Source organism: Solanum verrucosum, unplaced genomic scaffold (genome assembly GCF_900185275.1).
Source record: "Solanum verrucosum unplaced genomic scaffold, falcon-dt-bn FXZP01000180.1, whole genome shotgun sequence".
NCBI lineage: Eukaryota > Viridiplantae > Streptophyta > Magnoliopsida > Solanales > Solanaceae > Solanum > Solanum verrucosum.
Genome location: NW_026020402.1, coordinates 141,241 through 285,419, shown reverse-complemented (window position 1 = coordinate 285,419; position 144,179 = coordinate 141,241). Strand labels below are relative to the sequence as shown.

The following is a 144,179-nucleotide window of genomic DNA, read 5'->3' as shown; positions in this document are numbered from 1 at the left end:
TCTTCTTTTCCTTAACTTTTCAGTAGTTCAATATCAAACTCAAAATTGTTGTTAGAGGCTAGAGATAGCCAGACATCCACAGTAGGAGATTCATGTGTTTTAGTTTCATATGTCCATCATCTCAAGCTCATGAGTTGTAGTTTCTCAAGCTCAGAATCTATTTCATGTTCAAAACTTGTCTTTGAGTTCTTTAATTAATCATCATTGTTTAATTAAAATATCGTCAAGATATCTTGGTATATCACAACGAAATCTTCAATGTTTTGCACAAAAAAAAGTTCATTGTAAGAAATCTTATTATATTCCATGGAAATGGCTAAATTCTTGGACAATACATACATTTTTTTTTTGGAGGAAGCTACTTATATAATTTGATTAAATATATATATTTTCTTTTATTGGAGAGTAATTGATTTGGTAGTGTCATGTTGGAATATAGAGCCTGTTTGGATTGGCTTATTTAGGTGCTTTTAAGCACTTTTGTAGTGTTTGGGTAAAATTAAAAAAAAAGTACTTTTAAGTCAATAAAACAATAAGCCATAAGTTTGAATTTCTTACTTATGGCTTATGCTTACAAGTCATAAGTTATAAAGCCCAACCAAACAGGCTCATAGTCACCTAACATGTGTTTGGAAGCAAATTAATATATATATATATTTTGTACAAAATAAACCCCAATAAGCTGAAAAACCTGACAATAACCGAAGCAATGGAAAACCAACTTAATTGGTTTGATGCTCTTTTAGAGAAAAGCTGACCAATCCGAGCCGCAAACACCCCTAGTTTCAAGTGCTATTTTTTTAATTTTTTTTTAGTTAGTTTTTTTCTTTCCTTCCGTCTTTCCCTTTTTGATTGAAGTAGTACACACTTTTGCGGCCCTACCAAAGCTGTAAGAATAGAAAAGTAAAGACGAATAATCCCAGAGTTTCTACCTATCTCTAAAATAATCCTAGAATTTGTAGAAACTTGCTAGGAGTACAGAATAGTCCTCTTCTATTTTGCTCATTGTAAATGTGGTTTCAGTACGTCTTCTACTTATATGTACAAATACATATGTAACAATCTCAAAAAAAAATGTTGAGACAAAAATATACTCTTATTGGAGGAGATATTTATAAGCAATGATGTTAAATTGCAGGCATTTGATGAAGCCATCTCAGAGTTGGATACACTGGGTGAGGAATCTTACAAGGACAGTACATTGATCATGCAACTTCTCCGAGACAATCTCACTCTTTGGACTTCAGACAATGCGGTCTCTCTCTCTCTCTCTCTCACACACACACACACACACACACACACACATTTAGTCCCATGCACTAACAATTTTTTCCGATTATCCTGTGTATATCCAGAAAAATGGACTAGCTAGTTCCTGATTACTAAATTCTGGAATATTACACTTGTTTTAACTCTTGACATGCTGATGTTGAATGTGTTTTTGTTGTAAACTATTCTAATTCCAGGATGATGCTGGGGATGATATCAAGGAAGCTTCAAAACCTGAGTCAGGCGAGGGGCAGCAGTGATGAGATAGTAGCACAGTCCTGTAGTTTTTATCTTATAGGGATGTTGGTAGAGGATATAGCAAGATAGTGAATTTAGATCTCCGATGGTTGTGTCACTGTTGAAACGGTTCAATATAAAACATGTCTTAGTGTGGTAAGAATATGTGGTTAAGTCGATCATGTAGTGCTATGATCATTAGAGTTGAATTGGTAGCATTAATTGCTTGTGTTGATAACTTTGCTCGTATTTTTGGTCTCATTTGCATGTTTGTGTGATTGAATTTGCATTTGATAATCCTGGAAATATTTTGTTATCTCTACCCCCTGGGAATCACATGGAAGAGAAATAGTATTGGCATGTGGACCAAAAGCTTTCTGGTTCTGTGTGATCGAACACGATTGTTGCATTGATAGAAGGTACTAACACTTCTTTATAGCTGTGACAGCGTCAGTAAACAATTTTATCGTAACCTCTTAGCATATGTTCTTTTTAATGCTTTGGGTGGAGACTAGATTCGAGTAGATAAAAGATGCAAGAACTTTAATATTGATGATGTTATATAAAATAAAAACTAGTACAAGAATAAATTACAGGAGAAGAGAGGAAAAGGATAAACTATACAACAAAAGAGGGATGGGACAATTATTTTCTTTCACTTTCGTTTATGAACTTTTCGTTACATTATGGTAAGGTAAAAGAACACTTCTACTGCAAAAAGGAAAAGTAATTACAAGCGATTGGCCTCACTTTTAGATCCCTGTTTTTAACTATTATCAAAGAGGAAGAATATATACTTTGATGGTACGAAGGTATCTTCATGGAACACTTTTTTAACAAAATCGGATCTACAACATATTTTCATAATAAGATGATTTGGGTATTGTAGTGTGCGATTCATTCTCTTTTTTAAGAAACTTGTCGAATGGTGAAGAAAGAGTCTTCATTCTCTTGTTAAAGAAAATTTGTTAGACGGTGAAGAAAAAGAAAATTGGATTTGTATCAACTCCGATAAGAATTAAAAAGGGTTAATTTAAATGTCTAAGTAATTTAATTTAACTGTCAAATCTTAAGGGTATTTTATGTATTTTCTCTTGTTGAAACTAGACTCTATTTATTTAGTTAAGTAGCTATTACAACAGACATGCAAATATTAAAATTGCCAAATTTGACCAAGTTATTACAAACAAAAGGCTAATCTTTCTACTACTACTATGCCCTCATATATCGTCTATATAACTTGGCATGACCCAAAAGAAGAATTTATACAAAAATATTAATCGATCGGGAGATGATCTAGTAAAAATCTTCAATTGCGAAAACATATACCATCTTATTGCCTTCTCTAAAGTTATGATGTATTGGAGAATTCCTCAATTTATTCAAAACGTACATGCATTCCGAAATATGTTAATGTACAAAAAATTAATTGCTTTTCAGAAGGCTTATTACCTCTAGTGAGTCTATTTCGATTTTGATAATAGGAATGTGGTAGAGGTGAGCAATTATAATTACTTCATAGAAGACTCAAAGTCTCATATGTGTGTTGTTTAAACGAGTTATTGAATTTGCTGTGATTTCTATTGAGCCAAATGTGCCACAATACGAAGGAAAAATACAATTTTCCATTTTAGGAGGGGATTTGGGAGGGTAGCAAACATATTGTTGAATTGGAGTAACTAGTGATCTGATGATTTTTTGAATATTTTAGCAAAGACAAACTATGTAGCAAATGTCATTCAAAAACCTGATCCAATGGCTGTGAATGTACATAAGAATCAAGGAAAGGAATATTACAAAGGAAGAAAGTGTGAGTTTTGTCACTTTACTGGTCATACCAAGGAGAATTGTTACAAGCTGATAGGTTATCCTGATGACTAGAAGAATAGAAGGAAGTCTACTAATCTGAGGAATGCATCAGGGGCCTCTTACAGTGGTGATGGTGGTAAGCAGTTTCCAGCTAACAATGTAAAAAATTCTGCCTCACACTATGCAGGACAACATTCAGCAAACCATGCTACTGGTATTTTCCATTCACAGGAGGCTTCAACCAGCTTTGATGAGGATAAGACTTTACACAAGGGACATGCATTCACCAACCAGGAGTATAAACAAATCATGGAGATGCTAAACAAATATGTGAAGGAACCTAAGCAAGTCAACATGGCAGGTATTGCTACTACTTGTCTAATGTCAACTGGCTTTACACAAAATTGGATAGTGGATTCAGGTGCATCTCATCATATTACAGCAAACAGACACTTATTAACTAAGAGTCATAGCATAGATAAGACACAACAAAATCAGGTTCATCTACCAATAGGGGACAAAGTAGATATTAGTCATGTTGGTGAGGCATTGTTTTTTGACAACAACAGTGTTAAAAATGTCCTCTGTGTACCAAACTTCAAGTTCAACCTCCTGTCAGTTTCACAGATCACAAGGGAGCTATCTTGTTTTGTATTTTTTTACCCTGACTTTTGTGTCTTTCAGGACCTCTACAGTGGCAGGGTCAAGGGGATTGGTAAAGAAGAAGGAGGGTTGTATGTTTTCAAGGGAGACACTACAATAGTACACAGACAGAAATCCATCTCTGGTCCTCCACTAGTGACTGCAGGAGCAATAATACAGGATGTTCACCTATGGCATAAAAGGCTTGGACATCCTTCATCTCAAGTTTTAAGTTTTTTGAATTTAGTTCCAAAAAATCATAGTGACACTCGGTGTTCAGTTTGTCCATTAGCTAAGCAAACTAGACTTACTTTTCCTATCAATACTTCTAGAGCCTGTATGAGATTTGATGTTGTACACATGGACCTCTGGGGTCCTTATAAGACTCCTACTATAGATAAGAAACATTACTTCTTAACCATTGTAGATGACTATAGCAGATTTGTGTGGGTTTATATGTTACAATTGAAATCTGAGACTGTTGTTGCTATCAAAATTTTCTGCAAAATGGTTAGCACTCAATTTGATTCTCATGTGAAGGTGGTCAAGTCAGACAATGGTACTGAGTTTTTTTAACTCTCAATGTACAACTTTATTTCATGATTTAGGCATCTTGCATCAAAGTAGTTGTGTTAGAATTCTGAGCTTGAAGCTCTTCTAGATAGAGATGAACAAAGAATTAGAAAGAGAGAAGAAGAGATAATTTTCTATTGATCTGTATAATCGTCTTACTACAATGTGAAGCATTCTCAATGCTTTTATACACACAGATTACAAAATTGTAGAAGCATCTAGAAGGTTCTTAACTAACACACCTAATGTACATGTCAGCCTACAACTTGTAACAAACTTCTCTGTTAACTATCTGTTTCTGTTAACTAACTTTGTGACACCATATTCTGTATCCACATTATGTATCATCTGATCATTTTAACACACCCCCTCAAGCTGAAGGGTGCAAAACATTAAGCACACCAAGCTTGCCCAAGAGATAAGAATGTTGAGCTGACTGAGCCCCTTTGTCAATAAGTCTGCAAGTTGTTGTCGAGTAGGAACATGTATAGTATCAACCACCCCTGCTTTGATTTTATCCCTGATGAAGTGACAGTCTATCTCGATGTGTCTGGTCCTCTCATGGAAGACCAGATTTGTTGCTAATTGTATGGCTGATTTGCTGTCACTGAGAATGTTGATAGGACTTTGAACTGGAACTCCCAATTCAGTGAACAATCCAAGCAACCAAGTGACTTCAGATACAGCTGAAGCCATGCTTCTGTATTCAGCCTCAGCTGAGCTTCTGGAAACAGTTTGTTGTTTCTTAGACTTCCAAGACACTAATGACTCACCAAACTTGACCACATAGCCTGTAATGGACCTTTTAGTGTTAGGGCATGCAGCCCAATCAGAATCACACCAATAGGTAAGAGTAGTGGTAGGTTTGGCTTGCAACCATACACATTGACCTATTGTGCCTTTTAAGTATCTAACCACCCTAAGTGCTGACTCCCAATATGACTTCTTTGGGGACTGCATAAACTGACTGAGGGTTTGAACAACATAGCAAATGTCTGGTCTAGTAATGGTTGCATAGAGAAGCTTACCAACCAGTCTTTGGTAAGAAGTAATATCTAGTAGAGGAGCATCCCCAGTAAGACCATTTACAACATCATGATCAACTGAGGTAAGTTTCAAATTCTCAAGAGGAGTGGAAGTAGGCTTGGCACTAGTGAGTCCTACATCAGCAATGAGTTCCAAAACATACTTTTTCTGATTGAGAATAACACCTTTAGGAGATCTGAGGACTTCAATGCCCAAGAAAAACCCGAGCTCACCTAAATCCTTGAGTGTGAACTTATGATGTAGACTGTCTTTAGCTTTAATGATCATTTTCTCACTAGTGCCTGTGATGAGTAAATCAAAAACATAGACAAGAATAACCACTATGTCTGCTCCTCTGGTCAAAGTGAATAAAGAGTAGTCATGAACACTTTGAGTGAAATCAGTGTCCAACAAAGCAGTAGTAAGTTTCAAATTCCACTGTCTAGATGCTTGTTTAAGGCCATACAAAGACTTGAGTAACCTGCATACTTTGTTCTCCCCTGGCTTCTTAAAACCTTCTGGCATGTCCATGTAGACTTCTTCATCTAAGTCACCTTGAAGAAATGCATTATAAACATCCATTTGGTATAAACTCCAGCCTCTAGAGACAGCTAAAACAATCACACATTTGACTGTCACCATCTTGGCCACAGGTGAGAATGTATCATGATAGTCTAATCCTTCTTGTTGGCTGTACCCTTTAGCAATTAATCTGGCCTTAAATCTCTCCACTTCACCAGTTGCCTTGTCTTTAACCTTGTACACCCATTTAGAACCAACAGTATGCATGCTTTCAGGTAAGTCAACTACCTGCCAAGACTTATTGTCTTCAAGGGCCTGAATCTGCTGTTGCATGGCAAGAATCCACCTGTCATCCTTGGTTGCCTGTTTGAAGTTCTTAGGCTCCATATAGACACTTTACACAAATAACTTCTATAACATGAGGTTAACTTCTCATAGCTAAGAAGGTTGGCCAAGGGATGTCTAATACTGCTTTGCTTCCTGCCAGTAGTGATGTAGTCTTGCAACCAGGTTGGTGCTTTAGTGGGCCTGGAGGTATTTCTGATAGAAGGCTCCATAGGTGTATGCATGACATGAGGGGAAGAATATATATCAGGTCTGATGTCTGCAGAACTATTAGTTGAAAACTGGGAATCATCATTACATATAATCTCAGTAGCCTCAACATTGTCAGCAACATCACCATTATGGTCAGGGTAAGTAACATTTTGAAATAAAGGGGAACCAACAGAGCTAGTAAACAACTCAGTCTATGGTAATGTTGTAGTAAAAGGAAACACATCCTCTTCAAAATGAACATCTCTACTCACAGATAACTTGTTTGATCTTATATCCAACATTATATACCCTTTCTGCAGTTCAGAATAACCTATGAGAATAGCAGGAACAACTCTTTCTCCAAACTTGTCACTTTTAGGCAATACTGTGACATAACCAAGGTATCCTATTACCCTTATGTGAGATAGAGATGGGGATTTTGAATAAAATATCTCATAAGGACTCACATTATCCAAGGCAGAAGAAGGTAATCTATTCATCAAATACATTGCAGCTTTGATACCATGTTAGAATTCTGAGCTTGAAGCTCTTCTAGACAGAGATGAACAAAGAATTAGAAAGAGAGAAGAAGAGAGAATTTTCTATTGATCTGTATAATCGTCTTACTACAATGTGAAGCATTCTCAATGCTTTTATACACACATATTACAAAATTGTAAAAGCATCTAGAAGGTTCTTAACTAACACACCTAATGCACATGTCAGCTTAACAATTTGTAACAAACTTCTCTGTTAACTATCTGTTTATGTTAACTAACTTTGTGACACCACATTTTGTATCCATATTCTGTATCATCTGATCATTTTAACAGTCACATTCTTAGAAGATGTGTCTACCGGTCCCTACACTGTTGCTGCAGATTGTACAAAAATTGTTAACCATGTCGAGCCTATAGAGGAAGGACTTGTTGGTAGACGGTCATGCACCCAAGATAAAGTCAATTGAAAATCGTGATCGAAGTCATGATTTGAAGATTCATTTGAAGAGAAGGGTATCTTGATTGTCGATATCGAGGTTGAATGAATTATTCTACTTGACAACAACAAAAGTGGAATTTGACACAGATCAAAGGAGAAAGCAAGGAGGAATTTCACTTTGGAAAGGAAAAAGATAGTACCAAATGAAGAACCTTGGGACAAGCTTTTCGATGTCCATGTGTTAGTCATGAGGGGTTGTATCCGTCAAAATTTATTTTCTTTAGCCTTCTCTTATGTTAGATTGATAAAGATTTTGATAATTGACAAATAGAGGAACATATGAAAGGAACCGGTTGCGTTGATATGTTCCTTTCAGATCGAATCCAACTGGAATAAGGAGAACGTCGTCCACGCGAATTAGAAGTTATAAAGCGGTGGAAGGGTTGCTTTTTTGACAAGAAACCAGTGTAAAGAGGTTTTCTTTCATAAAAGAATTCCTTTAAGGAAGAAAAAGCGTGCATAAAATCAATTTACAAGAATTTCCAAATTTCATACGAATAAAGAAGCAAAGTTGAAGTAGGAAAAAGATTCTTGGTCTACTTAATCAAGAAGGATGATCAACCTAAGAAAACACTTTTAAAAGGAACAATTTGGAACTTGGAGATGATTAAGATCACATGAGTATCCCTCAATGGCTAATGAACATTGTGCATACTGCCCTCTAATCTTGAATTTTATGCTCAGTCTTATACATTAAGTTGTATGTCTCTATACCACTTTTAAAGTCAAGCTACTCATGCACTATAACATTATATTTACATTTGTCACAGGAGAGAGGCTCAGTAAAATTGAAGCAAAATTCAGCATTATCCAGAGATCTAAGGTATGTGCACTACAATTATTCATAATTAAATATAAATCAATGCACATGTACATGTTCCTTCCACTTGTCCCAAAATATATATTTATGTCCTATGCTCAATTTTCAGTGTTCTCTAAAATGAATCTAATCACGTTTTCTTGTGATAAAATATAACCAGATCTCTACCCAAGATAAAACTATTCATCTCAAAGGACTCTCAATACTACTAAACAAATATCTTATTAAAAGACTATTTAAAGCCTTATCCTAGTGTGTCTCTACAACTCACACCCTTCTCTTTCATAAACTTCTTAACCAAGAAATCTTTTTTTCCTAAAATTGTGGAATAAAGTGTTCTTTAAGAAACATGTTTGTGCTTGATTAATTATAATTTATGATTCTTAATGACATTCTTGGATATTCTAAGTGTGATGATCTATCTGTTGTTATGGTTGAGATAACTTCGGTGGATGACACCTCTACTTTGGTGCCTTATAAAATAGAGGTTCTGGTGTAGAAAGTGGGTAGTGCTGGTTCTTAGGGGGAATCTGTATTGAGTGTGTCTAATATTACTGAGGAAGTTTTGGAGGACGTACCTTGTGAGGGGAAATATTTTGGGGACCCTATAGTTGAACAAAGTTCAGTTGTTAGGCTTAACTTGGGTACATCTAGTAAGGGGGAGTCAATGGGGGACTCCTCTGTCGAACCTAGTTCTTCTATTGGGATCCATATAAACTGGGTTTTAGGGTTGATGTCAAAAAATATTATAGTTGGTGTTGCACCTGATAGTACCATGTCTAGGGAACAAATTGGGAGACATGTTCCTCTACAAATGATGCTGAAGAAATTTGTTCCTCTTACTGACTCTATTGAAATTAAAGATGACTTTATTGAAATTAGAGTTGTGAACTTTGGGAAGTGGACAATGCTCTTAGGCAAGGTGATTACCGATTTTGGGGGTTAGAGATGAGTGAACTATTTTTTTCGAAGGGCACAAGATTGATTGAACCAAATCTTTAAAGGTGATACAAAACGGGAAAAAATAAGCTGAAATTGAAGTCATATGTGTCACTCACCAGAATGTCATGGACCAGTTGCATATGAACTATGATCTTGAACATGTAGGCCTGCTAAAGAAAAATAAAACACAAAGCTCAAGGTTGGGCTTGCATAGACCAAGGCTACCTTTGAAATTGAGAAGACTACTAATTTTGTTAATTCAAAAGATGTTTCTTTGTGCTGCTGAAAGAGGACTTTTGTTTACCCTCTCATGCCCGATCTTTTGTTATTGCCTAGCTACTCTAGCCTTTGACTTTCCAATTTTTTTCCCCATCACAAGTGCTTGATTCTATCTTTAATTTTGATTACATTTGTGGTGTATATGCTTTTTGATTAATGCTAATGTTGGGTTTGAGTTTCAGGTTCATGTCTATCTCCTATGTTTGTGCAAATACTTTGCTATAGCTAACTGAGTTCTTGATTTTGAAGTGTTTGTGCAGATGATACCCCCAGTAGCCTTGAGTATCAAATTTGCTTCTCTTAGTGTGGTTTTTGCCTTCACAGTGTTTTATGATGTCAAAAGGGGGAAGTGCATGCTTGTGTAATATTTATAAGTGAAAATTTTATAAATGACATTTATAAGACTAATATTTTCAAGTTATAGTTGTAGAATAAAACTTTCAAGTTGTAACAATAAAAAATTTCAGGTAGTAACAGTTTATAAAAAAAAAGTTTTTTAATTAATTGTAGAAAATCAGTTTTGAAAAAAAATAAAATAAAAAAGGAAAACAAATCAATTTTGAAAAAAGAAGAAGATAAAAAAGGATAAAGGTGTATTAATTATTTTTGAATTCATTGATGATAATTGTTAATTAGCATAAATTTAGGAGATTCAAACTAATTAGGAATATTTATTTTCCTTATTTCACTCTAATCTGTTAACATTAATTAAAAAGTCAGATTTATTCATTTTGTTCAAAGTTTCTCTCTCTTCGTTTTTTTTCCAAAATTTTAGTTTTAACATTTTACTAAAATAAAAAAATGATTTAAAATAACAGTAAAAATCAATTAGTATGAAAAATAAATAAGGTAAAAATAAATATTTTAGTAGTAAATAATTTGAAAATATTAATGATAATTAATAAGAGACATAAAAATAGAAGAGTCATAACAAAGAAATATTTATTTTCCTTTAGCTCAAAGTAGTTATTGGCATTTTGGAACAAATTTCTTTTCTTTTCTTCAAACGTTTCTCTCTCTTCTCAATATTTTCGCTGGTTAGTCGTCACTCTCATCTAATTTCTATTTGTCTTTATTCAATAATCTTCATTTTCTTGTAATGGACGGTTTCTTATCAGCATTAATAAATCATGGTGGTAGATAGAATCCTTCAGGTTAGTGTTCTTTCAGATATTTTATTTGTATTGGTAACAAAATGTAACAAAAATTATGAACATTCAAACTGTAATTTTTTTTAAGATTTCGTTTGTGTACAATAGTTTCAATTAAGGTGTTTTTTTTTGTTTTATATACTGTTAGATTTTGATATGAACATTCATTTTTTTTTGTGTGTTTCTAATTTAAAATTACATAAAATTTGTTTGGAATTGATATACTGGTTATACCATGTTGGTACGATTCTGGTATTATTTATTCTGGTGGCGTGATTATGATATGAATAAGTAATGACTTATGGCATGAAATAGGTATGATTTTGGCATCCAATAGATATGAAAAGTGTGCATAAAAATTGTATGAAATTTGTATACTGATTTCTGATTTTTTGTTGTGTTTAATAATTTTAATTATGACATTTTTTACAAGTATAATGTTGCATTTTGAACATTTAATTTGTTCATTATTTGTCTAAATCAGATATCATTTTTTTGATATGTTTCTGGTTAAAAAAATTACATAATATTTTTTTTTGGAATTTGTATACTACTTATAACAAACATGTATGGCAATTTATAATGTTTTTTGGTGCGATTCTGGTATGATTGATTATTTTTTTTTGGCATTATATTGGAATGAATTTGGGAATAATAATGTAATGAATTTGGTATATTGTGTATATAATAAAGGGAAAAATACGAATTTACCCCCGAACTTTGATAAATGGTACGTCTATGCCCTCTGTTATACTTTCGGTCCATCTCAGCCCCTGCCGTCCAATTATCGGTACACACATGCCCCTCTCACTAACGGCCCCCTCATCTTGTACATGTGTCGTAATCCTAATCAACTACCCATTTGACCATTATTTTTAACCCATAAACTAACAACCCGCCCTATAAACCCATACCCACCCGATTCCCTCTAAAATATCCTAAGTCAATTAAAAGACCCAAATCTTCCGAGTCTTGTTCCTATCTCACAATTCCTCGTACTGTAATCTGTTTAGTCTGTGGAAGAATTCTCTTCACTTCATCATCATCATCTCTCATTTCTTTCAATCTCTATTAATTCTACACCAACTCTACTCATTTCTCTATGTCAATTTTCAATTCAATCACTACAAAATCAAAAACACAAAAAATTTGAGAGTTGAAAAATGAGAATTGAGTGGAATAATTCAAATTTTGGAGGTAGAGATAGCCGAGATTTCTTCGCCGGATGTGGACTCTCTACCTCATCCTCGCCGGAACCAAATCCAGGACAAAATTCCGGCAACACCGAAATGTTCAAGTCAAAATCAGGGTGGCTGATTATAGACCCTACCCTACGTCCTCCTCCTCCGTAACTTCGACACTAGTGCTAACACTACTGTTAGCGTTATCGCCGTCGTAGTGACATCGTTTATGTCCTCCCAAAGCTTGTCCAATAAGAAAACACTTGTGGCAAATCAAACACTCGTGAGTCCTTCCACTGCCGTTACCGCTACTAGAGCTAGTAGTTCCGGTAGCGTTAGTAGTAGTTGAGGTAGTCGACTGATCATCTCCTCCACCGCCACCACCGGTGATGAGTTTCTGATGACTAGCTTTATGTCCTCCTAAAGCTTGATAAGATCCAAATCCCTTACCACAAATCAAACACTTATACAACATATTCTCCTCAATCTTCTCCGACGGTGTGTGGATTTTCATCACTGGCACCGGCGGTGGTAGAGATCGTACTTGACTAACAGAGTCATCGCTCCGCGCAAGCATAATCAAACAAAGCGCCAAATATTCCTCTCCAGTCGGCTGGCGATCCCTACTCCGTGACCTCTTAGATCTCTCCCCTTTAGTCCAATTCTCAAGGTACCGAAGCTGCTGATGACCTTTGCTCTCAAATTAAAATGTCTGCGGATTTGAAGTACCAGTTGGAGAATTCAAAGCTTCAAGGGCCATCTCAATTTTAGAGTGAATCGAGTGGGTATGGGTTTATAGGGCGGGTGGTTAGTTTATGGGTTAAAAATAATGGTCAAACGGGTAGTTAATTAGGATTACGACACGTGTAAAGGATGAGGGGGCCGTTAGTGAGAGGGGCATGTGTGTACCGATAATTGGACGGCAGGGGATGAGATGGACCCAAAGTATAACGGAGGGCATAGACGTACCATTTATCAAAGTTCGGGGGTAAATTCGTCCTTTTTCCCTTTAATAAATGGCAATTAATAGGTAGAAATGAAATTATTTTGGTATTATAGTGGCATGATCCTAGTATGAATAATTGATGAATTTTGGCATGAAATAGGTATGAAATGTGTGAATAAACTTGAACGTTGAAAGGAATTTGTTGATGTGAAATTCAAGAGGTCTAAATTAAATGTAATGCCGTCGAGAGGGCCACAACAGGAAGACATATTCAAATTACCCTGCACAAAAAAAGTCATAATTTATAATTGTGACAAACTCATGTTTTGATTTATACTATCTTTTACTAACGAATTATAATTTCAAAACATTTATTATGAGTACTGTAAAATCTGTTTTTATGTATTCATTGTATTTCAAATATATAGTGAATAATTTATTAAGTAATGCTGGTATGCAATTGGTATCCATTTGGTATGCAGTTGAAGTCACACAAATACTAGTTTATTGTAATTTCCAATTAGTATTCTTTTGATATCCACTTGGTGTCCGACTTGAAAAAAATATAAAACAAGATGTAATTGAGGTGGATACAATATAAAATGGTCACAGTTTTACATTGTCAGCTTCATTCTTCCCAGATTTATACAAGGTGGATACCAACTTCATACATTTTTTATTTTATAATGTTTGTCTTAAATTCTCAAGTTAAAATACCAAATGTATACGATACCAATTTAATGTCAGTCTTATTTTTCAATTTGGAGATCAAGTTGATAGAATGTAAGCCAATATACCAACATTACTTAATCAATTGTTCATTGTTTTTCAAATATATAGTGAACAATTGATTAAGTAATGATGGTATGCAATTGATTTCCATTTGGTATGCAATTGAAGTCACATAGATACTAGTTAGTGTAATTTTCAATTGGTATTCTTTTGGTATCCACCTGATGTCCGACTTGAAAAAAATATAAAACAAGATGTAATTGAGGTGGATACAATATAAAATGGTCACTGTTTTACATTGTCAGCTTCATTCTTCCCAGATTTATACAAATTAGATACCAATTTAATGTCATTCTTATTTTTCAATTTGGAGATCAATTAGATACAATGTAAGCCAACATAAAATATTTCATGTAATTTTAATTAGTGCCCATTTGATTTCGAATTGATATTGCATTGCAAAAATAGAAACCTTAAGATGTATTTAAGATTTCAAACCAAGTTATCCAAACTAAAACTAGTTAATGATGTATCCAATTGGTATGCATTTTGTATATCACCGGTATCCCACTGAAAAATTATAAGAAACAAAACGTAAAACTAGGTAATATGTTATTCATTTGATATCTATTTGGAAAGCTTAAGTGTAACATACAATTGTGGTGTACTATGTTTATGAGGTGTTTTTCAAAACTAAAGTCTAATAAAAATTTGGCTAATGTTGATATCCAAATTGTATAAACTTGATATTCAACTTGAAAACTTTTGACAAATTAAAAATAAAATTGTATAAAGTTGGTATCCAACTGGAACAAATTACTAAAAGAAATAAATTTGAAATGTAAAACAGTGCATATTGTATGTTGCAAAAAGCTGTAGCAAAAAGCAAATATATATCATTCAAAAATTTAAAAAACATGTAAAAAAACATGACAATGAATATACATATAGATGCATAGATCATGCCAATTTTAATGCCAACATTAAACAAATTTCATACCAGAATCATATGCATAAAGAAACAGTTTTTTTTAAAATCCTACTAAATTGAATAATTGCTAAAATAATTTAAATAAAATATTCTCTAACAATTTTTTTGCCTTTTTTGAAATTGAAATTTTTGAGTCATCTTTCATTGTTGCTCTTCTTTTAGAGGGTTTTGATGACAAACACCATTCGACATTTGTTGATTTTTTTTATCTTATCTTTTTTAAATCTCGCTTACAAAATGTGAGTTTGAATTCGAAGGGGGTTCCACCATTTTCCCTTTTCTCTTTTGTTCCTTTTGATTTGGAGGACTTGCAATTTTCTTTGCTTCTCTTTTCTTCTTATTTTCTGGAATTTGTTTCTTCTTTTGTGGGGTAACAACCTTTCTCGCCGAACTTGCATTCTTGTTGATCGACGGCGATTGAGTCAATATGTTAAAAGTTGGAGCCTCGTTTTCAATAGTAGAACTCATTTCAACTGATCTAGGGCTCTTTCTAGGAGTATGCTCAAATTTCTTCTACATTATTTTCACAGATTTGGCCTTTCTTTTGATTGTAGAATGAAGATGTCAAATTATGGTGATACAGAGATAATTTACGATTTCTAAGGAAGATGAATGAAGAGGTGAGAGAGAAATGTTTAATTTTTGAACGTGGGGTGGTGGGGTGTTGTTATAGTGTGTTAGAAGAAAAGAAGAAACGTGGTGGTTGGGAGGTCGGGTTTGAAGTGTGACAGTAAAACAAATACAAGAATCAAGTAAATCCCTAAAAATGGGTAACAAATAATTATGATTGATTCTTTAATTATATCACCTAATAATTAAAATAATTATAAAATATTAATTATTTAATAAAGTGGAATTAAAATAAAAATTGATATGTTATAACCCGCAACTAAAATGTTATAAGCAATAATATTTTAAAGTTAGATTTAAAACTCGTAATATTACCCCTTAAATATATATGTGGGGTGATTTTTCCTTCAATTTATAACCCAATTGGTCTAACTTGATCCTCTAATGTGTTTACTTTGTGTATTGAGTTTTAAGAAATTGACATAACACTGATTAATCTATTCACACAAGAAGCAATGGTTTGTCATCATCAACAAGGGGGAATTTGTTAGATCGAGAAAGATTGTGATAATTGACAAATAGAGGAACAAATGAAAGGAACCGGTTGTGTCGACATGTTCCTTTCAGACCGAATCCGACTGTAATAAGGAGAACGTCATCCACGCGAATTAGAAGTTATAAAGCGGTGGAAGGGTTGCTTTTTCGACAAGAAACCAGTGCAAAAAGGTTTCCTTTCATAAAAGAATTCCTTCAAGGAAGAGAAAGCGTGCATAAAATCAGTTTACAATAATTTTCAAATTCCATACAGATAAGGAAGCAGAGTTGAAGTAGGAAAATGATTCTTGGTCTACTTAGTCTATAAATAGAGCAAGGATCTTCCAACGAAACTTGCGCACCAAAATAGAGAGTTACAAGCAGAGTACAATCATATAGAGGGAGTTCATATTTGAGTGATTTCTAATTACGAAGTGTAGCAAACGCTAGGAAACAAGAATTGAAGAACTGATTCATAGGCTTATGTTTTATAGTTCTTAGGGAAAAGGGTCTGATATACCCCTCAACTTTGCCATTTGGAGCTGATATGCCCCTCGTTATGAAAGTGGCTCATATATACCCTTACCGTTATTCAAACGGCTCACATATATCCCTACCGTTACAAAATGAGCTCACATATACCCTTCATTTAACGGAAGTGAAAAAATAAGTTTTAAATTTATATTTTTGACTTTTGATTTCTTAAAAAAATTATTTAGGGGTATATATGATTTTTCTAGAAAATTTGAAGGTATATTTTAATTTTTTTCGGACATAAATTATTTTTTGATTTTTCTTTTTCATTCCTTAGTGTAAAGAAAAAAATTTAAAACTATTTTTTTGTGGCTATATTATAATTTAAAACTATTTTTTCAGATATATTGTAATTTAATTTTTGTATTTGAAGAAAAAAATTGGGTCATCTATAATAAATTCAACAAGAATATTAGCAAAACTTAAATAAATTTGACCATCAAAATAATAAATCTAAATTAGTCATTGAAAAAAAAAGAGTTAAAAAATAATAATATATGTTTGAGGAGAATTAAATATACTCATATGGGATTATATATTTTTTTAAATAATTAAACTAAAATTAATTTTTTTCACTTCCGTTAGAGGAAAAGGGTATATGTGAGCCATTTGTGTAATAATAGGGGTATATATGAGCCACTTTTATAACGAGGGTATATCAACTCTAAATGACAAAGTTGAAGGGTATATCAGACCCTTTTTCCCTAGTTCTTAAGTCAAGTTTGCTTGTATAGTTTTTATCAAGTTGTATATTTAATTCTTTATAGATCCAGTGAAGTATAAATTGGAGTAGGAATAGAGTCTTCAAGTTGGGGGGACTTAAAAACTTGGGAACATAAACCTTGGGGGGTTTGTGTTGAAGTTTAGGAATTAGAGTTAGTTCCTAAGATTGCAAGAGTTGTAATCCGAATTCATAACTTGAAGTGGGTCGACGATCTAGTTGGTTGTTGGCGTCTAGGAATTAGAGTTTATAATTCCTTAAGTTACATAGGTTTGTAATCTTTTGTTGAGACTCAGAGTTTAATGAAGTGGAGTTAAATTCTACATAAGTGTAGGTCGTGGTTTTTATCCTTTAAGAGCCGGAGTTTTCCGCGATAAAATATTGTGTCATTACATTATTTGTTTTACATAACGTAACTGCTGTAATCTGTAAAAGAACAGATAGAATATACATGTTCCTTAGTAAAATCTGGGGGTCATCAGTATTCCAACATCTTAAATAATGAAAAATTTATAAATATTAATTGTAACTTTGTAATACATTATGTAGTATTTTCCTAGTAATAATTATAAGAAGACTATTACAAAAGAATTAAAATTAATTATAACTTGAGATATTGAAATAAAAATTTAATAACGTGGAACTAAGAGTCCATTCACATGTCACTATACAAGAAAATTTGAAAAAAGTTATATTAAAAAAATTTGAAAATGACATTTAACTCTATACAATATATAATTTTTCTAATCATCATATCATCATAATAAAAGGATTTTTTTTAGATTTTAGTTTGGGTTACCTCTCATTAATTAGTACATATACTACATCGTTGATTATGTTTTTCCTTATTTTCATATAACTTATTTTTCTGTTTATGACAATTTTATATATTATTTTAAAGTCAATATTTTATATTAATTTTTTTTTATATAAAAAGGTTAAAAAGGTGAATTAAAAAAAAAATACATAAATTTTTATTCAAAAATATATAATGTATATGTAATGGATTGTTAATTATTATTTTTTTGCACTCACTTGGTGAACTAATATGAGGACCTGGTGGCTTCTTTTTTCCTTCAACATATGCTTGTGACTTGTGAGTCATCTACAAATATTCGGACCGAGTTAACTTTACCGTTTCTTTTTTCATTCACCACATTAATGTATGTTGATTATTGGTTATCAACATCATTTTGTTTATCTATGTTGTTAATTTGTTCATTTGCAACATGTTCTTTGATCATGTTATCATTTTTTTCATTTTCATGAGTTCATCCTCTTTACTTTGATCGTCACTATCTCTGCCTCACCATCTATAAAGGAGCGAATGATGCCAACCAACTCGACAAAGACATTCAGATATGAAAAAGATCATAAAGAAAGACGCGTTAATAACATATCCAAATTAAAAAGAGAGACAATACGTATCAAATTCTTTACAAATTAAAATTTAGAAGATTGAAAAAAATAATAAATAAATATATATATATATATATAACTAAGATATAGTCGTGATTCCTTTATCGATTTCGTGGAAGTCGTAAACTTAAATATGTTTGATTCTTTCTTTCTTGTCTCATGTACTCGGATTCAAAATTTGTTCAAAATGATATATAAAATCTATTTTTTTCTCTCTATCAGTAGAACTAGTATGTATTCAACTAAAGAGAATTTGTGAAGGAGACTCAACTTCACGCCCTATTATTTAACTATTTACAATCTTTAAAAAAATAATTATTGCATAATTAAATGTATGAATGAAGAATAACCATTCATATTCAATCTCTTGGTTTATATTGAAATACCCTTTTCACTTCTTTAGTTTTTTCCCATTCTAAACATAGTAAATTATTGGCTAATCAATGTTGTGATTTATGAATGCTGCAGTTTTAAACCATCTATATTTTTCATGTTGGTTTTTATTGGTTAATTAATTTTGTGGTTTAAACGTATAACAACATTATAAGAATATTTTGATAAAATAACTTTTGAGGTAGGATGTTCTTATTTTTAGTATAGTAATTCAATACGATAAACAAATATTTAGTTGTTTTATTTTCTTTGTAATTGAATTTACTTATAACATATAATAATAGCTAAAGGAATATATAATAATGTCATAACTAAAGAATAAAATGGACTTCAAATTCTAACACTATGTAATAAATATATTAGTGTTTGATTGAATATTTAATTAAATTTTATTATAGTGAAGGGGCAACATGATAATCCAATTTTGAAAGTTGGAGTGTCCTACTTATAATATACTATAATGATAAGTGAAAACAATAAGCATTGGAAAAAAAATTCAAAAAGGAGGAGAAACAATAAATAGCATTGTTGTTCAATATTATTTAGAGAAAGATTGGTGTTTGACTGTGTATTTTGTGTGTTTGGTGGGTCTAGTGAAGTGAAATGTATAGGTATATGTCACACCATTAATCTTAAACAAACACACCTGCAACACTTCATAGCTCACTCGCGTTCTCTACAACATGCTCACGCTCAGAGGCAGATTTAGGATTTGGAGGTTGTGGGTGTCACAGCGTCCAAGTAAGATAAACGGGTCGATTCCTCCATTTTTAGATTATAATTCGGGTTATTTATCTTTTTCGATTTTTATAAACAAATTGATCAAACATGCATGTTAGTAATATTTTCTTTTAGATATTTCTGAGGTTAGAGATAACTAAACAATTCAATTTTTTTATTTTAAGAAATTAGAGACCTTATTCTCTAAAACTTTGCGGTAAAAAGGATTTCCCACATTAAAAATTCAAACTTTTATAAGTTGTTGAAATATAGTAGAGAAACAATAAAAATTATAATTTCAACCCCATCATCTTACTTAGCAAGAAAGTCGATGAAGATCGGAAGAACTTTCAAATTAAAAGAACTCTAACATGATAATATTCATCATTTTCAAAACTTAAAAAAAGATACTATTTAAATATATTCTTAGTAATATTTATGTGACATTCATAATTCAGTTGTCATTAACTGATATACACACGTAATAATCACATCAAGAGATTAATAATTAGTGAAAGAGAAAGTACAAAAAATTAAGAATTAGTTAAAGCAAAAAGGAGTCGATTTATTATTAAAGAATAGCATATAAATAAGAACCAATGGAAGAAAACAAAATACTAAAACCCTTCCCACATTAATAGGAAAAACAAGATCTGAGAAGCTATCACGACCCAGATCGTCGTAATTGGCACCCACATAAACCCTCCGATGGGAGAACCATTGCTACAACTCAAACTAACAAATTTTATGAAAACCAATGCATTTAAAGATACGGAAGCAGGTTTAAATGCATAAATTATATAGAGTTTCCATAAACTCCAAGGTTTAAACAAATAACTAACCAAACTAATGCAGAAATTCAACCCCTAGAACCTGAAAGTCAATGTACCAAAACTCTAACAAGATCCATAAGTCTAAACGAGAAAATCATCTAAAGAACTAGTCTAAGTCCAAATATGATGGACTAGACAAAAAGAGAACTCAAGGCAGCTCGGAAGAACTGGCTCACCCTTGAATTCGAATCAACAATCATTGATCTTCTAACGAGGTGTGTCAATAGCTGCCGGAAGATGTCCTGTACTCAACAAAAATAAGAGCAAATGCAGTATCAGTACACAACCACTGTGTACTGGTAGGATCACGCGGCTATCCCAATAAGTGTAACATACATTAGTCAATATAACAATATAATCACATGCACATATCGAACATATGCAATATCATCAACATATACGAACAATGAACAACTTCACGATTCTCACATATCACAGTTATATCAATTTAGAGCAACATACCGTCTTCCAATATCAATCATTATTAGATATGAACGAACTCATCACAAGTAGATACACAACACAATTCAATGGTCCTCTCATGGAACCCAAACCCAAATAGTTAGCATGCCGAAACATGGCAATCAATCTGATCCCATATTTATGCCAGAACGTGGCAACCGATCCCATAATTATATAGGAACGTGGCAATCCGATCCAAGTTAGTTATGCCTAAACATGGCAACCGATCCCATAATTATGCCGGAACGTGGCAATTCGATCCAAGTTAGTTATGCCGGAACATGGCAATCGATCCCAGTTAATGTGTCGGATCGTGACACCCGCCCATTCAACAAACCACAATCACAATCACAATATATATTCTCACAATCATACAGTAAGAGGTGATTCATGGCATACAATTATTCAATTATCCTCAATTACAACAAGTGTGATCAATAATACAACATTTGCATGCATACATGTATCATAATGAAACAACAACAAACATACATCACACAATCATAGAATCACAACCATCACCTACCTCGAATCCAAGCTTGAACCCACTAAGGCACTTGAATCTTCCCTTTCTGAATTCTTCCTGCTTGTTCGTGTCTAAAAATAATCATGATAACACGAGAATCAATAAATAATCACTAATTACCCAAATTACTAACAATTCTATGAACCCTAAATCAAACTCATGATCCAAATTATCCAAATTAGGATTGTTTCCACCATAAAATCTATAACAAAACCCTCCCCCATCAATATTCACCCATTCTATTACGTTCTACGGATCGAAAAACGGATTTGGGGAGTGAAAAACTTACATTTAGCCTCAAGAATGGTGAAAAATGAGTAGGAGTCGCGTGAGGGTCGTTCCTTAGCTCTAAAAGTCGAAAAGTGCATAATGAGGTCGTTTAGGGGTTTATTAATGACTTTAATTCACGTCGAACCCGCCACAACGCCCACTACCTCGCCACAGCGGCCCCGCCAAAGCGACAAAACCTAGTGCCAAAGCGGCATTCTCGAGACATAGTTATTTCAAGAATTCCAAAATTATCATTTCACAACACACCTCTAACCCACGACGCTCAGTAAATACCCTTTACACTAAGCTCAATTTTGGGAGCTCTACTCGCCCGAATTCAATTCCGTAAAGTCGTACAGATTTCTTAACGAGTTATCTAACTACTCATGTAATTAAAAATCATAAATAATTCACCCGTTTTTTACTAGATTTCCCTACATCTTAATGACTCCAATTTCGTCCAAATCTGGACTAGGTTGGGAAAATCCAAATTAGTACGAAAAAGTTTATGTCCCCAATTCTTTCTCCATTGACTTTTCCATAACGACAGAAATCAGGTCATTACAATAAATACCAATTTACCCATCACTCGTCCCGAGTGATCAACTAGGAAAGATTGGCTAAAGTAAGGGTAGAGTAGTATTTGAATCGTCGAATTACTGGGGATACTTGTATCGCATGCCCTTCTTACCGAATCTCATTACCCCCTAAGGGTTTCACATCTCCAACCTCAAACCAACCAATCGAATACCTACACATCCTCCCTTACAATGCCTCAATGAAGTCATCTCAACACTCGAGTGGTAAATATTTTTGTATGTAAACTTCACTAATCAACAAAACGATTCCCAACAACCACCAAAGTTGATTGTACACACCTCTGCCACATGTTATCAAGGATTTTGACACAAACATCAGGACGAATCCTTTATCACATAACCATGATAAAATTCTAAATCAATACTCACTACAATTAGAGGTGGACCTGAACCAACTAACACATACTCATAATACCCAAACAATCATAGTTCTTAACAATATCTCCATCCCACAACATAAATTCCCATGAGCTTAAGTTATAACAAATTTGATCTTTAGAAATGATATACTCATCGAGGAATATGTCCAAGCATACAACCCCTCCAACAACACTATCGAAATGTTAGATTTAGTAATTGTAGATTACCTCTTAAGAACAGTAGAATTGGACCCAATGATCCCCACATTCAACCACACATAAACGGTACATGACCTTGACTACTAGAGAAATATTAAGAATGCCGGACAACCACAAATACGCATGGTAGCTCTTCTATAAATTCTCATAAGCAAGGTGGTACATGTAGAACCATTAAAATACTTTAACAACTCCAAGACAACATCAATTATGTCATTCGAAATAACCAAAACTTCCCAATCTTCCCACTCAACCAAGAGAACATCGCAGGATTTGGTACCCCTGATCCACCACTAGGGATCCACCCACAAAAGTGAAAACATACTAGAGCATAGCTAGTGAATCATACTCACAACACTAACAACCATCATAAATACTCCGACCATTAATCTCACTCTAAACCAACACTTTTACATGAAAACATTTCTTAGGTACTTAACAATTAATAGTAATAAACTTTACGACTCAACCTAGGTGTAAGTCCTTTCAAAGGTTCAATACCTGATACAATTGATCATTTTTCACCTTACTAATTCATACCTTGACAAAATACATCACCACAAATGTAGGCTCCCAATGAAAAATCTGAATTGTAATTTCCACCATATAACACAATTCCTTTCTCTAGTCTTTTTCGATAGTTTTTAACCAATCCGACACACTTGTGACACTATTACCATAGCCACAACAAAATAAATGAAATCACGCATCTTTGAACCCAATTATCTACCCCTCTGAAGATATTTCTTTAACCTTTGCAATCAAATAAAAATATTCTTCCTCTTACCTCTCTCTAAAGATTGTACTACATCCCACTATCTTTCTTCATCATGACCCTAGCTCTTTTAAATTCTATTCGAGTGGTGTCCCGCCATCTCTTAAAACTTTCCATACAACCACGTTACTCACCAAATATTAGGAAACCACAACCTTAGGTACTCGCAAGTCGTAATTACTATACAAAATTCGCTTAATCAACAATCTCATTATATAGTTGCATCCTATCACAATCCATCGCGAACTCTTATTACCATTACGCTCAGTTAGCCCTGACTATCACTATGAAGTCAACCTTGTCATCAACATGACACCTAAACCTCAGGTATACTCATCAAATTTAAAGGACTAACCCAATATTGGTACGCACTTTCTTACTAAAATCTTCAATTTCCTTCACCCAAGTATACTCAATGGAACTTTCTTTATAAGTAAGCTTGTCATTCTGGTATTAATCTACTCCCTTATGGGTTAAGATAAAACCATTAATCATCATACTACCCTTCTTCTTCTTCTTAACAAACAAGACATGAGCACCCCACGGGGAAGCACTAAGACGGATGGAACCTTTATCAAGAAGCCCTTGGATTTGAGCTTTAAGCTCTCTCAATTCTGAAACCATCATAATAGACTCAATAGAGGGGGATTCAACCTCAACATCCCGAACATGAGCCAATAAGCCAACAATCATGCCCCACCAATTTCCTAACCCGAATGGAGGATATCATCTTAGCTAGCTTAGGCTTGTACACCCTTTCTCACTCTAATTTTTCTCTACCGGGGATCTCTAGAGTTACTGACTTAGTATTACAATTAATCCCGGTATAATAAGGGGACAACCAAGTCATGCCTAAGATTATATCAAGTTAGTCATATCTAGCATAACTAAATCAACCCAAATCAACCTAAATCTGAAAATCCATAACCACAATAGGACAACATGATACACATGGGTGACTATGACTGACTCTTCTAGGGTAAAAACATGGATGGGGGCATCAAGTATATCAACAAACCACATCAAATCCCAAGGCAATTGAACTAACACGTACGAATAAGTAGAACCCAGGTTACGCAAAACAATAGCCATCCGGGCACAGACAAGAGCATCACCAGTGACCATTGCATCACACACCTCAAACTCGATTTTACCCGAAAAAGCAAATAACTGAGCCTTGTTGTCTTGACGGGCAACTTCCTCGCCTGGCTGCACAACTCCTCTACCTGCGTTACCATTTCCCCGGCCTCCACGGCCTCACTGATTTCCTCTTCATATGCTCAGGTTCTACACAATTTAACACACTTTACAACTTATATTCGATTGTTGAACAATGAATTAGATCGTGTGGGTTAGTTCGGGTACTATTCGAGGTCCATAATTGTGACTAGGGGAAAATAGGGGAGACAAGTTGAGGTTCTGCCTCGCCTCATCCCGCGCGTGGCCTCATCTTAGCGGGAAGAATGTCTCCCCAGCAGCCATAACGGAAACAGAATCCCTGCCAATAATTTTTCTAGGGTTCTTTTCTTTTCTAAATTCCACAGAGGTTCCCAGTTTTACTTAGCAATTGTAGAATAATCCTCATAACTAGGATAATCATTGTCTACCCCCAGTCAATCCCACAATACACGAACTAATTCATTCTTGTCAATTCAGCACCACATCCCACACATCCTAAGGATACACCCAGACACTCACACGATCCTAAGTCAAGATCTTTCTTTCACAACGAATTTCACGATACTCAAGTATTTACAACTTGCATAACTTCAACGACCAGGACAACATATTGTACATATCAAAGTTCAGACACACATTTATTGTGCACATAATCACCTCATCATATTCAAGAAATTACAACTTCACATTCGTAGTTAATTTAGACAACCAAAAGCACACATTCAAAGTTTGCAAGATACAATTCAAAGTTTGCAAGATACAATTTACAGATAAGTCCAAATTCTTAATTAATTATTTTACTACATGGATGACTGATGCTTATCGTGACGAACGACACTAACCTACGGTATGAGTGTCTACGATCATCAATAATATAGTAACCCAACCAAGGGTTGGGGTCGTGTCCCAAGGGAGTGGTTTTGAGAATTAATAGAAAATTAAAATTAAGTTCTAACTAGTCGTAGCTAAAGACATTAATGATTAAAAATATTGTAAATTAAAAGGAGTGACACAAAGGTGTCAAATATCAAATGGGGGTTTTGTCACAAATATAGCAAAAATAGTAAAAACAACAAAGAAATATATAAGTGAGAGGGGAGTCTTAGGGTGTGACCGCAATAAGTATTGATTTAAATCATTGGGTACATGCTTTCGATAGAAAATTTGCAAGATAATAGTGACTAGGCTAAGCTTTAGATGGAAATAAGTTCGCTCTCGGGCAACTTACCCCGTTTCAAATGGGTTCCTCTCGGACGCCCATTTGATGCATGAATACCAGCCTACGCCTTACCCCACCCACTATCTCGAGCTGAGTGTTAGGATATGGGACTAGGGCTCACCCTCTCGGGTTGAACCTCATGTCGAACCCCTCCTTAAGTCATCAGTCTAACAATCTTGGTTTCGCGACCTCTCTCTCGAGCAAGCCGAAAACACATGGGTGATTTTGTATTTGCAGCTACAAACCCATTAAATTAAACCACAATCGCTAGGTGAAATCACCATTAAAATACATCTAACCTATCAGCAAACAAGACCCAACAATAATATCAATACATATTTGCTAAATCACACCCCAAGAATGGGGTTTTAGCTAGACATGAACAAGCGATATAAATTTATACCTAAATGAGTTTGCATTCAAATGGGTATGAAGATTTAAGTCTTGTTACAGGCCAAGAATGAAGAATCCAAGAGACCCAACTCTAAATCTTGAAGATGAAAACCCTCTTCTCCCTCAAGTCTCCAAAACCCTCTCAAGCTCAGAACAAAAATATCAAAAAAATATTATTCTATTGTGAAAATTATAATAATGGTCTAAATCCCCAAAAATTAACAAAAAGTTTAGTCTTTATAGACTTCAGAAATTAGTGTTTGCGGATCGTTCGACGAAGTTAGTTGGAATCGCCGATTAACTCGACGATTCGCCCTTTGGTGTAGTTCGTCGCCGTCTTGCACTAGCCTTCAACATCATCGTGCTCTGTGTCTTTGGGCAACATAGTACTGCTTTGCGGAACTATTCGGTGAAACGTCGACTACTCATTTCATCGCCTTTTTGATCATGCTCCTTCAAGGCTTTGCGTACTGGAACAAAAGGCGGAATGTGTCCCTTCGGCGAATTGCCAAATGTGCTTGGTGATGCTCAAGCTTCAACTTCTTCATTCTTTTCAGCCTTTTTATTCCTTTTTGCGCCTAAGTGTCCATGCTTCCACTAAAACTTCAAATACTTGAAACTTAAGTGTTTTCATCAGATATTTAGAATACATAAGCATTTGAGGACACTATTTCTATTAAAATAAATCCCTACATGAGTCCATAAATTGGACTCATCTATGACCATTCCTGATCATCCATGCATTCACACCACCCCTAGGGCTAGATACCAATTAGAACTTGCTCAGTTTCCAATTTTCTTTGCTTGTGGCCCCTCAGTCGTGACCACAACGTCTAGTTCACTTTGTTGAGATACCAATTGGAATCAGGAGATACCAATTGGACTCAACTCATACCACAAGTGATAATAGTAGCTAGCAAGCCCTACAAAACTGCTAATTTTAATCATAGAACTTGGTCGAATTCAATTCTTAACCACCTCAATCTTTAACTGATGGTAACCAGACCTTAAATCAATCTTAGAGGAAAAAAATGATGCTCCTTGCAATTGATCAAAAAGGTTATTTATTCGACGCAATGGATACTTGTTCTGAAAGGTGACCCTATTCAACTGTCGGTAGTTTATACATATCTTCTCTTACCAGCGATGGTGTTACCACTTTTGTTGCTCCAATTTAGACCATAGAGTGAAGGAGGAAAGATACCAATTGGATTCAAGTCATAGCACGAAGGAGTAGAAATAAGTGAGTTTCTCCTAAAGTCCTATAGCCTTTCGAAGAAAAGTATGGACGTCTTCGTACCGTTTCGCAAGACTCTACTAGACTTGTTTGGGTACAATAAGATCAACGAACCTAGGGCTTTAATAACAACTTTGTCACGATTCAGACCGTCGTGATTGTCACCCACACAAACCCTCCGGTGGGAGAACCATTACTGCAACCCAAACTAACAAATTTTATGAAAACTAAGGCATTTAAAGATACAGAAGTAGGTTTAAATGCATAAATTATAAGAGTTTCCATAAACTCTAAGGTTTAAACAAATAACTAACCAAACTAATGCGGAAATTCAACCCCTAGAAACTGAAAGTCAATGAACCAAACTCTAACAAGATCCATAAGTCTAAACGAGAAAATCATCTAAAGAACTAGTCTAAGTCCGAATATGATAGACTAGACAAAAAGAGAACTCAAGGCAACTCGAAAGAACTGGCTCACCCTTGAATTCAAATCGGTGATCACTAATCTTCTAGACATGGTCTGTCAATAGCCGCTGGAAGATGTCATGTACTCAACAAAAATAAGAGCAAGTGCAGTATCAGTGCACAACCACCGTGTACTGGTAGGATCACACAGCTATCCCAATAAGTGTAACATACATTAGTCAATCCAACAATATAATCACATGCACATATCGAACATGTACAATATCATCAACCTATATGAACAATAAAAAAATTTCATGATTCTCACATATCACAGTTATATCAATTTAGAGCAACATACCGTCTTCCAATATCAATCATCATTAGCTATGAACGAACTCATCACAAGTAGATACACAACATAGTTCAATGGTCTTTTCACGGAACCCAATTCAATGGTCCCCTCATGGAAACCAAACCCAAACAGTTAGCATACCGAAACATGGCAATCTGATCTTATATTTATGCCGAAACGTGGCAACCGATCCCATAATTATACCAGAACGTGACAATTCGATCCAAGTTAATTATGCCTGAACATGGCAACCGATCACATATGTATGCCGGAACGTGACAATCGATCCCATAATTATGCCAAAACGTGGCCATCTGATCCAAGTTAGTTATGCCGAAACGTGGCAATCGATCCCTTAGTGTGTCAGATCATGACACCCGCCCATTCAACAAACCATAATCACAATCACAATGTATATTCTCACAATCATACAACAAAAGGTGATTCATGACATACAATTATTTAATTATCCTCAATTACAATAAGTGTGATCAATAATGCAACATTCGCATATATGCACGTATCATAATGAAGCAAGAACAAACATACATCACACAATCATAGAATCACAATCATCACCTTCCTCGAATCCAAGCTTGAATCACTTAAGGCACTTGAATCTTCCCTTTCTGAATTCTTCCCGCTTATTCGTGGTCTAAGATCAATCATGATAACATGAGAATCAATAAACATTCATTAATTACCTGAATTACTAACAATATTCTATGAACCTAGATCAAACCCATAATCCCAATTATCCAAATTAGGGTTGTTTCCACCATATAATCCATAACAAAACCCTCCCCCATCAATATTCACCCATTCCATTACGTTTTACGGATCGAAAAATGGATTTGGGGAGTGAAAAGTTTACATTTAACCTCAAGAATGGTGAAAAATGAGTAGGAGTCACCTGGGGGGTCGTTCCTTAGCTCTGAAAATCCAAAAGTGCATAATGAGGTCGTTTAGGGGCTTACTAACGACTTTAATTCGCGTTGGGCTCGCCACATCGGCCACCACCCCGCCACAGGGGCCCGCCAAAGCGGCAAAACCCAACTCCAAAGTGGCATTTCTCGAGAGAGAGAGTTATTTCAAGAATTCCAAAATTCTCATTTCATATCTCACCTCTAACCCACAACGCTCAGTAAATACCCTTTACGCTAAGATCAATTTCGGGAGCTCTACTCGCCCGAATTCAATTCCGTAAAGTCGTACGGATTTTTTAACGAGTTATGTAACTACTCATGTAATCAAAAATCATAAATAATTCACCCGATTGTTACCAGATTTCCCTACACCTTAATGACTCCGATTTCATCCAAATCTGGACTAGGTTGGGAAAATTCAAGTTACTACAAAAAAGTTTCTGGCCCCAGTTCTTTCTCCATTGGCTTTTCCATAAAGACGAAAATCAGGTAGTTACAGAAGCTCTTCGAGAAAGGCAAAAAAATTAATGTCCAAAGCAAGGTTCAAACCCACATTGCGAGTGTGGCAGACCACATCTTCTGCCAGCAACACATTTCACAACTTTGTCTATTGGGTGGCAAAGTTAATATATATTGATATCTTATACGTATATACATATATACACAAAGTTTTAACCGAAATCACTGGGTGTCGTGGCACCCCCACCGTTACACATAGATCAGTCCCTGCTCATGTTTCTTACTATTATTAGTCGGTCTTGTTAAGATCAAAATAATTAGAAAGTCATGCTTGATCTATAATTACAAATCATGTCGACGATAAATCAGAGGACAAAGAGAACTATACTAAAAGAAATATAATATTATTGTATGATTTGACCAATTTACCTACATATTAAAAAATTAATAAAAAATATATAAATATTATGAGGAAATAAGACTGCTTTAATGGATATTATTGAATTTAGGATTGAAATGATTGGAGAAGAAGAAACAATTCTTATTCATCTCAATTGAATGAATGATACAGGACACTACATCTATATATATACATTGAAGCATATAATGAGTAACTAATTAATGATGTGACTCATTAACTAACTCGGACAATTGTAACTAATCAGCTAACATGCAAGTTAATTAACTAACTAACTAAGTTGGCACTTTCGACTAACTAATTCGATCATTGCTAATCATTAGTCAATTCAAATACTCCCCCCCTCTCAAGCTAGATGTATTGAACAAGTTCAAGAATCCAAACTTGTCAGTCAAAATATCATGTTGAACTCGACCCAATGCCTTTGTCAACAAATTTGCTTGTTGATCAGTTGTGTAAATATATATGGTCTTAATCAGCCCTTGTTGTATCATTTCTCGAATAAAGTGACAATCTATCTCGATGTGTTTAGTACGCTCATGGAACATATGATTGATTGCAATTTGTATAGCAGCCTTGCTATCACAATAAATGTTGGCTGGTCCTATTATTTTCACTCTCAATTCTTGAAACAAATTATTTATCCACACAATTTCAGCAGTCAAAGTAGCCAAACTCTTGTATTCTGCTTCAACATAACTTCTGGACACTATACTTTGCTTCTTAGACTTCCATGAGATTAATGAATAACCAAACTTCAAAAGAAAATCAGTCACAAATCTTCTTGTAGTTGGGCAAGCTGCTCAGTTAGCGTAACAAAAACCTGTAAGCTGAAACTTCCTATTTGAACTCATCAACCACCTTTTACGTGGTTCTATACCTTATCACCCTCAACACTGCCTCCCAATGTAACACCTTTGGTTTCTGCATAAGCCGACTCAAGGACCGCACTACAAAGACTATGTTTTGCCTGGAATTTGTAAGGTATAACAACTTACCTATCAGCCTTTGATACTTGCCAACATCTTCAAATAATTCATCATAGGTGGCAACCCCTTCATCATATTCCACACTAGTCAATTTCATATTGCTTTCTAGTGGTGTGAGTGTTGTCTTTCCAGTAGCTAGTCCCACTTCTGAGATCAACTCTAGAGCATACTTCCTTTGATTCATCACTATCCCTTGACTGGACTTGAGGAACTCAATTCCCAAGAAATATTTCAGTTCTCCTAAGTTGAAATGTGTATGCAGTACATGTTTGGTGTCTTCTATCGGTTCAACGTCATTTCGAGTAATCAATAAATCATCCACATAGAACAATATAATGACTATCATATTCCCTCTTCTCTTAGTGAATAAAGAATAGTCCAAGTGGCTTTGATTATAACCTGATGAGCATAGTGTTGTGGTAAGTTTGGCATTTCATTGTCTGGAAGCCTACTTTAGTCCATAAAAGGATTCAACAAGCCACCATATTCTCTCCTTAAAGCTTGAATCCCTTGGTCAGTTCCATGTATACTTCTAAATCACCTTATTGAAAAGCATTAAAGTCATCCATTTGGTGAATAAGCCAATTTTCAGCAACAGTTAATGATATTATAGATCTATCAGTGACTATTTTCACCACTGGTGAAAAGGTCTATTGATAATTTATTCCCTCAGTTTGGTTGTACCCCGTTGCTACTAGTCTTGCCTTGAATTTATCAATCTCCCCATCACCTTTATACTTGACTTTTAAAAACCCACTTGCATCTTTGCACCTTATAACAGACTGAAAGATTGACAATCTGTCAATACTATTATCTTCTAAATCCTGAATCTCCAACTTCATTGCATCACCATATCTCTTATCTTTAACAACTTTTTCATAACTCTTATACTCCACTTTAGTTGAAAATTTTGACAGGTATATTGCATAACTAGGAGAAAGATGTTGATAGGAAATATACTTTCCTAGTGAATGAGGCTTCCCAATATCTAATACTTGTGTGACATAGTCCTTCATCCAAATAGATGGACTTGAAGGTCTATGTGATTGCCTTGGCCTTTCTGTGGGAGAAGTTGCAGGTACTGTTATACCATTCTGATCAATAGTTTCACTATTCTAAGCAATGGAATTATGTGCATCATGGCAATATGCATTTCAATTTCAGGAAATGTCTGGTCTTGAGGAAATATTTCAGTCATATCATGTAGCTCATCATCCTGATGAGGAGAAACTGGAAACAAAGGCAACTGCTGAGTAGTCATCTTCTAAAAAGGAAAGATGTTCTCCTTGAAAACAATATCTCAGCTCACGATCAGTTTCTTGGAACATTAGTTATACATGAGATACCCTTTCTGAGTGAGTGAATAACCCATAAACACACAAGCTTCAACTCTAGGTTCAAATTTGTCACCTCTAGGCACCTTTGTAACATAACCTAAGCATCCTAGAGTTCTCAAGTGATCAAGCTTAACCTTGACCTTATGAAACATTTCATATGGTGTATGTCCTCCTAACACTGGTGTGGGCAATCTATTGATCAAGTATGTAGCTACAAGAACACACTCTCCCAAAACCGTATAGGAATGTGACCATGAAACTTGAGTTCCCTTGATACCTCAAGTATATGTCTATGTTTCCTTTCCGCTACTCCATTTTGTTGTGGAGTGTATTGACAACTGCTTTCATGGATAATACCAAGAGAGATAAAAAATTCGTCACATTCTTTGTTAAAGAATTCAGTTCCATTGTACCTTACCTTCTTTATATGCTTATTAAACTGGTTTTTGACAAGTGCGTAAAATGATTGTAAAATTGGAAACACTTTACTTTTCATTTTCATCAAATATACCCATGTCATTCTAGTATTGTCATTAACAATAGTGAGGAAAAAACCTATATCCATTATGAGTTGTCATTCTATATGGCCCCCAAACACCTGAATGCAACAAGTCAAAAGGTTTATTTGTTCTAGACAAACTCAAAGAAAAAGGTAATTTGATATGCTTTGCAAGAGGACAAATTGGACGTTGTTTACATATATCATCTATATCACCTGATGACATTAATAACTGACTCAACACCTTTGTTGAAGGATGCCCTAATCTGTAGTGCCATAGTATGTTGTTCAAGTCTCTATTGTGTGTCGTTATCATCTCACCTCCCTTGCCTTTACCATGTAATGTCTGACTAGGAAGGTAGTATTGCCCATTTAGTTCACTACCAATCCCCCTCAGCTTCTCACTGGAGAGGTCCTGAAAAACAACAAACTCAGGAAAAAAATTAACGGAGCATTTTAGTTGTCTTGTTAGTTGTGATATTGATAGTAGGTCAAACTTGAATGCGGGAACTACCAAAACATTTTCTAACAAATCACCACCAGGTGTTTCTACAGCTTTCAAACTGATGCAGTCTCTCCATTTGGCAAATGAACTTTCCTATTGGAATTAGAACTTAATATACATATATCTTAGATGTCATGTGACAGGTGGCCCCTGAATCTACTATCCAACCCTCATGCACATCATTATTTATATATAATATTGTAGTGATAGAGCCAGTTATACCTGTCATATTTGCCACACTGAATCCTGGTATTCCTGCTTCTTTTTTATTTAGCATGTTGAGGATTTGTTGGTATTGTCCTGGAGTAAAAGTAGGTTGAGTTACTACAACTGATGTCTCTTGTGTCTTTTGCCCTTGGGATCCTTCCTTCCTGTTATGTCCAAATGCATCTGGCATCACTACTCCTTGATCAGCTCTCACTTGATTTTCTATGCCTTGATATTTATCAGTAATATGCATGCCCTACATTTGTGCTGGCATTCCACAACTTCTTCTTAAATTTCCAGTCAGAAGGATAACCATTCTACCTGAAACAATCAAGCTTAACATGACCTTGAAACTTACAGTATTCACAAACCTGATCCTAATTTTACTTCTTCATTTAAGGATATCTCACATTCCTACTTTGATGTTGTCCTTTCCCTGCATAGAGAGCAGTTGACTCCAAAAACTCCTTCCCAAGGTGAGTACCTGTTGTTGATCTTTGGCCTTCATCATCCATTATCATAGCATATGCCTTACTCACATTTGGTAAAAGACTCATACTCAGAATTTGGATAGAAGCATGACTATAGGTCTCATTCAATCCCATTAGGATTGCAAAATAGTCTCAAATAGGCTAAATGATCCACATAAGATCTCGATCTGTCACAATCACATGATAATTGAGGTACAAAGGCATCAAATTCATCCTATAACAATCGAAGCTTTGTAAAATAGCTAGAATTAGTCGAGTTACCTTAGTATATTGTGCAAATATCTCTATGAAGCTGATAGATCCTGGATCCATCGATTTTGTAAAATCTCTCCTTCAGATTTCTCCCTATTGCAGCTGCATCACTGATATATACAATACCACTAATCAGCTTCTTAGAGACGATATTCATAATCCAAGTGAGTACAAAAAAATTACATTTCTCCCACTGTTCATCAATTACATCATATAATTACTCATTTTGCAAGTTTCAAGCACAAATCCCACATTACTTTTTGCTCGAAGATTGATCAACATAGATATACTCCACAATGAGTAGTTCTCCATGCAGTAAGTTGTATTGTGGTTAGAATACATCCAAGAGTATTTTATGGATGAAGATAGAAAGAATGATTTCGTTTCTTCTTAATATCTTCAAGAGTATCAACTCAATTCTCAATTGAATTAACTCGAATCTCAGAAGGCATTGTGTTTCTCTCTGTTCCACAAAGGATCTACAATGGCGGAATACATATCTACGCAGTTGAACCGAATCTCAACTCCAGGCTTTGATACCATATTAAATTTAGGGGTTGAAATGATTGGAAAAAAGAAACATTTTTTATTAATCTCAACTGAATGAATGATACAAGCCAATATATATATATATATATATATATATATATATATATATATATATATATACATTGAAGTAAAGAATGAGTAACTAATTAATGATGTGACTCACTAACTAACTCTGACATTTGTAACTAATTTGCTAACATGCAAGTTAATTAACTAACTAACTAAGTTGGCACTTTCGACTAACTAACTCGATCATTGGAATCATTAGCCAATTCTAATAGATATACTGTGAATGCAATTTGGTTATGATATAAGAATAAGGATATTTAATTTATAGCGGTTCAATATTTTTCTTCAATAATGTAAGGTAAGGCACAAGTATCTCTCTAAACTATGATCGAAATCTCATAGACACACCTAAACTTAATTAGGGTCCTTCAATTTACAGAGGTTCAAATATATTTCCAATAAAATAATAGTCAAATATTTTTTAAAAAAAATCTCTTTAGAATAAGTAAAAGTAATTATGGTACTACTTTGACTTTGCTTCAAGAGAAAAATAAAATTCAAACATAGTAAGAAAATCAGGACAAAATCCTAATAGGTCTTATCGCTAAAGGAATGTTATATAAGGAAGACAATGAAAAATCTGCTAATTTTTTTTTTGTATCATAGAGAACTTACTCTTAGTTATACTAGGCGGAATGACCTGGGAGACCCCTGTACTTGGCTCCGTTTGTTAGTTGGATCCTCCTACTCATCACTTTGCCAATCAAACCCTTAAACTCATCAAAACACAATATTTTAAACCCCTCTAATCATTGACCGAGCTTATGTGACATTAATATTGGTGAGTTGGAAATATGCGTGATTACATGCGCTTGAAAGCGAGTTAAAACAATATTTTACTTTTAAAAAATTCAATTTAGCAAAATTAAAAAATAAAATTCATCTTCTTCAACCCTCCTTCACCCACACCCACCCTTTCTTCTTCTCCTCCAGCCCTCTCTCTTCTACCCCTCACCACAACCCTCAACTTTCTTCTTTCTCAAGCCCCACATTCACTCTTCTCCGCCTCTTCTTCTTCTTTTTTTATACAAATCAGTAGCCTCAACTTCTTCTAAAATTTTCGTTTTTTAGGTTTGAAAAATATTAGTATCATTCTTTTATTAGATGGTTTCAACGAGGAGATGCGGATAATGTGAAGGATGATTGTGACTATTGAAAATTTTAAAACTCCATTGATAAGTTTGAAAAAGCTTAAAAAATAATAAACGGGTCTTGTGAATTTGTAAAATTACTTAAATTTTTTGATTGGGGTTCATTGAGTTTGTGTTGGTGAACTTGTAGTTGAATTTACAAGTTAAATCAAGAAAAATTTGATCTAATGGATATGAATCTAGTGCTCAATTTGTGACCATATATGAAGAAGATGACTATTTGAAAAGTTTAAGAAATTAAAAAATTGATCTATTTGATTTTTTTTTAGCACTTAATTTCGCATGTGGCACTAAAAAATGATATGGAATTTCACGTGTAATCGCGTCCATTACACGCACTCTGACCGGAGGAGAAAAGGGCTTGAAATGTTGTATTCTAATGGGTTTAAGGGTCTAGTTGGAAAAGTGATGAGTATGAGGGTTCAACTGACAAACGGAGCCAAGTACAAGGGTCTTTCAGGTCATTTCGCATTTATACTATTCACCTAGGGTTTAAGGTATAAATATTAATTATTACTGAAGTTCTTCAATATTTACAAGTAAGTCCCATCTCTAAAATTCTCTACACGGCTAGAGGGTTCCAATGACTTTACCAATAAATTATATATAAAGTCTATATTTCTCTAGGATCTTTCTACAAGTGTCAACCTTTTTCTTACGTAACATCCAATATGATACAAATGCGTAAAATGACACATATATGATGTGGCGGGTCACACCTAACCTAATAAAGCCCATAACGAAAAGGCCCATTAGGTTTTTTCCCATTTATAAGTAGGTGCTTGTCTAACCTTATATAAGCGGCCATTAGATTAGACACAATCATTTTGAGAGAGGATAGTTGATCGGGAGATCCAGTTCAGTTTGTTGTTCATTATGGCTCCAAGGTCTCCAAAAGGTACATCATTCAATTTTATCAATTTTTATTTATTTTGTGTCCTAATATCATGTTATATTGTGAATTTTTATGTTGAATCTATGAATTTTTGTGTTTGTTTATAAAGATGAATCTTTGTGTATGGATCTCTATATATTTGATCATAGATCAATTTTGGCTCTGATATCTAAATATTTGTAGATTATTTTACATGAGTGTTTGTTTATCAAGATAATTTCTTATGTTAGAGAATCATAGACATATTTTGATTCTGATATCGAGTGTTTGTAGATTATTTTTACATGAGTACTTATTAATCAAGATGAATTTTATGTTAGGGATCTATAAGTTTGATCATAGATCAATTTTGGCTTAGATATATGATTATTTGTAAATTATTTTACACGAATGTTTATTTATCAAGATATGTTTTTATGTTAGGATTTATGATCATAAATCAATTTTGGCAATGATATGTGAATGTTTGTAGATTATTTTTTACATGAGTGTTTGCTTATCAAGTAAAATCAACAAGTATTACATATTGATAAACAAACATTCATGTAAAATCCATAAATGAAGAGCCTTATGTGGGTAATTGTTTCACCATATATAAGATTTTTTTGTTTGATAATATCAAGAGAGACTGGTAACGGCTATTCGATTAGAGACATCCATCACGAGGAAGGATAGTAGATCGGAAGATCCTTGAGAGAGGATAGTAAATTCAAAGATCCACTCCGTTTTGCTGTTCGTTATGACTCCAAAATATAATATCATTCTATTTTTTTTATTTTGATACTAAAAACATATTTGCTCTATGGATTTTTATCTTACAAATCTATTTGGTTGATCATAGATTGATTTGACTCTGATACTTGAATGTTTGTAGATTATTTTGCATGAGTGTCTGTTTATCAAGATGATCGGTTATTTCAATTTCAAACTTGATGATATAAAGTTTAAAGATTGAGAAATAAATTTATGATTTTTTTTAAAAAGTAATTTTTTACTCATAAAATTACAACTATGTATTTTTGTTCAAATATAATTACAACTTTGATTATTTTTTTGAAATCTCAACTAATCCATGCCCAAACTCTTAGTATATCTTTCTATTTTTTATAAAATCTTTTTTCTTACACGTTTGGACAAGCGATATGAAATTTGAAATCATGATTTCAAATCAACGTTTGGACATGTGATTTGAGATCGTGATTTCAAATCTCAAATTATTCAAAAAGCATGATTTGAAATTTATTGTTCAAAATTAAGTTATTTTCTTCAAATATTAGAACAAATAATTAAAAATTAAATTAACTAATTAGTAAAAACATAATTAATTCAATACATATTTTTTTGTTCAATTCCAAATACTACTTTTTCGGATTTCAACTAACTCGGGTCCAACTTCTTACTCTATCTTTTTATTTTTTTGTAAAGCTTTTTTTTCGTATGCATTTGGACTCATGATTTCAAATCTAATATTCTCCTAAAAACATGATTTGAAATTTACTGTTCAAAATTAAATTATTTTCTTTAAATATTAGAACAAATAATTATATCTTGAATTTAATAATTAGTAAAATAAATTTAATTCAATTTTTTTTCTAAAATATTAGAACAAATAATTAAATCTTGAATTTAATAATTAGTAAAATAAATTTAATTCATTTTTTTTCCAAATTCATCAAATAAGATTAAATTATTTGCTAAGTTGATAGAACCCTTTTAAAACATTTATTTTCATAAAATGATATTTGTGGTCAACAGAGTAACACACAACTCTAAGGAATATTTGCAACATTTAACCACTAGGCTAAACCTTTCACTTATATCAAAAGATGTTAATATTTTTACGTATATTTATTAAATTAAACTTTAATCTCTATGTATACTGTAATGTAATTTTTCATTGAAGTTTGTGGCTTGACACCCCTTGGTCAAGGGTGGGTCTGCCCCTGCTTGCAGTGGAAAAAATAAATAAATTAGAACAATTTTTTTTAAGAATAGTATTAGAAAGTCAAATGATTAAAGACACAAAATTTATAGTAGCGTCGACAATGGCGGGTGAATTTGGTAAACCAATTTCGTTTCGATCCAAGAATTTCAATGTTCACATTCGATTTTCCCGCCATCTAAATGAACGATAGAAAATCTATTATTACAAGATAGAGAAAATCCGTAAACAAAATCTATTACCAATAAACTCTGTGCTGTTACCTACTCGCATTTCTTTGAATCTCTGAAAAATTAGAAGTAGCTAAAAAACCTTTGAATTCGTTAATCTGCGGGATACAATGGCCGTGATTTCAGGTTCTGAGCAAAAGAGTAGTAAAATGAAGAGCTCCCCTATGAAGAAAAGAAAGCAAAAATCTGACCCGGATGCTGCTGATGGCAAGTCATGTCACCAGGTAACTCCACTGATTTTGTGCTTGTGCTTTTGTATACCCTTTTCATTTTGTGCTTGCCTTATGTTGTAGTAATTACAAGGAAACATAATAAAGAAGATATGGGGTTTTGGTAATGTGTTGTAAAATTAGGAAAGAGATGCATGGATTGCTGTTAATGCTGTTATACTATGAGTTGGATTGTTTGATTCCAAATGTAGAATAAGTGATTTTAGACTATTAATTAGTTCGACTAGTGAATGTACTGTCCTTGATTAGGTTTATTTATAGATTATAAAGGGTTTCTAGGGTTTCGATTCAATATCGAGTGTAGTGTAGCATCGGACATGTCATTTGTTAAGATTTTGGGTGTAGTGAATCATGTTTTTGTATTAGCAACCAAGCATAATTGAAAAACTATGCTCTTTTTCTTGTGTTGGTTTCACTGGAGAGGTAAAGTTCTTTCTTATGGAAGAGTCTAAAACTGAACAATGATATGGGGAAATTTCCTTTTATTTTCAAGTAAAAGTTATTGTTTGAACACTTTAATTTGGAAAGTGTGTTTGAAGTAAGACAAACTTAGTGGAGCTTTATGCTTCATTACTTTGGCTAATTTGAGCTGTCATTTGTATTGACATGCTGCTCCTGCATCACTTGTTCTGTGTTACTTGCTGCATATCATTGCAGATTAATGAACCTACCACCATTTACCTTTTGTTCTTTCAGCATCTATTGTACTAACTTCTACCAAACTTCATGCAGTGCCGCCAAAAGACTACTGCCTTTGTGGTTGGGTGTAAGAACAAGCAAAAAGATAAGCTCTGTGCAATTAATGTATGTCATAAATGCCTATCAAACAGGTTTGGAACTTTCCGTTTTCATTTGTTCTTAGAACCTGTATTCTTCTTATCTTAAATGTGCACTTATATTTTGTGAGCTTTTAAATTAGGTATGGTGAGAAGGCAATGGAAGTATCGCTTTTGGAGGATTGGAAATGCCCAAAATGCAGAGGCATTTGTAACTGCAGTCTTTGCATGTGCGTCGCCTTCTTTAGTTTGTTCTTGCTATTTTTTTTCTTTTAAACAAGAATTGGAGATGGTCTCTGGCACTTAATCTTGATTATTTACTGACTCAATTCTCAGGAAGAAACGGGGTTGCCCACCCACTGGTCAACTTGTGCACTCAGCGAAGGCAACTGGATATTCTTCTGTTTCAGATATGCTGCAGTTTACTGGGATTGACAATATTGATCAAGTCAAAGTTCTGAAAGACAAGAGTGGCTCACGGAAAAAGATCAATATTTCAAACAATGTAATGTTGCTTTTATATAATTATGGCACTGGTAACAGGAAGTATTTGTCTGTTTGTTAGCTCTAATACCTTGTTACTCAATATTGACAGGAGGAAATCATAGTTTCTTCAGAAAATAGCGAGAAGGAAAATTGTATTGAAGAGGTGAGTGACATAAATGTGAATTCTTTTGCCTTGTCGAAAAATCCCAGTGATAAGCAATCTGCGGGATGTAAAAGGAAAAAGGCTAGTGTAAAGCCTGATGGCACATTGTCAAAGGATAATGTAGTGAATGACCTTGATGGTCCAAATGATGGTGAAAAGAAACCAAAAAAATTGATGCAAGGACAGCCAAAATCAGAATTTGACAGCAAGAGAGGCGATTCTGCATCAGTGAAAGAAACTCTATCAGAAGAGTCTCAAGATTTCAGAAAGAACAAGGAGGAAAGATCTCTCAAGGAAGGTTCTGTGAAAGATAACATTATTGAAACTAATGATCCTTTTGCCTTGACTCCATTGCCCCAGGGAACTGCTGTGACAGCTGTTGGTGACATTGATTTACAGCCAGGAGATGTTGGGAATGCTTTACAATTTTTAGAGTTTTGTATGGTTTTCGGAAAGGCAAGTAACTTAATACCCATATAAAATTCTATTATGGCATCTTGTTAAAAATATTTTACATGCATTGATGCTGTAATGTGGACGAACACTAGTCAACGCATCATTACTGAGTTTCATGCTTTCTTACACATTGGTGACCTTATTTGTCCATAGTTCATTATTTTATTTGTCTGTCAAAATCTTGGAAACTGGTACATGGGTTATGCCTGATGGCCAGCTGCTAAGCTGAACATTAGTTTTTCCCCATATTTGTTTTTGAAAATCTGTTTTTTAAGTATTCAGTTCTTTCTTATCAAGTGTGATTGCCTTGATTTGTTGCCTGTGGCTCTTTTCTGTTTCTAGATCCGTGGCATTTAGGAGGTCTACTCAATTAGCTGATCAAATTTTGCATTTCTCCATTATTCTTCTACTTTTCACTTATATAGATACTAGGCATCAAGAAGGGGCAACCAGAAGCTGTTCTCAGAGATATATTGCAGGGGAGAAGTACGCGACGTGGAAAATGTTCTGTGACGATACAGTTTCTTAGTAGCTTACTATCTTTCCTGAAAGAGGAGGAAGAGGAAATGTATATCTTTTTCTTCAGATTTGCTTGAGGAGCACCATCTCTTGCATCTATTAACATTTGTATATAAAAAAAATTCCAGATCTTCAGCAGAAACCTTGACAGAAGGGAAAAACTCATGGCATGCTGATATCAAAATGTTGATCTCGAAATCCCCCAGTGTTGCAAGAACCATGGGATTAGTTTCTTTAGGTAATGATGTTGAAGAATTTGAGAACTTGAATCCCTCAGAAAAGCTGAAGATGTTAACTTTTATCTGCGATGAAGTTCTTGGAACTGGGTAAGAATTGTCCTAGCCTTTTCCCTTTCCTCATTACATTTTTCTGTTTTTTTTTTTTGTCTTTTTGTCGAAGTGAATTTATATATTTTTCTTTTCCAGAAAGATAAGGGACTGGATTGATGATCAAAACTCAAACTTTGCTGTAAAGGCAAAGGAAGCAAAAGAAAAAGTTGTTGCTGCAAAAAATGAGGTGTCGAAGATAATAATAATAAAAAAAAACTTAAACCTCATTATGCTTCAAGATATGAAAGCTAATATATGAAATGTTATTACTTGTACAGGAGAAGCGCCTGAAGCAGAAAATGCAGAATGAGGTAGCTCAAGTCATTATTGCAAAGAGTGGTGCTCTACTCTCATTATCAGAACATGAAGCAATTTTTTCTGAAATTAAACGTGAATTAGCAGAAGCTCATGCTTCTGTGGTGGAGTCAATGAACACTTACTCCAAGTGTACGTGCTTAGTCTACATGCATGTTTTAAGTTAATTTATTTTTCCATATGGTTTGCATAAATGCGCATATCTAATCAGTCATGCTAAAGTAAGCCCAACATGGAATGAGATTTACTAGATTTTTAGTTGTTCATGTGGGCGTTATGCCATTACCTTGATGATACAGTGAGTAGGTCGTCAGCCATTAACCCTCTTTCCGTAATATAATGACTAGTGAAAAGATGGAAAATCCTACTTTTCTCACAATCATAAAAACACCTGCTCCATGCAATCAGAGATGATAAAGAGAAGATGAGTACACCAAGCTCTGTCATGTAAAGAGAAACATAGCAAAATTACAGTAACATAGATTGTTATTTCCCCACCCAGGCTTTCACTTCATTCTTAAATCAGCTTTCTCTATGAGATATACGTGTTTGTTCATGATGGCTGGACTATTGTAACTTCATTGATCATATTGATCCTTTTCATATATTTGGGTTTTGACTATGTTTTTGTCTATAGGTAATCAAAGATCCGAAGCTGTTAGGACGGAGCCTTTCTTTTCAGGCACTGATGGTAAAGTGTATTGGACACTAAAATGCTATGGTGACAAATCCATTCTTTTATGTCAAGGTTGGTTCAAGCATATGACAGTTTACTCTATTTTTGGTAATTGGCATTTGAATGACCTTTATGCCTATTCCATATGCAGATGTAGGAACCGGTGATACTGCTGCATCAGATGAAAAATGGTCTGCTTTTGACGCTGAACAGAAAGAAATCATTGAGAAGCACATTAATTCTTTAAGGTTGGTAATTCAAATACTATGCTTCATTAAACTGATAGAGATTTCCAACACTGAGTTCCCATTTATTTTAGCTGGCTATTTAACGATGCTGAATTTCAGGATTGCCCTGCTTTGTTGCCTAGAATAAGAAAACAAATGCATTGACTGGAATCGATACCTTTATAGACTTATAAGAGAATATTTGCTTTAATTGGTAGAGCGCAGGACATACAATATGAGAAATATCCCCTGAGAATAGATCTCTTAATCAGTTCATACTTCATACCATCCACTTTAAATCTTCCCTCATTCCTTTGCAGAAAGTTATGTCTTTGAAGAATCCACACAACAGATTTTCCTGGTTCTATTTTGACTTATCATAGAAAACAAAAAGTTTCTCCTAGTTCTAGCGTTTGGTCAACGTAAGAGCACCTCATATATTCTTCTTCATTGTTCTGGAATATGCAAACTGTAGTACTCCCTTTCTGATTACTGCTTAAACCTCCTCTCATTGGGGGTGGACACTTTTCCACTGTTCTATCCTTCAGATAATCAGAAATGACCTTGGTATCTATCGTGATGTTTAATTGTCACTTGGAATTAGCAAACTAAGATGTGGACCTAGTTATAAAATCACTTTCTAAGGTGATCAAGTTCATGATATGTAGATTTTACTAATCTTCACAATAAATCATATTTCTTCAGGCGCAGGGTAAAGAGGAGGGTTAGAACTCCCAAGGTGCAGCAGAAACTTCTATCTCAGGAGAATGAAGCTACCCCTCAAGATCTTACTGATATTACTGGCACTTCCATGGAGGAATGTAATGAAGAGCAGCTTGTCTGATGAATGGTCTTTTTACCTGATCTTCCAATGAGGGTGGGGGATGGAAAAAAATATTACATTTACATTTCAATATGCTAGCTTTTGGTTGCAACTTTCTAGACCATTGAATTGCAGTTGTATCTTAGCTTTGTATGTACTGTGCCTTATCCATATACTTGCTGTTCCTATTAAACTTCTTTTAATAGTAACATGATAATTTAATAGTAACAAACTTGTTGCTACTGGATGTGCATTGTGGTGATCTGATATGTCTATATTGAGTAAAAAATTGAATGAAAAGGAAAAGAAAAAAGACAAGATGAAGTTTCTAGCTTCGTAGGCCAACATAAATTGTTGCAAATAAGCTAGTCGCATTTGGCTATTTTATCAGCCACTTATTGGCAAGAATACGTATGTTCTTGGGTAAGTAGAAGCAGGTGTCTTGCAATGTTGTGTGATGCAGGTATTGAACTTCATCCGTCTATTTTCACAGTGGTTGTTAGACTAATTATATTGCATGAGGTTGAGTGTTGGTTAGTCAAGAACTCTCAAGATAAAGTTATAGAAATGAGGATGTTGAGATGAATGTGAGTTTAATAGGAGAGATAAGATTAGAATTGAATATATTTGTGTTAAAGTGGAGTTGCCTTAATGGAGGACAAGATGCAAAAACAAGATTGAGATGGTTTGGATATGTGAAGGGGAGATGCACAGATAATTTTAGTGCGGAAATATGAGAGGTTGACTATATAGGGATGCTAGGTAAGCCGACAAAATATTGTTGGAGAGGAGATTAGAAAATAGTGACAACTTTAGCTTATCTAGGACAAGACCTTAGTTAAGAGGCTATAGAGGACACAAATTATGGTAGAAGATTAGTAAGTAGTTGAGTGTTGTCTCACTTATCTTTACATGCTAGTAGTTGTAGCATTACTCTTGTAGTTTCTTGTTCTTCTATTCTACTACTATATGTTATTTCTTCTACTTTGATTATATTATTATTTTGTTGTAGATAATGTTCTTTTTTCTCTTTCTAAAATGCTTTGTCATGCTATATGTAGTATTTTGTCATGACTTCTACACTTATGCTTTTTCTTTTCCTAGACTACTTTGTTCTCGAGTCAAGGATGTAGCAGAAACATCTCTGCCTCCTAAAATAAGTAAAATGTCTACGTATACACTATCCTCCCCAAATTCACTTCCCCAGATCTACTTAGAGAATTACATTGTATATATTATTACTGAAACCTTGTCTGGCATATTTGTCCACCTCCTTTAGTTGTTATATCTCATTTGTCCTCATGAACTCCCTATGTGTGCTTCATGTTTTTCTATTCTAGGTTGTTTTCCTGCATGTATTTTTGGTTGTTACAATTGTTTATCACCCTTTGGTACCTGTATTCACGTATCCTCCTTCCCTTGTTCCCTCTTTTATTAGTAGTGTCCTATTTACAAGGTTTTAATTCAGAAAGTAAAACAAAGCATTTCATCTCGTTGTCATTTGTAATTTGCAAGATTTACAGTATTTGGGCATGTAATCCTATTTGATATTAATCCATGGCGGAGCTAGTAAGGGCTCGATTACGGAAAAATTACACTGTTCATGTATAATTTTTTATTTTTTTTTGCATATATGATTAAAATTGTTTTTATGTATATATAATAGGTATTGAACTCTCTTAGACTTCTTAATGTGTTTACTTCTTTATATCTTGAAACCCTTTAATGAAAGCCCTAAGATAATACACTGATTTTGACTTTACGTGACTGTAATCCTCTTTTGTTAATAATCTAATGAGCAAGTGTATGTCCCTCATATAACTAGGGATGACAATGGGATAGGGCGGGGCACTAGGGATGACAATGGGACGGGGTGGCACCGGTTGAGCTTAATCCATAAAATTTTTAACTAGCTTTGCTCCACCCCACACAAAAAAAAATCATTAAATTTAACCCGCTCCATCTCGTCCCACATAGACTAGTCTTGCAAAAATCTGTCAAAATCGATCTATGTTTTTAAAAAATAGACTCCTAAAATAATCTACAAACATTCAGATATCATAGCCATAACTAATCTATGATCAAACAAATAAATTCATTACATAAATATTCATCTTGATAAACAAACATTCATGTAAAATAATCTGCAAACATGTAGATATCATAGCCAAAATTAATCTATGGTCAAATAGATAGATTCTTACAAAAAAAATCATCTTAATAAACAAATACTCATGTAAAATAATTTACAAAATTCAGATATCAAAGCCAAAATCGATCTATGATTAAAATGATAGATCCTTAATATAAAAATTCACAGATCTAACATAATACCAGGACACAAAATAATAATAAAAATTATAAAATTGAATAATGTACCTTTTGAAGCCATAACGAACAACAAAACGAATTAAGATCTTCCGATCTACCATCCTCCCTCAAGATGATTGTGTCTAATCTGATAGCCGCTACCGATCCCTCCCTTGATATTATCAAAAGAAAAAACAAAAGTATCTTCTATAGGGTTAGAGAGACGCCTATATTGAATTTTCCAAATTATCTAATAGTTTTAACAACTTATTGTTTACCTTGTTAAAAAATGTCTTACAAATTAATTATATTTTTTTTGTTCATGCATGTCTCTTATTCTTTTTAGGCAAATGTTTCTTTCTATTGTTTTGGCAAATGTTTAGCACTGTTATAATATCTTCGTATTTTCAACACCATTAATATTAAAAAGATATGCTTGTAAGGTGGATAAGTAAATGTTATATTTTAGATAAAATCATAAAATGCTTACTAAATTTTCTCCTCCCTTTAGAATTTGACATTATATTACTTTTCGTACAATAAGAAAGTTAACTCATACGTCAAAAGTATTCCATAGTGCATATGCAACTTTTAAGCCACATAAGGTACTTTCTTTTTTTATCTCAAACAAGGAAATACATGTTCATAGTGCTGGTAAGCATACTAGAATAATCGTATTGTTTATATGAATAATAGATAATATTATACGTTTATGTTAAAACACATACAATCATCTAAAACATATAATTTTTTTGAAAAGTTTAATTCAATAAATTACTTCTTGAAGTGTGAGTAAATACCTTTAAACAAAAACTTAGATCACAGTTCTCTCAATACTTGGGTGAGCAAGTATTGTATAAAAAACTTATTCTTTTTCTAGATTAAAAGAACCCTACTTATAGAGATTTCTTACCGATCAAAAAGGAGAAAAAAAACACAGCATGTTTTCTCAAACAAGAAACACACTCTTTTTTCCCTTTCCCCTAAGAAAGTAGGATTTTGAATTCTAGTTAAATATGCGCAGACCAATTTTGAAAAGAAAAAAAAAATTGAGTTCTAGTTAAATATAGGCACGGTAGGATCAATTGCATTTTTAATCTGATCAATCCTTTTACGATTTTTCCCCTAATTTTTTTGTAATCTCCAAATTACTCTTCTTAATTATGTCCGTTCAACTTCTATCATTTATCCATTTTATGTGAAAATACATATATAAATTTTTTAAAAATACTTTAAAGAACATTTTAGTCATTTTAATAGAAAGAAAACATGTTTATTTATCACGGACCAAATCGGCGGGCATGTTGGACAGCTGAAGAGCCAATGGTTTAGGCTTGTTGAGGCATTGATATTCACTTCTCACTATTTTCTCTTATACAATGTAGTTAAACCCTTCAATACTAGATGATGGAGGAACTTTTCTTAGGAAATTGTTGTTAAATCTTGTCATATAGCATGTTTTCTATATGTTGTAACTTGTAGGTTCTATTATGTTATTATTTTTATTGTTTCTTGTACTTCCGTTACTTCTGATTTTGAACTGCTTTGGATGATGGTCTATAAGAAACAATGGATCTCCGTACGTTCTGCCCTTCTCAAATCCTATTTTGTGAAACTACAATAAATAATATTGTATTAGCATGTTATTTTAGAGGTTGATGATATTAAGCATGACTACTCAACAGAGCATGATATTTGAAATATTTCAATTTAGCAGTTTTGATACTAGCCTCTTATTTGCACTGTATATGTATTACGTGATCATAATCTCATGAGAGTTTGGCAAGACCTGTGGAAGAAAAAACTTTTTTTTTTTAATCATTACAAGGTTGTTTGACAAGACGTATCAGAGAATTAATTTATGTATTAGGTATGGTATTATTCAATTCTTTGCTTGCAATCATGGGAATTCCATTGGTCACACTATCTATTATTGAATTCCATTTTTCATCTCTAACTCTAAGGTTTAGTTCAAGTCACTAAGAAAGCAAAATTAATAAGTACTCCTAATGAGGGGTAAACAAAAAAACCATTACGAAACTAATTTATTTTAAGACACTGAATTCAAAGTAACTAGGTAAAAATACAACTTCCCTTCTTGGTCTCTATTATTTCTTGTTTTCCTTCATCTTTACTCACACCACGTAGGGCCCAGGCGAAAGCTTCCCCTACTATGAATTTTTCCATACCTAGAACTCAAACTCGAGACCTCTAATATGGTCACTTTTTTCTGTTTTAATAGTGTTGAAATACTTGGACAAGTGGAAGCGATATTCTTGTTGTTAAATGCATACTCGGCAAACTGTTTGCCAAAGTCACTATTAACTTATGAGAATGGAGATAATATTGAACTTAGTTAGTTTCTAGTTGCATACATAACTAGGGCAATCAACAATTTATACAATACCTACTTGTTGTAAACATATTTTAATGTTTTCATTATCCTTCCCTCCATTTTCATATTTTACGGGAGGATTAATGAAATTTCTCTGTTGATGAACCATTTTAGTAATTGAATAGACAAAGGCTATACTGCATTTTGAAATCAAAGAAAATTTACGAAAATAAAGAGAAATTGAGGCCAATGATAACCTGAACGAACTAACAATATATAACAGAACTGGTAACCAAAAAACAAAAGAAATATAGATCTAAAAGCTCAACTACTCACAAAAGAATACAAGGGTACTAATAAATATGTTTTGGAAGGTTGACTAGTCTTTTCACTTGTTGAAAAACAAACCCCTCCTCCTTCCCTTTTTCTTCTCACCAGCCTGCAACAAAGAGGAATTGGAGTGTCAAAACAGCTATCAGACCTCATTTACATCAAAATCTTAACACCAAATGGATAGCTGCAAGGCAATGAAGAAGCAGCAACAGGTTCCAATGTCGGGGAAAATAGATGTGTCGCTCCACAAAAAATAACACTAGATCATAAAAAGAATCTAACACAGGAATGATATAACATCACATACTGGATAAATTGATCAAGAAAGCTTCTGTATTCGAGAGATGGCCTTTTGTGCAGAAAAATACAGAGTTTCATTTTGACAAATAAAGGTATTATTACTAATATAAATTCAGCACTAAGGTGGTACCAATAGAAAAATGCACAGTTAACCAACAAAACATACTAATTCATGTGTAGAAATGCATATATCAGATGTTAGCCAATTTTCATGCCAAGGCAAATAGATAAAATTACATGATCTGAACCATCACGAAAATGGAAATAAAAGAAGAAGAGTACAGCACAGATCTAGCTGAATGAGCTCTTAGTGCAGAAAAATCCAGACAAGACATACAAATTTACATGTGGGATTGCATGCTTCAGACGCTAGCCGAGTTTCTTGCAATGAAATAAAAATGACATGATCTGAACCATGACAAAGTACAGATCTCAACCACAAATGCACTATGTTGTAACATTTACGGAGCCTGTAAACTTCATTTGAACCTCATAAAATAGAAAATTCTATGTATTATTCATAATCACAACAATAACTTTCAGATTGTAGAAGTCATACCCTTATAATAAATAGTCTCATGGTGAGGACAATTGTATCCCTTGAACTGCAAAATAGAGTCACATGTCACTTAAATAGAGAAACTGAATTGTATGATCACTTGAACCACATTGTCCGATGGTCACATGCAGAAGAAGAGAGTGCAACATAGAAAAGGTAAAATGTCAAAGATAAAATATGACGTGATATGGAAAGGTAAAATGCTTAAGTTTGCTCATAACTATGAAAAACAAAAAAATATGTTTTTTACTTAATTTATTCCATTCTCTCTTTGGGGTGGGGGTGGGTTTTCTTTACCAGTTAATGTCTCCTTCATCATTCTCAGCCTTCAAAAGATGCTCAACTCCCCGACTATCAAAGATCGAAAATTCTGTAGGACTTCCATATGGAATAGTAACCTAGAAGAAGCATAAAGTGGTGAGAAATGAGTGGAGATCAAGGAAACAATATAAGTTATAGCAGCATGAGCTTAAAATTATTGTTTTTAAACTAGAAGTCATAGGAGAAACAGTACACAACAAAGTAACCCCTTAATTAAAAAAAAAGTTTCAGTCTCTATTTCTAGTGTCTTTACATTTTTTTAAAAAAAACTATCTTTACATTGGAAACAAGAGCTATCATCCTTTACCAATGCTTCTAAAGTTTTTTATAGAGTTGGAATTGCCAAGCAGTTTATCATCCTCTACTTTATGAAGACCCAAAAAAAAAACTTTAGCTTTTTGTCCTCTACAAATATCATCACTAAGACTAGTCAAAATAAAAAAAGGAAAAGGGTCAAATTTACCGGTGTTATATTTTTTTTGGAATTGGTAACTAACCGGTGTTATTTTTTTTTACCGGTGTTATCAAAAGCAAAAAGCGTAAAAAAGTTCTAAAGTTTGTTGGGGCTTTAAGCGCAAATAAAATGTGGGCATTAATGAAAAAAGGCACAAAAAGGGAACAAATACAAATATATATGTTTAGTCCAAGACTAATAATTATAAGCATGAATGATAAATATATGAGCAAAGAAATTGAAAAAAACATTATGATGAGGTGAAATATCAATTGTTTATTGTGCCCATTGGCAAGAGAAAGTATATCTTAGAACCTTGATGATGACACTAAAGCGCACATTAAGCGAGGCAAAGCACTCAACACGTTTTGAGCCTCGCTTCAAGGCTTAAGCGAGCCTTTGACAAAACTGAAATTTGCCCCTCTAATTTAAGAAGTAGTTCACATTTAACCTTCGTTAGACTATTCGAAAAATTTTGCCCTAACCATTAGCTTGTGGTTCAAATATATACCTTTCTCTAACAAAGCCAAGGGTACGAACAAAATATAGGGTAAACTTTGGCCATTTTCTCAAAGTACATGGATAAATTTGCTCTCTTATATTTATATTTGGCAAGAACATAGGCACTTCGACTAGGAAGTCAATGGAATTAGTGGATACTCTAAAAGGAGGAGAGTTTATATGGCACGCCTTCAAGAAACTAAATGAAAAGGCAAATATAACACCCTGCCCATTCGTAATGTTTAATTAACTTGGAGTAAGACTAAGAGAGCTTAACATTCTAAGGAGGATGATGTGTTATGAGGTATTTAAAGTTGAATAATAAGTTTTGAAGTCGAATAAGTTGTGAAACAAAAGTAATCGCAAATTACTTCAAAAAAATCTCAAAATTTTGAATAAAATATCACAGAGCTTTTCTCCCAATCTATAGAGTTGGAGGGCCCACTACCTATCAAATTGAAGATCTATGCGTCTATTTTCCAACACATTAAATCGTTCGCCAAAACAACTTCAAATAGAGGGATATTCGCGTTTTCGCGAGATTGTGCAAGTAGGCACATGAGGTGGGCCCTAGATTGGTGGAGGCTTATAAAATATCGCCGCCTTCGTTTTTTATCTCATTTTTTCGTTGAAAGACAGAGACCTCAAAATCGTCCTTACATGTTGGTGTTCTTGGCATAAGTTCTTGACGGAATTGCTCTACGTCGCGAGCTATGGTATAATTTTTCCCGTTGATTTCATGATCAACTTCGTGAGTGTTGTAGCAACAGGGGTTTTGACTGTGTGGTGGGATTTTAGGCAGTATTCCGAGCTTGAAAGCAAGGTAAGACTCCTTTCGTTGGTTCTAGCTTTGGTAAGCTGCGGAAAGTATTTTACAGTAAAAATCAATATCTTTTGTTGGATTGTCGTAGCACTTCTCATCCTTGTTATTTACTGAGTTTTCACCTTAATTTTAGTGGTGTGGAGGTACAGGCAGAAGCGCGTAAGCCACAAGGTTCATCGGCAAAAGGTACATTAAGGCTATTCAAAGAACTCATTTGCATCTTCAGTGCCTCTCACCAGAGGGCTCATACACACGGGGTTAAAGGGGTGTACAATAGCATATGCTAAAACACTGATCATTTTTTAGTCTTGTCTACATAATTTAAGGTATATAAATACATTACAGTTGGGTATGACATGCATTTGCATCTATATATATGTATTCACGACATACGATTATGTGAGCATACCATGCATATTTAATTTATATAAGGTTGGATGTCAGCCATGGAGGCTATCAGAGTTTCTGTTCCAAGTGGTATCTTTATTACCCTTTTTACAACTATTTATGATTCTACTTTCTGCCTTACATACCAGTACATTTTTATTCGTACTGACATCGCGTTGCCTGGGGATGCTGCATTTTTGTTTCGTAATCATGAATACAAAAAAGCAAAAGAAAGAAGACGTACAATTGTAGATTGAGAAAACTTCTCACTGACGAGAACACCACCAGGCCCATTAGCCTTGATGCTATAACCATCCCTCTTGATAGCCAAGGTAGCAGACTCCCATATATCAAGATATCGTGTCTGTACAACCAAAAAAATAAGAGCAAAATAAAGCATAGACAAACCAGAATATTTTATTACATGATCATAAGAAATTGAATAAGGTCATTATGATATTCTCCACACCTAGAAGCTCATAAATGTCCTTACCGACAATGAAACTTTATATGAAGCATGACCACTATAAAGGATTTTCTCAATGCAACTATGCATTACAGGATCTGCAAACATAGAAAGAGAGTTCACATAAGATGAGTTGGAAGTACATGGAGCAACAAAACAAAAGCAAGAACAAGGATCTCTGAGATTTTAGCTTGCAAAGAGATCTTCATGCAAATACAAGACAGGAAACATGTTTGGCTTCAGATCTCATGACAATCCACGGGCATCGATGAAAGAAAAAATACAGAAAACTCCCCGAAGAAGTGTGTAATATATTGCTATCTGACTATTAGAATAGAGATAAGCGAGTAGTGACAGAAGGTTAGTGGATTTTCCCACTGAACGGAAAATCCCAGATGAAAATATAAAGGGAGAAAAAAAATGCAGATCAGATAATAACAGAACTAGAAAATTCTCCCAGTCCAACCCTCTGGGTTGTAGCATCACATGGGAAGAAGAAGAACATGATCAAGCAAACCCTAAATAGGCTTCTTTTCACCTCTCCAATCAGTACATAAAACCAGATCAAGCAAATAGAACATTGACCAATTCAGAACCTGATAAAGTAGCTAAAAACCGACTGAACCTACGCTAACCATATACTTTCGCCGTCCCAATTTATCTGATGCGCATAAAGTTTAAGAAAGACTGCAGGTTGACTATGAGGTTATGGTGGGATATACTTGGGTGGTTTGGCACTTCTTGGGCAATGTCAAACACTGTGAGAGAGTTGATGTTCAGTTGGAAGAGCGTGAGAACAAGGAGAAGACGAAGGGCATGGAATATGGTTCTACTAGTGCTAATGTGGATTGTTTGGAGTGAGAAAAGTGAAGAGCTTTTGTAAGTATAGAGTCGAATTTCTTTCAGTTGAGTAGTCTCCATTCCCTTGTTTTCTTTTGGTGCACTCAGAAAGTTCCTTCTTGTATAGATGATTGGGTGGAGTTTGCTTGTAGAGAATCATATCATTTTGTAACTTCTCTACTTTTTGGTACATGTCTTGTATATGGCCATTGTGGCCATGTTTGTGAATGAACATACTTTTATTGATAAAAAAAAAAAAAAAACTGACTTTTGAAACTTGTGGTCTAAAAGAAGTCACAAATATTTGTGTAACTAAATAAGAAGTTTACAGTTAAATTGATTCTAAAGATAGAAAGATATCATTCGGGACAAACTAAAAAGGAAATTGCATCACATAAATTTGGGGATTAGGAGGGAGTAACAAATTTCAAATTTTCACAATCCTCCCACCATCTTGTCAAAACAGAAAAGCCAGTCTTTCTAGATCAGCTTATTTGTTCTCAAAAATATTACCAAAGTAAAAAAAAAAAAAAACGGATTAAGCACTAATTTAAGGTTGCCATTCATAAACATTTATTTACTAAGTGAGATTTCTCATACTCTCCTAATACTGATCGAGAGAATATTGACTTCTATAAATTGGAATCATAACAGTCAAAAGTCTCAAAATTTATATGAGAATAGACTTAAAGTACCACAAGTTATCTTCCTATGCTCATTTGCAAAGACCTTCACGAGTTCACCCTGAAAATCAAAAACAGAAAAGTCATTGCAGTGTTTCTCATCGAGATAAACCTAATAAAAAGAACGGCCTTTATATTATAAATAAAATAAACCACATTCTTTTGTAGTCTTCCCTTTTTATACTAGAATAAACACTAAAGGGTGTTATAAACAGTCAGATTGGAGTTGTATGGTTGAAATTTCACCTTACACCACTTAGTTCTATGGCCTTCTTCATCTCCCTATTCACGGGACCTCCCCTCCCCAAAAAGAAATACAAAACAGTCATATATGAACTATTTCTGTTGACAAAAGCCTTGAAATTTTAAGGGAAATGCATTAAAACACCCCTGAATAAGGCCATGTCCTCGGGAAGCTTAAGATGTGCCATATCCTTGTCTAACCACCTCTCCCAATACTTCTTCGGCCTACCTCTACCTCTCCTCGTACCCACTATATCCAATCTCTCACCCCTCCTCACTGGGGCAGCTGCACATCTCCTCTTCACATGCCCAAACCATCTCAACCTCCTTTCTCCCATCTTGTCCACCACGGAGGCCATTCCCACTTTGTCCCAGGGAATGGGGGTGCTTTAATCCAACCTTAACATCATCCCTTTCCAACACTTGCATCTTCGGGATATGGACTAGCCAACACTCCGCCCCATATCCACTCTATGGTACTTACCTTTAAGTTTTGGTGGTACCTTTTTATTACACAAGAGTCCAAATGCAAACCTTCCTTTTAACCACGCCACACCAATACGATGTGTGACATCATTGTCGATCTCCTCATGTCATTGGATCAAAGACCCAAGATACTTAAAGGTTTCTCTCTTGTCTGATTAAGAAGGATGGAGTGGAGTGCTTTAATTTTTGGGGGGAAGCATGGAGGCTAATATAAAGAGGCAGAAGAGGATAGAAGCACTACCTTCCGTTTTCGGTTGTCTAATGGCTGAACTTCAATAGCAAGGTAAGTATCAACATCGTCAGCAGTCACAAGGTAAGTTGGTTGCTTTGCCCCTGTCACAACAGTGTCATGTGACCTCAAAGGAGAAATAAAGCAGAAAAGATATGTGACTTGTTTAGCAGGATACCCTCTATATAGTTAAAAGATCCATCTTCCAAATGGCGAACCCACTGCAAGTTCAAGAAGAACCAAAAAGAAAAAAAATGTAAGTTCCAACCGAAGACCGACTACACAAAGCATTGAAAGATCAAGTGATCATGATACAAATGGAACCAGAGAATCAGAAGCAGCAGTAAAGGAAACGACTAAGGAAGAAAGCTAGAAAGGTCGAAGCAAGGAACACCTCAAAATTGCAACTGGTTGTTCCATTAATAGAGTAGCCACAAGCTTGGAGTCCCTGTCCAGGATAAGCATCACCAGAAATTTGAAGACCCGCTATTGCAGGTAGTGCCTCTTCATCTGCGGCTGAACAATGCTCAAGTTTAAGGAACCACTAACCAGCATAAGGTTTGACTTATTTAAAACAAAAAAACTATTGAGGAACAACACAGTTATCCAACTATTTGCCTAATCCTTGGTAAGATGTGGACACTACCCCGCAGTGAAACTTCTTCGATTTCAAGTTCAGTTCAATGGGCTTCAGTTTAAATTACACCACAACAGTAATCAAGCAAAGACACTAAATTCACCTTCTGAATAGGACGATGAAGGTTCCTCGAGAACTGGTGGAAGGTATGGAGAGTATGATGAGCCTGGATCATCTAGCTGTGATGTGTATGCTGAGCTTTTATTAGCCCAATTAACTGAAGGCTCTCTATCATTTTGATGTCTTTCCATGTCAGAATCATCCATCTCATTGCTGCTGATGAGATCACTAAAAGTAACTTGCTTACTAGATGTTTCTTCACTTTCAGGCTTGGAATGCGTATAACCCTGGCTTACTGCAAGTTGTGCTGGTATAACTTGCACTGTAGTGTTCCTGTAGAATCACGTGACGTAAAGACCCAAAACACAAAGTTACTCAAAATTGGAATTTAATCAATAAGCAAAGTGAAAACAAGCAAATCTTACAAACCATGAAAATAAATAAAAGTTAGAAAAGCAACCAAAATGAACCATGATATAAGAGCACAAACTATAGAAGGTGTGACATAAATCCTCTTGCAAAAAGAACCAAGTTTGTACTGATGAAAACAAACGTGTATCCTGAGAGATCAGCAGATTAACACAAACCAGACTACCATGTATGAGGGAGAAAGAAGCAAGATGGGGTCCTAATCTTGACTATGAATTCATGTTTACAACCGCTTCTGTCCACAAACTAGTCTATGCATAGGTGATCAAGTGTGCTATGATGCTCTTAACAGTTGTGATTTGACTGCAAATTTCTAGTTCATAACTATGTTGAAAATCTTTATAGTGGTCTTGCAACTGCAGTAAAAGGGATGAGGACCATCCCGTATAGCTTGACTGGCAAAGACACTCGTACAGTTAATGATGTCAGCAAATTATTCCAGACACAGTCACACATTATTGCAAATGAAAGAGTTAAAAAAGTTAACGCCGTACCCCAGGAGAGAAGAGAAACAATGGTACTTAAATATAACTTTACAAGGAAATGCCTTGAAAATCAACAGCTAAATCAAATATCCATATTGACATTCAACAATTCGACCATAAAAGCTATAAGATATAACTGAGTCCAAGAACCATTGCTTGCAAGAGTATAATCAAGACGACAAGGCACATTCACACATTATAATTCCATAAGTTCAAATGGGCAACTTTGATTAAATCTACAAATAAGAATAAAAAGGATATAAAATATAATGTACAAAGAGACCGCAAACACAATGAGGACAGCAGACAAGGAAAATTTAACAAGTCATCACAATAAAGCCTTGAAAGTCTGACGGGTTAAGCATGCAAGTTATCTGACCAACTATTCATAGGTAGTCCACACCAGGACCTACTTTATTATTGCGAAGCATCAATTGTTTCAAAGTAAAAAAAATAAAATAAAAAGAATTATAACGAAATGATCTGCAATAAGTTGAAGCTCAAGTGGTAAACTAGTTGTTTAGATGACAACCTATTTAGAGCCCGTTTGGATTGACTTACAAAATTAGCTTTTAAGTCAAAAAATAAAAAGTCAAACTTAAATGACTTTTAAGTCAAAAAATAAAAAGTCAAACGTAAATGACTTTTAAGTCAAAAAATAAAAAGCAGGGAGAGACCTACTTTTGATTTTTAAAACTTTTTTTAAGTCATTTTTAACTTATTTTAAGTTATTTTTAACTTTGTCAAACACTTCCCAACTTATTTTAAGTAATTTTTATGTGTCAAACACTTCCAGAAGTTAAAAACTGACTTAAAAGTAGGTTTGACCAACTTCTATGCCAATCCAAACACCCTCTTTATGATGAAGGTCAAGCTATTTGCTAAAGTGAGAGAGGAGCATAAAAATCTCCAGAACGCATTTGCCTAAATGTTTTTATTACCACTGATGTAAATTAAGATAATCATTTCCATCACATGACATAACAGAAATGGTTAGATATTGACCATTGTTGGAGGGGTCGTAGGGTTTTCTGGGCTATTCTAAACAGCACATTATATGGTAATATTAAATAATTACTTTTCAAAATCCATATCTCCCAACTCCAATACAACAATGCAATCAAAACATTCTTTTTATAATGCTCAAGAAGGTCAAACAATTTCGTCTAAATTGGGATAAAGGGAATCAACTAAAACCAGTAAACACAATTAACCAACAAAAACACACACAGGCGGAATCAACCTTATACTAGCATCACAACTTCACAAATATAATTATTATTGTCCTTGATAAGGGAACATACAACAGTTGTTCATCCTTAACAAAATTCTGAGCATTTGAGCTTCTTAATCTTTTCTAGGGGATCAAATTTTTTTCACATAATCTATTTTTATTTGAAATTGAAAGGAGATATAAATTTTCATGTAATCTACTCAATGTGCCACATGCTATGAATCATTCTTTTTCATCATTTTCTGAAGAGACAGAAATGGTAGTTGGAAAATACAATTTTGTGGATAGATTGAAACATGATTTGGCCATCAATTTCATCCAAAAATGACCAAACATTTGGGAAAGTCAATGATAACAGAACCCACCACCGAAAGCAGATGGTTGGAATTGTACATTCAGTTCACAGTAGCAGTCTCCATTTGATCAGGCTCACCTGCTTGTAAGAGGTGAATACCTCCCCAAGTCATCAGTCTCCGGATTTCTTTCTGCATCACGGTTTAGACCACTCTGAGGATTGCTCAAGGGATCCCAGTCTGTTGTAGTCCGAGGATCTGACGAAAGAGGAGCCTTTTCACTAGAATAGGCTTGTTGAGGTACTAGTTCAAGACCTTCTTTAATCTGCAAGAGAACATGAGAAATAAGAAATCCATCATGAATTTGAAAGGAAATTCCTTCCAACATATAATGTCATTTAACATTAGACTTGCCCCAGCAGACTGAGGAGGTGAATGAGCAAAATTTGACAGGTTCATATCTGATCGCCAAGGTGCCATTTGGTACTGAGACTCCTTCAACTTGGCCTACAAAACGAGTACCTATATATCTTTAAGATGTTCAATTAAAGAAGGGAAGTTCATCTCCACATGACTAGTGGGTAAGAGTTAACAGAATTGGTACTTCAAGCAAACATACCTCAGTAACAAAAAGCTTCTCTTGTAAATGTCTAAACAAAACCTGCAATACATAGCTTATTGAGCTAGAAATATCATATTGGCATTTCAGAATGTTTGAGTTAAAATAAACTTACATTCCATCTACACTTTACAAGTTCGGGAATCAAGTTTTTATTTATTTACAAAAACAATCCTCAAAATCAATTTCTAACATTATCCTCCACTTATTCTCTCTTAAGTTGTTCATATGATACATCTTGAACTTCTTTCACTTTTCTTTACTTCAGCCCAATTAATGGAAATGGAGATAATATGATGACAAAACAATATGGAAGACTTACTGAGAAAAAAGACAAACAAATACAAAACACAATACCGCAAAAATGATGATATGTTTGACCCATCAAATGAGACTACTTTAGGGGTTCCCCGTCCTTATGTAAGGAGAAAGACAGCTAACAGCTTATACCGGGTATGCTTCACTGGAAGGATGAGTCCTACAGGATTAAAACTATAATGTGACACTATCTCTAGTTTTAGAGAACCCTTAAAATTTGTCCAAACAGACAAATTGTTGGGTATAACAATGAACAAACCCAACAAGAGCGGAATGAATATAGAAGATTCATATACCCCATTCCCACTAACTTGATATTGAGGCATATTTGTTGCTGTAACGTGGCACAACAGCAATTCCAGCTAATCATATAATTTCTGCTGATCTCTAGAAGAATTAATCAGTTTTTACAGTGGTAAGGTAGCATTTGCTTTTACATATAGCATCTGTACGATGCAACCCTTTGTGCCTTGCACAAATTATTTTCCCTATTTTTTCTGTAGCATCTGTACAGGAAGTGGCATAGCATTTGAGCCTTTAGTAAGTAGGTAGGTAGGTAGATAGATAGAACCATGCTAACCTTGACATTGCTGACTATTGACTGTGCATCAGCTACAGATGGCTGAAGTGAGTACTCTGCAAGAAGTGGCAGCAAAGATGATACAAATGTTGATCTTTCTTGCTGTGCAGCCTGAAAGAATACATTAACCTCAAAAACACTATCGCAGAAGGGGGGAATTTTGAAATAAAAATAATCAGATAGCAGCTCAACATTTTTTATGTAACTAACCAGTGACAAGTAACTCAGTACAGCAGGCTAACTCTAATTACCAAAGATGAAGTTACAGAACTTCTCATCATGATTCAACAAAGCTGCTGAATACTTAAAAAACTGTGCATGCACCATCCCAAGAAAACATTGGGCTAATCCTTAAACATTAAATCTTTTCAGTATGAAGAATTGAAGCCACACAACATAAGTACATTGCAGATATGCGCCATCCCAAGAAAACATCGGACTAATCCTTAAAAATTAAATCCTTTCAGAACAAAGAATCAAAGCCACACAACATAAGTTGATTGCAAATAGACACATCGTATAACTAAAACAAAAACCAGGTGGAGAGAGATAAATAGCCGCATGGTGAGAATCTGGGAAATCCAAATAGAATGAACAAGGAAGGAATATTCACCAAAACACAATAATCCAAAAATTGGAGAACAAAGCATGTTCTTCTCCATATGGATCTAATCATTAACATTAACACACTAACAGATGGAGGGAGGAAAATATGAGCCACGTGAAGGTGCAGGCATACCTGCAGTGCATATGTAAGGCGTATATTTTCCTCAATTATGTCTTGTCTGTATGATATCGCTTTAGAGGCAGCATCAACAAGATCTTGTTGCTGCTGATCAAATGCCTACACAGATGTTAAGAACAAAGGCACCAATAAGTTCAAGGCCGAGAAGAAATGAGTGAAATTGACATGACAGTCACTCTGGCCTACCATGCGCATATAAGCAATTCGCTTTTCCAGAACATATTTCTCGTTGCGAATTTGTGCTTCCTACCAAAAACAAAAACCATTCACTTCGACAATAAATTAACAAACAAAACTGACGTATTAAAAGCACAGACTCTTTCATTACCTTGATGGAATATTCAGAGAGATATTTCCTCATTTGTACAACCTCCTGTTCATGCTCCTGGATCTTCAAAACAAGATCCTAAAATGATACATTACTAAAATTAGGGGAATGATCAGTATGATGTGTTATATCATGACATTTACTAATAGAAACAAAGAGAGACCTTCTTCATACTGCTGTTAACTTCGGCCACTGGCATCAAACCTTGTCCAGATAAATTGAGCTGTCTGTCATATTCTCCTTCTATTTGATACCTACCTAAGCCAATCTAATGTCACTGTTTCTGTTTGTATCTATGAAGAAAACTGCTGGCTAAAAACTTTATTTCATCAAAAAAAAAAACAAAGAAACTGCTGGCTAAAAACTCTTTCACAAACATTATTAATACTACACTTGTAACACCTAAGTTGTAATGTCTCCACCTGGTAAACTGATGTTTAGATGATGAATTGTATTTATGTGAATACCTGTTGGGTGAAAATGATGCCGAAGGTGATGAGAAATGAGAAACACCAGTATTATCAGTTGTTGTCAGACCACCAGGAATTGCTCTCAATGAACCATTCACTTTGCTATATTCGGTTTGGCTCTCTCCCTGATTTGGCAGAGTCAAGTCTAAATCATTTTGCCTGGGATCTTTTGCAAGAAACAGATTACTAGACAAATTGCGTCCTATACTATCCATGTTTCTAAGTTCAGGAAGTTGACTTTCAAAACCCAAAGTTGATGGATGTGCTCCATCAGCCTCATTTAGATGATCCAATTGACCAACTGAATGAGGAGTTTGACCTTTCAGCTCTCCTGATCTCTGCAAAACGTAGTAATCCTAAATATTGTAAGAACCTTGGATATGTGAGTGGAATTGAATTTCTTATCACAAAATTCACAATACAGTATTTCGAAGAGGTGCGGGCAGCACAAATGGTATAATTCTGCTAGAAAGGATGAGGAGTCTCCAAAGCAAAGTCTTTGTTGAATTGTGTGACCATCTCATCAAATAGAATAAAAAAGTAAAGCTTTTAAAGAGAGCACATTTTTAATTATTTAATAAAGTCTTCAACAGTCCCCTCAAGTGCGAGGCTTGATTCTTTATGATGAGTCAAGTACATGGAAGAAATTCTTTTGGATAATGGGTGGTGGTGAAACTCGAACTCAGGATCATTGTCTGTGTGTGACCATCTCATTTAAAAGCTTATGTTGTCAGAGTACACTTTTGTTTATTTAATAATGTCTTCAATAGTCATAAAAGTAGAACATCGTGGCAATGGCTTGGTTAACTCAAAAAGAACCATGACAGACAGTAGAAAACTTCAATGACAAACTAGAACTGGCACATAAAACTAACTCATTGACTCCTTGATGATCATGTCAGTCCAAGGGATAATAATAGTACAAATAATTACCAAAATGTTGGGCAGTACATAATATGTAGCGAGTTAATAATTGCTCTAAATAGTAATGACAGAGAGTTTCAAAGCTAGTTAAATGAAAGCAACATGATATTTCACTATAGTTCTTTTTTCTAGGATCAGTATACACCTAAACCTACATAAATTGGAGGAAGAGTTTGTTGTTCCCTATCAATGAGGTTACAAACGTGGAGGAGCTGTCTAGGATTCTGGGTGGGGAAGTAGGAGCTTTACCTACCACATATCTTGGAAGGCCTTTGGGAGCCAAATCAAACTCCATGAACATTTGGAGCTCTGTGATTGAAAAGTGTGAAAAGAAGTTGTCTAGATGGAAGTCACAGTATTTATCATTAGGAGGAAGAGTTACTCTCATAAATTCAGTATTGGATGCTCTACCTACCTACATGATGTCCATCTTCCCCATTCCAGATGGTATCATTCAGAGGTTGGACAAGGCTAGAAGGGATTTTCTTTGGAAAGAAAAATAACGAAACTGATTCAACAGTACGTCACCTAGTTAAATGAACAAAGTGCTTTGGGGAGGAAAAACAAGGGGGGGCTTGGCATTAAAAACCTTGAGTTATAGAGTAAGGCTCTCAGATTAAAATGGCTCTGGAGATGTTCACAAGAACCTCAGACGTACTGGAGTAAGGTTATCAAAACCAAATATGGTGAGGAGGACAGGTGGATGACAAAGGAAGTAATTACTCCATATGGGGTTAGTGTGTGGAGATCAATTAGAGTACTCTGGCCTTTTATGAAGAACCGCACCAATATTAAAGTAGGAAATGGTTACAAAACATCCTTTTGGAAGGATAAGTGGCTGAGATCAAATAGTTTAAAGAGTTTGTTCCCTGAATTAGATGGTATGGCAGTACAACAGGAAGTGAGACTGGCTGACATCTGGACACAACAAGGATGGGACATTCAATTCAGGAGGAACTTCAATGACTGAGAAATTGATTTTGTCGTTGAGTTCTTCAGAATGTTGGAGAAGTTTAAATGTACTGGTGAAGAAGCAGATAGACTTTGGTGGAAATTAGATAGCAAGGGCATATTCAAGGAGAACTACCAAAGAAACCAACAGGCACAACATTGGCCATGGAAGCATTTATGGAAGACCAAAATCCCCTTCAAAGTTGTCTGTTTTACTTGGTTATTGGCAAGAGAGGCTGTTTTGACACAAGAGAACTTCAAGAAGAGGAAATTCTCTTTATGTTCCAGATGTTACCTCTGTGGTGAAGAGGTTGAGACAGTTAGTCATCTATTTCTACAATGCAGGATAACTACACAACTATGGAGGATTTTTCTTAGCCTTAGGGGCATTAGTTGGGTCATGACTAACAAAATAACTCACTTGTTATATTGTTGGGAGGAAGCAGGAGTAGGAGCTGCAAACAGGGACAGATGTAGAATTGTCCCTAGCTTGCATCTGGTGGACAATATGGAAGGAAAGGAATTCAAGATGTTTTGAGAGCAAAAACTGTGGTCTACAGATGGTCAAACTAAATTGCATTAGACTTTTTTGTTTTTGGTGCAAGCAAATATTATTATTTTTTTTGAGAAGGTAATATTTGTGTATATACATTGAACCAGTGCATTGTCAAAAAAGTAAGAAAACTGAATCTGAATCCTAACAGGAACCTAGGATATCTATAATGGATTCAGTGTCCTCTAAATACATACTTGCACCAGAAGCAAAAAAGACAATTATAGACATCCTAGGATCTTGTTAGGATTGTGAGTCAGTTTTTCAGTTTTCAGATTTTGTTGTAAATATGGTTTCAGTGTAACCCATGTACTGAGTCGTCAATGTACACAAATGTTACCTTCTCAAAAAAAAACCTACGTAATTCTTGTGAAGTGAAAACATAACAACTTAAGCACTGTAGTACGACAAACAGTAATTACATATTTTATTGATCCTAAATGAAGCTAAAAGCTATTCTGTCATACTCCTTTTATTTTAGAGTTAAATACTCTTTCCTGTTCAATAAATGTCTAGAATCTCAGTTACTAATTGGTTGAATAGTGGGCAATCCTAAATATTTTGATTAATATTCTGTCAATTATTTCAATTCTTTTTGTGCGTGGAATGAAAAATCTATCAGTAGAAGAAATAAATTTCAGTAATAGCCGCTATCTCAACTCTCAAGCCTATGTGCAAACTTATTCAGTGAGAATGAGATGGAAACTTATTACCAGTAATGTCAGCAATACAGAATGACTTTTGTGCTCATTTGTTTAAAAAGATTATAGCGATTGTATAAAAGAATCAAAACTTAATCCCTTATTATAAAGAAAAATAGATATTGGTGCTTGTACTACTTGTAGTTAGTTCACTGAAAATTAGCGGTGCACTTCTCTAAGAGCATCAATTGCATATTTGTTCACAATAACAGCAACGCATTGTTGGGACATTAACTTTTCCAAACTGGTAGCTTGAGACTGCTGCAGTCTTCCTTCACAACTAAAATTTAATCTGGTCTCCTAATTATAAATCTGTTATCACATGAGATATCATCTATCTATAGAAGCAGTCTGCAGCAAAAACTTGTCAAGAGTTGTAACTGAGATTTCTCTTTGTTCATACTTATCCTTTCTAACTTAATCCAGGCAGATGGTTTCAATATGAATTTCTTTCAGACGTTCTGGGAGGTAGTTAAGGGTGACTTCATGGGTACAATGCATTATTTCCATGAGCACCAAGCTTTCGAAAGAAGTTTGAATGCTACTTACATAGCCCTTATACCTAAAAGAGCAGGAACAGTGGAACTAAGGGACTTTAGGCCCATTAGTCTGATTTCAGGAGTGTACAAAATAATTGCAAAAGTACTAACTGAAAGACTAAAGAATGTAGTGGATAGACTGGTCAACAAACATCAAATGGCTTTTGTGAAAGGAAGACAGACTATGGATGCTGCTTTAATAGCTAATGAATGTATAGATACAAGGATCAAGGGTGAGGTAGCTGGCTTGATGTGCAAATTAGATATTGAAAAGGCCTATGACCATGTGAATTGGGGCTATCTACTAAGTGTCTTGAAACAGATGGGATTTGGGGAAAGATGGCTGAAGTGGAACAATTTTTGTATTAAAACTATCAGGTTCTCTATTTTAGTGAATGGAGAACCTGTTGGTTTTTTCCCCTCAGAAAGAGGACTCAGAGAAGGGAATCCTTTATCTCCTTTCTTGTTCATACTTGCAATGGAAGGACTTAGCAACATGATGAGAGTAGCAATTCATAACAACTGGTTAAGGGGCTTCAAAATTGGAGAGGGTGACCTAGAGATATGTCATCTGCTATATGCAGATGACATTATCATTTTTTGTGAAGCTGTAGTGGAGCAGGTTAGCTATATTAGAGTCATGCTGGTGGTTTTTGAAGCCATTTCTGGTCTAAAGGTGAATTGGAGAAAAAGCAGTATTTTCCCTATCAAAGAGGTCACAAACATTCAGTCTCTTGCAAGTGTGCTCGGATGTGGTGTGGATATTCTGCCTTGTGAGTACTTAGGCATGCCTTTAGGCAGGAAGTTCAAAGAGGTCGAGATATGGGATAGAATTATAGAGAAGTCTGAAAGGAGACTAGCCAAATGGAAGTCACAATACTTATCTTTAGGGGGAAGGATCACACTGATTAATTCAATCTTGGATTCCTTGCCCACCTATGTGATGTCTTTGTTTCTCATCCCAGACAGTGTGGTGGAAAAACTTAACAGATTAAGAAGGGATTTTTTGTGGAAAAGGAGTAAAGATGGAAAGGGTTACAATCTGGTAAAATGGGAAGTGATGCAATCTAGCAAGAGCCAAGGGGGACTAGGAGTTAGAAATCTGAAGACCCAAAACAATAGCCTTTTGATGAAGTGGCTCTGGAGATTTTGTGAAGAAGAGTCCTCTCTTTGGAAGCAAGCAATTATCCATAAGTATGGGCAAACCAACCCTTGGTGCTCAAATGAGGTAAATACTACATATGGGGTGGGTGTCTGGAGGGCAATCAGAGCACTATGGTCAAAGTTGCAGAAGAACTCTAGGATTAGGGTGGGCAATGGCCTCAAACCCAGGTTTTGGAAGGACAATTGGCTAGGTGAAGCTCCATTGCAGGACAGATTCCCAGATCTTATGATGTTATGTAGGAATCCAGAGATAAATGTTGCCGAATGTTGGTCTAACCATGGCTGGAATTTCAATTTCAGAAGACATCTAAATGATTGGGAAGTGGAAAGGGTGGCTAGTTTGCTAAACGAAGTGGAAATTTTTGCTGGAACCACAATGGAACCTGACAAGCTAAGGTGGAGACACACTACAGAAGGAAGTTTCTCTGTTAAAAATTTGTACAAGAGAGAGAATAGTGTTATGCAGGAGGAAGAGCTAAGGATATGGAAGAATGTATGGAAGAATATAGCTCCAACCAAGGTGAGAGGTTTCACTTGGCTAGTAGTTAAAAAGGCATGCCTTACTCATGAAGTACTACAAAAGAAGGGGAGAGTAGTGGTGACTAGGTGTTTTTTGTGCAACAAAACAAGAGAGACAAATAATCACCTGTTCCTACACTGTAAGTTCACTAATCAAGTGTGGAATATGTTTTTCAGTCTCACAAAGACAACATGGAAAATGCCAGAGCATACAGCTGATCTGATGAGCTGTTGGATTAGAAGAGGTGGAAGCAAGAGTCAGAAAAAATGGTGGAGAATAATACCCTCATGCATATGGTGGACAATTTGGAAAGAGAGAAATGGAAGGTGCTTTGAAGACAAGATCAGATCCATTCATGATGTGAAATGGAAGTGCCTGGAAACCTTATTTTTTTGGTGTAACCAAAACTGTATAGAGGAAGTAGAGGAGTTGGTTGATTTTCTAGGTACTTTGTAAAGTTTAGATTTGAATCTCACTCCCCTGTAACATGTTTTTGGTGGTGGCCAGCAGTCCTAATGCTGAAGAATACAACAGTACTAATTCTCAAAAAAAAAAAAATGTATTGTATCTATATCAGCATCCTTTTTTAAAGAATGGTAAATTTGTAACTATATTTGCAGTCTGTTTTGCCTTCCTCAACCAATCTCCTCATTTCTAATCAAAGAACTTTGATGATCCATCCACCAAAATACTGAAAACCTGCTGCCCCGTAAAGAGCAGATTGAGGATAACAACCATCTGTTCCTATATTGTAAATTTACAGCAAAGATTTGGGGAAAGAATTTCTAAACTTTTGGGCATTTATTGGTATATACCCAGAATAACCCTACAGTTTTTGCAAGGATGGTGAAGAACATGCATACATAGGTCGTCGAACAAAATATGGAAGAATATTACAGCCACAGTGTGGTAGTGCATCTGAAAGAAAGAAATTGATGGCTGTTCAAGGACAAGAAGCACTCTGTTATGTTGTATTTTTTGCTTAACTTTTGGTGTAACATTGCTGTTGTAAAATTGACTAAACATAGTGCCATGATTCACTTCATTTAGTAATCACCTAGCTTGTAATGTGCTCTCTTGGTCTTTGTAATTTCCCCAGCTAGCATTGCCTTTATGCTGGGTACTGAATTTATAAAAGCATCTTTTACCAACTGAAAAAAGACACTGAAACACTACATCCATTTAGTCTTAACCATTATCTGCTTCAGTTCTGAGGAAATATATGATAACTTCTCTTTTCACTTCACTGGATCCTTTCTGTCACCATACTTTTTATGTGGTAATTATCCAAGTCAACAAAATTAGTCTAATGAATGCTACTTACACAACCTTAAACAAATTAATAATGGACTAGCAGCATGTACTTCAATGCATGGTAGTTACATTTTAACAAGGGAAAAGGGTCAAACTTACCCTCAATTATTGAAAATAGTACTATACCCTACGTTTGGTTTTGGTAACATAAATACCCTATCCATTTAGTTTATTGGCTCAGTTATGCCCCAAAGCCTAACAAACTTCCATGTGTGATTTTAATCCAATGAAGAAACTTTCCATGCTGATGTGGCCACCCATAATCAATGGGGAGGAATGTTTATATTTTAGTAAAATGCCACATGGAACCAAATAAGAAGATTTCAGAATGGTTGGTTAAGGTTACGTCTGGAACTTTGTTTGGGACAGGAGCAACGCTTGTTGCAACCAGGTTAGGTGCCGATATAGGGATAATTGGAACTGGCCTTGGAGCAATTGGCAGTGGCCTAAGTAATTCTGGAAAACTTATGAGAAAAAAATTGACAATTGACATTCCAATAGTTCAAAGAAGAGTGGTTTCCTCAAGATGTACTTGCAAGTACTGATTAGTTATGTGAACTAATCGACACATAAAATGTGCTATTAACGTCAATTTTGCAATATCACGACCACTATGCCTCAATCTCAAGCAAGTTGAGCGCTGAAGCCATTCAGAGTTGGGAAGAAGCTGGAATGCAGTCTAAGAGCAGAGAGAGATGGAGAATTGTCCCTGCTAGCATTTGGTGGGCAATATGGAAGGAGAGGAATTCCAGATTTTTTGATAGTATAGAAAACAGTCTTGCAAAAAGTCAAGCTTAATTGCTTGTTGCTACAATGTTTTTGGTGTAATCAATGTTACTCCAATGAAACTATCTCACTAATTGATGTACTAGACTCGATTTAGGATCAGATAGCTGGATTTGATGATCTTATTGTAAATATGGTTCAGCACTGCCTATGTACTGTTGTAGAAATATACAAAGGTACCTGTTTCAAAAAAAAAATCTGGTCACAAGCTTAAATTTATAGTCTCCGAATTGTTGGTACAACCATGTATGCCTGACTGTATAATCATACTACCTTCTGCATTTTCACAGTTGAAGAATTATTCAACCTAGAGTGAAGCTAGATGGTCCACCTAATGAACTGCTACCTTAAAGTAAAAGTACAGAGTTGCTAGCAATAGCTGGCAACTTTATATCACCCGTTATCCCCCTACGATCAAATATAGGTGTGGAACATAGATAATGTCATCAAACATGTGCAAGTCTAGAAAAGGGCATATATTTGCCAGCCATCACACCTACATATATAATAATGTAGAAGTGATACAAAAGAAATGATTTGCATTAGCAGTAACAAAAAAAAAAATGGATTCTGGTGAAGGCTACAAGCAAAAGGGCAAAAGAAGATAATAGATGGTCAAAACAATGATATTCAGAATGTACAATGATCCGGAACCATAAGATGTAAAGTAGAAGACAACTTTGGACTATGAGGTAACAACCGATATGAATTTTACTTACATATTTTTCAACTTCTAGAATCTTCTTTTGAAGTTCTGTTCTTAATCGATTATTCTCATCAACCTGTTAAAGAAAAAACACATATAGGATCAGCAGACAATCTCTTCTTCTTCTTTTTTCATATTTTATAAGGTAAATTATTCTATAAATGATGGGAAAATCACATACAAGCCAAGTGGTATACTAAAAAACAGAGAACCTACAACAAAATAAGGTTCTCTACACAAGAGCACCAATCCTCTATTCACGTAGATAGGTGCACCAAAAAGAATTTAGAAATAAGAGAGTATTTTGCAACTAAAAAGAATCTAGCAACTTCTTCAGATGCTCTCATGTTTCTCTCTCCAAAGAACCCACATAATGGTTGATGGAGCGACATCCAAACCGCCGTCTTCTCTTCCTCCTCCCGAAGGCCTAACCATACAACACCTCCTTCAATATTACACGGCACCAGCACCACCCATATTATCCCAAACCAATTTAGGACCAGCGACCATAACAATGTAGCGAGGTGGCAATGCAACAAGAGATGATCTTCTCCCAAACATCTACACAATACCCATGTAGCACCATCTAACATAGGTAATCCTCCCCTTCCTTAAGCTCACTGTTGTCAAGATCATTCCCCTTGAAGCCAACCACGTGAAGAAACAAACCTTCCTAGGCGCCTTAGGTATCAAATAGACTGGTAAGCAAAATCTGATTCTCCTCTCACTAGCAGGCACAGATAATATGATTTGACTGTGTTGAAATGTGTGACCATCTCATCGAAAAGTTTAAGTTGTTAAAGAGAGCACACTTTTATTATTAATTGTATTGTCAACACGCCCCCACACGTGGGGGCCTAATTTTTTTCATGGGCCAAACACGTGAAAATTCTTTTTGATACGGGTGGCGGTGAGATTCGAACTCAAGACCTCTACCTGATCTAATACCATGTTGAAGAGTGTGATCATCTCATCTAAAAGCTTAAATTGTTAGAGAGAGCATACTTTTATTACTTAATTGCATTCTCAACAGACGGTAAATATGTCATTCCTACTTTCACGCCATCTCGACAAATCAGAAATGTAATATGGTGCATTTTGCCTATATAATAGATCAACCAAACTTTGAATTTTTTCCATATCCCAATTGAATTATCTGTTGCTATTATGTTTTTGTTGTAAGCAAATAAATTCATATGATACTCTAGTGCTACTATCATTGATGTTATAGACTCGATGTAAACGTACAGCAGTATAGCTATAGGATTAAATCTGTACATATGGTTTCAGTAAAACTCATGTACTGTTTTGTCCACTTATATAAATATATACAATAGTTACCAATTTCAAATAAAAAGTTGTATGTTTCCATAACCATTGAAACTAGGGGTGGCATTTGGTTCTTCAGTTCGGTTTTATCAAATTTTGGTTCGGTGTTTGGTTTTGAAAAAGTGTGCACCAAATAACAAACCATAATATTTCAGTTCAGTTTGGTTCGTTGTTTTTAAAAAGGTTTTTCAGTGCAAATAAAAAATAAAAGGAAAATAATCAGCTGTGCAGCATTGCAAAGCCACCTGATGAGTGATGGCTGCTGCTTGCTTCAAAGTTTTCTTTTGTTTTGAAATGGGTCATGGGTGGATCAAAAAATTAATATGTTTTTGGGGTTAAAATTTAAAATATATAATTAATAAAATTAAAATATAATTTTAAATTTAGTTAATAAAATTTCGGTTTTTCGGTGCACCTTTTTTGACCCTTACTCCAAATTTGAACCGAAATTCCGAAAAAAAAACACCAAAACCGAACACCGAATTAATTTGGTTCGGTTCGGTTTTTCGGTTTTCCGATATTTATGCCCACCCTAATTGAAACCCCTTTGTGAAAATTATCAAAACTTCCTCAACTCTTATACAATCTTACCAAATGATCAAACCATAGTCCATGTTCCCTTAATAAATAAATGTTTATGATTCTATACTATTACAAGCTTCCAAATACAAATATAATTACAAGATTCACTAGTCCAAAAAATCAGAAATAATAGTAACTAGCTATTCTTTAATATAACTATTCCACATGGTATGGACAATCTATCCACGTCGAGCATGAATTATTTTTTTTACAAAATATAAACTTATGGGTCAAGTTTTACATTTAAAATCAATATTTGAAATTTGAAGTTCTACCTTTTTTTTTGGAGAATTTGAAATTTGAATTTAAATTTAAAATTTGGTGCAGATTTCATAAATAAACGCTGATTTCAAATCAAAATTTGAAATTGGGGTCTCAAATCCTATGGCCAAACACCTACTAAGAGGCCTACCTTGAGCAAGACCAGAAACCAAAAAACTATCATTACAACTATAATGATGCACTGCTCGACACAACCATGGCATTTTTCACACTTAAGAAAGATTGTTGTAAATAAATGCAAGTAAGGAAGACTGATTCTACACTTCCGGTTCCCGAGAGAACCTTTTGCTATTCCAGTCATTAAAAATGTATTCATGTTGCCAACAAGAGAAGGAGCCTTAAGAAGATAATTCAAAAGAGCAAGAGCAACTCAAACAGGCAAAGAAGATATTAGTTCTCATACCTTCTTTCTTTCAACTTTTTCCTATTTCAGTCAATAAAAAGACTGCTACTTGAAACCCAATGGTTCTACTTTGATGCAATTTGAGCTGGCATTGCTGGTTGAAAGAAAAGGCCTATATGCAATTATCTTTGACTGTTGGACCGGACAGCGACTGATGTATCATTTATCTATCTCTAGACTACTTTTTGCAATTCAGTTAGCACAACATGGCATAACTTGTTAAAAGGAAGGCCTAGAGTTTATCCATCTTGGATGGGACAAAGATATAGGTCCAGGGCAACAGTTTTATCTAACATATAGCCAAGAGACATTCAACATTGATCCTATTGGAATGATTGAAGTCCAGTTGCAGTTTACATAGCTTCTATTTAACTATCTTTGCAGAAAAGACCTATATGCAACCTTTGACTGTTGGCCAGACAGTGACTGATGTATCATTTATCTATCTCTAGACTACCTTTTGCAACTCAGTTTGCGCAAACATGGCATAGCTTGTTAAAAGGAAGGCCTAGAGTAATCCATCTTGGACAGGACAAAGATATAGGTCCAGAGCAAAAGTTTTATCTAAAATATGAGCAAGAGACATTCAACACTGATCCTATTGGAATGATTGAAGTCCATTTGCAGTTTACATAGCTTCTATTTGAAACAACAAAAAAGAAAGTAGACTCATCATCACAGTTAGTGAAACCATTCTGTGAACACATGAAACAAAAATAGAAATTGTTCCCAATAGACTGATCAACAGTCACTACAACCAGTCTATGAACACATGCAGACATTCACGTAGGGGGAGGATTAGCAAACCTGTTGCTTAATGGTGGCTTCAGCGGCTTCAACTGCTTTCAGAACCTGATACAACCCATCATTGTTCTTAGGATTATTTGAATCATTCAAATTCCATCCCGCAAGTTTAGGCACCAAACTATCCCCTCCATTTTCCATCTGCCTCTCTCTCTACTCCTTCAGCCCTCTGCCTTCAACCTTCCAACAATTGTCTTCTTTACTACAAGAAAATTCAAAAGAGGCATTAAAAACCCAATTTCTATCAGAAAATGGTATAATAAACCATGATAGATACAATTTTGACTCGTGTATTTCCCCATAATTTAAATAAAACAAAACCAAAATCAAAGAAAACGACAGAAATGAAACAAAACTCCAATAGCCATATAAATAAATAACATAATAAAAAGAACCTTTAGAATAAGGAAAATTACCTCAGTTCCCTATTGAATACATCAATATAGACATGAGAAGTAGGGGAAAATAAGGCTGATTAAAAAGCAGAACACGTAAATAGATACAGGAAAGAAGAAGATGACTTGAAATTGGAGCTTTGGTGGGTGAGGGTTAGTCTAGTGAGGGTGTGGAGGCATGTGGGATTTATCTGTCTTTCCCCCTTTTCTGTCTTCTTTGTTTCTTTTGGCTTCTTGCCTGAAACAAAGTTAACTCAGAATTTCCGTCTAGCTGCCATTGGTTTTTCTTTATTATCTTTAAATCATTTTGTTAGTATTTTTTCTTTCTTTTCGTGAGAATACTACAGCTGGGGATGTTCATGGTTCGGCTTTTGATTAGACCAAAATCAAATTAATTTAATCGGTTTTAAAAAATTTATAACCAATTAAAAAAAAAACATTGGTTTGGTTCTTATCTGTTTGGTTCAGTTTTTCAGTTGATGACTAGCTACATTTTTTTTGAAACTGGTAATATGTATTCTTCAGCATTAAGGGTATGCTGGCAACCTCCAAAATTGTGCTTACATAGATAGCTAATTACAGTAAGCCTAGGAAATCAACTATCTGTATTTCATTTACTATAATATGACTAGCTATATTATAAATTGATTATAGTAAAACAACACATACACAATACAACTATTTCAAATAAGCATTAGGAATCAACAAATTTCTCTTTACTATCACAATATGAATGTATCTGAATCTTCTATGAAACAGTGGCAAGCTCTCCCAGGCCGAAGAGGCTCCATAGCGCACGTACACCTATGGCCCGTAAACGTATTTTTCCACTGGCAAAATGCAATATTCCAGCTAAGGCTGCGCAACGCCGCAACTGTCCCAACGGCAGCAACACCAGCACAAACAGAGAAGATAGTTACACCAGAGAATGGGGTTAATAAACCACTACCACCCATCCAACTCTCACAATGAGTGGAAGGTGTGAGTAGTGGATCTAAGGCACATCAAGCTCCGACGAAGGGATTACTGTTGAAAATGAAGCTTCCAGTGGTTACGACACCAGACCCAGCTCAAGAAGGCATTAGGGGTGTACAGGTGGCGGGGTAACTCACCTTTTCTACGTGGAGCATACCTACAGTGTTTGCTACTGCCAATCGAGATCCGACAAAGGTAAATAACTTAGCTACTTTCCTCCAGTTTTAAAAGCAGGGACACAAGCAAAAAACAGAAGTAACTGGAGAATTGTCCCTGCCACTATTTGGTGGACAATATGGAAAGAGAGGAACCTTCGAGTTTTTGAGAATAGGGAGAGTAGTATGCAACAAGTTAAACTGAATTGCATTTTGACTCTATGTTTTTGGTGTAATCAAATTTACTCTAATGATACCGTCTCTATCATTGATGTCTTAGACTCATTATAGGGATAGGTCGGTATTATTAGAGTTCCTTACGTAAATACGGGTTTCAGTACAGCCTATGTACTGTTCTACAGAAATAGAAACAATTACCATTTTCAAAAAAAAAATGAGGGGGTTAAGGTCGGAAAGCTAAATCCAGAAGCATTGGACAACAAACGAGGAAATGGGACAGTGCAATGATAGGGTATGTAGTAGGGAAGAACACCCCATTTACAGAAATGCTCAAATTTGTGTATTCTATCTGGAATCTTGTCACAGCACCTAGGGTCCTCTATGACGAAGGATACTACATATTCAGGTTCGAGGATGAACATGATAAACAAAAGGTCCTTCAAAATGGCCCTTACACTTTTGATTCTCGACCTGTAGTTCTTAAACAGTGGAATCACAACTATCCTATGGATATGGATATGGGTAAGGAGTCAATTCGACAAATGTCATTGTGGGTTACCTTCCCCAACCTACCAATTCATTACTAGTCAACTGAAAGCCTAAGTAGAATTGAAAACTATTTGGGGAAACGGAAACCATGTTTACTGATAGGTTGACTGCTGAAGAAGGAAGGATCTCATATGCTCAAATACTGATTGATTTGAATGTGACCCAACCCCTGCCTGAAGTAATGTTTATTGAGGAGCCTAATGGAACTAATAGAGAACAAAGGTGGACTATGACTGGTGGACTAAATATTGCAATGAGTATATGATCATAGGTCATGAAACTGAGTATTGCCGTCTGAACACTAAAGCTCCACCTCCCAAAGTAGTTATACAAGACACAGGAAAGGGGAAGAAACAGGCACCTACTCAGTGGCAAGCAAAATTATAGTCATTAGTCAGCCAGAGACAGTCATACCTCTGGTAAAGCCTGCTGATTCACCAGCTATACTACGGGATAAGTTCCTGAGCACAGATACAAGACAGAAGCAAGGAGAAATGGCAGCTGAGACTCCAGGGGGAGATGACTTTCACAGCTGATGAACATACTGACCTCAGTTTACTGGGGTTTGTGGATGAGTATGCAGAATAAAAGGGTCCTGAGCAGCCCTCAGAGCCTTTTGTTCCTGGAATATAAGAGGGCTGAACCAGCCCTATAAGCACAAGGAGTTGAAATCCTTTTTGCTTAAGAATAAGATAGATCTCCTAGCTACTTGGCGACTAAAAAAAAAAAAAAAAAGAGCTGACAATGTTAAGAAGTTCCTGGGAGCTGAGTGACCTTCAATAGAGAAGAGACCAGAAAACCCACGAAACAAAGAGAAACCCTTAAAAAACCACAGGCATCGAAGTAACGGTTTTGAATAGAGATTTTTTATTCAACAAAATCGTCACTTGAAACTAAGTTATGATGTTCCAGGTCTTATTGAATCCCTAATCAAAAAGAAAATGACTCATTATTTTTGTACTGTGAACACAAAAGACCGAATACGGAATTTTGTTGACCTGGAGGAAGGTATGAGACATCCCCGAGTCTTGTGGTTTTAGCACTGTCGTTTTTATCGACTTATGTTTAGCTTACACAAATTTTGGATAAATTGTGTTACAAGCCATGATGTGCTCGAACTTTTATTGTTGAACTTTTATTGGTCTTAACCTAGATGCGTAACCGCATTCTTGGCCTTGACATACACCGAGTGCATTGCACCTAATTAGTTTTGTCTACACGTCTTGGTAAGAGTAAATGAAAGTTAATTATTAGAACAATTTTATTTTTTTATGACAAGGGAAACCCGTAGCCGCTACCCTTTGGGTGCGCACAGGGTAAAACTCTCGCTCCTATGCAATAGCTCGCAAACCACATAGGAGAGGTGACCCGCACTAGGCAAGCCTGGTGCGACGAGCTCGACCCAGAAGGCAAACCCCTTGCTTTCGCTGGCAAGGGGTTTCGAACTTGAGACCTCCAACATGGAAGTCCCAAGCTCAAACCACTGGGCCACCCCGAAGGGTATTAGAACAATTTTGGCCAAGATGCGTTGTTTCAAGTATCCCAAGAAAGATGTGTAACGGCATTCTTAATCGAAACAAACATTTTAAAACGTGCCCAATGCTCATCTAGCGTTTGAGGCATTTGTTCATCTCTTGTAATTCGAGACAACTAAACTTATCCATTATTTCACTCTTTCTTATTATTCAAAATGAGCCTTGGATTAATCTGCAACTCATCTTGCTCTCTCGCAATTAATGGGGCCTTCGTCATGTCATACTTGGAAAATAAAGCCCCCGGCAGCAATCCAATATTTCACGATTTCCCATAATTAAACATTCAACAAGAATAATTACAAAGATAATTTAAATACCCAACGTGTAAAAACACAACTATTTACTCAAACTTATTTCCAAATAACATGTAATCTGCTCAATTGCTAAACATACTCATTGAATTTTCTCAAAAAAGATTATCATGAAATGAACTAGATACCAAAAGCACAATAAGACCTCCAAGGTTAGCTTTTAAAGCTTCTAAAATCTTTTAAGTCTTAAACCAATTATATTTCTAAATTCTAGATAAACTTAACTTCTATGATAGCTCACTAACAGTAAGGAAATATCAAAATTATGCAGTATTTTTATTGATTAACATGGATTCCAATTAATTTTTTAGTCTAAAACCAAAACCCACGATCAAGTCTCGATAGCTCACTTTTGCACATTCATAAGTATAGAAGCAAGTGGTATCAAAAACAGTACTAATATGAAACATTCAACTTAATCAACCCTCAAACAAGTATAACAAATAAATCGCAAAAAAAAAAAAAAAAACTGTATTTAACACATAAGAATAAAAATCAACGCCAAAACAAGCTGTAATAGAAAGAAATGAACCTCACAAATGAATTTTTGAACTGAAAACAGGGACCTCCAATGGAGCCTTAATGTTCCCAATGAACTCGACAAGATTCTGAATTATTATTTTTTTAACGAAACCACACTTGTTCTGACTGAAAATCTCGCGGATCTAGAATAATCCAACTGGTTTTTTTTTTTTTTGTCAATGAAACAGATTAATCAATGACAAACGATGGTCTGTGAGGCACAGGAGGGGATATTTTGAGATTGAGAGAGATGGTGGATTTGAGGTTAGCCTTTCGATTTCCAGGTAGAGAGTTCACCGGCGTTAATGGATAAACTGCGGTAGAGCAGCAGTGGTGCCGTCGTCAAACTCCGGCGAGCACGTGAGCTCTGTGTCTCTCTCCTGTCCGTGCTCTCTATATCTATCTCTATCCCACAAAGTAAAGAAAATTGTTAAGTTTCCATATTTTTCTTCTCTCTCCGATCTCTCTATCGCTCTCCCCTATCTGTCTATCTAAATTTTTAGGTCTTCTTTTTCAGAATTTCAGAAAATTGAAGAAGAACAAGAAGAAGGAGGGCTGGTTAGGTTTAGTCGGGTTTTTTCTAAGTAACCATTGACCCCCTAATTGTAATTGGAATGACTTGAGAGATAAAAGGAAATTACGTAGCATAATATCATAAAAGAAATACACCTTTATTTTCCATTGTATTGTTTGGTAACGACGAAAATATCTATTTTATATAACAATTAATTTAGTGTAATCGCATTGTTATCCTAATTTTTTTCTCATTTTCTCTTTTCTTATTATTTAATTATTTTATTTTATCTTTTACTCTATCTTTTCATAACAATTCTATCCCGTACCCTATTTTTCTCGTAGGTTTTATCTACAATTTTTTTATAGATTTATTTTCACTGTATCGTATCATTGAAATCTATTAATAGGTAACGACGAAAATATCAATTTTATGTAACGATTAATTTGATGTGATTGCGTTGTCACCTTAATATTTTCTTCTTATTTTGTTTTTACTTATTATTTAATGATTATATTTTATTCTTTTCCCTAGTTTTTCATAGTAGCTCTACGTCATACCCTACTTTTCTTGTAGATTTATCATTCAAATTGTGAATATGTGACCTTATAATGGAGGATGATACAATTTATCCAAACATTGTATTCATTAGAACGATACGATACAATACATTACGAAACAATATGTAATAACCATCCAGACAGAATGTTAACACGATACACACATTTACACAAACTAGTGATATCAATTTAGAGTTAAGAATAACAAATACACCTATATCATTTCAATTTTTGAAGTTTCATATATGAAAGTTACCTACATATATTGTTACCAAATGTTTGTCAAAACACACTTTAACTATCAATTGTTCACTTTTTTCTATTTGAATTTTCAAACAATTGATAGTCTGTTTCAACAAACATTTCTTAAGAGTCATGAAGACACACACCTAAAAGTCATTTGATTTTTAGAGTTTTTTAAGTGTATCACGTGTGTGAGTTACCTACTTGAACTATCACCAGATGTTTATGTTTAAATATATTTTTTTAAAATTTACACGGGGTTGGGCGGTTGTGGGTTAGGGATGAAGAATCCCTAAATTCACTTTTCACATAAAATTTGAATCAGTTCTGCACATGTTTGGGTACTAATAATATGATGAATTTTAAGTAAAAATGGAACTGATTGAATATTTATTAATTTTATTTTGAATAGCCAAAAAACTAGAAAGAAGAAAAAAGTACGTGACTATTTGCATTTTTTGTTTATTACATCAAATGTACCTAATTCAAAGCTACCAAAAACACATGTTATTGACATTTTTAAAAGATGAGTATTATAAAATTGCATTTTAATGCAACACTAACATGTTAATTTAGCTGTAAACAGTTAACAAAATTTGAACTTTAAAGTTAAAAACTTGTACGTCATTTAAAATGATTTTTACTAATTATGTGGGATGGGGGGGGGGGTTTATGCGGGGTGAGGTGGAGCGGGTTGAAAACAACTAATCATGCTATGTGGAGCGGGGTGGGGCGGATCAAAATCTTAGCGGGTTTACCCCACAACCGCCCCACACCGCCCCATTGCCATCCCTACTATCAGTTGTTCATTTTTCTTGATATTTTAGGTGTGTTTAAATAAACATTTGATGATATTTCAAGTAGAAAAAGACCTAACAATTCATATATGAAACACAAAATTTAAACACTTTGAATATGTGAATATGTTTTAGACACTTCAATCATTATTATTATTATTATTATTATAATAAAGCCCAAGCGTGAAATCACAAGCAACAGAGCTGTGGATGCTTTGATGACCGAAAAAAATATATTTTTCCAAAGCTATTGATTGCATCCATCTCTATGTATTTTTGGTTAATGACAGCATGTGAATATTAATTTGTAAAATAACACACCTAATAATAAAAAATAAAAAGAAACATATCATAGATATGAGGATTTTTTTTTTAATTAGCAATCTACTTTTACAGATCGGGCAATAACTTGATAATGTAAAATGAATTTGGTCAAAGTTACACAATGGTTTTTGCTCACCCTTTTTAATACCCTCATATTCATCTCTTATATATGAATCCCAAAAAGAAACATAACGATGTTCATGCGAATTGGATCATCCAGTAAGTCCAAATTTTAATAGACATTGAACTCACATTGTGAGCATGTTGTTGGGTCAGGTAGAAGTTAGCAAAGAAACTTTGAATGACGATAACAAAAATAAATTATAATAAATAAATAAGAACTCATAATATATTAAATTGAATTGATCAAATTGACATAAGTATAAATATATATATATATATATATATAAAAAAAAACTATTGAGAGAATATATTTTTCCTAAATAAAACTTCCTTTAAGAACTACATTATGAATGTTATTGTATTGTTGTAGAAAAATCCTTTTCAGTTCAAAATATTTTCCCATAAAAAAGAGTTAACCTAATTAATATAGAAGATTTGTTTCCCATAAACTATTTACTAATTAATAATATAACATAGATTTCAAATAAACTAGACTCAAACTAATGAATAATGATTCCTAAATATTAATATGAGTTTAGTACTAATAAGTTTTTTATTAAGACCTTGTTTGTTTGCACTTAATGGAAGTTTAAATTTTAATCATTCAGTTTCAATTCATTAAGTGCCTTTGTTTTTTTTAGGTTTGAAACCTAATCATTCAGTTTCATTTCAGCCCATTCATTTTATTTGTTTCTTTTGAAAAAATCATATCTGAATGAATTAGATTTGTAGGAGAGTCTTGACATTATTTAATACGTCATAATCCACAAAGTATCACGCGGCATGCTTCTGCCTCTCCCTCTCTTTGCAAACCCTCTCTATCTAAACTCCAAACAAAAGTATGTAAGTTCTTTTAGACTCATAATTTGAAAAGAATGTTTGTTTGTAGTGAAACTTTCTGTCTAAGCACCAAAAGCAAACAATAAGTAAATTGTCAAACACACACATCAAGTTTCAAATGCATAGTTGAAACTTGAAATAAAGAGTCGTGTATTTGAAGATGAAATTTTTGGGAAATTTGTTTTTATTTGGCGATAAATAATGAAAGTTGTAACCAATCTTTATTAGAGATTTCGATAGAGAATGAAAATACCCAATTAAATAAATATTGTTTCGTCTAAATAAGAAACAAAAGAAATACAACAAAACTTCATTGTTTTGGTTTGTTTTTTATTTTGATTTTTTCTTAGATAAAATAACAGTTTTAGCTAAGTTTTTCTTTTTACTAATTTAGCCTTTAGGATAAATAAACATTACTTTTCAAGAAATATTAAAAATAAAAATTGAAGTTGGAACTTCATTATAAAACTTTTAGTCTGGTAAAAAATAGTGGAGTTTCAATTAAGTTTTTATTTACATATTAGATAGTTAAATTTTTAAAATTAAATATCAATATTCAAAATATTATTTTCTATTAAAAGATAATATTATTTTGTTGAAATGAGATTTTTATAATATTTTGTCATGTAGTGTTTAATTTCACATGCATATTCAAATGAAACAAATAATTAATCATTCAGTATTCAGATCTAGAGATAGACATCTATATCTTAAGGCACATCTTAATATTTATTTGTATATTTAGATTCAGACGTCTTAATATTAATAAAAACCAATAAGGCCTAATTCCCCTATTATGTTTTTTTTCCATTGTACTATCTTTAACAAAAAAATATATACTTTGATATAATTTCTATATATTTCTTATACTTTTACATAATTCTTATCTTTTAACATATTATTTCAAGTTTTTTTAGACTTAGAATTTTGAATGATCCAATAAAGGTTATAGTTCATAAATATTAGTAACTCTAATAATGCACAATTTAAAATTAAATCAATATTAATGCTAACAAAATGTCACGACCCAGACCGTCGTGATTGGCACCCACACTAACACTCCGATGGGAGAACCACTACTATAACCCAAACCAAGCAAATAATCTAAAAACTAAGACATTTAAATCAAACACTAAGGAAATAAAAATAGAGTTCCCATAAACTCTAACAAAAGTCTAACAATAATAACTAACAATGCGGAAGAATAACCTAAAACCTGAAAGTCAATGTACCAAATCATCTAACAAATGATCCAAGTCTAAACAAGAAAGGATACAACCCCATACTAATGAACTAACTAAAACAAAGGTCTCAATCCGGAAATGGTGGACATAGACGAAAGAGAATCTCATGGCAGCCCGGAAGAATTAGTTCACCCTTGAATTCGAAGTGACGATCACTGATCTCCTAAGCGAGGTCTGTCAGTAGCCGCTTGAAGATGCCCTGTACTCAACCAAAAATAAGAGCAAGTGCAGAATCATTACATAACCACAGTGTACTGGTAGGATCACGCGACTATCCCACTAGTGCAACATAACACAAGTTAAGACAACAATATAATCACATGCATATATATCAGCATATACAACATTATCAACAATTACGAACAACGATCAGTTTCACATTTTATATCACATCATTGGTCCTCTCATGGAACCCTAGTATGCCGGAACGTGGCAATCGATCTCATATTTATGCTGAAATGTGGCAAATGATCCCATATTTCTGTCGGAACGTGGCAATCCGATCCAAGTTAACTATGCCGGAACGTGGCAACCGATCACATTCACACACCACAATCACAATCACAATGTATATTATCACAATCATACAACAAGAGGTGATTCATGACAATCATCATTCATTATCTCAGTTACAAGAAGTGTGATCAACATTGCAACGTTCATATACATACAAGTATCATAATGAAGCAAGAACAAGCATACATCACACAATCATAGAATCACAACCATCACCTACCCCGAAACAAACTTGAAACCTTAAGAAACTTGATCCTTCCCTTTCCGAATTCGTTTCACTTGTTCTTGGTCTACAAACAATTAATATAATACGGGAATCAATAAACAATTATTAACTACCCAGATTACTAACAATTTTATGAACCCTAGATCAAACCCATGATCCCAATAATCCAAATTATGGTTGTTTCCACCATAAAATCTATAACAAAACCTTCCCCCACCAATAATCACCCATTCTATTACGTTCTACCGATAAAAAAATGGATTCGGGGAGTGAAAAACTTACCTTTAACCTCAAGAATGGTGAAAAACGAGTAAGAGTCGCCTGGGGGTCGTTCTTTAGCTCTAAAAGTCGAAAAGTGCCAAATAAGGTCGTCTAGGGGTTTATTTACGACTTTAAGTCGCGTCGGTCCCGCTACAGCGCCCCTCACCCGACTCTAGCGGCCCCACCAAAGCAACCAGAATCCCCGCCCCAACGGCTTCCACGTAACAGTGAGCTATTCATCTTCGTCTACGGTTTGAGTCTCGTCGTACCCGCCACAACGACCATCATCCCGCTACGGCAACCACGCTAGAGCGACAACTATCCAGCCAAAGCGGTCCAAACTGAACCAGAGAACTAATTAAAAGAATTCCAAAATTCCATTTCACAACACACCTCTAAACCATGACGATCAGAAAATACCTTTTACGCTAAGATTGATTCCGGGAGTTCTACTCGCCCGAATTCAATTCCGTAAAGTCGTACGGATTCCTTAACGAGTTATCTAACGACTCATGTAATCAAAACCATAAAAGATCCACTCGATTGTTACCATATTTTTCTACTCCTCAAAGACTGCGATTTCGTCCAAAACTGGACAAGGTTGGAAAAATCCAAATACTACGAAAAGGTTTTCCAGCCCCAAAGTTTCCCCCGCTAGATTTTCTATAACGACGGGAACGGGTCGTTACACAAAAATAAATGATTTAATTCAACACTAAGAATGACAATAATGTTGAATATTTGTTCTTTAGTTTTACATTGGTTTAGACATTTAAAATACCTAACCTAATTTTAATTTTTCTTTAATGTTTAATCATGTAATCAATACTTATTAGACTTATTTTAGCATGATTTAGAGCCCATTTGGATTGACTTAAAAAATGTAGCTTTTAAGTCAGAAATAAAAAGTCAAACTAAAATGACTTTTAAGTAAAAAAAATAAAAAGTAGGGGGAGACCTACTTTTGATTTTTAACTTATTTAAAGTCATTTTAAACATATTTTAAGTTATTTTTAACCTTGTCAAACACTTCCTAACTTATTTTAAGAATTTTTTGACTTATTTTTATTTTTGTCAAACACTTCCTGAAGTAAAAAAACTAACTTAAAAGTAGGTTTGACCAACTTTTAAGCCAATCCAAACACCCTAGTACTTTTAAATTATGATCATTTTCATTATGGCTTATTAATTTGTAATTTTATGTTATGCAATTTCATTATTAATTTTTGTTGAATATTTTAGCGTCATCACTCATCTCATATTTTGTGTTATTTTTTTTTTTAAGAAACTCGTTAGATAGTTGTATTTTGTTAGAACCAAAGAAATATTTGGAGCAAAAGTTAATTATATGTTTATATGAATATTTTACCAAAAAAAACCGAAACCCCCCAAAAAAAAAACCCTGAAAAATTCAAGGTTGAAAAACTCGAGTTTTATTAGTTTGATTTGATTCATAAATTTAAAAATAAACACAAATAATTTGATTTGATATTTGAAAATCCTGAATCAACCCGATCATGTACACCCCTAATCTCAACCATTATCTATTTTAGTTCGAGAAAATATATGATAGTTTTCTCATATTCCTTCCTCGCGATTGCAATATTAGAGTGACATGCTTAAATACTCATCATAAAATATTAATCTTTCTTAGTCAAAAGGCATAAGAAAATATCTATCTTCGATTATAACAACAAGATTGAATAAATCCGATCAGTAATATTATTATCATATTATTATTTTTATAACCGTAGTGTTTAGGGTTAGCTTGCGCATACATAAATTAAAATGATTTTTTTTTTATGTAAATCTCAACAATATTAGTGTATCTGTAACTTAAATATAGAGATAACTACACTCTAGCGCAACTCATAAAATTAATTTACATAATTTAGGTAAAATTTTCAATGCTTACCTAAACTGACTCAATTTCATGCCTTCCACCCTAATAAAACTTCACAATTGCTAATTGCTATCAATAGATTCTTATTAAATTTGTTTTTACAAACCCACATCAAATACACCTTATTTCTGTTACCCTCTACCATGAAAAATAGGATAGATCCAGCTACCCAACTAACAATGGAATTGAATTTCTATTCCCAAAAATCATCTAAATAGAAGATGAAGTCAATTTTTCGCATGATAGAGTATAAATTGTATATTATTAAATATGAGTGTATAAATATTTCTTATAATTTTGTATATTATTTGTATATCAAGTTTTAAATATATATTTTTTTAAAAATATATGAAAATTTTGTATATCTTTATATACAGAATTAAATTTTAGGCTAAAGAATATTTGTAATGTAAATTTTGAGTTATATCTTTACAATGTAAATTAAATAATTGTATTTTTCTGAAATTTATAATTTGTTAGGACATGTGACAACTACTTAAGCGTGAATGACACCACAAACATTAGTTATATAATAATAATAATAATAATAATAATAATAAAACATGACTCATTGAGAGTGGTGAAACTACAGACGGCGTTGATTGATAGATTGAAATAGAAAGATCTAACATTTGAAGTTTATCGATTTCTACAATGACCTCAATTAAATATTTTAATAATAACATGATTTAAAATAATTAAATATTTAACAAATTTCTTAGTACGTATATACAATTTGGACAACAAGTTACAGGGGATTTGTGTAAATTCGTAACAGAGCCTCTGAATCTGCTCAGGGTGAAAGTAAGAATATTCACCATTATGCCAAGTTCAGAGTATTTATGCAACTTAAGTGGCATTTGGAATATTATATGTAGAAGAAGATATGAAGTTGATCAATATATAGTGTGTTCTTTGTATATATATACATATTTCTTTTGTTTAATTTTATGTGATAAAATTAAAACTTCGAAAAAGTTCTCACTTTGTACGGTAACATCATAAGTGGACATTGTTGTAGCTCGAAGCTTTAAAATTTAGAAATATAATTTTTACAAATAAGCTCTGTTTTGAGTGAGTATTGTAACAAAAGATCGATTATGCATTGATGAGCCTAAATATGAAATTTGGGGGTGATTTAATGTAGTTTTTGAGGTGTTTTTGGATGAATTTGGTGTTTGGATTCAACAGAGAAGACGAGTTCAATTTTTTTATTTGTAGTGTATAATATTGTATATTATTGTATATGAGTGTATAGTGCCTTTTATACGTTGTATAATATTATATTGTATATCAAGTTGTTAAACATTTTTGTAGAACAAAATATGAGAGTTTTGTATATTATTGTATATGGGATGTATAACATTGTATATTAGACTGTGTTTTAATTTGGCTAAAATTTTGTAATGTAAACTTTGGGGCATATAAGTTTGTACTTCTTTTGAAATTATCCCATTTTGATATGTCTTCTCAAATAATTTGAATTGTTAATCGTTGTGACTTGTAGTATTCTAGCGCTTTTAAATGTCTACTGAATTCTATGTTTAATTTTAATTATGATTAAAATTAAGAAATTTGACTTTTGAACATGATATCACATAAATTGAAATAGAATAGCTAACAACGTTTATGATTTAACATCTTCTTACATCAAATATTCTGTGGGTGGTGGGGTGGGGGGTTAAGTATGTGGCCCTGATTGCGGGGGATGGCAAGTGTTGTGGGACTAAGCAAGAGATAGTCCGCAAGTTACTTAGAAAATAACTTTAAGGATGCCCTAGGAATCTCTAGGATTAGGATTTTTGCGAACTATATAAACTCAGTTGAATTAATGCATTTATATTATCTCATCGAGAATTAATAAGAGTTGATGACTAATCATGATTTTTTTTCCTCCTAAAAGATCCTCACATAAAATTGTGTGTTATTTCTTTTTCGATATTATTATTTCGATTACTGTTGTCTCATAGGGTAAGTCCAAGGGGTTCATCTGAACCCTATTTGACGAAAAATTATATCATTTATATAAGATGTTGAATCTATTTAACTTTTTTGTATATTTACTTCTTTATATTTTTAAAGTATTTTTTTGTTTTATGAAAATTCAGACTCCGTCGATGAGGGTGTGAGTTGCATGTTAAAAGTTTCTTGGGGCATCTTGTCAATTATATTGAGGTGGAAAGTAGGTTCTCAAAAAGTGAGAGGAAGATAGTGGGTATACAGTATACACTTGACAATATTAGTACTATATCAACTATGCATGCACGTTGATTAGTGTCAGGAATGAAATTGACTGCCATCTCTTCTTTTAGAGCCCAAACCTTTGCTTCAATGGTTGTGGCCCTATATACCCAACTAATCCCACTTGTATCGAATTTTGTGTGCAAATGAGCCAATGCCACATTCAATCAACTAATAAAAATTAATTGGAGTACACTTTAGCTTTTAGCCACGAGTAGTATTAAGATTCTTTTTTTCTAATTTTGTTATATACAAAAGCTAAATACAAATAACCATGCTTTGTTAATTATTAGTAGATAACTTGACGTACTCAGTATTAACTCTTAGAAGCTTCATGAACCTTGTGAGTTGGTTTACGAAGATGCTTTCACACCCATTTTATGAGTTTTTGTTATGTGTCGTTTGAGGCGCGGGTGAAACAAGTGTTGATTATGGGTTTGGTCGAAACTAATTTGAATGTGTTTATATATAAATTATTGATTAAAACCTTATAATTTTAAAAACTAGAATATCGAATTCATAAGATTTAAATCTAGACTTGATTTCTAGCTTGAAGTCTTGTTGCATGTTCGTACGATGATTTAGATGATTGAAACCCTTTGCATATATTATTGTTGAGATATCGATCGATTGGTTAAAGATTTGGTGTGGCATAATTTTTTCTTAAGAGTTTGTCAGATAGTTCAATTGGATCTATAGATTATATTCATACTCAATTCTCAATTCTCATGGGAAATTATAAAAAAAAATATTTCAATCAAGCACATTAGCGTATGCAGAATTTTTCATAAGCATCAAAGTGCCAAACCACCAGGCAAGTGCACAACTTTGTTTACATCACTGTCCTCTAATTGTAATATTTCTACCTTCTATTTTCATTTTAATTATTATTCATATTAATGTATATCCAGTAAAAGAAATTAAAACAATCAATGAAGCAATATCACACGTGACACCTATTGAGTCAAAATAAACAATCCTTACTTAGGCAAGACAAGTTACTTTTAGTCAGACGCCTCTTTTTTTATGTTTAGCTCCCTTAAAACAACGTTCGATCCGTTACAACTAATAGGATTAAAATGGTTGAATCAATCAAATGACCCAACGGACATAAAACAACTCAATTATACTTTCTATCTATCCTCTGCCATGAAACCTACTTTGCATACAATTGAGACAAAATGTGAGAGTGATCAACAAGAAAAAAAAAGGGGGGACCTACCTAGCTAGTATTTATATATATACACCCCCACTCATTTTTATTAAGATAATAATAATGATCTTGACATTTTCACATGGATTCATGTATGTCCACATATGAATGAATGAATGAATTACATACAAATAATAATACTATAATTTTAACTTACCATTAGATTTCTTCCATGCAACTGTCCCTACTATTCCCCTAATTTCTCTTTCACCACAATCTTTCCAACCTAGACTGAAAATAACACAACACTGTGGAATACACCTTCATCAATTCTTTGAAAAATATGGCAATGTGACCATCAACACATGTCATTATTTCATTGGTGTAGCCAATAAATGAAATTTCATAATCAATAAGGAATCATTTTCTTTTAAAATTAACTCTGATTGTTGCCCAGAGTACATCAATTTCAACATGTCATTTTCATTGTTTATATTAGTATTATTATTAAGCTTTAACTACTTTAAACACTAAACAAGTTATTAGTACTAATAATTAATTGATTTATGTGCACTCACTCCCAAGAAGAACTATGATTTTACTGTAAGAGAAAGTTCTAATCATCTCGACGTAACTGTAACAGCCTACCCATCTAGTGTTATTGTCCGTTCTGGGCCTAGTTTGCATGACTTTAAAATACATCACTAGTTGGTAAGGTCTGCTTACATGTATACCCAATATTGCTCTTATGTTTTGTCGATGTGGGATCTCTTATCTTAAGCTGGGGTGTTACCACTTACCCATATAGAACTTTGTAATTACTTCTTCAAATTGTTTTGGTCAATCAACATAGAATTCCAGGCTACCTAGTACTTTTATTTATTTGTACCAAAATATAAGGACTAAATTACATGTTTTGTTTTCTTTTCCTTCCCACCCGGGTCCAGTACCCGTAGTGGGATCTGATTAAGTCTGGATAGGCACATTGCAAGACTCATTTTTGTGAGCGACACTCCTAATATGATTTTTTTAATTCTCAAGGTGAAATAATCGCAATCATCCCACCATAACTCCTGCACGTATAGTTTGTAGACATATAGTAGCAGTACTTCAGCTGCTAAATTAGGTACTGTTTCTTTACACTTTCAGTGTATATAAAGCAAACCCTTGCAACAATTATTTATCATAGTCCCCTGCATTTTTTTTAATGCAAAAGCAAGAAAATCAGATTAGAGCTCTGTCTGATCTTTGCTACTTGCAGATAAACCAAATATTTCATGTGGCCCAATTTTTAGCTCTTTTTTTTTTCATTGACCAATTTCATTTAAACATGGCATTATAATTTTTTTTTAAAAAGTTGAAGTGTCATCAAAGTGTTCATTACCAACATGGAACAATCAAGAAAACAAGATGAATCTGAGTTCAACTTAAGGGAATGGGCTCTTAAGGCTAAACTTAACAGAGAAAAAACCAATTCAAGAAGGTACTCTGCATCTTATATTAGAAGTTTTAGAGAAGAGACAAAATCTTTTAGATCAAATGTAACAATTTCAAGTACTGCTTCCTCTCCTGGCTACACCTTAAGAGGTATGTAACATCATGAACACAAACGAAATCTTGAATTGCGTATAAAAACAGTATTGTACTAGTAGTACTAATCATTTTTATTTTTATTTTTACTACAGAGGAAATTGATCCATCAAAATATTCTTTTACCACTGCCCTCAAAGGTGAGTCATGATTTTGAACACAAACGAAATCTTGAATTGCGTATAAAAGCAGTATTGTTTTTTTTTCTTTTCTTTCAAGTGCAGCATTACAGGCAAAAACAATATATAGTTGGGAATACATGTCACCAGATGGTTTGGCTTTGAATTCGAAATGGAATGAAGCTGAGAAATATATATGTAATCCATTGTCAGGGGAAGTTCCTTTAGAATGTTTGTCTGCAAAAATACTAAGTGGAAGATCATTTAGACAACCATCAAGCAGAATTACTATTTCAGGTCCTCTTATTTATCCTTCTCAGATTCAGAGTACACCACAAGTCCAAACAAAGCACCATGTGAAAAAACCTTCTTTTCCAACACATGAAGAAGTTGAAATCAAAATCCCAACCAAAGGTGAGTTATGTTTTCACTTCTTTATTAATGGTGGTTAAAACGTGTGACCATCTCATATGATAGCTTAACTACTTGAGTAGTTATTCAAAGTTATAATTGTCAAAAATACTTTTGAGAGTTTCCTATTTGAACTATCATGTTTTCACTTTTATCAATTATTTATCAAAACACACCTTAACTATCAACATTGTCGGCTAGGAAAAAGGAACAACTGATAGTTGAGGTGTGTTTTGATAAATAGTTGATGATAATTCAGGTAGGAAAAGTGAACATTTGATAGCTCAGGTGAAAAACTCACAAAAATATGATACTTCGAATGTGTTTTTGATCATTATAATATCCTAATTTTTATTTATTTTCTTATATCTTCAATACACTCTCCCACGTGCGAGTCTGATTATTTTTATGATCTAAACACGTAAAAAATCATTTTGATCGGTAAGATTTGAACCCATGACGTCTTTCTTTTCTAATAGTACCACGTGTGATCATATCGTCTAAAAATTTAAGCCGTTAAACATAGTTGTAAGTTCAACACTATAACCATCATTTCTACTCACAATTTTGTTTTTTTGGTCTTTTTACACTTTGTAATTTTAGAGAAGAAAGAAGTTAGCATTACAAGAGATGTGGGAACACAGAGCATTTCAGCTTATGTAAGTTCAAATAGTCCAACTCCATCAATTGAAGAAATGTCTATGAAGCTAAGTGAAGCAGCTGACTCCTCAACTATGACTACTCCATCCATTAAGGAAATTTCCTCAGATCACTCTCCTGTCACTACTCCTAAATTAAAATCTGAGCAAGATGTAAGAACTTTATTACTTCTTCCTTTCTATTTTATGTGACAAAAAAAAAAAACTTGTGGTCTAAAACAATTTTTTAAAAATATTTGTGTGACAACAAATCATTCTATTAAAGGTAAAAAGAGAATTTAGTATATTAGCATTTGTTAAGACCTAATAACCTATAGTTACTTCCTTCGTCACATTTTGTGTGACACAGTTTAATTGCTCATAAGTTTAGCATATTAGAATGACATAATTATTAACCGAAAGAAAATATTAAAAGTTATTGTTAAAAAACAGTTTAGAAGAGAATACATCACATCGAAATTTTAAATTTGTTTTGAATTGCCAAGACTTGTGAAAATAATGACTTGATCCCAAATAAATTAAAATTAGCTATATGAATCATTACTGATCATGTTTCTTAATTATATTCATCTCCACCCATTGTAGAATTGTTTAAGATATTTTGGTATGTTTCAAAATGAATAAAGAGTGACATAAATTACAAAAAGAAAAAGGAAACCATATGTCAATAATTCTTAACTTTGGACCATGTCTTATAAATGATCCAAGGATCATGATGGATGAGGGACGATAGTACTTGAAAGACTAGATTATCTGAATTGACTATGCCCTATTAACTGGTGTGTGGGGTGGGATGGGGGGACTACATAATTAATTGGTCCTTTCTATCACTATAATTCACCAAAGCACATGCCAATCCCTTGCTTTTGTGGGCACAAATTTAATTGTGTTGGACCTTGGCCTTTTTCATATTTGTGCATTTCTTTAGATTTATTTTTCTAAGAATGGTTAACAAGTTTTCTACCTACTATTGGGAAAAAAAAGACTTACCTTATACCATAAAATTCTTAATGAGTATTGTCATATTATTGTTGTGTACAACCTCAACAATTAATGCAAAACAAATTTATTTCAAACACCAAAGCACAACCCCACAAGACAAAATCACCTTAATACATATTGTCTTTACCCTCTTTTCCCCCCCTCCCCCTTTACAGCTATTGTACTTTGTTTTTAAGAAATAGTAATAGTTTTATCTATCTATGTGAAAACTACAGCAAATATATGCTTTGTTTTTTTTTTTTCAAAATTAACGAGAGTTTTAGTTTTATCTGTTCACTTGGAGTTGTATCAATTCATTTTGTATATGTTATATCTAATTCACTCTGATATACTTAAAACAGTTAATACATTGATACAAAGCGAATTGAATAGTACACTGAACTATTGCTACGTTTGGTAATTAACCAAACTACCACTATGATTGATTATTAGGCTCAACGTACCGCTATTCTTGAAATTTCCTCTTTATCTATTCTACCATGTAGCTTTCTAGTTTATCAATCAATATACACAATTATAAGTTTAAATTCTATTTAAACAATTTAATTAATTAAAATAATAAAAGAGCATTGCTGATATAAAATTAAGAGTTCATAAGTTTTATATATAGTCATGTCATCTAAACAATATATACAAATATTAAAATAAGACATGTTATCTGCTAGCTACGATAGATAAAAATGACATAATAGTGTAAAAAGAGTATATACGGACAAGATATATTATTTATACATTCAAGTGTACATTGATTTCAGGATCTCATTCAAACATTTCTGACACTATTGTACAATAATGTGTGTGTATCTATAGGTGGAAGTGAAAGAAATAGGAGAAGAAGACACAAAAAGAAATGAAGAAATTCAAGAAGAAGGAGAGAGAAAGAAAGTGAAATTGGGTGGGGGGTGTTTGTCATGGAAGAGTTTGTGGATGAGAAGAACAAGGCAGAGAGAGAAGCATAAATCAAGAAACAACAACATTTTTCTTTGCCATATAAATGGATGTTATAAACACTAAAATTCAAAAAAATAATAATAAAAAAACATGTCCTTGGGGATAGAAAGATTCTCTTTCCATCACACCCTTTCTCTATTCTTAGATTCTAGTATATCTACCAAGGATCTATAAAACACGCATGTCTATTCTAATATCTTGTCATGAACATTATTTTTTTTTATAGAGCTTTAAATTATCTTGATTCCTTTTATTTTTATTAAATATTTTGACTAAGAACCAGATATTTGTAGTCTTCCCGAATAATTACTTCTTTATTTTTATTGGTCTACAGTAATATTGTATATATAACAATATGCCCAATGAAATTTCACAAGTGAGGTTTGGGGATGCCAGTTAGATTGTACGAGGACTTATCACTACCTCATGAAGGTAGATAGGTTGTTCTCGAAAAACCCTCGGCTCAAGTGCAACAAATTCGAAGAACACAATGAAGGAAATATAACAACTAATAAGAAAAGTTGTGCAAGGCCTACAAGAAAAGAACAATAACAAAATAGTGCAGTAACCGAAATACAATAAACAGATATAATGATGGATATCAAAAGTAAGAACTACAAGAATACGACTAGTAACGACATACACCTACAACCTAAATCCTTGAAAATCAAGACAATATTCCACTACAACCTAACTTTCAACCCTAATAGGTGACCTCCACACCCTCTTATCTAAGGTCATGTCCTCGTTAATATGAAATTGTCATGCCCTGTCGAGTCATCTCTCCCCAATGCTTTTTCGGTTTATCTCTACCTCTCCTTGTGCCTACTATATCCAACCTCTCGCACCTCCTCACATGGACATCTGCACATCTCCTCTTTACATGTCCAAATCATCTCAATTTCACTTCTTTTATCTTGTTCATCATGGATGTCACTCTGGATAACCTCATTTCTAATCTTATTACTCCTAGTATATCCATACATTCATATTAGCATCCACATTTCTGCACTAACATCCTCATAAGTGAGTAATTTTTATTTAATAATACTAAAATTTTGAGATTACAAAAATAATCTCGTTATTGTATTATTTAATCCAAGGATTGTTTTTCTATATTTTAAAAATATATATAATAATTCAATTCTTTTCTAGCCATTGATAAAAGATTAAGGGACTTGTCCTATTCAAAATGCGAAGGGGTTATCATTTCCCAAACTCAAAATGTCAAGGGGGTAAAGTGGATTTATTTAACGGAAAAGGGCCAAAAATACCCCTGTACTATTCTAAAAGGTTTAAAAATATCCCTCATCCACCTATTGGGCTAAAAATACCCCTCAGTCAATCTTTTTGGTCCACTATTACCCTTTAAACTAACAGTCTTATATTTTTTTAATTATTATTAATAGTAATTAATGCGTGACGTCTTTCTATTGGATAAAGTTTAATTCCAATTCACCAAACTTTCTTTTACCCCCACCCGACCCATATTGACACCCCTTGACCCAAACCCATATTAAGATAAAATAATTTTTTATACAGTACCAATCTTTATCAAGATCAATATGGACAGTACATTGAAGATAAGAAAAATGGACAGTACATTGAAGATAAGAAAAATATTTTAATAAATTATTCCATATTAGAAATTAAATTAATCAACATAGTACCAAACTTTACATAAATGAACAGTACATTGAAGATTTTAAAACACACCAACATACATACACATTTATACGGTAGTTGGATTGGCACATTGAAACAAGAAGATGAACCAATAAATGAGTGGCATTGAGGATCAGTAGCAGCAAGATCAAATGAAACGTGTAAATGGGATAAAATAGATTATGTGTTTAAAGCTAAAATAAATTGGGTGAAATTGATCTTGAAATCGCTTAATAAGAAAAGGGAAAGAAGAAAAATAGGATATTAGGTTTAAGGGAGAAGAGATAATTCAATCTTTTTTATTTCTAATGGATCTTGTAATTGGGTTTGGGTCAAGAGATATCAATATGGGTCAGGTGGGGGTAGGAAAAAGTTTGGTGGGTTGGAATTAAATTTTATCCAATAAAAAGACGCCACGTAATAATTAATAGTAATAATATTTAAAAAATATAAGGTTGTTAGTTTAAAGGGTAATAGTGGACCAAAAAGGTTGATTGAGGGATATTTTTAGCCCAATAGATGGATGAAGTTTTTAAACCTTTTCGAATAGTACAGAGGTATTTTTGGCCCTTTTCCGGAAATTAATGATAAATTAGAATTAGTGATTTTATAAGTGAAAAACAGTAAATTGAATGATCTTATTATATAACTTTTTTTTTATAATTGAATAACCTTATAAGATATTTTCTCCGATAAAGAAAAATTATAAGTGGAATCATGAAGAGGAAGCAACTTAAGGATATGGGGTCATATAGGGGATCTTTTATCACTTTTTTCATGTTCACTTTTGGTTTCCTTTTGCAGTATATTAGTCATGAATTGACGACAAATTGATAATGAAAATAATACAAAGTACATATCAATTTTGGTGTATAACCTAAATCCTTACAATCAATAGAGTTTCATATTCAAAACTCACTTACAAGTCAACTTGTGAATAGGGGTGTTTGATGGATTGGTTTGGATTGGATATTGATTAAATTAAAATCAAACATTTTGATCGATTTTTAAATTATTAAAATCGAGCCAAATGAATATAATATACATTTATTGATATGGTTGTTATCGATTTCAATTAAGATATTTGGTTATTAATCATACACGAAAATAAAAGGAATGATTCATTCAAAAGAAGAAAAAAAAAAGATAGCAATTCACCTAAAAGGAAATGAATTATGTACGTGCCATTTTGGATCTTATAATTCTTGTACCAGAACACCAATTATGTTTAAATTCTTGTTAGCTAATCTAATGTACTTAACAACATAAACTTATTGAAAAATGTATAAGCTAACGATATTGTTGCACATATAAAAGATGATCATAATTTATTTTTTTCATTAGAGTGATGCATTTTTAGCATAAAAAAAATCATTAAAATAATATATAATTTGTCAGTTCAGTTATTTCTTCGATTTTTTTGAACAAAACCAAAACAATTACTATCAACTTTTAGAAATGTAAAACTAAACCAAACTAAATAAAAATGGTTTTGGATCGGTTTTTATCCAATCCGTGAATATCCCTAACTTAGGATAAATTATGGATATTGATAATATTCTGCATATAAATAAATATCTCTACGAGTTGTGAACAACAAGATGTCGTTGTAGTATAGTGGTAAGTATTCCCGCCTGTCACGCGGGTGACCCGGGTTCGATCCCCGGCAGCGGCGTATATTTTGTATTTTTTTTAGAAAAATCTTCTTGGTATCTGTTTCATTGCCCGATAAAATAGACGTTAATAGTTGATAAGAAATCCTTAAAATAGAAGGGAAAGGGGATACTTGACGTTAAGATAAAAGTAGTTGGTCACGAGTTTAAGCCGCAAAAAGTAAATCAAGATAAGGTTTGCATACACGATCCAATGTGATCCTGTCCCTCCCTAGATCCTACATGTAGCGAGACAACTACTACTCCTAAAAAAGAACTGATTAACTACTGTAACAAATAAAAGTAAAGAAGTGTGATTGTCGTCATATCATCTCTGTTTCTTTTATGCTGGCTATTCTTGCATTCTCTCGGTCCTGCTTGAATGTCCAATACAAGGGTGTATAAAATAAACTACACAAGCCGAAAGGCAGGGCCATCATTGAAAAGAGGCCTTTTGACAATGCTAAGGCCTCTTTTGCAGATCCTAACACTGGATCAACAGACTTGGTATCATAACCATATAGTTTCTCCGCGAGAATTCCTACAACTGGCGCTGCAAAGGATGAAAATGAGACCTCAAAGGCGCGATCAAATGCATAAATCATGGTCCTGTGTTTTGAAGGCACAACTTCTGCAAACATGGGGCCATTTGAAGCAGTAGAATTCCAGCTGATTGTTAGCCCCATCAGGAATAATGTCACAGCAAATGTGTAGTAGCTACTCACAGACTGGGGGACAATTCGAAGAAGGAACCATGAGAATGGGATGCCCATAAAAGCACTAAATTGCGCACACATGATACGCCCTGAATGAGGGTACGTGTGAGATATTCTATCTGCAACTACGCCACCAAAAAAGGATCCTATCGCACATCCTGCAGCAAATAGACTGACTAGTGCTGCTGCACTGTTGTGATCAAAACCTGCATCATAATTTCACGTTTATATAATTGACTCAATGGACAGTCATGAACTGCAAAACATGAAATGCAGGCTACTCACCAATTAATTCAAACCACAACGTAAAAAAAACCATGGCTGTCCACGGTAAGGACCCAACCAAACCTTGCAAAACAATGAACTGAAACGTTTTCACTTTCATGACAGCTTTCATTGCTGTCCATGACTCCATCCAAATCGACATTGAATTGGTATTTCCCTTCTCTATCAATCCCTCCCTAAAATAGGATCACGAAAAGAGTTAAACGGTGTTTAACTAGAGCAAAGGAAATGAAGCTACAACAAGCAACCCATACCTGTCATTACTGTTTTTCGTATTATCATGCTCTATGTTGGCTCTTTTTCTTGGATCAACAACAAATGTAAAGACAAGAAATGCAATAAAAATACTGAAAGTTGCCATCATGACGAATGCAAAGCGCCATCCAGGAATGCCCCAGAATTTATAACCAGCCATAACAGTAGCAATAGCTCCACCTCCTATCCCACCGACAGTTCCAACAAGACTAAGAAATCCAAATCCAGTTCCTCTAGACTCATCCATATAGCTATCTGCTATAAATGACTGGAGTGCAGGTATCACAATAGCGAGTCCAAATCCATTTACGGCCCTCCAAAATCCAACCTGCATAAAATAGTTACTAGCGCTGACTGCACCAGTTGATAGGGACCAGAACAGGATACCGATTGCAAGAACAGTGGGACGGTCATAGTTTATAACTAAAATACCTGCCACTGGCGATGCAATCCCCTGGACGAAATTCCTTATGAATGTGAGATAACCAAGATCAGATGGACCAGCCTTAAATGTTTCACTGACTTCTTTGTATACAGCTGGTAGGAGATTTTCGTCAGCACGCTCCATTATAGCTGCCATGTTGATGATGATCAGGGAAAGAGAAATCCCAAATACTCTCCTTGTTCTGTAATGGATCGATAAACATTTTAAAATCGAATAAGAAGAACATATAGGTAATAAAATATAAATGCAGAATTCTTCTCTAAGTATATTTAAAGACCTAAAACTAAGAGGGATAACATTGTTTATCGCAAGTAATTTCTTATCATTTGACGATCAAAATCTTGATTACATGGATATGACATTAATAAAAGAACAAACTTTCATGCTCAGTAAACATAAATGCCTCATGATACTCTACAAGATATGCATGAAAGTTCAGAATACAAATTAACATCTAGTAGCAATGAACCTACAAAGTCTGAATTTCAAACTGCTGGACACATCACAGGCGCTGCTTCCCTTGTTAGTTGCTATGTTTTTTTCCTCAATGTTTTCTTACTCCATTGTACTTAGATTTGCTACACTTGACCCGAAGGTCTTTCGGAAACAACCTTTTTATCTCTACGAGGTACTGGTAAGGTCTGCGCACACTCTACATTCCCTAGACCCCACTTATGGGATTCCACTCACAGAAATTGAAAGTCTCTTCCTTAGCAGAAAATCCCTTTCAAACTAAAGGAAATACCAATTCTCACGGGAAATCTTAGTAGCTCAGTTGGTTAGCTACCTGAACTTTCACCTTGTTGATGAGGGTTCCATTTCTCCATCCCCTGCCCCCAAATTTACAAAAAAAAAAAAAGCAGCAATTCTCATAATTTCACATCTAATAGTAGACACCAACCCTTACATATGAAAATTAAAGCCATCAGTATTCAGTGATTAGCCTACATCTTTCCATACTACAACTTGCATAATGATATAACAAGAAACTATACAAGTCAGTTTATGACATATATGTATAACTGCATTGAAATTTTTTGTCTTCTGATCTGTTTTTATGCTACGGTTAGTTCAAATCCGCATTAAAGAAAATGTAACCAAGTTGATTACTTGACATGATTATTTAGCATTATTCGAAAACCCTTTGATCCCCGAATTCGGAGTATCCTACTTTCAAGCAATTCACAGTGTTCAACAAGCAATCGATATTCTCAGATAGTGTAATGAGTATAAAAATGAACGATCAAACAGCATGAGGAAAGTCCATAATCACTCCAAAAAATATATAAACTGTATAAATAATCAATGGTACAATTACCATTTTCAAAAATAAAGAGTGGAGCTAACCTCATGATGCTTGAGTACTTGCAGAATTTTGGATCCAAAAATTGGAGGAGGAAATCCCAAAGAAGAGGTCAACGGTCCTCTTCCCCCATTCACTCACCATTGGGTTCATAAACTTAATATCCTATTCCCAACTTGACACAAAGTTTAAGAATATAAAAAAAAAAAATCTTTAAATTTTATAGTTCTAAATTAAATATTAATATAGTATGTATAAAAAAAAAATATTATAACAAAACTAACTTTTAACGATAATAAATAGGTACATTAACAAAGAGTATTAAAATCTTTGCCGACATTAGTTAATTACCATGGATCAAATATTGTTATAGGCTTTAGTGCTAATTTCCTCTAAAAAAACATATTTTTGAACGGTTGAACTTTTACCGTTAATTAATTATGCTAAAAAAAAAAGTCATTTAAAATTGAAAGGGAGGAAGTATTTGATAAAGTCGAGTAAACGCACGTGCTTGGGTTTTGGTAGGGAACCATTTAACGTGGGAGCAGAGAAATTTCTGTAGGAAATTAAGCAAATGTGATGAGATTTATGAAGTTTAGGAAGATTGAATATTCAATATTAATCTAATCAATGAATATATACTATAGTTTAACCAATAGCAACATAACATTGCTTTGTTAATAGAAAAATTACCTATTTTATTTATTTATATATAGGAGTATTGAGTTTTGCAGGCTTGGACAATTGATGAATATATATGACAAAATTACAATGATTCAAAATGTCGTCTGTCTTGTTACGACTGACACTAGTAATATGGATAATATCATCTTATACAATAGAGGTCCTTTGATTTATTGGGTTTGTAGTTTATTTTTAATCAGTGAATTGTTTAATACATGCACGTGAATTGAGTCAAAATTATTTGATTCCAACATACTTATATGTAGCTAATGCACTAGGTCTGCTCCCACGGTGATAGTATACATACAACTTTTTTACACAATATGTGAAAAATTGCTTACACCCAATCGATGTATATATTATAAGTTTTTTTTTACGGTTATAGCACTGTAATTTAGAAATAACGAAATGTGCAAGCAATAGCCGATAAGGCTAAAATATGTGTATATTTTAAACCTCATGGAACGATACTAAATATGTTATTATTATGGTTAAGTACATACAATTTAAACTGAGATCTGAAACCCAAAACATCAGTTAATTTCACTAAATACTGACCAATCATATGTATAATCTGTAACACTGATTTTTTAAGCATGCTACAAATTAATCCCAAGCTAAGCTATTTAGGCTTTGGACCATCGGCAAATTTTGCAGATCAACCTAAGCTACGGCCCATTGAAGTAGTGTGGGCTAGCCAATTTTTAGCTTTATGATTGAAAAATAACTATCATTAAGTAAGTTTTAAATTGGAAAAATTACCTAGCTACACAATCTTTCTTTTCATATTCTCTAAAATTTCCTACCATTTCAAAACATTACAAAAATCTCTATTTTTCTCTCATTCTCTCCTTTTATAGATACATAACTCACCGCCCTCTAACCCAGCAATTTTTGTTCCTATTTCACAACTGAAATCACTCCCACGGATCAGTAGTTACCTTCATCATTCTATTTTTGAATTTCAAATATATTCCTTCTCCAATTCATCGATTTCAAGTTCCTAAAGAGGTAGAACTATTTGTTCATTGATTTCAAGTTCCTAAAAAGGTAGAACTATTTGTTCATCAAATTTTTTCTTTCTAGTTCTTGAATTATCGTTTTTAAAAAAATAAAATCTTTTTAGCTTTTTTCATCCACAATTTTCTGATACATATAGATTTTGATGATGAAAACTTTTATGAAAAATAGATATAAACAACGAAACGATGTATCTACGGTGTTTATATATCCTGCTCAATATAAATGTACTTGATACATACTACTTAATGTATCATTTATATGTATCAAGTTCTACAATGTATCTTTAATTCTATTCAAATTTAAAAGGTTATATAGACAGTACCAAATCAGTTGTGTGTTATGTATCTACAATCTTTAATGTTTGTTCAATCTTATCCAACTTAGAAGGCTATGTATATGTATATATTATCCAAAATAATCTTGATACATTAATCATAATGTTCTATAATTAGAGCAGTATGTATCAGTTCCAATAATAGGTATATGCAGTGGCGGATCCAGGAATTAAGGCCAGGGGGTTCGAAATTTCAAGAAGAAGCTCATGTGGTAATGTAAGTGCGCGGTGAGCGTAGTACCCCCGACATGCTTTTTGTAAAGGTATCTCATTGGTTGATAAAAGTTAACACCAAACTAATCAAAGATATTGAGAACAAAGCTACGTTGATAAAAAAAAATTAGTGGATCAGTTGTATTACATAAGTTAATTCCTAAAACACGTGAAAATTAAAGGATGAAAAAGAAAGCGAGATGGAGAAGAAAAATATTTACCTTAACCCGCTAAATTTATTACCTTATCGAACCACATTAAGCATTTCTTCTTACTTTTACCCTGCTCCATTGAACATTCTTAAAATTTCTTGTAATTTTTATACTTTTATTTTGTAATGTTTTACTTTATTTTGCATTTTAAAATTTTTAAAATTAGTATCCATTCAAACACATATTACTAGGAAAATTATCAAGATTCTCTAAAAGTATGTAAGTATAGATTTACTAATATTATAATGCATATTCAGAAGATAAATAAATGGCATCGTCAATTTTTTAGTTCATGTAGTTTAATTTACTAGGTTAGTCATCACTTGTTGAAAAAAAATGACGAATAAATCAAATAAGTTTAGCTTCCATCTCTCTAAAATAGAATTGAAAAAATAGAAAAGAAATTCCATGAATTCTATTAAATATATATTATTAAAAGGATATTGACGATTTTTAGTTTCTTCATTCAATTACATCTAATTTATCTTTATATATATAATTCATTATTTTTAAAGAGTTGTACATATAATTATGTTGAAATAAAATGACTAATAGATATAAGACGAATAAAAAAAAATGTGTCTAATAAATTTAAACAATAACAAATTAGAAAAAAAATGACATAAAAGAGAAAAAATAATGAAAAAGAGAAGATGATCCAAGCCCAAAAGTTGAGCCCAATTCCATGCATTAAAAAGGGTAAAAAATAAGAGAAGAGGAATTGTTGCGCATGAGATTCAAACTCACGACATAAAAGCCATTGCTGAACCCCTTATCCATTGAGCTAAAGCTTCTCACTTATTTTCAGGGGGTTCATTTTAATATATGTACACATAAATCAGAATTTAGCCCTATATATATAACGTAATTTTTTTACCGTGAACCCCCTCGACACAACCTAGGTCCGCCCCTGGGTATATGATACATAACAGTGACAATGTTGACTACTTTATTATGTATCAAATTGTAACAACAAACTAACACATAGTGGCACAATTTCGTAACCATCTTATAACATGTACAAGATACATTACAATAACCAATGATACAACTATTCACAAAAAATCGACTACACAATATCTCGAGATCACAAATAAAAAAATCGACTACACAACATCTCTCCAGCCTTTTTATGTGTTGTATCAATGTATACTAGATACATTGCAAATTTTTGCTCATATTTCTTCACCTCCAAGTACACTAACGAAGATATTCATGATGTATCTTCTTAAAAAAATTGACAATTCTGAATCAAAATTGAAAGGATCTTTGATAAACTGGGAGAAGATTTTTGAATCTCAATTTTTTTCGATAATTTTGAATCAAAACTGAAAGGATCTTCGATGAACTGAGAGAAGAATTTTGAATCTCAATTTTTTTTTGACAATTCTGAATAAAAATCGAGAGGATCTTCAAACAATTGTATAGGGATAAAGCAACACTCGTCTCTGTAATGTCTCATATCTCCAAATTTTTCTCAAATCATCGATCTCCAAGCTGCAATGGCTGATTCAACTTACCTCACTTTCTCATATTCTTGAATCTCAACAAAATAGAGATATTCATGATGTATCTACTCAATTTTCAATGATTTTGAATCGAAATTGAATTTTTTTTGAAAATTTTGGAGAAGAAATTTGAAATTTGAAATTTTTGATGTTGTTACGCTTTGGGAGAGATTGATTAGCAGTGAAAACAACGTAATTGCATGATTTATGAATTTGATATTTAATTGACGTTTCTGTTCCTTTTTAAGCACAACAGAAAATATTTTGTTCCCTTTTTTAGCGCAACAAAATGATTCTTCTTGTATCGAATTAATGTATCCGGATGGTGAATTAATGTATCCGGATGATGACTTATATATTCAGAAGGTACAAATTTTAAGGAATTATTATAATTAAAAAAAATAGGGATAAAATGTAATGTACTCTTTATACTATGTAATTTACGTAAGTTATACTTTTAAATTTGATAAGTGAAACTCTATAATAATGTTCTAGAATTTCAACTTGCAATTTCTTGATGATAACTATTTATGAATGTTATCCATCATTCAAAGTGACCCTTGCGTGCAAATGTTGGCCCAAAGTCATTCAGGACGATTATTGTACGCCAAAATAAGAAAAGCTATGTTCACAAACTTTCGATATCTTCATCTGGAAAGTTCACATAAAACTCAATATGACCTGTTTCTTTTGTAAAACATAATACGTAGGCCTTATATGTTTGTACTTAATGAAACTTTAAATCTGAATGGTTAATTAAGATAGTAAATCATTAAATATATTTATTTTCATTAAAATTTAAGCACTTAATTGATGTAAATAGGTTTTGATCATTAAGATGTAGAGCAAAGTCTTAATATTATTAAGAGGTATTCATATGTGGATAATATTCACCATCAATTTATCAGGCATCAGTCACCACCACTAAACACCTCTGCCATTACAGTCACTATTGACAACCACCATTACACATCGTCTATCATCAACCACCTATGCCATCACATCACAACCATTGCTAATTATTACTATCGGTTGCTACCACACTTTCCTCCTCCATCATTATAATTATATTCATTAGGCCATCACCTAACTTGTCTCTAGCTGTCACCAATACAGTCAATTCCTACTACCAACAAACTCCACCATCACAACTTGCAAAGCTGCAAACTACCACAATACATTCTTCGGTACCACCATCACTGTCGCTACCTCCACTACTACTATCAACCACTACCACCATTGTGGTCAATCCCTACTATCAACCACCTCCATCACAACTAGCACTGTCGCCAACTATCACAAACACATCATCAACCACTACACATTTTTCTATCACCACCATCAACACAACCAACTGTTAATATATCAACCAACTTCAGAATTACAACCACCAACACCGCTACCAATCGCCATCACTATGAAAATCACAACAATGCCAACCACCTCCACCATCACAACTATTACCACACAATCATTAATACTAGCCACTATTAACAACTATTACCATCAACACCATCACTACAAACAATCTCCACCATCACTAGCAAGCATAAGTATTATTTTTTAATCAAATAATGATTTTATTTTATTTATTTATATTTAATTAATTTTTATTTGAATTGCATATGTACATGTAAATAAATTATTTACATTCAGATATTGAAAAACAATCAGTCTTAATCATTCAATGTCCATATCTAAAGATAATATCTTAATCGTTTAGATATGCATCAAAATTCATGCATCTAAATCTTAATGAAAATAAATAAGGCAGTTAAGTATATTTAGTTGCACGATTTATTATTCAAATGAGATATTTTTAAATTTTTGCAATTAGCAATTGACTAGGCTTAAATTCTTTAACGACGTGGAAATAACTTGTGGAATGTTATGATGCAAAAATATAAACTTATGTTCCATAAAATAGTTGTTTGTGAAGGATTTTTTTATAAAAAAAAAAAGAAGAGAAGAAAATCAGCACAAAATAAAGACAAAAGTGCAAATGACCCTTACTTTAATATGCGTCCTTTTTTCTAAACAAATAAAAGCGAAGAAAAGTCAAAAATCGTGTGTTTACCAAAGACTAAATTTCTTCTTTTAGAGATGCGACTTATGAGTAAAAGTTCGTTTTACTCGGTAAGTATATTATAAAGTAAAAGTCTTTGTATTATTATTATTTATATTACAATCATTGACTATGAATATATCGACAAAACCCACCCTTAATGCACTAATATATTCACTGATTTGATTATTTTTTAAAATTGAATAGGAAAATCAATGCCCAAAGTTTTGCTTTGCATTTCAAGAAATTTAAAATATACTCTCCATTCATTTTTAGTAGTCATGTTGTATTTTTTTGAAAGTTAATTTAACTAATTTTCAAAGTTAAATTAGATTATATTAATTCGATACTTTTTTCTTATAAAAAAAAAGATATTTAAAAATTATATAAAAAGTATTATAAATTATATTTTTTTGCATATCATTATAATGAAAAAAATTATCATAAAATTTTAGTTAAAATTCTTATCTTTGACTTTAAAAAAGAAAATTATGATAATTAAAAGTAGAAGAAGTGAGTAGATAAATACCAACTGGCCATCTCCGTCAAAGGAAACTTATGGCTTAAAAAAACAAAACTAATGGCAATAATTTTGTGTGGTCCACGCGGAATGCTTAAGCACACGTGTATCAATAATTCTTAATTTGGGATTTGGAGTTATAATAAGAGCACATTTTGATTCCATCAAGCAACAACCGCCAGCTTGCTTTGTCGCCCTCTCTCTAATTTTGTGATTAACACATCCTAAATCTATCTATATATATATAAAAAAAAACATATTATTATAAAATAATTTTATATATATAATATTGTTTTTAATCAAGAAAATTCGGATAAACACTCTTCTTTCACCCAATATCCGTATTTGATTATGTAGTAATACTTGAACTCAAACCTCTATCATCTAGTACTCACTCGAAAGAAGGGAACTTGTTCATCAATTTTTTTAAAAAAAAATATTTTCTTTCATATCAAACATATCCCTATTTCCAATCAAACTATGTATATCATATAAATTAAGATTATTTCATCCTTTTTACTTTCTTGATGAATCAAATGATAAATGCTTACTGTCTGAACAACTCCCTCTAATTTCGAGAGAGTAAAGTAGAAGAATGAGGAATGTGAGCATGGGAGTGGGTTCACATGTCAAATGTGGCAAAAGGTCCCCACAAACTAAATTCCCACTCTTTTCTTTTCTACAAAGGTGTTTGCATCGCACGTGCGTAGTAGCCGACAGATAAAAAAGTGCGCTTCATTTCCCATTGGTTTCTTCTCTTTAAGATGGGACCCATTCCACGCTTATCTCACCTCGTGTATTGTCCCTTCCTCTTAAAATAAAGCATCTTTTATTATATTTCGCGTTCAATTTTGAATAATAGAGTAATTTGTACTAGTTTTTTCAAAATTTTAATTTATTTAGTTATATGCTTATTTTATGTTACATTATCAATTAAAATAAATAAATATTATTTTCAAGATGAAAAAAGAAAGTAAGAAATACCAATAGTACATACGTAAATCAGGTTATGCCATGTCTAATCACCTCTAATCCACTCTTTTTTTTTAGCGTACGTAATTCTACCTCTCCTAATTCTTGCAACAACTAACTTTTCAACACCTTTTTATTTATACATCTGCACACCGTTTCTTTACATGCTCGAACTATCTAATCTATCTCCCCTCATCTTGGTCTTTCTCCTCCTTAATTCACTTTTCGTAGTCCAGATCAAGTGACATCGATTAAAAAATTATTACTTGTGGAGTACTAATACTAATTAAACAAATGAGATATTTAAAAATATAATAGTATTTTGACAGATATCATAGGTTAAATTATTATTTTTAATCGCTATGTATTTTAAAAAGATAAATGATACTATGAATTTAAAAAAAAGTATTTAGCATATCTATTAAAAATTCTTTATTTTATAATTTAATATAATATTATGTACTCCCATTTTGTTGTATAAAATGCCACATAATATTTGTATGGTCAAATCCATGAAAAAAGAGAAGAAAGAATCTAGGCCAACGCCAGAGTGTTTGTTGTGCAATTCCAATAAAGAAAAGCTTTTCACCATTTGTGAAACCAATAAGCCCTTTTCCCTCTTTCTCTCTCTCCCATTTCCACTCTGTATTGTCGTCGTCGCCTGTAACAGAATATGACGGCCGGCACCGGCGGTGGAGGATCATCGGGAAGATTACCGACGTGGAAGGAGAGGGAAAACAATAAGAGAAGAGAGAGGAGAAGAAGAGCTATTGCCGCCAAAATATTTACTGGGTTACGAACTCAAGGTAACTTCAAACTTCCAAAACACTGCGATAATAACGAGGTCTTGAAAGCTCTCTGTATTGAAGCTGGTTGGATCGTTGAAGATGATGGCACCACCTATCGCAAGGTTAGAATTCGATTCGATGCTATTGTTACTGATTTTTTACTGTTTTTGCGCCAATTTATAATCGTAGATCTATATACCAGCTAGAAAATAGTAGATCTGGAGATTAACTTTGGTGTTGGTGGTCAAAGTTTTTAGCAATAGGATCTTGTTTATTGTTTTCTACTGTTTGATTTCAAGTTCTGAAAATAAGCTTTTCAATTTTTGATGTCTTGTTTGGTGAAAAGCATATGTTGATGGTTCCAGTTTTTGCTTGGCAAAGTATTCATACTGCAGATCTCAAATAGTTTGAGATCTGAAATATTTGTGCTGTTTAGGAGTGTTTATGAAGTTGGGAGGAATTGAACAGATGGTAACCTGTATATTTCTCCTTTTTTTTTTCTTTCAAATTGCTGCAATTTGGGGATAGAGTTAGCTGGTATGTTGGAATTAGTTGAGGCGAGCGAAAGCTGGTCGAGACACCGTAGTCATAAAAAAAGGAAAAATGAACCTTTCCCCGCCCCAGCCATTTGGGTTAAGAAAACGCACTTCTGTCAATTTGCTCACCAAATATGCTACTACTTATATTGGTAGAGTTTGCGGTTCTGTCCGTCAAGTTGTGTATGGATTCACTGCTGGAGTATTACATATGATGAATGAGTGTGGATATGTTTGGAAATATTGTTTAACTATTTATTCTTATTGGGATGCTAATTTTTCTTCTTAATCGCAGGGATACATGCCTCCACCAATTGAAAATGGATGTGCCTCTATGAATATCAGTGCATGTTCATCGATTCAGCCTAGCCCAATGTCATCCTCTTTCCCCAGTCCTGTACCTTCTTACCATGCCAGCCCAACATCATCGTCATTCCCTAGCCCCTCCCGTTGTGACGGGAACCCCTCATCATACATCCTTCCATTTCTCCATAACTTAGCTTCCATTCCCTCTACTCTGCCACCTCTTCGTATATCTAATAGTGCCCCTGTTACCCCACCTCTTTCTTCTCCTACCCGAGGTTCAAAGCCCCCCAAACCTATCTGGGAATCCCTCTCCAGGTTTCCATTGCATTCTTTCCAGCACCCACTTTTTGCTGCTTCTGCACCATCAAGTCCCACTCGACGCCGATACTCTAAGCCTGCTACAATTCCAGAATGTGATGAGTCTGATGCCGCTTCAGTTGAATCTGCACGCTGGGTCAGCTTCCAGACGGTGGCAGCTCCAACTTCGCCTACTTTTAACCTTGTAAAACCTCTTCCTCAGCAGAACATTCTCTTAGATGCCTTAAATGGACATGGAATGTTTGGCTGGGGCGAAGCAGCAGCTCAAAAGGGACATGGCGCTGAATTTGATTTTGAGAGCTGTAAAGTGAAGGCATGGGAAGGTGAGAGAATACATGAAGTTGCTGTGGATGATCTAGAGCTCACTCTTGGTAGTGCAAAAGCACGTGCTTAAGCTCCTTAATGAGATGATTCCGATAAAGGATTAGAATAGGATGAGCTTAATTATTGAAAAAAAGGAATATGGATGAGCTTATTCCATATCTGCAGCGTTGCAATTTGCACGCGGTTCACCACATCAATTGTGCACTATAAGTCACATTGAGCCAACTACGTAGATCTCATTTGTAAATTCTCTTACTATACACCTGAGAAGTTGAATTTGAGCATGTGATTTCTTGTTGTCTCTATTGTATAGTTCTCTAAACAAGTGATCGCCATATGAAGCTAAGATGTTCATTGAATTGAGCAACTCATTGGGGTAGATGTGTCCAGAGAATTGTGAAGTCAAACTGATGAAATGAAGCAATGGTTCCCTGAGCTGCTCCTACAGTATAGTTATGTATTTAAGTAATGAACTGATAGATCCTGTGTGTTTGTATTTGTCTGGGTTTGCAATACCCTCATATGACATTGTAATGTAGAAAAGTGCGGCGAATCATGGGGAGAACACCCATTACTATTAGTTGTTAAAACTTGAAGGTCACATTGAATTAGAGCTTAGCTTTTAATGTGGATTTTCTTCTCATTGACAATGTCTTAGAGTGAACTTTCTGAAATCACACCTTTGGATAGTTTTCCATTTTCTTCTCTTTAGTAACACAACAATGGAAAGGGTGTATGGATATGTATTTGCTTCTTAATGATGTTGAAAGTTGCAGTACCTACTTCAAGTGCTGTCTATATTTGTTTTTTTAGTACTTGTGGGTCAAAGGAGACATGGAATGGGGGAAAGGGTCCCTCCCCACGTGCATTCTTACTTTGTAGGGCATGCGACCATTGTCACGCTTTGTATCATATCTCATAATACATATGGTGCAAATAAATCATTTCTAATGACCCTCTATTATGTATCTTGTTGGTCTACAATGGACAATCTCTTACTGAGTTTTGAATATCGAATGAATGTGACCCTTGGGCGCGAACAATTTATATTTGAGAGAAGTATTCAAAAATCTCATAAATTTACGTGAATTTTTAACTAATTGGACTTAAATACATCCTTGATCTTACAACATGAGTGAAATACACCTCTAAATTCTCGTCAAGTTTAAGGTGTTTTCAACACTTCTCTTGGCTTTTTATTAAGAGTCTCATGCTCCTACAAGAGTTTGAGACTACTTGATATATCATGTGGCAGATCGGTGGTATATCGAGTGTGTATCTAAGTTTAGTTAGTCAAGTAGAGGGCTGTTTTTAAGGTTATCATTAGTTTGGAGACGAAATTAATAATTTGCGTCAAATTCATGAGTGCTGTCAATAGCGCTCTCATATCAGGAAATATTACATAATTAAGAGCATTTGCTATAAGTTACTACTAATATGCTTTTCGCTAATTTTCCTGTGATATCAGCAAAAGTTTTAGTGATTATGTTATTTATTAGAAGAATATAATTAGTAGGATCTTCACGTGCTGTTTAATTGATTGAGAAACAAGATAAAGCAAGATTAAATATTTGTTAATAAACCATCATCTGACAAGTTTTCAAGCTTATGTTTGACTGATAATCAGATTCCAGTCAATCTATTATCGCCCTCTTTCTAATTTATCATATCTATATCTTTTAGTTAATAATCCCATTAATTATATGCGTTGTTAATTAATTGTCAGATCAAACTTTGGGGAAGATCCAATTAACCAAAATCCCTAAATTAAATAATGATTTAATTAATCCAAGCTTTTTATATCGAAGAAGTGTGAAATAAAGAACACCAAAACGTAAGATGTCTTAACTACAACATAAAATATACCAAAAGCACTAATTTTATTACAAGAAAGAAAGGCTTTGGTGAAGATATGAAATAAATTGCATACTAAATTTTGTGGGACTCTACGAGGTGTGTTCAATTCGAATTGAGACTCTATAAGGTGGGTTCAATTTCAATTAGAATTCTTGGAGGCTATTCAATCATAAACCCTAACTAGTTAATGCCTATATAAAAGGTATTATATTCCCTTAAAAGGCATCTCGAATATCCACCACAAATTCATGGAATATTCCTAAAGAGATCAAAATCTCGAATATTTCGCAAATTCATGAAATATTACTAAAAAGATCAAAATCTCGAATATTTCACAAATTCATGGAATATTCATAAAGAGATCAAATTCAAATTACCCTAGTTCGAGAATCCAAATCATCCTAGTTCGAGAAATACGTCACTAACGGCCCTCGAAAACATGGAAATCTGATGAGAGATCTTATGAGAGTAGAATCAAGGGAGGAACAAAATTGTACCCATATTGATTAATGTAAAAATTAGGCAAATGACATAGTATAAGAAAGAAATTACTTCCTTTCCCTACTCTTTCATTAATTACCAAAAATCTCTTTTTTTAGTGTTTTTCGGATACATAATATAGCAGTGTGGATACTTTAATTAATAACGGGCGGATACTTAAATTATTAAGTTGTTAGCAGCACGGATACTTAATTAACGGGAGGATGCATAATATAGCAGCACGGATACTTTAATTTATAACGGGCGGATACTTAAATTATTAAGTTGTTAGCAGCACAGATACTTAATTAACAGGCAGATGCATAATATAGCAGCGCAGATACTTTAATTAATAACGGGCGGATACTTAAACTAATAAAGTATCCGGTTAAGTTGAATTGGGGGAAAATAAGGGATTTTTGTATTTTAGTAAAAGAGTAGGGAAATATTGAGAATAGGTAAAAAAATGTTGTGTATTTAAATAATTTTTCCTTGATTAATCAATGAAATATTCTTGTTTCTTCAGATTTTTATTATGATTGATTTATTTTTCTGTCAGTTTAAAATTTGTTGCAAACAACTGCAACTTTAAATTGTGAGATTTTGGCTACTTGGGCTGTCCTTGGTGAAGTACTGTTTTCAGCTGGATAAATTGAATTTGGGTGGAATAAAATAAATAAATTGATGAGTTACAGATCCGTTCAAAAATTACTTAAGTTGAAATATATTAGAATACGGATCATAATACAATCCATCTAATTCTTACAAATTAATTGAAGGTCGTTTTTGATGTTTTCAAAATATATGTAATAATCCAACTCATTTCTAGGCACTGATGATTTAAGATCAAGGGCATATATTACATATTCAAATTACCAAGGGCCTAAGAGGGTATTATTTCTCAAATTGAAAATGTTAAGGGGTAAAGCGAGTTTCTTTTTATAACAAATTTGATTGAGTAATTTTACAAGAGAGAAGTCCTAAGTTGAGAGACCTTATTGATACAAAATTAAATTTAATGATTTTGTTACCTAATTTATCATAGTTGAATCATGAATGACCTTTTAAGATATTAAATATAATGAACCTCACTTATCTATTTGTCAAAACTTTCAATAAATCACAGAATCCATTTGTGAGTTTTCAAGTTTTTAAAAACCCAAAAGATGGAATTTTAAGTTTTTTACTTTAATTCACCCACTCATAATTAAATTTGTGATGATAAATATGAATATCAATTTGAATAAATTTTTAAGTATCAAAAATAAAATCATAATCACAAAATAAGAAATTATAGAATATTTGAATTATGTATAAAATAGGCTAAATATGATAAGATCTGAAAACATGGGATCATTTTAGTTACGAAAAAGGATCGAAAATACTCTTAATGTATTGAAAATAGCTCAAAATATGTTTTCTTCCATCTATTGAATAAAAAATATTCTTCCATCCGCCTATTTAAATTAAAAATATCCTTAAATTCAAATTTAACCTTAAAATCACCACTTCTTTTAATGGAAGTTGATGTGCCATAAATGAATTTGTAATTAAATATGTGACATTATTTTTATTGGTCCAAATTTAATTAGACCCGATTTCATTCACAATCATACCCATTAATCCAAACTCATTTCTAAATGACCAACACTTCTTCATCTTCCAGCTTCTCCAAAATTGTTTGGAGGTATTAACTTTTTGGTAGACTTTGCACTGTTATCTAATTGCTTGCTGTATTTCTTTCCCTTTTTTTTTTTGTACTTGGATTTGTTGCACTTGAGCTAAGAGATTTTCGAAAACGACCTCTCTAGCTCAACAAGATAGTAGTAAAGTTTGCTTACATATTCTCACCATATCTCACTTTTAAAATCTCACTAAATATGATATTATTATTATTATGATATATAAAATTTACAAATAGAAATAAAAATATATTTCTTAATATTATAGACAAATAAAAATTACCGGAAAAAGTAATAATAGTACAAGTTGATTTACATTATTAACAACAAGAAAGTTGATAGTTGATATTGGCCATTGGTTTTTGGACACGAAGCAAGTGACTAAAGCTATCCATACCCACTTATTAGTGGTTATTATTAGTTGAAACTTTTTTTTTTTTTTGGCAGAAATCTTATATATTTTATCTCGTATTTAGTTATGAATATTAATTAATTTCGACCAAGCAAACAAACATTATTTGTATTATTATTATGAAGCTCTTGAACGTTCCTAAATATTTGAGGTTGTTATATTTACAGACCCTACTGCCCTTAAGAAAAAGACTAGTCATGTAATTATGTCCCTTAGCTTGGAAATTAAATTATTTATGATTTTCCAAACTTTGTGATTCCTATAAAGTCCATACACAAAAGACTTTCATTTTTGTAATATTCATCAAACATTTTTAATTTTTCTCTTTTCCATGGATAACACACAACTTCATGTTGCTATAGTGTCAAGCCCTGGTATGGGACATTTAATCCCAGTACTAGTCTTAGGCAATCAATTAGCCACTCATCATAATATCAAAATTACAATTCTTGCTATCACAACAACCTCTTCATCGTCCGAAATCAAATTTCTCAAGAAATCCAACGAGAAAAAAACTATTGAAATTATTCCTATTCCATCGGTCGATATTTCCCACCTAATAGACTCCACTACTAAAGTTATCACTCAATTACGTCTATTGGTTCGCGAAGCATTGCCTGGAATTCGTTCAGGCATAGCTTCGATGAACCATCGTCCAGATGCTCTCATTGTCGACATTTTTGGCACACAAATAGTGTCCATAGCCGAAGAATTTAACATTCCTAAGTATGTGTTCCATACTACCAATGCATGGGTATTAGCGTTATTTATATACCTACAAGTTCTTGACCAAGAAATTGAGGGTGAATATGTTGATCTTAAACAACCTTTGGAAATTCCGGGTTGCAAAGCGTTACAACCGGATGATGTGGTGGATCCAATGATGGATCGGAGCGATCAACAATATCATGAGTATCTTAAACTAACAATGGAATATACGTGTTTTGATGGAATCTTGATTAATACTTGGGAAGATTTAGAGGGTGAGACTATCAAAGCACTTCGAAGTAATGAAAAGTTGCAATCAGTTCTAAAGGTGCCACTTCCAATTTACCCAATTGGTCCCTTGAGGAGAACAATTGAAATAACTGAGCGTGATGAGGTAATAACTAGTTAAGTGATCATACGAGAAATCAAACCTATTATAGTCAATATCATATATGAATAGTTTTAAGTCTAATTATTGTTCTCTTGTTTAAATTTTTGCAAACAGGTGATTCAATGGTTAGACAACCAAAATTACGAGTCAATTCTATTTGTATCATTTGGAAGTGGTGGAACTCTTTCATCTCAACAAATGATTGAGCTTGCATGGGGTTTGGAATTAAGCCAACAAAAATTTGTTTGGGTGGTACGTCCACCGTCTGATGGCTGTCCAGATAGTGCATATTTAAACTCCAATGGAAGCCATACACATGACACGTTCAAATACTTACCAGATGGATTTTTAACTAGGACTAAAGATATGGGCCTAGTAGTTCCTATGTGGGCCAAACAAGCTGAAATCTTGAGTCATTCATCAGTGGGTGGATTTATATCACATTGTGGATGGAATTCGACGATTGAAAGCCTTACAAATGGAGTTCCTATGATTGCATGGCCATTACACGCCGAACAAAAAATGAACGCCACCATGCTTATGGAGGAGCTAGGGGTGGCAATTCGACCGGCGGTTTTACCGACAAAAAAATTGGTGAAGAGAGAGGAAATTCAAGGAATGGTGAGGATTTTAATGGATACAAAAGAAGGGAAGAGTACAAGGGAAAAAGCTAAGAAACTAAAGATAAGTGCGGAAAATGCACTAAGTGAAGGAGGTTCATCTTACAACTCAATGTGTGTACTTGTGAAGGATATTCGTCCAAAATAATTGTGGTCCAATTTATTTTATATTCAATTAAAAATAAGTTGCCTTGTTGTCTTTTCATGCATATCAGATTAGGGTATTTACAAACTCAATTATTCTAAATTCATGTTGAGCATATTCACTAAGAAAGTACTCTTTATTAAGATTCAATGTTGGAACAAAATGATCTATAATCCGGCGATTAGATGATCCAAGGCGTAAAGTCTAATATTCAGATGGAATTCTGCTGAATACTTGGGAAAATTTTGAACTTTTATCAGTCATGCGCTTAGATAAAAAGAACATTTAGACTTAGGTAGTCCTCTCCCAAATTACGTGAAAGTACTTGACTAATTACAAAATCTAAGAAAAAAAAGAAACGATTTTGATATTACATGGTTTTAGTAATTTCATTACAGTAGTTTTTGTGATTATAAATCATTTTATTAAAAATAAAATAAAAAAGATAGAACTAAATTTTTCTAAATATTAAAAAATGTCATTTTTTAAAGATTAACTATAAATGAAGGAGTGTAAGATAAATGGAACAAAAGGAGTAATAATTTTATATATATTCTATTCTACTATATTATAAAACAGAGTTTAGGCCCAAATATAATATATAATATTCAAGATTAGAACTTTTCCCAATCTTCCATATTATATATTATACTTGTGGGACTTTTAAAATTCTATTTTATACACAAGTATAATATATAATATTTAAGATTGGGACTTTCTTGAATATTATATATTATATTTATTATATAGTAGAACTTGGGCATAAACTCCTTTTAAAATAATATATAGAATATATATATATATATATATCTCACAAATGGAAAAGTCCCAATCAAGGAAGCAACATATATCATTTACAAATGACTTAAAAAGATTTAAAATATTTAAAAGCTATATAATAAAATAGGTTGACTCTCAGAATTCTATCAGGCTCACATATATTGGGACAGAAAAAATAACACATATCATTTTAATATTACCAAAAAAGTATTATAAATAATAATAATTAACAACTTAAAATATCTGAAAGACATTTTAAAAGGGTTAATTTTGTAATTTTATCCATATCACATAAATTAGGACAAAGTGACCAGTAATGTACATTATTTCAAAGTTACATAAAAATATTATAAATCACAATAGTTAATAACTTCAAATTATTTTTAAAAAAAATATGAAAATTTGGATAACTCTCCAAATTTCATTTGTGTCACATAAATTGAGACAACAAAAATAACATATATTGGGTCCATTTTAATTTATTTGTCTTATTTTTTTATATATTTAAAAATTGTGTAAAAATACTATAAATCATAATAATTGACAACATAAAATATGTTTTGAAAAAAAATACAAAAAATTCCATTGATTCTTCAAGTGAATCTATCGTAAAAATACTATAAATCATGATAATTGACAACATAAAATATTTCAAAAATGTGATATGTGAATAGTCTTATTATGCCTTAAATAGCGTCAAAGAAAGTACAGATTTGTGATAAAAAAACTTATTCATTTATCCACGCAAACAATCGCTTCTAAAACTCGGTTATTAGCCCCAGAATATACCATTTATATTATTGGGCTCGTGCATAGCACGGGCAACAATATCTAGTATATATATATAAAAAAATCATGTGAAATACAACCGACAATAACGTATTGGGATATAATAATTATTTGTATCATTTAAATAGATATAATATTTTAATATTCATTCCTATTTTTTATATATAATTTTATTGATTGACGTAAAATACGCATATCAAACACATAAATTAAACTAGTAATAATAAAAAGTACCCAATCAAATAATAATCAAAAGGCATAATCATTATCTTCTTATCCAAAATTAATGTTCTCACTATTCATGCAATCTGTGAATTCAATGGGAAAAAAATAATATTTGCTACATAGTCGTGTATATATTGATTAGAAAAATGGAGTACATAACCTTCACATATTAGCATACTAGATGTGGGACCCCGTGCTAGCACGGGGCCCAATATATGTTACTGTTTCTATTTCAATTTATGTGGTACATATGAAATTTGAAGTTAATCAATTTTTTAGTATGTTTTTATATATTTTAAGTTGCTAATTATTTGTATTTAGAGTATGTTTTACGTAAATATATTATAAATCACAATAATTAACAAGTTAATATAAAAAGAAACTTATAAAAAATTCATTGACTTTTGAAATTTCATTTGTATCACATAAATCAGGACAAAGCGAGTAATATATATGAAAATTATATAAAACGTACTATAACTTACAATAATTAGCAACTTAAAATATCTATATATCTATATTTCTCCCAATTTATGTGGTATAGATGAAATTTTAAAAGTTAACAAAAACTTTTTATATGTTTTCAAATATTTTAAGCTATATTATAATATGATTTATAATACTTTTTACATAAAAATTTTATTTATATAAAGTATAAAATAAAAAATTGTAAAAATGAAAACATAAATGTCAGCACGAGTCCAATCTATGTTAATTTCTATGTTTTAATTATTGTAATACCGATTGAATTTGGAGAGCCAACTAAATTTTTTTAAAGGATTTTTTGAAGTTGTTAATTATTATAAGTTATAATATTTTATTTATTTTAAACCAATATATGTTTCTCTCTGTCACAATTACATGACACATATGGAATTTGGAGAGTCAACTAAAATTTTAAAATATGTTAAGTTGTTAATTATTATACCTTATAGTACTATTACGTCATTTTCAAATAAAATATGTAATTTTTTAATTTCAATTTATGTGTCATTGATATAATTACATATATTAAGTAATAAAGAATTAATGTCTAAATTATGTGACACCTATGAATTTTGGAGTGTAAATCAAATTAGTTATATGATTTTAAAAAAAAATAAAGCAATTAATTATTACAATTTATAATACTTTTTATATATTTTTGAAATGATATATATATATATATATATATGATATTGATATTAGTATTATAATAAATTAAATTTTATTATTTTTAAATTTATGATCTCAATTGTAAGCCTATGCCACATTATAAAATGTTCCAAAGTAGATATCAGATTTACAAAAATGTCGATGCCAACTAAAGTAATAAAATAACATCTAAGGGCATGAACCTATATATATATATATAAAGCTGAATATAGACAATATGATGTGGCACCTCTCTATGGCCAACATTTCTATTCATTTTTTTTCTCCTTTTTTTGACATTTTATCTTTGTTTTGTATTTTTTATTTGTATTGTAAAAAAAAAATTGAAAGTATTTATGTCATACCTAATTAATTATGCCCTTTATAACATCCATTACACTAATATAGATTTAAGTAAATGGAAATGGAAGATGAAAAGATAAAAACTATTCATTTTTCATAACTATTTATAATTATTTAGCCTATAAAATAAAAATAAAATAGTTGAGCATTTGTAACAAATAAGAACAAATTTCTTCACTTTGGCTCTTCTTCTTCTTCTGATGATGATGAATATATGGTATCAACTTATGTCGCTAAGATGTCCATCAAATTTTTAGGTCATGTGACCTTTTTAACAAAAGAGAAAGAGAGAATATCTTATGATTTTTGTGAAGACATTAATGTAAAGAAAGAAATCATGTAACAAAAGTTTCTCCTCAAAATAAAAGACTTTTTGAAAAAATATTTATTCCTCCTACAAGGAGAAAAAATTCATTGTGATTGACAAATTTATAAGAAGGCAGATTAGTGTTTCAAAGGGTAAGAAAAATTATTTGGAGAAAAAATAATTCTATTTATGGAATTCTTATCAAATTAGGAGGAGAACAAGCAAAAAATTTATTTTGTGATTTGAAAAGACAGAAAATTAGATATTATTTCTTTCATCCTCATTATTCTTCTAATTTCTTTCTTCTTTTATTTTGCGTTGATTTTTTGTATCTTTAATTAAAGTTTTTTTTTTCTTATTTATCTTTAACTAAAGTTTATATATATTTTCTTAAAAAAGAATTTAAAAGATGATCATATTTAGTTCCTTTCCTCATCAATGCTATTAATCTCATAATTAGTGTTATTTATATTATTTTCTTAATTAATTTTTTTCTTTATTTAATTATTTATTTGATGAAATTAGTTATTATAACTTTATAAGAATTACACATGTATTTTTACATAATTGATTTGTCATTTTAAAATTTTTTGGATCATTCTTCATCTTAAAGTTTCTATCTATATGTAACAATAAAGCTAAAATAGAAAATGTGGGGTGACACCTTCTTAGCAATAAATATTTATTTATTCTTATAAATGTTTCTGACATTTTTTGTTATTTTTTCCTTCAAATAATTGTTGCCTCGATTTTTAGTTTTAGTTTAATTTTTTTTAGCATTTTCTAATTTTAAAAGACTGAAAAATTCAGATTGAAAATTTATAAAATAGAAAAAATGATTTATTTAACTCCTATCATCATCAATATTATTATTAATTTCTTTTACTTCTTTTCTTTATCTTCATTTCATCATTAATGTAATTTATATCATTTTCTTAGATATATATATATATATATTTATTATTATTATTATTATTTTTTTGACATTTCTTAGAAGTTAGGATTACTATTTATTTAATTTTAAAAAAAATTGAATTCTTTTGTCATACTAAATACAACATGTTTTATTATAATTACATTCAATATATTAATCAATATGTTGTACGAATGAAAAGAAAATTATCATTTCACAAAAACAAAGGTTAAAATATAATTTATTATGATTAAGGAAAGATAAAAATATTATTGCAATATCCATAACCATATTTAATACATTAAAAATTAATTGAAAAGTTGTAAATGGAAAAGGAATCACCATTTAAGGAATCATTATTTTTAAATTTTTGGATCATTTCTTCTTCTAAAAGTTTCTATCCATATGTAACAATAAAGTTAAAATAGAAAATGTAGTGACACCATTCTTAGTAATAGATACTTATTTATTCTTATCAATTTTTTCTGACAATTATGATTATATTTTTCTTTAAAATAATTATTGCCTCGATTTTTATTTTTATTTTTAACATTTTTTTTTAATTTTAAAAGATTGGAAATTTTATGTTAAAAATTTAAATAATAGAAAAAATGATTTATTTAACTTTTATCATCATCAATACTACTACTTTATTTGACGTTATTTCTAAATCTTCATCTCATCATTAATGTTATTTAAATAATTTTGTTAAATCACTTTTTTTTTTTTTAACTCTTTTATATATATATAAAAGTTGGATATGTAATGATGATGTGACATTTCTTAGAAGCTAAGATTATTTATCTAATTTCTCAAATTTTTGAGTTCTTTTATCATACTAAATACAATATCTTTTTATTATAATTACATTCAATATAGTAAACAATATTATCTAGGAATTAAAACAAAATTATCATTTCAGAAAAATAAATGTTAAATTATAATTTTATTATGATTCAGGAAGGATAAAGATATTATTTCAATATCCCATAACCGCATTCAATACATTAGAAATTAATTGGATATAACAGTAAATGGAAAATGAATCACCATTTAAGGAAAATAAATGTTTGCAATACCATAATAATTAAGGAGAGAGTAAGATATTATTTTAATATCCTAATTCGGAACTTTTAATCTACTACTCAATTAAAAAGAAAATGCATTTAATAACATTAAAAAGTTATTAGTTTAATATTTTTTCTCATTCTACTAATTCAATTCACTTAAACTTAATTTTAAAGATAAAATAACAGCTCCATTTTAATTGTTATCAATATATTTCAAAAAATTATCGTGAAAAGGCTTTTCTTGCACCTTATTTTAATTTTCATATACTATTATTATTTTTTCTGTCATTTTTCAATGATTTTTTATTTCGATTTAAAATTTAATGTTTATTCTTAAAACTATGATGATACAAATGAAGGTGGAGTTGAATATAATAAATGATGATTCTTCTACTAAATAAGAAGATATAACAAAATTGAAAGGGTGAAGTTTTTTTTTCAAAAAAATAGATAGGAAATTCTATTAAGGTATTATTACGTCATTATTCAATATATTTTTAATATAAATTTCATTTGCTGATGCATTTGTTTAGTACTCCCTCTGTCCCTAATTACTTGTTCACTTTTCCTTTTATAGTTGTCCCTAATTACTTGTCCATTTTGACAAATCAAGAAAGAGCAATTTTTTTTACCTATTATACCCTCAATTAAATCACTAATTACTTTGAAAATTACAGAACTTTTCATCTACTTCATAATTAATAGGGGTAAAATGATAAACTCACTATGTAATTAATTGATTTCTTAATAAATATGTCAATTTAAAAGTGGACAAGTAATTAGGGACAGAGGGAGTATTACAGTGTTATTTCACATTACGAGATATTTCTTAGACATTTAAGGAGAATGGTACACCGGAATATATATTATATATTAAAGGATCAACTTCATGCAATGGAAGAATTTGTTATTAGCAAATATATTTTAACTTATTTGATAAAAAAATATATTCTTCCTCATTTAATAGATGTAAAATTTGAAAAGCTTTATTTTTTTCACAATCTTCATAGTACTAAAACAAACAATAATATTACGATTAAACAACATAGTAAATATAAAATTAATCAAAAATATTTAATTTTTAATGATCGCGCGAAGTGCGACCAAATTCTCTAGTTTAAAACAAAAAGGTAAAATTTAAATGGGTCTACAATAGAATTCCTAGAAATCCAACTTGAAAAATTATGTTAAAAATGGAAAATAAAAAGTGAAATAAATTTAATTGAGAGTTATCCTTCGTCTGTCCCATTTTATGTGACACTTTTTATTTCTCGAGAATCAAATAGTTTAAGTTTGATCGTAAATTTGCGTACGGTATCTTCAATTTTTTAAAAATAAAATTTATATATTTGTAAACTACGTAAAAATCAAAATATTATAATTCAAAATAATTAATAATTCAAAATATTTTAAAGATCTATGAAAAATTTAAGATGAAAGATAAACTAAAGAGAGTCAAAGGGGAGAATGGAAAGTAGAAAAAAAGGAAAAAAATGAACATATAGAAAGAGAAACTGAGGAAAAAAAAGTAAGAAAAGTAATTATTCATGTGGGTTGTTGTATATGTAGAAAGACGCGTGTACAATTAATGAGCGACAATGAATTTTATAGTACAATTTGAAATGTTTAATGTACAACTTTGTAGTGCCATGTTCGTCCTCTAAAGTCTCACTTCTAATAAGGAGTAATATAAATAAGAAGTATAAAATAAAGTTGAATAATTTTACAATATAATTTCTCAATGTTGGATGATCTTTTGAGATATTTACTCGAAAATTAAGAGAAATTTAACGGTTTTGAAATTATAAGACTGTAAGGGGAAAATGGATCAATCCATAGATAATATAAAAAGCATCTATGTGTTATACATAGTACATGTGTCTTTGTGATATGAGTGGGGTAAGCTAAAGAAAATTACATATTTGTCCTTGTTGGTCCTTCCTAACTCCTTACATAGTACATGTGTCTTGATATGAGTGCGGAGTAGTACTTGTGTAATGAGGTGGGCCCCAATACAGTAGAACTTGTATTACCTTTGGTACATCTATTTGATGTTGTGTTAGTCCTTCTAACTCTCATTTCTAAATAAGAAAGAGTAATAATAATAAATAATATATATATATATATAAGAGTTAAAAAAGAAAAAATAAGTGATTTAAGAAAATTAAAGAAATAACATTAATGATGAGATGAAGATTAAGGAAAAACGTCAAATAAATTAATAGTATTGATGATGATAAAAGTTAAATAAATCATTTTTTCTATTATTAAAATTTTTAACATAAAATTTCTAATCTTTTAAAATTAAAAATAATTGTTAAAAAAAAAATCGAGGCAATAATTATTTTAAAGAATTTACACGCCAAGTTATAATTAATACTTATGTATCATCAATGCTAGTACAATACTTGTTGAATAAGGTGGGCCCTAACATAGTACAACTTAGATGCTAATACAATAGTTGTTGAATAAAATGGGCCCCATAGTACAACTTAAATTACATTAAGAACAACTTTTTGGAGCTATGTTAGTCCTTCACAACTCCCTCTTCTAAATAAGAGTAAAGTGTATATATATATATATATTTGTGACATTTCTTAGAAGTTAGGATTATTATTTATTTAATTTTTTAAAATTTTGAACTCTTTTGTCATACTAAATACAACATGTTTTATTATAATTACATTTAATATATTAATGAATATGTTGTACGAATGAAAATAAAATTATCATTTCACAAAAACAAAGGTTAAAATATAATTTATTATGATTAAGGAAAGCTAAAATTATTATTCCAATATCCATAACCATATATAATACATTAAAAATTAATTGAAAAGCTATAAATGAAAAAGGAATCACTATTTAAGGAATCATTATTTTTAAATTTTTGAATCATTCCTTCTTCTAAAAGTTTCTATCCATATGTAACAATAAAGTTAAAATAGAAAATGTAGTGACACCATTCTTAGTAATAGATACTTATTTATTTTTATAAAAATTTTCTGACAATTTTGATTATATTTTTCTTTAAAATAATTATTGCCTTGATTTTTTTTTAATTTTTAATTTTAAAAGATTGGAAATTTTATGTTAAAAATTTAAATAATAGAAAAAATGATTTATTTAACTTTTATCATCATCAATACTACTACTTTATTTGACGTTTTTTCTTAATCTTCATCTGATCACTAATGTTATTTATATAATTTTCTTAAATCACTAATTTTTTCTTTTTTAACTCTTTTATATATATAAAGTTGGATATGTAATGATGATGTGACATTTCTTAGAAGTTAAGATTACTATTTATTTAATTTCTCCAATTTTTTAGTTCTTTTGTCATACTAAATACAATATGTTTTATTATAATTACATTCAATATAGTAAACAATATGTTCTAGGAATTAAAACAAAATTATCATTTCAGAAAATAAATGTTAAATTATAATTTTATTATGATTAAGGAAAGATAAAGATATTATTTCAATATCCCATAACCACATTAAATACATTAGAAATTAATTGGATATAACTGTAAATGAAAAATGAATCACCATTTAAGGAAAATAAATGTTTGCAATACCATAATAATTAAGGAGAGAGTAAGATATTATTTTAATATCCTAATTCGGAACTTTTAATCTACTACTCAATTAAAAAGAAAATGCATTTAATAACATTAAAAAGTTATTAGTTTAATATTTTTCTCATTGTACTAATTCAATTCAATCAAACTTAATTTTAAAGATAAAATAACAGCTTCATTTTAATTGTTATCAATATATTTTAAAAAATTATCGTGAAAAGGCTTTTCTTGCACCTTGTTTTAATTTTCATATACTATTATTATTTTTTCTGTCATTTTTCAATGATTTTTTATTTCGATTCAAAATTTAATGTTTATTCTTAAAACTCTGATGGTACAATTAAGGTGGAGTAGAATATAATAAATGATGATTCTTCTACTAAATAAGAAGATATAACGAAATTGAAAGGGTGGAGTTTTTTTTTTTTTTTAAATGGATAGGAAATTCTATTAAGGTATCATTACGTCATCATTCAATATATTTTTAATATAAATTTCATTTGTTGATGCATTTGTTTAGTACTCCCTCTGTCCCTAATTACTTGTTCACTTTTCCTTTTATAATTGTCTCTAATTACTTGTCCATTTTTACAAATCAAGATTGAACTTTTTTTTTATCTATTATACCCTCAATTAAATGACTAATTACTTTGAAAATTGCAAAAAATTTCATCTACTTCATAATTAATAGGGGTAAAATGATAAACTCACTATGTCATTAATTGATTTCTTAATAAATGTATCAATTTAAAAGTGAACAAGTAATTAGGGACAGATGGAGGATTACAGTGTTATTTGACATTATGAGATATTTCTTAGACATTTAAGGAGAATGGTACACCGGAATATATATTATATATTAAAGGATCAACTTCATGCAATGGAAGAATTTGTTATTAGCAAATATATTTTAACTTATTTGATAAAAAATATATTCTTCCTCATTTAATAGATGTAAAATTTGTGAAGCTTTATTTTTTTCACAATCTTCATATTATTAAAACAAATAATAATATTGTGATTAAACAACAGAGTAAATATAAAATTAATCAAAAATATTTAATTTTAATGATCGTGCGAAGTGCGGCCAAGTTCTCTAATTTAAAACAAAAAAGTCAAATTTAAATGGGTCTACTATAGAATTCCTACAAATCCAACTTCAAAAATTATGTTAAAAATGGAAACTAAAAAGTGAAATAAATTTAATTGAGAGTTATCCTTCGTATGTCCCATTTTATGTGACACTTTTTATTTCTCAAGAATCAAATAGTTTAAGTTTGACCATAAATTTGCGTATGATATCTTTAATTTTTTTAAAATGAAATTTATATATTTGTAAACTACGTTAAAATCAAAACATTATAATTCATAATCATTAATAATTCAAAATATTTTAAAGATGTATGAAAAGTTTAAGATGAAAGATAAACTAAAGAGAGTAAAAGGGGAGAATGGAAAATAGAAAAAAAGAATAGTTCATCTTTTTGGTGGGCCTCAATCTATAATTTCTATAGCTTTTAGGCCAACTCTTTAGTGCAATGTTGGTCCTCCCAAACTCTCATTTCTAAATAGGAGTAAAATAAAAAAAAGAGAGAATTGGAATAGTGAAGACATTGAAAATTGTAGGGAATTATTTGTATCTAAAATATTGAAACACATGCAATCCACATGTTGATTCAACAATAAAGTAGGCCAAACATGTGTTGGTACACCTCAACTCTCACTTCTAATAAGTAGTAATATAAAAATTATATTGGTGTGTTATAACTATAGTTTGCATAATTGCGTTTCATAGTAAATTTTATGTTTGCTATGGAGCTTTAATTTGTATAATTTGCTACAAACATCCAATTTTATACAAATTATTCAATTTTGTATAAATTCATTTATACATTGTAATTTGTATAATAAGATCTGTATTTATATAATTGTAAGTGTATAGGACGAAAATATATGTATTTGTATTTGTATATACATTTTTCTCTTGTTTTATACAAATACAAACACATTTTGTACCGAAATATATAAAATGACTAATTGTATACCGAAAATGGTTAATTGTACACCGAATCAGATGACAAAAAAGAGAATGTTTGCTGCGAATTATAATTAAAATAACTATGATTATAACATTTAATTTGAATTAATAATTTGCTATTTCATACAATTTTTCCTTTTTTTTTAGGTGAAGGGTCAAAAATTCCCCCCCTCAACTCGTTTTATTGATTGATTATATCCTTACCGTTAAAATGAAGTTATTCTTACCCCTTCCATTACTAATTTCATTATTTGTGTCCCTCAATTGGATGGAAAGCCACAAATGAACTAAAATTATCCAATTTTACTTAAATTACTCAATTTTAACCTGATCTGACCCACTTAATCATAAACCCATTTCTTTTACCCAAATCAACTTTGTTTTCCACCACCAAACACCTCCACTTAAACCATCCCCAAAACCACCACCCTCTCCGAGATCTCCTCCACCACCGTCGCCAAAACCACCACATCTCCCACTAACATAAATATGTCATATAATAGATTAAGTCGGTCGGATCACCGCTGAAACCACCACCGGCCTCCGAGTATTTGACGGGTCATTATACATGTATCCGAAGACGGAACAATAATATAGAAAGTAATATCAAAAACTATCGTGAATCCTATTAATTAAGATCTAAAGTAATGAAATTTATGTAGTTTGCTCTAAAAGAAATAAAAAATTGTTAATGTTAATATAACTAATTAAAGAAAAATATTTTTACAAAATAATAATATTTAATAATTAATGTCACGATCTAGACCGTCGTGATTGACACTCACACTAACACTCCGGTGGGAGAACCACTACTATAACCCAAACCAAGCAACTAAACCAATACAAAGGCATTTAAACCAAACACTATGGAAATAAAAATAGAGTTCCCATAAACTCTAACAAAAGTCTAACAATAATAACTAACAATGCGGAAGAACAACCCAGAACCTGAAAGTCAATGTACCAAAACATTCTAATAATGAATCAAGTCTAAACAAGAAAGGGATACAACCACAACTAATGAACTAATCAACTAGCTAAAACAAATGTCTAAGTCCGAAAATAGTGGACATAGACGAAAGAGAATTCCATGGCAGCCCAGAAGAATTGACTCACTCTTGAATTCGAACAACGATCACTGATCTTCTAAGCGAGGTCTGTCAATAGCCGTTTGAAGATGCCCTGTACTCAACAAAAATAAGAGCAAGTGCAGAATCAGTACACAACCACAGTGTACTAGTAGGATCATGCGGCAATCCCACTAGTGCAACATAAACAAGTCAAACAACATTATAATCACATGCATACATATCAACAACATATACAATATTATCAACATTTATGAACAACGAACAACTTCACATTTTATATCAAATCATTGGTCCACTCATGGAACCCAAACCCAAACAGTTAACATTTTGAAACGTGGCAACCGATCTCATATTTATGCCGGAACGTGGCAACCGATCCCATAGTTATGCCGAAACATGGCAACCAATCCAAGTTAGTTATGCCGGAATGTGGAAACCGATCTCATTCACAAGCCACACTCACAATCACAAGTATATCATCAAGATCATACATTTAAGTCATGATTTCATGGCATTCATCAATCTCTATCTCATTTACAACACGTGTAATCAACATTGCAACAGTCATACATATATACAAGTATCATAAAGAAGCAAGAACAAGCATACATCACACAATCATAGAATCACAACCATCACTTACCTCGAAACAAACTTGAAACCCTAAGAAACTTGATCCTTCCCTTTTCGGATTCGTTCCGCTTGTTCTTGGTCTACAAACAAACAATATAATACGAGAATCAATAAACTATCATTAATTACCTGGATTACTAACAATTCTACGAACCCTAGATCAAACTCATGATCCTAATTATCCAAATTAGGGTTGTTTTCACCATAGAATCCATAACCAAACCCTCCCCCATCAATATTCATCCATTCTATTACGTTCTACGGATCGAAAAATGGATTCGGGGAGTGAAAAATTTACATTTAGCCTCAAGAATGGTGAAAAATGAGTATGAGTCACTTGGGGGGGGAGGGTCGTTTCTTAGCTCAAGAAGTCGAAAAGTGCATAATGAGGTCATTTAGGGGTTTATTAACGATTTTTATTCGCGTTGGGCTCGCCATATCGGCCACCACCCCGCCACATCGGAGACGCCAAAGCGGCAATAGTCCCCTCCAAAGCGGTCAAAACGAAACAGAGAGCTATTTCAAAAATTCCAAAATTCTCATTTCACAACACACCTCTAACCCACAACACTCAGTAAATATCATTTACGCTAAGATCGATTTCGGGAGTTCTACTCGCCCGAATTCAATTCCCGAAAGTCGTACGGATTCCTTAACGAGTTATCTAACTACTCATGTAATCAAAAATCATAAATGATTCACCCGATTGTTACCAGATTTTCCTACACCTCAAAGACTACGATTTCGTCCAAATCTGAACAAGGTTGGGAAAATCCAAATACTACGAAAAAGTTTTTCGGTCCCAAATTTTCCCCCGTTGACTTTTCTGTAACGACGGGAACAAGTCGTTACAATAGATACCAATTTACCCATCACTCATCCCCGAGTGACAAATCTTAGGGGAAAAAAAGGGCTAATGAAGGAATGAAGTAGTACCTGCATCGACGAAGAAATGGGGATACCCTTCTCGCATGTTCCTTTTGATTTTCCAAGTAGCTTCCTCAACTGGACTATGTTTCCATTGAACTTTCACGGACTTAATCTCCTTGGTCCTCAACTTGCGCATATCACGATCAAGAATTGCAATCAATTTCTCCTTATATTGGAGGTCCTTGTCTAACACAATTGAGTCTCACTTAATGATATAATCCCTATCACCATGATACCTCTTCAACATGGATACATGAAATACCGGATGAACACTCGATAAACTAGGAAGTAAAGCCAATCTATACCCTACCGGTCCCACACATTTAACAGTCTCAAATAGATCAATGTATCTAGGACTTAGCTTCCTTCTTACCAAATCTCATCACCCCTTTTATGGGTGATACCTTAAGAATGACATTTTTACCGGATTGAAACGCCATGTCTCTTACCTTATGATCCCCATTCTTCTTTTGTCTACTCTTGCTGCTAGAAGCTTAGCTTGAATACTCATAACCTTATCTTGAGCATCCTTCACTAAATCAACCCCCAATGATTTCACATCTCCAGCCTCAAGCCATCATATGGGTGATCTATATCTCCTCCCATAGAATGCCTCAAATGGTACCATATAAATGCTGGAGTGATAACTATTCTTATAGGAGAATTCACACAAAGGTAAGAACTTATCACAATGCCCTCCAAAATCAATCACACATCCCCTCAACATGTCTCCCAACATTTGAATAGTCCTCTTTGATTGTCCGGCTGTCTGTGGATGGAAGACTGTATTGTGCCCAATTCATCATGCAATTTCCTCCAAAACTTGGATGTGAATTGGGTACCATGGTCTGAGATAATAAAAAGGGGCACCTCATGCAACTTCACTATCTCCTTTACATACACCTTAGCCAATTGTTCGGCAATATAATCTATTCTAACCGGAATAAAATGGGCTGACTTGGTCAATCTATCAACCACTACCCATACTCACCGTTTTTCGACTTAAAGCGTCTGCCACCACATTAGCCTTGCCCGGATGGTATTAAATGGTAACATCATAATCTTTAAGTAACTATATCCACCTTCGCTGCCTCAAATTCAGATCCTTTTGAGTGAACACATGCTGCAAACTACGATGATCAGTAAACACTTCACACTTAACACCATATAGGTAATGCCGCCAAATCTTAAGAGCAAACACTACCGCTGCCAATTCTAAATCATGCGTTGGATAATTCCTCTCATGCACCTTCAATTGACCCGAGGCATAAGCTATAACATTCTTATCCTGCATCTACACAACACCCAAACCAGAATGAGAAGCATCACAATAAACAATAAAATCTTTACCTCAAACCGGTAATGCTTGAATAGGTGCGGTGGTCAAAAGAGTCTAGAGCTTTTGAAAGCTCTTCTCACACTTTTCAGTCCATTCAAATGATATCTTTTTTTTTGTCAAATTAGTCAAGTGAGTAGCAATAGAAGCAAAGTTCTTTACAAATCGACGATAATAGCTAGCGAGCCCAACAAAACTCCTAACTTTCGTTACAAAGCTAGGCCTAACCCAATTCTTAACCGCCTCAATCTTTTGGGGATCTAACATTACCCCTTTTTTTGAAACTACATGCCCATAAATACAACTGATTTCAACCAAAATTCACACTTAGAAAATTTAGCATATAGTTTTTGCTTCCCAAGAACACCCAAAACACTACGAAAATGGTTGGTATGCTCTTCCTCACTTTTCGAATAGACCAAAATATCATCAATAAAGACTATAACGAACGACTCAAGAAATGGTTTGAACTCCCCATTCATCAAACTCATGAAAGTTGCAGGCGCATTGGTCAAACCAAAAGGCATAACCAAAAACTCATAGTGCCCATAACGAGTTCTAAACGCCGTCTTGGGCACATCCTCAGGCATAATTTTTATTGGTGGTAACCAAATCTTAGATCAATTTTAGAGAAGAGTGATGCACCTTGCAACTGATCAAAAAGATCATCTATTCGAGGCAAATGGTACTTGTTTTGAATAGTGACCCTATTCAATTGCCGGTAATCTATCCACATTCTCATACTACCATTTTTTTTCTTAACAAACAAAACTAGAGCACCCAATGAGGAAGCATTAGGACGAATAAATCCATTAGCAAGAAGTTCTTGGATTTGAGCATTAAGCTCTCTTAATTATGCCGGAGCTATGCGATATGGAATGATAGAAATTGGGCGCATACCAGGCTCTAAATCAATGCAAAAATCTATATCTCTATCCAGAGGCATATAAGACAGATCATTAGGAAACACTTCTATAAATTCCGACACCACAGGAATAGACCCAATGGATGGAGCCTCAATCTCAACATCCCTAATATGAGCCAAATAAGCCAAACAACCCTGCCCTATCAATTTCTTAGCCCAAATTGAGGACATGATCTTAGCTTGCTTAGGCTTGTACACCCTTTCCCACTCTAATTTTTCCCTTCCTAGAATTTCTAGAGTTACATACTTAGTATTACAATTAAGCACAACATAATAGGGGGACAACCAAGTCATGCCTAAGATTATGTCAAAGTCAGTCATATCTAAAATCACCAAATCAGCCCAAGTCTGAAAACCCATAAACAAAATAGGACAAGTACGATAGACATGGGTAACTATGACTGACTCTCCAACTGGGGTGGAAACACGAATAGGGGCATCAAGAATATCACAAATCATATCAAAATCTGAGGCAAATCTCACGGATACATATGAATAAGTAGAACCTGGATCAAACAACACATTAGTCATCTAGTCTCAGACAAGAATAGTACATGTGATCACCGCATCAGACACCTACGCCTCATTCTTGCCCGAAAAAATATAACATTGAGCCCTATCATCATGATGAGCCACTTCCATGGTTGCGCGTTACTCCTACCTCCGTTACCATTACAATTTCCTCTACCTCTACGGCCTCATTGATTACCTCCTCACCCATTTTGTGGACACCCTCGACCATTATTACCATTCCTCGCGAGTACCACTGCTCTAGACTGCTGCTGCGTAGAATCTAACACACGTGGGTAGGGACAATCTCTCTTCATATGCCCAGGTTCTCCACAGTTGTAACAAGTACGATCAAAAGATGGTCAGCCGCTCACCGAAGGCACGACTCCCTTGCTATCCTGAAAATTATGAGATGGAGTTTTTGAGTAACTACCTGTAGAGGCGAGCATGACAGACTGAATTGGCTTGGCTGCAAGCGTTGGCCTTCTGGACCCCTTGGAATAAGAACCTTAAAAGTTACCCGAGTTCTTGGCCCTTTTTGTTCATGCCTTAGCTTGGTCGTCTCTCCCCACCCCCTCCACTTTCTTAACATAGTATGTCACCTCATTAAGGTTTCTCCCTGTAGAAGTCATATGAACAGATAATACTTGTAACTCATAATTCAATCCTCTAATAAACGGAAGAAAGCATCATTACCTCATGTTCCACCCGTTTTAGGCGCAGTGCTAGCAACAAGACGATTAGTAAGAGTTTGAGTTGCTTGAACAGGTGGAAGCACTCCAGGACCAGCCAACCCTTTCAAGAACGACATGATTTGTTGAGCTAACACCGGATCGATGAGAGGAATTTGTGTAGCCTCAACATGCATATCTTCCTCTTGTCCAACTTCCTCAACATTCTCAACCTCAACCTCATCTTTTATTTCCTCTCATGATGCATGAGAAGGTTCTCATTCACAGGAGCTCCATTTCCAGAGGGCGCTACTCTTTCACGGCTTCTACCCCTACCTCGATCGCGATCTCTCATTGCAGATTCCTCAATCGAAGCTACGGGCGTAACGCCGTTGAATCTATTATTAACCATCTGCAAATAGAAAAGTGAATGAGATTAGATACCAATTTTAATCGCCAGATACCAATTGGAAACAAATCATAGCACGAATGGAGACAAGAGAAAACAAAGAGATTTCCTAAAATCCTATAGCCTCTCGAAGAAAAGTAAAGGCGTCCCCGTACCGTTCCGCGAGACTCTACTAGCTCATTTTGGTACATCGAGATCAACGAACCTAGGCTCTGATACCAACTTTGTCACGATCCAAACCGTCGTGATTGGTACCCACACTAACACTCCGATGGGAGAACCACTACTACAACACAAACCAAGCAACTAAACCAAAACTAAGGCATATAAATCAAACACTAAGGAAATAAAAATAGAGTTCCCATAAACTCTAGCAAAAGTCTAACAATAATAACTAACAATGCGGAAGAACAACCTAGAACCTGAAAGTCAATGTACCAAAACATTCTAACAATAAACCAAGTCTAAACAAGAAAGGGATACAACCCCAACTAATGAACTAATCAACTAGCTAAAACAAATGTCTAAGTCCGGAAATGGTGGACATAGACGAAAGAGAATTTCATGGTAGCCCAAAATAATTGGCTCACCCTTGAATTCGAACGACGATCATTGATCTTCTAAGCGAAGTCTGTCAATAGCCGCTTGAAGATGCCCTAGACTCAACAAAAATAAGAGCAAGTGCAGAATCAGTACACAACCACAGTGTACTGGTAGGATCACGCGGCTATCCCACTAGTGCAACATAAACAAGTCAAACAACATTATAATCACATGCATACATATCAACATATACAATATTATCAACATTTACGAACAACGAATAACTTCACATTTTATGTCAAATCATTGGTCCTCTCATGGAACCCATACCCAAACAATTAGCATGCCGGAATGTGGCAACCGATCTCATAGTTATGCCGGAACATGACAACCGATCCAAGTTAGTTATGCCGGAACGTGGCAACCGATCCCATTCACACACCACAAGCACAATCATAAGTATATCATCAAGATCATACATTTAAGTCATGATTTAATGGCATTCATCAATTCTCTATCTCATTTACAACAAGTGTAATCAACATTGCAACATTCATACATATACAAGTATTATAATGAAGCAAGAACAAGCATACATCACACAATCATAAAATCACAACCATCACTTACCTCGAAACAAACTTGAAACCCTAAGAAACTTGATCCTTCCCTTTTCGGATTCGTTCCGCTTGTTCTTGGTCTACAAACAATCAATATAATACGAGAATCAATAAGCAATCATTAATTACTCGGATTACTAACAATTCTACGAACCCTAGATCAAACCCATGATCCTAATTATCTAAATTATGGTTGTTTTCACCATAGAATCCATAATCAAACCCTCCCCCATCAATATTCACCCATTCTATTACGTTCTACGGATCAAAAAATGGATTCGAGGAGTGAAAAACTTACCTTTAGCCTAAAAAATGATGAAAAACGAGTAGGAGTTGCCTGGGGGTCGTTCTTTAGCTCAAAAAGTCGAAAAGTGCATAATGAGGTCGTTTAGGGGTTTATTAACGACTTTAATTCACGTCGGGCCCTCCACAACGGCGACGCCAAAGCGGCAAAAGTCCCCGTCAAAGTGGCCAAAACGAAACTGAGAGTTATTTCACGAATTCCAAAATTCTCATTTCACAACACACCTCTAACCCATGACGCGTAGTAAATATCCTTTACGTTAAGATCGATTCCGGGAGTTCTACTCGCCCGAATTCAATTCCGTAAAGTCATATGAATTCCTTAATGAGTTATCTAACTACTCATGTAATCAAAAGTCATAAATGATTCACCCGATTGTATTTGGAAAATTTTGAAGTAACTTACTTGAAAACAAATATTGGATATAAATATGGAAATTGTGGGTGAGACAGCGATTGAAAAATCGCATGACTGACAGTGAATTATTTCTATAAATTATTTCTTGAACACGTAAAATTTTTCTAGACTTGTAAGAATTCAAAAATTCTTTTATTATGTGAATATTTTAATTTCTCCACTTTTTAGAATTGTTAGATTCTTTCAATAATAAATAAAATAATAATTCTCATAAAACTTTTTTTATTTATTACTATAATAAGCAACTTTATGTGAATAATTTCAGAAAATAATACTTGCTAAAGAATTATGGGAACTATGTGACTGTGAATTTTCTTATCCATTTTTTGGGACTATTACATTATTTTAAACAATAAAAAAAAGAATTTTTTTTGTGAACTTAACTTTTTCAACTTGTGAACTATTTTTTTAACTGATGCATGTAAATTTTAACTTTTGTTTTTATTATGTATATTATTGCACGTGAACTTTTCACTTTATTTTTGGTCAAAATTGTAAGTTTGCTTCACGTGAATGCTGCCTGTGCAGTGAATTAAAAAAAAAAAACAAAATCGTCGGCAAAACATGTATTTTTTTTTTAAAAAAAATAACAAACTCGCTGCACAAGCGACGATTAAAACAAATTTATCAAATTCGTTGTACAAACAGAATTTTTAAAAAAAATCTTTTAACAAAACATAAATTTTTAAAAATAATTTTCACTTACCGAACAGCGATTTTTCCGAAAAATAAAAAATAAAAAATAAAATGAAGAAACCTCGTTGGCTTGGCAACGAGAAAGAAAGAATGGATTACGTATCTCGCTGATTATGCAGCGAGATTATCTTATTTTTTACGCTGGCTGTTAAAATCACCTGAGTGACTCTTTATGCATTTTGGAGAAAAAAATGGTCATTTGGCTTCGGACTAATATTTTCAATTTCTTTTAATCTTAAACCTGCCTTGTGAGATTTTGAGATTAAAGAATTGTCAATTAGTAAAGAAACATTTTTAAAAAAAAATTAAAAGGAAAAAGTAAGACAAGTAAATTAAAACAGATGGAACATTTTTCATATGCCTTCTTTTTCTTCTAGGCATTTTGATCAGATCCGACTCCTCTCCATTTCTCCGTTCTCCATTTTTCCAAGTTCTTGCTTAGATTAAGAATATAAGTCATAGATTAATGTTATGTGTCTCCCATCCAAGTAAGAATTCAGAGAAAATGAAGAAAAGAGAAATGGAGAGGAGTCCTGACCACCAAACAAACACTATTTGTAGTACTAGGAAGCTTTAAGGGTTCCTGAATATTTGTGGTTCTCAAATCTACTGACCCTACTGTCCTTGCTGAAAATTAAATTATTAGGGAAAACTATATGATTAAATATATATCCATATAATCAGTGGCGGAGCCACATGAAGTTGAGGGGTGTCGACCGACACCTCTTCGTCAGAAAAATTACATTGTGTAGTTAGACTAAAAATATTTTTTTATGTATATATATTACATATTGACACTCCTTGACTTCTACGCGATTTTACTTCTTTATATTTTGACACCCCTTTGTCAAAGTTCTGGCTCCGCCATTGCATATAATATATATTGATTTTATTTATATTTTTAAATAATTATGTATTTTATCGCTAATTAAGAATTTTCTACTACATATCGAGGAAGATACACTTAGATATAAATATATTTGCTATCAGATACACTAAAATAGAGAAAGAGTGCGATAGGGTGGAGACGAGCGACATTTATCTATGTATCTCAGATACATGCGAATACTAGAATGTATCTAGAACATATTACATCTAATTTTTACCCATGTATCCCGAGATACATATATCTGTGGACACACCAAAAATCTAGAAAGATTTCACTACAAAAAAACTGTGAATTACATGGGGATTTTCCTGAGAATTAGTATGAAAATTAGCAGGAAAATAAGTTTCCTGCGAATTTTCATACTTATCTCCAGGAAAATCCCCATAGAATTCACATTTTTTTTGTAGTGTTTGTATGATTGCGAAGTAAAGTGTATATAATTAACTTCTAATCTAGTAAGATTTCCGTAAGTTTCTCATTTATTTATGATTTTCTAAACTTTGTGATTCCTATAAAGCCCATACCTAAACACTTTCATTTTGTAAAATTCATCAACATTTTTAATTCTCTTTTCCAACTATAGTGTTACAAAATTCTCTTTTTTCCATGGATAGCACACAACTTCATGTTGCTATAGTGTCAAGCCCTGGCATTGGACATTTAATCCCAGTACTAGTTTTAGGCAATCGATTAGCTACTCATCATAATATTAAAATTACAATTCTTACTATCACAACCAACTCTTCATCACCCGAAATCGAATTCCTCAAGAAATTCAATGAGAAAAAAACAATCCAAATTATTCCCGTTCCATCGATCGATATTTCCCACCTAATTGATTCCAATACTAAACTTTTCACTCAATTACGTATATTGGTTCGCGAAGCTTTGCCTGAAATTCGTTCAGGCATAGCTTCAATGAACCATCGTCTAGTTGCTCTCATTGTCGACATTTTTGGCACACAAATATTACCCATAGCCGAAGAATTTAACATTCCTAAATATGTTTTCCATCCTACTAATGCATGGTCATTAGCGTTATTTATGTACCAACAAGTTCTTGACCAAGAAATTGAAGGCGAATATGTTGATCTTAAACAACCTTTGGAAATTCCGGGTTGCAAAGCGTTACGACCGGATGATGTGATGGATCCCATGATGGATCGGAGCGATCAACAATATCATGAATATCTTAAGCTAGCACTGGAATATACGTGTTTTGATGGAATTTTGACTAATACATGGGAAGAGTTAGAGGAGGAGACTATTAAAGCGCTTCGAAGTAATGAAAAGTTGCGATCAGTTTCACGTTGTCCAATTTACCCAATTGGTCCCTTGAGGAGAACAGTTGACATAACTGAACATGATGAGGTAATATATTAGACTTTGTTTAAATAATATACATATAGTTTTTTAAGTCGTGTCTTCAAATGAAATGAATTGTTACATTAGTTGTTGTTTAGTTACTTCAATTTGCAGAAAAATCTGTATTAATTAGTGGAGTATCAAATATTTTTCTTCATCTACTCCGAAAACACTTAGCTTTCAAAATTTTGTACTTAAAATCATTAGTTGCTAAAATCTAAGGACTTGTCATATATGATAAAATGGTTTCTGAAATAATCATTTAACTAATAGTTATTAGTTGAGAATGTAATATTTCTTTTTTATTTCAATTTTATTAAATATAGAAAGTAATTTTCTAAGATAATAACTAATTAGGTGACCATACGAGAAATCAAGACTATTATAATTAATTTTATACATGCATAGTTCAAGTCCAAATTATTGTCCTTTTGTTTATATTTTCAAACAGGTGATTCATTGGTTAGACAAGCAAAATCAAAAGTCAATTCTATATGTATCATTTGGAAGTGGTGGAACCCTTTCATCTGAACAAATAATTGAACTTGCATGGGGTTTGGAGTTAAGTCAGCACAAATTTGTTTGGGTAGTACGTCCACCATCCGATAATGGTACAGATAGTGCATATTTAAACTCCAATGAAAACGATACAGGTGGCTCGTTGGAATACTTACCGAAGGGTTTTTTAACTAGGACAAAAGATATGGGCCTAGTAGTTCCTATGTGGGCCCAACAAGTTGAAATTTTGAGTCATTTGTCTGTTGGTGGATTTATTTCTCATTGTGGATGGAATTCGACGATTGAGAGCCTTACGAGTGGGGTTCCTATGATTGCGTGGCCATTACATGCCGAACAAAAAATGAACTCAACCATGCTCACGGAGGAGTTAGGGGTGGCGATTCGACCGATGATTTTGCCGACAAAGAAATTGGTGAAGAGAGAGGAGATTCAAGAAATGGTAAGGATTTTAATGCATACAAAAGAAGAGAAGAGCATAAGGGAAAATGTTAAGAAATTAAAGCTAAGTGCAGAAAATGCACTAAGTGAGGGAGGCTCATCTTACAATACAATGTGTGAGTTTGTGAAGAATATTCGTACAAGTTAATTGTGGGTCATTAATTTTATTTTATTTTCAATTAAGAATAAATTGCTTGTTGCCTTTTCATGCGTGTAACTTACAATATAATGTGCGAGCTTGTAAAGAATATTCGTACGAGATAATTGAGGGTCAATTTTATTTTATTTTCAATTAAGAATAAATTGTTTGTTGGCTTTTCATCCATGTAGCTTACCATATAATGTGTGAGCTTGTAAAGAATATTCGTACGAGATAATTAAGAGCTAATTTTATTTTATTTTCAATTAAGAATAAATTGCTTTTTGACTTTTCATGCATGTAGCTTACAATACAATGTGTGAGCTTGTAAAGAATATTCATACGAGATAATTGAGGGTCAATTTTATTTTATTTTCAATTAAGAATAAATTGCTTGTTGGCTTTTCATGCGTGTAGCTTACAATATAATGTGTGAGCTCGTAAAGAATATTCGTACGAGATAATTGAGGGCCAATTTTATTTTATATTCAATTAAGAATAAATTGGTTTTTGGCTTTTTATGCATGTATCTTATAATATAATGTGTAAGTTTGTAAAGAATATTTGTACGAGATAATTGAGGGTCAATTTATTTTATTTTCAATTAAAAATAAATTGCTTGTTGACTTTTCATGCATTGTCAAATTAGGGTATATCGTACATTTTACAAAGGGAAAAAAACTTAACTATATAGATATTAATTCAATCAAATGATGTCACAGTGATAGTATAGTTGAAACAGCTAAGAGATAATATGGTATCATTTCATGCTTTTATAATATGTGAAATAGCTGGAAATAAAAGTTGTTGGGATATTTATTTCGATATTTATACTTCGTTAATTTTTTATTTTTGCTTCTCATAATAAATAATATTTTGGAGGGGTGGGATGGAGGACTTAAGTGTATATTTTCATGTAATATATCACAAGTTATGTCGGATATGAAATCAGTTTCGGAAGAACTTATGCTTCTCTAGATATACCCAAGTAAAAAAATATCTCAGTTTATTTTGTGATTTTGCAGCTAAAACCTTTCCTCGCCCCTTATAAAACATCACTTAAAAATTTTATGAACTTTTGGCATTTACTTATTGGTTTGTAGGTACGTTTCTACTTAAACTGATGTTTCTTAAAATACTAGAAAGTAATGGCCCGTGTCAGCACGGGCCCAACATTATTATGTAATATTCCTTTTATTTTTGTTAAATTTATTTTTACGTGAAATTGGAGAAAATTTTTTGATGAATCTATCGGTGTGTTCTATAAAATGTTAATTTTCTATATTTGATGAGCTAAAATTTTTGCAACATGTTTCCTCTAGAAAATAAGTTTTTTTTTTCTTTTGAAATGAGGAAATGATTTCTATAATAAATATCATAACTTGATATCAATTAAAAGTTGGATTACAAGTATGTAGTGTAAGATAACCTTGCATATTAATCGTTTGTTGATATTTTAAGGAACTAAGTTTTACAAGATAGTTATGTACACTTATTTTACATAATAACAAAATGTGATACATTGAATAGACAGTTAGTTGAGATGCAGATTGAGTTGTTTTGATCTTTGATCAAAAGATTAAGACCTGATACATATGAGAGAAGAAGAAAAAATATTATTCATAAATTACAAGATTGGAAAAAGAATCAAATCACAGTTGCTTGAAATAGGAGGTATGTACATACATGAAAGCAAGTGTACAATTACTTCAATATAATGACTTAAGAACCAAGTGTAAGGTTGATAAGGCTAGGTAGATAGCTATTGTTTCCGAGGTCGGCCAAAGCAGAGACACATTGATAAACACAAATACAAGTAAAGTTGTCGATCGAGTTTATTCTTTAAGTTCACAAAGAAAACACAAGCACAAATTTTCTTGTGGTTCATCTAGGAAAATTACCGCAGACTGACACTACTTTGACTTGAAGTTCCTTCATCATTCAGCTCTTTATTGGTAAACTAAGAAGTGATTGACTGTACAGAGAACTATCTCCAAACTATCTCCAATGCATTGATTAATAAATGAAAAGGGCAAACATAGTTGTTTTACACAATTCAAGTAGCTCATATATCATAATACTCTGAAAAACTATATGAGCTCTAAGGTAGTATATTGATCACAATAATCAAACTACTTTCACTGCTAGTAATATAAGTAAATGCAACAAACTATCAACCATAACTACACAAAGGCCAAGATATATATATATATATATATAAGTATGGTCCTAGCAAAATCTATAAAATGGAAGATTTTTAGTACTATAATGGAATAGTCTAGTTTTGTGACTTCAATTGTGGCTTAAGATTTATAGTCTTTTATCATAGTTTTGTGCTCTTTTAACCGAAGACCTTTTGAGGAATAGATTATAATGCCCAAAGTAAAGACACCTTGCACATACCGAGAATCACTTCAAATGATACATTCAAGAGTTCAAAAAAAAACTTGCATTGAACCGCTGTTGAACTATGTCTTGAAAGTGTTAAACACTTTAGCCTGTTTTACCTCTTCTCAAATCTAACTCGAACAACGGAAAAAAATTGTGTGGGACATCACAAGAGCTTAGAATCAATAAGTTTGTAGGAATGATATTGCTACTTATACGCAAGTACACCAATAAATGATAGGCTTATTGTATTGATCGATTAGACTAACTAATAGTGTATATGCAATCACTTACGGTGCTCACTTGTTTTTATTAAAAATCAACGGCAACATCGAAGACAAATTTGAGGCGAAACAGAGAAGAAAGAGCATCTCAAATTTCTGAATTCAACAAAGACGTAATTCTTATAGTCCAACCGGTAACCCTACAGATCTAAAACAGAGGAATCGAATTGGGTCTTGATTTTCATTAAATTTATGAAAGATGGAGAGAAATTTCAAAACCACAACCTAAAAATATAACCAAAAAGCAGAAAAAGATAACAAAAAACTGCACATTTCTTAACAACACAATATAATCATTTACCTATACAACAACAACACATGCAGGAAAACCAAACAGAAAAACTTGATGTTTTTAATTTGCAAAATAAAGAAGAAAAGAGACAGAGCATCAACTCTCATAGAATGTCCTAAATGCACATCAGTTTGACAGCATTGCTACGTGTCTCTTCCAAAGCAGTATTAAGACACGTATGCAGCCTTTATTGATGAGTTTGGTAGTGTAAATGACCAAAAGACCCTTATTCTTTTATAAAGATGGCAAAAATCAGTCATTTTGCTATCTCTTCTATATAAGTAAGTAAAAGTAAAGTATAATAAAAAGAAATAATTTAAATTAATTTGACGTTTTTCTTAATAAATTATTTATTAGGAGTTTATTTAAAATAAATAATTTTATTAATTATACTTTAAAAATATAAATATGACTATTAATAACCTTATATAGTTATTTAATGATATATATAATATTAAAAAATAATTTGTTTTGAATATAAAAGCTAAATAATAAATTTTTATTAAATTCTTTAACTATATTAAATTTAAACAATTTAATATGTAGAGAATAAAAATGGAAATATATAGAAACTCAATAAAATTATCATTGTATAGGTGTCAATTGTAAAATTATATGGACCCCACTATACTCAATGATAGAAGGCATAATATGTAATTTAGTAGAAAAGTGTAGGGTTTTTTGTAAAGATGTTAAGAAGGTCCAAATAATAAGGCTCATAGTACAATTTTTTCTATGCATTACTTATCACTTTGAGAAGTTGGAATGACAAAAATATCCCCACTTGCCAATTGAATGATCAATAAGTAGCCTTTGAAACTCTCTCTTCTAATATAAATATATACTAGATAAGGGTGCCCGTGCAAGGCACGGGCATATTGTGGGGATAAAAATAGTTGTAAAGAAAGACGTGCAAATATGTAACATGATTAAAGTAAATATCAATGTTAACACATTTCATAGTATGTTACATATATTTTGTAGAATGTTATACATTGAACTTTCTATGAAGGCCAAAACACATACGCTATATGTAGTTTAATATTTGTTGCGTTGGCCTGGTAGTTGAATTTTGAATTTTGTAAATTCTCAAGTGTTAACATAAGTAGTTCTTCCAGCTTGAAACTTTTTTATGATCTAAGAGGAAACTAAAGGAGTAAATTAATACAATTCAGCATATAGCATAGAGAACTGGGATAATACATCTAGAACCTTAAATTGTGCAGAGAATAACAGCCTACTTTGGAGAGGGGCTATTTAAATTCAGGAAAATCCAATTCACACAAGCAGGCTGCAAAATTAGACAGTAGTTGTAGAGTTTGGTTAGGAAAAGGTCTATGATAAATTGATAACAGGAAAAAATACGACCAACTCCAAGCTGAAGTAACATGAAATATAGAAAACATTCACAAATGAGTTGAAAACAAATATCTGAATAAATTGAACCACAAAAGTTATGCGTCAGCCAACAGTGTAAGGTATATTATTCATTACATGTTTCTAACAATGATTTACTATATTATAAGAAG

The 144,179-nt window shown here is 33.0% G+C and overlaps 7 protein-coding genes, 1 non-coding gene and 2 pseudogenes across 10 annotated transcripts in view; 7 read left to right on the top strand and 3 right to left on the bottom strand.

The window, feature by feature from the left end:
• Nucleotides 1-1,801, top strand: part of LOC125840074 (14-3-3 protein 4) — a 5,185-nt gene extending 3,384 nt beyond the window's left edge. Inside the window, exons 3-4 of the mRNA XM_049519061.1 lie at nt 1,139-1,255; nt 1,467-1,801. Of these exons, the coding sequence (XP_049375018.1) occupies nt 1,139-1,255; nt 1,467-1,529 (180 nt within the window). The 3' untranslated portion in view covers nt 1,530-1,801. The remainder of the gene's footprint in view (nt 1-1,138; nt 1,256-1,466) is intronic.
• A 10,188-nt stretch (nt 1,802-11,989) lies between these two features.
• On the bottom strand, nt 11,990-12,747 carry LOC125840160 (zinc finger protein ZAT10-like; annotated as a pseudogene).
• Nucleotides 12,748-39,394: 26,647 nt separating this feature from the next.
• LOC125840080 (uncharacterized) lies at nt 39,395-44,340 on the top strand (annotated as a pseudogene).
• A 4,791-nt stretch (nt 44,341-49,131) lies between these two features.
• On the bottom strand, nt 49,132-78,550 carry LOC125840073 (uncharacterized). Of its 3 annotated transcripts, none has more exons than XM_049519058.1 (22): nt 77,958-78,550; nt 73,329-73,527; nt 69,939-70,001; nt 61,765-62,105; nt 61,461-61,551; nt 61,298-61,375; nt 61,156-61,215; nt 60,964-61,068; nt 60,225-60,335; nt 59,327-59,368; nt 59,122-59,214; nt 58,848-59,032; nt 56,310-56,599; nt 55,964-56,085; nt 55,748-55,790; nt 55,582-55,673; nt 54,624-54,672; nt 53,116-53,186; nt 52,867-52,986; nt 50,434-50,534; nt 50,137-50,182; nt 49,132-49,383 (listed from the first exon to the last, which is right to left on the bottom strand). In XM_049519058.1, the coding sequence occupies exons 2-22, from the start codon at nt 73,464-73,466 to the stop codon at nt 49,333-49,335; spliced, it is 2,292 nt and encodes a 763-aa protein (XP_049375015.1). In that variant the 5' UTR covers nt 73,467-73,527; nt 77,958-78,550; the 3' UTR covers nt 49,132-49,332. The 3 variants fall into 3 exon arrangements, with proteins under 3 accessions (XP_049375015.1, XP_049375016.1, XP_049375017.1); XM_049519059.1 differs by having other exon boundaries at nt 55,964-56,079; XM_049519060.1 differs by lacking the exons at nt 69,939-70,001; nt 73,329-73,527; nt 77,958-78,550 and having other exon boundaries at nt 61,461-61,555; nt 61,765-61,991.
• An 11,466-nt stretch (nt 78,551-90,016) lies between these two features.
• On the top strand, nt 90,017-93,868 carry LOC125840077 (uncharacterized). The gene is made up of 5 exons (XM_049519067.1): nt 90,017-90,479; nt 90,578-90,622; nt 90,707-91,015; nt 91,616-91,824; nt 93,484-93,868. The coding sequence occupies exons 1-5, from the start codon at nt 90,281-90,283 to the stop codon at nt 93,685-93,687; spliced, it is 966 nt and encodes a 321-aa protein (XP_049375024.1). The 5' UTR covers nt 90,017-90,280; the 3' UTR covers nt 93,688-93,868.
• Nucleotides 93,869-96,892: 3,024 nt separating this feature from the next.
• TRNAD-GUC (transfer RNA aspartic acid (anticodon GUC)) lies at nt 96,893-96,964 on the top strand. The gene has a single exon. It is a non-coding gene; the product is annotated as a tRNA-Asp (tRNA).
• Nucleotides 96,965-97,263: 299 nt separating this feature from the next.
• On the bottom strand, nt 97,264-100,080 carry LOC125840221 (uncharacterized). Its single transcript, XM_049519184.1, has 4 exons — nt 99,990-100,080; nt 98,197-98,823; nt 97,943-98,118; nt 97,264-97,863 (listed from the first exon to the last, which is right to left on the bottom strand). The coding sequence occupies exons 1-4, from the start codon at nt 99,992-99,994 to the stop codon at nt 97,265-97,267; spliced, it is 1,407 nt and encodes a 468-aa protein (XP_049375141.1). The 5' UTR covers nt 99,995-100,080; the 3' UTR covers nt 97,264.
• Nucleotides 100,081-107,965: 7,885 nt separating this feature from the next.
• Nucleotides 107,966-110,419, top strand: LOC125840075 (BES1/BZR1 homolog protein 2-like). The gene is made up of 2 exons (XM_049519062.1): nt 107,966-108,386; nt 109,096-110,419. The coding sequence occupies exons 1-2, from the start codon at nt 108,150-108,152 to the stop codon at nt 109,816-109,818; spliced, it is 960 nt and encodes a 319-aa protein (XP_049375019.1). The 5' UTR covers nt 107,966-108,149; the 3' UTR covers nt 109,819-110,419.
• A 4,091-nt stretch (nt 110,420-114,510) lies between these two features.
• Nucleotides 114,511-116,090, top strand: LOC125840071 (anthocyanidin 3-O-glucosyltransferase 5-like). Its single transcript, XM_049519057.1, has 2 exons — nt 114,511-115,281; nt 115,393-116,090. The coding sequence occupies exons 1-2, from the start codon at nt 114,511-114,513 to the stop codon at nt 116,044-116,046; spliced, it is 1,425 nt and encodes a 474-aa protein (XP_049375014.1). The 3' UTR covers nt 116,047-116,090.
• A 21,711-nt stretch (nt 116,091-137,801) lies between these two features.
• LOC125840079 (anthocyanidin 3-O-glucosyltransferase 5-like) lies at nt 137,802-139,695 on the top strand. The gene is made up of 2 exons (XM_049519068.1): nt 137,802-138,596; nt 139,042-139,695. The coding sequence occupies exons 1-2, from the start codon at nt 137,832-137,834 to the stop codon at nt 139,693-139,695; spliced, it is 1,419 nt and encodes a 472-aa protein (XP_049375025.1). The 5' UTR covers nt 137,802-137,831.
• Nucleotides 139,696-144,179: the final 4,484 nt, after the last annotated feature.

Excerpts from the sequence above, each read along its gene's own strand:
- LOC125840071 (XM_049519057.1), top strand. The coding sequence starts at position 114,511 with ATGGATAACACACAACTTCATGTTGCTATAGTGTCAAGCCCTGGTATG. Across the intron at positions 115,282-115,392 it reads AAATAACTGAGCGTGATGAG|GTGATTCAATGGTTAGACAA; the intron begins GTAATAACTAGT and ends TTTTGCAAACAG.
- LOC125840073 (XM_049519058.1), bottom strand. The coding sequence starts at position 73,466 with ATGGAAAATGGAGGGGATAGTTTGGTGCCTAAACTTGCGGGATGGAAT. Across the intron at positions 70,002-73,328 it reads AAGCCACCATTAAGCAACAG|GTTGATGAGAATAATCGATT; the intron begins GTTTGCTAATCC and ends TTTCTTTAACAG. Across the intron at positions 49,384-50,136 it reads TGAGACTATTTATTATAAGG|GCTGGTGAGAAGAAAAAGGG; the intron begins GTATGACTTCTA and ends TCTTTGTTGCAG.
- LOC125840221 (XM_049519184.1), bottom strand. Across the intron at positions 98,119-98,196 it reads ACGAAAAACAGTAATGACAG|GGAGGGATTGATAGAGAAGG; the intron begins GTATGGGTTGCT and ends ATCCTATTTTAG. Across the intron at positions 97,864-97,942 it reads GTTGTGGTTTGAATTAATTG|GTTTTGATCACAACAGTGCA; the intron begins GTGAGTAGCCTG and ends ATTATGATGCAG.
- LOC125840079 (XM_049519068.1), top strand. The coding sequence starts at position 137,832 with ATGGATAGCACACAACTTCATGTTGCTATAGTGTCAAGCCCTGGCATT. Across the intron at positions 138,597-139,041 it reads ACATAACTGAACATGATGAG|GTGATTCATTGGTTAGACAA; the intron begins GTAATATATTAG and ends ATTTTCAAACAG.
- LOC125840075 (XM_049519062.1), top strand. The coding sequence starts at position 108,150 with ATGACGGCCGGCACCGGCGGTGGAGGATCATCGGGAAGATTACCGACG. Across the intron at positions 108,387-109,095 it reads ATGGCACCACCTATCGCAAG|GGATACATGCCTCCACCAAT; the intron begins GTTAGAATTCGA and ends TCTTAATCGCAG.
- LOC125840077 (XM_049519067.1), top strand. The coding sequence starts at position 90,281 with ATGGAACAATCAAGAAAACAAGATGAATCTGAGTTCAACTTAAGGGAA. Across the intron at positions 90,480-90,577 it reads TCCTGGCTACACCTTAAGAG|AGGAAATTGATCCATCAAAA; the intron begins GTATGTAACATC and ends TTTTTACTACAG. Across the intron at positions 90,623-90,706 it reads TTTTACCACTGCCCTCAAAG|CATTACAGGCAAAAACAATA; the intron begins GTGAGTCATGAT and ends TTTCAAGTGCAG.